This window comes from Tamandua tetradactyla, chromosome 7 (assembly GCF_023851605.1).
Source record: "Tamandua tetradactyla isolate mTamTet1 chromosome 7, mTamTet1.pri, whole genome shotgun sequence".
NCBI lineage: Eukaryota > Metazoa > Chordata > Mammalia > Pilosa > Myrmecophagidae > Tamandua > Tamandua tetradactyla.
Window position 1 is genome coordinate 14,034,314 of NC_135333.1, and position 144,179 is coordinate 14,178,492.

The 144,179-nt window shown below is 38.6% G+C and overlaps 1 protein-coding gene across 1 annotated transcript; it reads right to left on the reverse strand.

Moving 5' to 3' along the window:
* Positions 1-16,670: 16,670 nt before the first annotated feature.
* Positions 16,671-105,777, reverse strand: LOC143689500 (uncharacterized). The gene is made up of 7 exons (XM_077167825.1): positions 105,656-105,777; positions 103,233-103,287; positions 38,045-38,084; positions 37,559-37,676; positions 19,829-19,900; positions 17,334-17,389; positions 16,671-16,829 (listed from the first exon to the last, which is right to left on the reverse strand). The coding sequence occupies exons 2-7, from the start codon at positions 103,283-103,285 to the stop codon at positions 16,713-16,715; spliced, it is 456 nt and encodes a 151-aa protein (XP_077023940.1). The 5' UTR covers positions 103,286-103,287; positions 105,656-105,777; the 3' UTR covers positions 16,671-16,712.
* Between the last annotated feature and the right edge of the window lie 38,402 nt (positions 105,778-144,179).

The window sequence follows — 144,179 nt, forward strand, 5'->3', positions numbered from 1 at the left end:
ATAATAAAGAAGGGGATTGGAATCATCTGAAAGTTTCCCGTCATGTCAGAAGCAAAGTCCACACAATTTTGTCAGAGACACATTGGCCTTTTCTAAAACCAGTGATTTTATAGCCATGCAACATCCAAGGAGCACGACAATTTGTTCCTCCAAGCACAAACATTTGTTTCAAAGCCCTAGGTGCAGAAGAATGCTGGAGGTTGGGAAGGAGGAAAATCAGAACACAACATGATGGTCTTCTGGGAAATGCTTAAGAGTACATGTTTATAATATTAGAGCTTTTAGTAATAATAGTAATAGCTAACATTTATGGACAAGTTATTAAGGTTTCGGCACTGTGCTAAGTACTTTATGGGCATTATCCCATTTAATATGCAAACACTCTTTCGAGGTAGGTACTATTTTTATCTCTATTTTACAAGCAAACCACTATGGCTTAAAGGAGTAAGTGATTTGCCCAAGATTATGCTGCATTAGGATTCAAACTCAATCCATCTGGCTTGCAAGCACAGATCCTTAACTCTATGTAAAACTGTACCTCCACCCCATACAAAAATTTCAATGAAGAGAAGGGATGTTTCAAAGAAGGCAAATGCAGATGATATCAGGGTTATTAAAGCCCCCATTGCTCACAAAATTGGGCATTTCCTTGGCAGGTTTTTTTTTTCCACTGGAAACTACATATGAATTTATGTGAGCCTGTCTGGCAAAATAGAATTATAAATTCTGCCTTCAAGAAGGTAAATGTCCTCACAGGGGGAATGGGAAGGGTTAAAGTTAACTCTGTCTGAAAGGTAAGGGGAATGAAGCAAGCTTCATAATCCACTGCACAGCTCTGTTGACTTCTGGCAAGCAGAACTGTAAACAGAGCTCCCCAGAGCTATGAGAGCTATGAGAGACATAGCCAGTACTGGCTCTTCAACTAGCTTATAACTAATTAGAGGAATCATACAGAGGGAGCAATAAAACTGCCTGATGAAGAGCACAAAGGAAGCCTAATACAAGTTCTGAAGGATGTAGACCAAAGGCAAAGTCGGTCGTGCTATGTCATCCAGTGATTCCAAAAGAAGGAGCATTTGAGTCGGATTATGCTAGACTTAAATATGGATTGGGGAGGAAACAACAAGTAAGGGGCAGAGGAATAAACTAGCAAGGCCATGAAGAAGGGAACTGGGACATCAGGGTAAAGTCCAATAAAACGGGTTGCAGAGGGGACCACAAGAGGTATCACTGGAGAACAATGAGGAGGAAAGTGGTGGATTAGATGAGACTGGATAAGGTTGCTACAGCTTTAGTGCGACCACAGAGTAGAGAGGGGCTGGACTAGAGTTAAAGCTGCAGAGGCCCTTTGCAAGCAGCAGGGCTTTATTTTAAATAGTTCAAGATACTGAAAATTTTACTTCTCAAGGAGTGTTCTAAGTGCTCTACAGACATTAGCTCATCTAATCCTTATAATAATGTCACTGCTATAAAATAGAAAGTATTATTATCCCCATTTTACAGATGTAACACAGAGAGTTTAACTGCCAAGGCCAAAGAGCTGGGATGTAGTAGAGCTTGAAGTCTGACACTGGCAATAAGGAGCCAGAATACATATTCCTAACTATTCCTCTTTGCTGACTTTTTTGTTTATTACACATCAAAACAGACAATTATTTAATCCCAAGAGATTAGATATCCAGGTACTATATTGTGGAAAAAAAGTTTGTCATTTAAAGCTGTCCATCAAGAGTAGAGAGTACAAAGCATCTAACCTACTAACTGCTGTGATTGGAGCCCTTCACAAAATGATCTCAGAAAAAGGTAAATACACTGATGTACAATACAGATTCAAAGGTATTCAAATTAATACCTGGAAGTGAAAAATTATTTACTATCTTTTATTTAAGTGAACTAGGATAACAATAGCATAGAACCAGAAAAACAATACATGGAATTTAACTGTTGTAAGAATGTTATATTGTTTAGGAATTAGTAAAAGTATTAATTGACTGTTTATGGAAACAAGTATAAGAAGTATATTGTCATCTGCAGTAGCCATTAAAAGAATATTACCTTGGAGCTGAAGAGATACAGACTGTGCAACAAGACTGGATACAAAAACTCAGAAATGGACAGCACAATACTACCTAATTGCAATGTAATTATGTTAAAACACTGAATGAAGCTGCATCTGAGCTATAGTTTTTTTGTTTTTTTGTTTGTTTGTTCTGTTTTTTATATATTTATTTTTATTTTTATTTTTATTTTTTTCTCTATATTATCATTTTATTTCTTTTTCTGTTGTCTTGCTATTTCTTTTTCTAAATCGATGCAAATGTACTAAGAAATGATGATCATACATCTATGTGATGATATTAAGAATTACTGATTGCAAAAAAAAAAAAGGATATTGCCAAAGGGTATAATTTAAAAGCTTATAAATGAGAAAAAAATTAATATTTAAAAAATTGCTTATTTAACAAAGAAGAAAAGGAGAAGCAAAGGAACAAAGAATAGCTGGGACAAATAAAAAACAAATAGCAATGTAGTAGACCTAAAGACAACTATACCAGTAATTTAAATTACATTGAAATGGTCTTAGGACTCCAATAAAAAGCCAAAAATATTTCAGACTGGACAAGAAACAAAATCTAATTATATTTTGTTTATAAGATACCGTTTATTATAAAGATGTACAGGTTGAAAACAAAATAATGGAAACATATATACCAGGAAAACACTAGCCAAAAGGTAGCTGCTGTAACTATGCTGATGACAAAAGACACTTTAAGCCAAGAAGTACTATAGTGACAAAGACAGATATGTCATAGTGTTAAAGGGATCATGATGTGAAAGTATAGTATTAAAACGGTATGCACTTAATAATATAGCTTCAAAATATGAAAAGTAAAAATTGACAAAAAGACAAATTCAAAATGATACTTGGAAATGCTAACTCACCTCTCTCAGAAACTCATAGAAACACAGACAAAACATCCGTAACAATATAAAAGATTTCTGCAATGCAAAAAATCAAATCAACCTAAGTGAATTTTAAAAAACATTATATCCAATAGTAGCAGAATACATATATTTTCAAGTATATAAAGAATGCCTACATATATATATTATATGTATGTGTGTATGTATACACACACACAAACACACACACACACACACACACACACGTACATACACTCTAAGGCCTTATATCCAGAATATATAAAGAACTCCTGTGAGTTAACAAAGAAAAGCAAACAACCCAATTTTTAAAATAGGCAAATAACTTAGAAGATACTTCACAAAAGAGGAAGTCCAAATGGCAAATAAGCATATGAAAAACATCAATCCTCATTAAGGAAGTGTAAAACAAAACCACAGTGATATACTACAGTCTCCTCAATGGGCTCTCCCAACATTGTCAATGAAAATTGGTTCAACCACATTGGAAAAGTATTTGTATTATCTACTAAAGTTGTACTTATGCCTACTCAGCAATTACCCTCCTAGATGTGCACCTGAGAAAAAAGTGCATATGTTCATAAAAGAATGTTCACAGGATGGTGCAATGGTGGCTCAGTGGCAGAATTCTCACCTGCCATGACATTGACCCGGGTTCGACTCCCAGAGCTTGCCCATGTCAAAAATAAATAAATAAGACTTCCGGAGAAGATGGCGGCTTAGTAAGACGCGCGGATCTTAGTTTCTCCTCCAGGACAGCTACTAGGGGAGTAGAAACGACACAGAACAGTTCCCAAAGCCACGATAGAGATAAAAAAGACAGCGTACCCCATCCTGGAACGGCTGGCTGGCTGAGAGAACCCGCTCTGGTGAGATCGCCGAGGGGTGCGGGCTTCACCGGGCGGGGCGGCAAGCGGCCGGAGTCACTCCCTTCCCCCTTCCCGGGCCAGCTGGGAGAATTGGACAGACGGTCCCCTCAAACCGCGGCGGCTGGTGCCCACACCACGGGCGGCCCCCCGGACCAACTGAGAGAATTGGATCGGAAATCCCCAGGCCGCAGAGAATGGTGACGGGTGTGGGGGGCCCTTCCAAACCCGTGACTCCCCGGGAACATGCACTCTCCCGGGCGGGCCGCTGCGGCTGGCGCCCTCCCGCTACGCTTGGTGCCCCGGGCCGACTAGGAAATTGGGATGGGCGCTTTCCTGGGCTGCGGTGGCCAGCGACCCTCCCCGCGTTCGGACCCCGGGCTGGCTGGCACTCTTCCAAGCCGCTTCAGCTAGCGAACCTCCCGGACGGCGAGAGTTTTCCAAAGTTAAAGGACCCACAGCACCTTTTACTGGTGGGACCCGCAGACAAACGTGTGCCACGAGCGCCACCTACTGGGCAGGATAAGAAAAACAGAACCCAGAGATTTCACAGAAAAATATTACAACCTTGCTGGGTCCGACACCCAGGGAAATCTGACTAAATGCCCAGACGCCAGCAGCAGAAGATAACTGTCCACGCTCAGAAGATTGAGAATATGGCCCAGTCAAAGGAACAAACCAATAGTTCAAATGAGATACAAGAGGTGAGACAACTAATGCTGAATATACGAACAGAAATGGAAAACCTTTCTTCGAAAATGAAATCGATAAATTGAGGGAGGACATGAAGAGGACATGGGCTGAACATAAAGAAGAAATAGAAAAACTGAAAAAAACAAATCACAGAACTTATGGAAGTGAAGGATAAAGTAGAAAAGATGGAAAAAACAATGGATACCTACAATGATAGATTTAAAGAGACAGAAGATAGAATTAGTGATTTGGAGGATGGAACATCTGAATTCCAAAAAGAAACAGAAACTATCGGAAACAGAATGGAAAAATTTGAACAGGGTATCAGGGAACTCAAGGACAATATGAACCGCACAAATATACGTGTTGTGGGTGTCCCAGAAGGAGAAGAGAAGGGAAAAGGAGGAGAAAAACTAATGGAAGAAATTATCACTGAAAATTTCCCAACTCTTATGAAAGACCTAAAATTACAGATCCAAGAAGTGCAGCGCACCCCAAAGAGATTAGACCCAAATAGGCGTTCTCCAAGACACTTACTAGTTAGAATGTCAGAGGTCAAGAGAAAGAGAGGATCTTGAAAGCAGCAAGAGAAAAACAATCCATCACATACAAGGGAAACCCAATAAGATTATGTGTAGATGTCTCAGCAGAAACCATGGAAGCTAGAAGACAGTGGGATGATATATTTAAATTACTAAAAGAGAAAAACTGCCAACCAAGACTCCTATATCCAGCAAAATTATCCTTCAAAAATGAGGGAGAAATTAAAACATTCTCAGACAAAAAGTCACTGAGAGACTTCCGGAGAAGATGGCGGCTTAGTAAGACGCGCGGGTCTTAGTTCCTCCTCCAGAAAAGCAACTAAAGAAACAGAAACAATACGAAACAGCTCCCGGAGTCACGACAGAGACCAAAAAGACAGCGTACCCCATTCTGGAACGGCTGAACGGGCAGGGAGAATCTGCTGCGGTGAGCTACCCGAGAGGCGCACGTTTTCCCGGACGGGGCGGCTGGCAACTGGGGTCCCCTCCACGCACGTGGCTCCCCGGTCTGACTGGGAACGTTGGATAGCGGGGCCCTCCCGTCACGCTTGGCATCTCGGGCCAGCTGGGCAATTAGGACCGGCACTCTCCCAAGCCGCGGCGGCCAGCGACCCCCACCTCCACGCGCGGTTTCCTGGGCCGACTGCCGTGCAGACAGACGAGCGCCACGAGCGCCACCTACTGGGCAGGAAAAGAAAAACAGAGCCCAGAGATTTCACAGAAAAAGCTTTCAACCAGCTGGGTCCCACACCCAGGGAAATCTGATCAAATGCCCAGACACCAGCAGAAAATAATGGATGACGCTCGGAAAATTGAAGATATGGCCCAGTCAAAGGAACAAACCAATAGTTCAAATGAGATACAGGAGCTGAGACAACTAATGCTGAATATACGAACAGAAATGGAAAAATTCTTCAAAAACCAAATCAATAAATTGAGGGAGGACATGAAGAAGACATGGGCTGAACAAAAAGAAGAAATAGAAAATCTGAAAAAACAAATCACAGAACTTATGGGAGTGAAGGACAAAGAAGAAAAAATGGAAAAAACAATGGATACCTACAATGGTAGATCTAAAGAGACAGAAGCTACAATTAGTGAACTGGAGGATGGAACATCTGAATTCCAAAAAGAAACAGAAACTATAGGGAAAAGAATGGAAAAACTTGAGCAGGGGATCAGGGAACTGAATGACAATATGAAGTGCACAAATATACGTGTTGTGGGTGTCCCAGAAGGAGAAGAGAAGGGAAAAGGAGGAGAAAAACTAATGGAAGAAATTATCACTGAAAATTTCCCAACTCTTATGAAAGACCTAAATTTACAGATCCAAGAAGTGCAGCGCACCCCAAAGAGAATAGACCCAAATAGGCGTTCTCCAAGACACTTACTAGTTAGAATGTCAGAGGTCAAAGAGAAAGAGAGGATCTTGAAAGCAGCAAGAGAAAAACAATCTGTCACATACAAGGGAAACCCAATAAGACTATGTGTAGATTTCTCAGCAGAAACCATGGAAGCTAGAAGACAGTGGGATGATATATTTAAATTACTAAAAGAGAAAAACTGCCAACCAAGACTCCTATATCCAGCAAAATTGTCCTTCAAAAATGAAGGAGAAATTAAAACATTTATAGACAAAAAGTCACTGAGAGAATTTGTGACCAAGAGACCAGCTCTGCAAGAAATACTAAAGAGAGCACTAGAGTCAGATATGAAAAGACAGAAGAGAGAGGTATGGAGTAAAGTGTAGAAAGAAGGAAAATCAGATATGATATATATAATACAAAAGCCAAAATGGTAGAGGAAAATATTATCCAAACAGTAATAATACTAAAAGTTAATGGACTGAATTTCCCAATCAAAAGACATAGAATGGCAGAATGGATTACGACCCAGCAATACCACTGCTAGGTATGTACTCAAAGGACTTAAGGGCAAAGACACAGACGGACATTTGCACACCAGTGTTTATAGCAGCATTATCTACAATTGCAAAGAGATGGAAACAGCCAAAATGTTCATCAACAGACGAGTGGCTAAACAAACTGTGGTGTATACCTACGATGGAATATTATGCAGCTTTAAGACAGACTAAACTTATGAAGCATGTAATAACATGGATGGACCTAGAGAACATTATGCTGAGTGAGTCTAGCCAAAAACTAAAGGACAAATACTGTATGGTCCCACTGATGTGAACGGACATTCGAGAATAAACTTGAAATATGTCATTGGTAACAGAGTTCAGCAGGAGTTAGAAACAGGGTAAGACAATGGGTAATTGAAGCTGAAGGGATACAGACTGTGCAACAGGACTAGATACAAAAACTCAAAAATGGACAGCACAATAATACCTAATTGTAAAGTAATCATGTTAAAACACTGAATGAAGCTGCATCTGAGCTATAGGTTTTTGTTTTGTTTTGTTTTGTTTTGATTTTACTATTATTACTTTTATTTTTCTCTCTATATTAACATTCTATATCTTTTTCGGTTATGTTGCTAGTTCTTCTAAACCAATGCAAATGTACTAAGAAATGATGATCATGCATCTATGTGATGATGTTAAGAATTAATGATTGCATATGTAGAATGGTATGATCTGTAAATGTTGGGTTAATTTCTTTTTTTCCGTTAATTAAAAAAAAAAAAAGAGAGAGAGAAGGGATAATTGGAGCTGAAGGGATACAGACTGTACAACGGGACTGGATATAAAAACTCAGAAATGGACAGCACAATACTACCCAATTGTAATGCAATTATGTTAAAACACTGAATGAAGCTGCATGTGAGGTATAGGTTTTTTGTTTTTGTTTTTTTTGTTTTTTTTTTCTTTCTATTATTGTTTTAATTCTTATTCTGTTGTCTTTTTATTTCTTTTTCTAAATAGATGCAAATGTACTAAGAAATGATGAATATGCAACTATGTGATGTTATTAAGAATTACTGATTGTACATGTAGATTGGAATGATTTCTAATTGTTTTGTTAATTCTTTTTTTAATTAATAAAAAAAAAGTGATAAAAAAAAAAAAGTCACTGAGAGAATTTGTGACCAAGAAACCAGCTCTGCAAGAAATACTAAAGGGAGCACTAGAGTCAGAACCAAAAAGACAGAAGAGAGAGGTATGGAGAAGAGTGTAGAAAGAAGGAAAATCAGATATGATATATATAATACAAAAGGCAAAATGTTAGAGGAAAATATTATCCAAACAGTAATAACACTAAATGTCAATGGACTGAATTCCCCAATCAAAAGACATAGATTGGCAGAATGGATTAAAAAACAGGATCCTTCTATATGCTGTCTACAGGAAACACATCTTAGACCCAAAGATAAACATAGGTTGAAAGTGAAAGGTTGGGAAAAGATATTTCATGCAAATAACAACCAGAAAAGAGCAGGAGTGGCTACACTAATATCCAACAAATTAGACTTCAAATGTAAAGCAGTTAAAAGAGACAAAGAAGGACACTATATACTAATAAAAGGAACAATTAAACAAGAAGACATAACAATCATAAATATTTACACACCGAACCAGAATGCTCCAAAATACGTGAGGAATACACTGCAAACATTGAAAAGGGAAATAGACTCATATACCATAATAGTTGGAGACTTCAATTCACCACTCTCATCAATGGACAGAACATCTAGACAGAGGATCAATAAAGAAATAGAGAATCTGAATATTACTATAAATGAGCTAGACTTAACAGACATTTATAGGACATTACATCCCACAACAGCAGGATACACCTTTTTCTCAAGTGCTCATGGATCATTCTCAAAGATAGACCATATGCTGGGCCACAAAGCAAGTCTTAACAAATTTAAAAAGATTGAAATCATACACAACACTTTCTCGGATCATAAAGGAATGAAGTTGGAAATCAATAATAGGCGGAGTGCCAGAAAATTCACAAATACATGGAGGCTCAACAACACACTCCTAAACAACGAGTGGGTCAAAGAAGAAATTGCTAGAGAAATTAGCAAATACCTCGAGGCGAATGAAAATGAAAACGCAACATATCAAAACTTATGGGACACAGCAAAGGCAGTGCTAAGAGGGAAATTTATTGCCCTAAATGCCTATATCAGAAAAGAAGAAAAGGCAAAAATTCAGGAATTAACTATCCATTTGGAAGAACTGGAGAAAGAACAGCAAACTAACCCCAAAGCAAGCAAAAGGAAAGAAATAACAAAGATTAGAGCAGAAATAAATGAAATTGAAAACATGAAAACAATAGAGAAAATCAATAAGGCCAGAAGTTGGTTCTATGAGAAAATCAATAAGATTGATGGGCCCTTAGCAAGATTGACAAAAAGAAGAAGAGAGAGGATGCAAATAAATAAGATCACAAATGGAAGAAGAGACATAACTACTGACCTCACAGAAATAAAGGAGGTAATAACAGGATACTATGAACAACTTTACGCTAATAAATACAACAATTTAGAGGAAATGGACGGGTTCCTGGAAAGACATGAACAACCAACTTTGACTCAAGAAGAAATAGATGACCTCAACAAACCAATCACAAGTAAAGAAATTGAATCAGTCATTCAAAAGCTTCCTAAAAAGAAAAGTCCAGGACCAGACGGCTTCACATCTGAATTCTATCAAACATTCCAGAAAGAATTAGCACCAACTCTCCTCAAACTCTTCAAAAAAATCGAAGCAGAGGGAAAACTACCTAATTCATTCTATGAAGCCAACATCACCCTCATACCAAAACCAGGCAAAGATATTACAAAAAAAGAAAACTACAGGCCAATCTCTCTAATGAATATAGATGCAAAAATCCTCGATAAAATTCTAGCAAATCATATCCAACAGCACATTAAAAGAATTATACATCATGACCAAGTAGGATTCATCCCAGGTATGCAAGGATGGTTCAACATAAGAAAATCAATTAATGTAATACACCATATCAACAAATCAAAGCAGAAAAATCACATGATCATCTCAATTGATGCAGAGAAGGCATTTGACAAGATTCAACATCCTTTCCTGTTGAAAACACTTCAAAGGATAGGAATACAAGGGAACTTCCTTAAAATGATAGAGGGAATATATGAAAAACCCACAGCTAATATCATCCTCAATGGGGAAAAATTGAAAACTTTCCCCCTAAGATCAGGAACAAGACAAGGATGTCCACTATCACCACTATTATTCAACATTGTGTTGGAGGTTCTAGCCAGAGCAATTAGACAAGAAAAAGAAATACAAGGCATCAAAATAGGAAAGGAACAAGTAAAACTATCACCGTTTGCAGACGATATGATACTATACATCGAAAACCCAGAAAAATCCACAACAAAACTACTAGAGCTAATAAATGAGTACAGCAAAGTAGCAGGTTATAAGATCAACATTCAAAAATCTGTAGCATTTCTATACACTAGCAATGAACAAGCGGAGGGGGAAATCAAGAAACGAATCCCATTTACAATTGCAACTAAAAGAATAAAATACCTAGGAATAAATTTAACTAAAGAGACAAAAAACCTATATAAAGAAAACTACAAAAAACTGCTAAAAGAAATCACAGAAGACCTAAATAGATGGAAGGGCATACCGTGTTCATGGATTGGAAGACTAAATATAGTTAAGATGTCAATCCTACCTAAATTGATCTACAGATTCAATGCAATACCAATCAAAATCCCAACAACTTATTTTTCAGAAATAGAAAAACCAATAAGCAAATTTATCTGGAAGGGCAGGGTGCCCCGAATTGCTAAAAACATCTTGAGGAAAAAAAACGAAGCTGGAGGTCTTGCACTGCCTGACTTTAAGGCATATTATGAAGCCACAGTGGTCAAAACAGCATGGTATTGGCATAAAGATAGATATATCGACCAATGGAATCGAATAGAGTGCTCAGATATAGACCCTCTCATCTATGGACATTTGATCTTTGATAAGGCAGTCAAGCCAACTCACCTGGGACAGAACAGTCTCTTCAATAAATGGTGCCTAGAGAACTGGATATCCATATGCAAAAGAATGAAAGAAGACCCATATCTTACACCCTACACAAAAGTTAACACAAAATGGATCAAAGATCTAAACATTAGGTCTAAGACCATAAGACAGTTAGAGGAAAATGTAGGGAGATATCTTATGAATCTTACAATTGGAGGCAGTTTTATGGACCTTAAACCTAAAGCAAGAGCACTGAAGAAGGAAATAAATAAATGGGAACTCCTCAAAATTAAACACTTTTGTGCATCAAAGAGCTTCATCAAGAAAGTAGAAAGACAGCCTACACAATGGGAGACAATATTTGGAAACGACATATCAGATAAAGGTCTAGTATCCAGAATTTATAATGAGATTGTTCAACTCAACAACAAAAAGACAGCCAACCCAATTACAAAATGGGAAAAAGACTTGAATAGACACCTCTCAGAGGAGGAAATACAAATGGCCAAAAGGCACATAAAGAGATGCTCAATGTCCCTGGCCATTAGAGAAATGCAAATCAAAACCACAATGAGATATCATCTCACACCCACCAGAATGGCCATTATCAACAAAACAGAAAATGACAAGTGCTGGAGAGGACGCGGTGAAAGAGGCACACTTATCCACTGTTGGTGGGAATGTCAAATGGTGCAACCACTGTGGAAGGCAGTTTGGCGGTTCCTCAAAAAGCTGCATAAGACCCAGCAATACCATTGCTGGGAATCTACTCAAAGGAATTAAGGGCAAAAACTCAAACGGACATTTGCACACCAATGTTTATAGCAGCGTTATTTACAATTGCAAAGAGATGGAAACAGGCAAAATGTCCATCAACAGAAGAGTGGCTAAACAAACTGTGGTATATACATACGATGGAATATTATGCAGCTTTAAGGCAGGATAAACTTATGAAGCATGTAATAACATGGATGGACCTAGAGAACATTATGCTGAGTGAGTCTAGCCAAAAACTAAAAGACAAATACTGTATGGTCCCAATGATGTGAATCGACACTCAAGAATAAACTTGGAATATGTCATTGGTAACAGAGTTCAGCAGGAGTTAGAAACAGGGTAAGATAATGGGTAATTGGAGCTGATGGGATACAGACTGTGCAATAGGACTAGATACAAAAACTCAAAAATGGACAGCACAATAATACCTAATTGTAAAGTAATCATGTTAAAACACTGAATGAAGCTGCATCCGAGCCATAGGTTTTTGTTTTGTTTTGTTTTGTTTTGTTCTTACTATTATTACTTTTATTTTTTTCTCTATATTAACATTCTATATCTTTTTCGGTTATATTGCTAGTTCTTCTAAACCGATGCAAATGTACTAAGAAACGATGATCATGCATCTATGTGATGATGTTAAGAATTACTGATTGCATATGTAGAATGGTATGATTTCTAAAAAAAAAATGGACAGCACAGCACAATACTACCTAATTGTAATGTAATTATGTTAAAACACTGAATGAAGCTGCATCTGAGCTATAGTTTTTTTTCTTATATATTTTTGTATTTTTTATTTTTATTTTTATTTTTTCTCTATATTATCATTTTATTTCTTTTTCTGTTATCTTGCTATCTCTTTTTCTAAATCGATGCATATGTACTAAGAAATGATGATCATACATCTATGTGATGATATTAAGAATTACTGATTGCATATGTAGAATGGAATGATTTCTAAATGTTGTGTTAGTTAATTTTTTTAATTAATAAAAAAATAAAAATAAAAATAAAAATAAATAAATAAATAAAAAATTTTTAAAAAGAATGTTCATAGAAGCCACGTTCATGAGAGCCAGAAACATAGAGATAATAATTTGTGGTACATTCATTCCATAGAATCCCATATGGAAATAAAACTATAACTAAAAGGATGAGCTACTGATATATGTATCAACAGGGATTATGCATCTCACAGAAATAATGATGAGTGAAAGAAGCCAGTGACATGGAATACATAATGTATGATTCTATTTATATGAAGACTAAGCAAGGTGAAAATTACTATATAGTGACAGAAGTAAGAAGTGTGTTTATTTCTGAGTGTGTGATATAGACTGGGAAAAGTCATAAGGGAATTCTGGAGTTCTAAAAATGCCCTGTATCTTCATCTAAGTAGTGAATACGTGTATGTATGTGTGTAAACATTCATAAAATTATGTATTTAAGTGTACCTTTCATACTTTACTGTAAATATTTAATGCATCAGCTAAAAAGATGAGAAAAAGTAGTCAATTGAGTGTCTTCAGTGTACCGAACTTCTCATTTATCTCCCTTTATCCTATTTCAAATTTACCTTCCCCACACCCCTTTGGGTGCTTATTATCCTAAAGATATATCTTTTCTTTATGAAAGCTTCATAGTGGAAGAAATTCTGATATCAGTCACTGGGGTATGGGGGGAATGCTTCCTTACAAGTGGGAAAGCTTTGACAATCCTTCCACCTCTCACCACTCCTCAGTCACGTGATTAGTGGGGTTGGGAAGAAAAATTGGGAATGCCTTGAGCTAGCTTCTTCCTCTTTCCACCACTTGGGAGTTGCTCTCACAAGAAGCACAAGTTCTGATTCTCCAGGAGCAGCTTGTACTCCTGACCGGTTCAGTCTTTTCCTGAGTGGGAAAGCCTGTTAGGTCTTGCATTCAGTATTAGGAAGCTGCATTCACCAGCTGATATTGCCTTTATCAGTAAAAATGATATTCATTTTGGTTTCCTTTTTGCCTTATTCTTTTATTTTTTAATTTCTCCACCAAAACAGAAATCGGAAAAAGATGAAAGATGTTCTTTGAAACCCAAAGCCTTTAAATCCTTATGATCCTCCTACTGTTCTATTCAAATTTTAATTCTTACTTTCAACTATGGAATGAAGGGCTCAGCCTCCTGTCTTAGTCTACCAGGGCTACTAGACAAATACTACAGACAATTTGGCTTAAATACACAGCAATTTATCGTCTCACAGTTTGAGAGTCTAGAGTTCCAAATCAAGGTATTGGCAGGCCACGCTTTCTCCAAAGTCTAAAGCATTCTGGAGGTGGCTTGCTGGAAATCCTCTAACACATGACAAACTGTCTCCTTCTGTCTCTTCCTCTCTCCTGCTGCTCCTACTACTATGTCCAAATTCCTTTTGCTCATAAGGACTCCAGTCATATTGGAATAGTTTGGTCTCATCATAATAGGATCTTTGAGATCCCAATTACCAATGAGGCCGCACCCACCAGATGGGTGTTAGAACTTGAACCTTTCTCTGTGGGGGTCACGATTCCACCTACCACACCTCCATCAAAGTCATCTTCTGAGGTTTCTAGAGATGCCTTTAGGGCATCTTTAAATCCCTGTCATGGGGCAGTTCCCTTGGAAACCAACACTGAGATGAAGAGCTGTGTGCAAGAAGTTTATTGGGCATGCACTCAGGATCAACACTTAGTTGGCAGGATGAGAGGCGGGAATGAGGGGAGCGAGTGGAAGTGAAGGAATCGGGACTCAATATTGGTTAGAGGAAGATGTTAAACTGTGATGCTGTTTCCAACAGAGGCCTCAGCCTACCCCAGAAGGAACCCTAGAGATGAGGAGAACCTTAAAAACTGTTCCACATTGAGATAAGGGGATCAGATATGTATCCTCCAACATCAACTCCTCATTGGTTGTGGGGTGGTCTTAGAAGGGCTGGGACCTTGGGCAAGGAGGCTCTATTCAGCAAAGACAATTCCTTGAGAGGGACTCAGCTGAGAGCTGTCAGCTCTAATTATCCTAGCAGTTGGAACTAAGACCTCCAGTTCTGAAGGGAAGGTCTGGGTAGTGGGCCACAGCCATCACTATTCCCTGCTATCTCAGAATAATAATCTTCAGACTACAGGCTATTCCTAGAAATTCCTGAAAATCGATCAAGTTATTCATAGGTGGTTTAGCAGCTTTAGAGTATGAACTTATGAACTGAGTTTGTTGCGTATATATTTTGTTAAAAATGTAAAAATTAATTACGATTTTCACAAAAATCTTTTGTCTTTAATAATATTCATGTTTTTAAATTATATGTCTATGTTAAAAGAGATGAATGAATCAGATAATTTTGACTAACATTTGATCCTGGGCATCTTGGCTAATATATATTCATGTTACTGGCATGTAATGTTTTATTTTGTTCATTATTATTTTGATGCATTATATCCCCAAATGACAAAAGGGGGTTACTGGCTCAAAAAAAGGTGCTTTGACACATAAATGTGGTGATGAAGCTAGAACCTAAATACAACATCTCAAAATAATGCCAAAACATGAAGAGGGAAAGAATTCCAGTGCATAGTGAGACAAATTAGGATTTTGCAGCAGCTGATAAGGAAAACCATAGGCAGGAAATACAATAATGGAAATGTGAAGACTGGATTTTATTGCGTATCTTCTCCTGGTGCTTCTAGTGTGTTGTCTATAATGGTGCTTTGCTAAATATGGTAGAAGGCCACAGAAGCATGTTGCGTCTTTTGCAAAGATAGTGCCTTAGCTAGTAAACCAAAGGCTTTGTTCTGAAACAACTGCAAATTAACGATTTTCAGTACAAAATCAATGAATTTAGTCACTAAACGTGAAGAAGGGGTGCATGGGTAGTTCAGTGGTTAGAATGCCTGCCTTTCATGTGGGAGACCTGGGTTCAATTTCCAGACCATGCACCCAAAAAACAAATAAATAAGTGAAGAAGGGACCAAAGTCATGAAGTCGTCATTCAAAGTTGCATCCCTTACAGTAAAAGTACAAAAACATGATTGTCAAAAGTCCCACAAAGTAGGAGCAAAGTTAATGAAATGATGCTCAAAGTGAACACAGAATATGATATTGGCACAAGCCCTTGCTTTGGGCAAAGTACTGGCCATCAATGTGGAAGAATAGTTACCATCATGTGCATGCGCCAGGTAATAGTTCACTTTTGGGATGAACAGTGATGCTAATGTACAAAGCATGAATCAGCTCTTGGCAAATAAACAGTTGAGAGAGACTTTTATCAGTGAGATAGAGGCGTGAACTAGATGATAATTTCACTCCTCACTCCAAGGAGACACTGTGCATGGAGACACGCTAGCATAAATCCATATCAGGAAGAAAACACCTTATCTCAATAAGGGGATTAGAAATGCTTTAATTGGTAAAAGAATTCAGTTTTCATTTCTCTCATGTCCATATAGTACACTACACTTCCTAGTCCCTGTTACATAGAGCTGGACAATGAAAATTGGGCTAAAGTGTTGAGTATCACTTCCAGACTGAGGCAATGCAGGGCCCCTGCATCAATCTCTAGATTTTTTTGTTTTGGTTTCTTCTCTCATGGTTATCAAGAAGGCCATTTTGTTTAGGTTTCAGTATATCCATCAGCCTGGGGCCTGAGTCACTAAAGGGAGCATTGGGCATGCAGTATCAACAAGAATTATTTAATACTATGTTAAGAAACTGAGATTTCAGATTTGTTTTGTTACTACACTATAATCTAGGCTATACTGACTAATATACATCTAATTGTCATCATTTAGGGAGAAGATTTATAAGCATACTGTTTTAAAAAACACTAATAATAACACTCCTCCATTCTCTTCTTGAGCCACAAATTAGAATCAGTCTCTAAAATACAAACCAAGACCCCAATTTTTATTTTTTTCTGGAACAAAATGTTGCTTTATTCTAACACTACTTCTTTAAGAAATCTACAGCGATGATGAAGACCTTTCTTTCCCAAAAGGTCATCTGCCATGAAGTCACTTTTCTTCTGCTGGTTTGAAATTCTCTGAATTTTACTTTCCTCATCTATAATGTGGAGATAGAAACAGGTAAATATTACCTAAGACAGCATGACATAGACCTTGAGTCTTCGCATCAGACAGATGTACTTAAAATATAAGTTCATAAGTTCATTAGTGGCTATTCAAGCACAATTTATTATTTAGAAAGTACCATCCACTGTACTGGATACTGACTGGGAGCAAAAAGATACGGTCCTTGCAGCTCTCTGGAAGCTCAGAGTTAGATATCTGAGCCATTTTATATTCTATCTTCTTACCCTACTCTTACCTCCTTTGAAAGATCAATCCCTGCCCATATGTGACACTGCAGCATAAATTCACTTGCAAAAGGAAACTTTACCTGATCTCAAAAGGCTGAAAAAATGTGTATTTTCTCATGCATCCTCTCATAAAAGCAATGGGAAGTCTTATTACTTTCACCCACTAAATCTTTCTGCTTCTCTCCATCTCCAGTAACAACACACAAGTCCACAAGATCGCTACCTCTTGCCTAGCTTTCTTCAATCACCTCCTGACTATTTTCTTCTTCTCCTTTTTTCCTCTTCAAATCCTGAATCCAGAGAGCTATTTTCAAAAATCAAATTAAAAATAAAAGATTACTCAATTAGCTATGACACACGCACACCCATAAAATCTTTCAGTGTCTTCCCATTGTTTTTAGGATAGAGAGCAACAGCCTTTACATGACCAAATGCCTGACATTTAAAAGTCACTACAATGTGCTCCAGCTAAACTAGCTTTATTTTTTTTTCACTGACAAGCTTCATGTAAGGTGTCATTTTATACATGTCTGCCTGGAAAGCTCTTCGACACTCTTATCTTTTCACCTGGGTTAATCCCTATCTTTCAATCATCACTTCCTGGAAGGAGCCATCCCTAATTGGGTCAGTGTTCCTACAATATCAGTTCTCCTGGCACCATGCATTGCACCTTTCCCTCCCTAACATTTATCACTGCTGTATTTTTATCTTTTATAAAAACTGTATAATTCTTTGATTAATGGCTTTCCTCCCCATCTCATACTTACCTTCTAAACTAAGCTCTAAGGGAATGGACTGGTGCCTTCGTTTACTCCTGCGCCAATAAATAATTGTTGACTAAATCAATGGAAGGAATTGGAGCATTTTAAGTGGAGTTGGGTGGGAAGGCAGGTAGGATACAATCAGATTTATTCAGGCTATGTGTATTGGAAGAGGTCCAGGATGGAGATTTTTTTTTTTCAGGAAGGGGGCCTTGAATAAGCTGCTTTGGTTTGTATGTGGACACACTGAGGACTTTGATTGTCAGGTTTAATGCTATAGAGGAGATCATTTTGAGTCCCAGCATGAAAAGGCTAAAAATTCCTTGTGAAAAAAACTATCTGTTGTTTTTAAACTCTTGATGATTTACAGGACTGCCAAGACTCTTAGAATACAATGAAAATAAGCCTCCAACACAGAGTGCAAGCATTTATTGCCTTAACTACTTTTCATAGGACTTGGTAATTGGAACATATTAATCTTACACCAACTTATTTGAACTGTCTGCTGTCAAGGGCTATTTTTTTTTTCACATGGGCAGGCACTGGGAAACAAACCCGGGTCTCGGCATGGCAGGTGAGAACTCAGCCTGCTGAGCCATGGTGGCCCACCCTGTCAAGGGCTATTTTCCCAATTCATTAATCAAGGTAAGACCAGGAATATTGGATAAATAAGCAGTTTTTGATCCTCCTGTTCCCTTGGTGTCTTGGCAATAATAATAGTAATCATAAAATCTGTTTCTGGAAAGAATAAGATAAGGTGGACTGACTTACAGTATTAGCCCACTGTGACTCCACAAATTGTTTTTACTAATAATCTTTGAGAGATTCACATTTGGTTTTTTCACTGATTCTCCAAGCTCTGCATTTTAGAAGCAAAATAACCCTGGTATTTGATGTTTTGCTCTTATAAGAAATATATAATATAATGTACTCCCACAAAAATTTGGAAATAAGGCTCTGACTTAGCTTCAAGCTGATAAAAAACTACCCCTGTTGAATGGAGGCTATTTGTTCATAATAATTCAAGAGATGAACCATCAGTGTGCAACTGACAAAGTCTAGGAACACAGAAAGTTCCCATGACAGTCAACTGGGGACTAATCTCAGAGCTGAAACATGGGAGCAAAGTTTAGTAAGCCAAAATGTAGTTGGCCATCTCCTAGTGCCCTGTCTGGAGAAAGCCTCTGCGAACACAGAACTCAACCTACAGCATGGACAGAAGGCCGGCCAGAGAGGAAACATTTGTCATTGGGTCAGGGAGGGGGCCAATGTCCATGGAAAACAAAGATGATTTTCTGACTTTGTAAGTAGTAGAACTGCTATTCTCCCAAATGAAACTTTAGAAAGGACCCCTGTGAAAAAAACAATCATAAGCAGTTGTTCTAGTTTGCTAGCTGCCAGAATGCAGCACACCAGAGATGGACTGGCTTTTAATAAAAGGGGATTTATTTCATTAGTTCTTCAGAGGAAAGGCAGCTAACTTTCATCTGAGGTTCTTTCTTATGTGGGAAGGCTCAGGGTAATCTCTGCTGGCCTTCTCTCCAGGCCTCTGGGTTCCAACAACTTTCCCTGGGGTGATTCCTTTCTGCATCTCCAAAGGCCTGAGCTGAGCTGCGAGTGCTGAGATGAGGTATGCTGAGCTGCTCTGGCTGTGCTACATTGAGCTCTCTCATTTAAGCACCAGCCAATTAAATCAAACATCATTCATGGCAGGAGGCTGACTGCAGATGTAATCAGCAACAGATGAGGTTCACACACCATTGGCTCATGTCCACAGCAATAGATCTAGGCACCTTCACCTGGCCAAGTTGACAAGTGAATCTAACTACCACAGCAGTGCTGTCGTAGTGGCTAGGTGACCCAGAATACCATCCACTGAGTCTGCCCCTCACCCATTGTCTCCTGTCTCCTTATTCTTTGGCAGATGCATTTAATTAACAGTGGACTTAGGAACAAAAGCTCTCATAGAGTATGACACTAACCATTACATTCATCAGTTATCTCCTCTTTCTCCAAGAAATCTTCTGATATTATGTATTTCCCTGTAAAATTTCCTGCAGAGAGAAATTATCCTGATAAGAAGATTCAAGTGGCTAGTCTACTCAACAACTTATATTTCTAGTTACAATGTAGTATATTGTTCTGGTTTGCACCTCGATTTTTTATGAGTTTACCATATTAAAGTCAGCATCCTAGAGCCCTTTCAACTCTTGATTCCTTGGCTGCAGAGGGGCTGAGGACCAATCAACCCAACTGAGAAACATATTCTAAGGACTTCATAAGGTTATGGTAACCCAGGAGGGATTCCTAACATCACCTCTGTCTCATCATTCCCCACCAACTACCCATTTATTAGAATCCTATGATGTAGGCCTGTCAATATTGGATCCAGAGCCCTTCATTTTTCATTTCAACTTCTATTGTTCTAAATCAGTGTTTCTCAACTTCATAGCACAATTGATATTTTGTCCAGATAATCTGTTGGGAGGAGGGCCCTACTGTGCATTGCAGGGTATTTCACAGCATTCTTGGCCTCTACTCACTAGATGTCCATAGCACCCTTCCAAGTTGTAACAACAAAAAGTGTGTTCAGGCATTGCAAGTGCTCCCGGAGGGGGTTATCCCTCATTGAAAACCACTGTTCTAAAAGAAGACTCTGGAGCCAAAGGAATTCTTACTTATGGTCTGTCCAAAGGAAGTAATAGGTCCAAAAGAGAATTGCAGATTCTTGCCACAGATCACTGCTTAGCTTTAATCCTTTGAAGTGTTTCACCACACCAAAGGTAAATACCTCCTGGGAAGAGTTGCAACATTTATGAGAGCAAATATTTGCCAGAATAAAACACATAATATTCCCTGATAAGAAGCACTCTTCTACCAATGGTGCTCAGGGTAGGTTTCCCAGAGGAAGTTATATCTGAACTGGATTTTTAAGTATAAGGAACAGTTTGCCAGGCAGACCAGATAGAAAAGGAGATTCTAATCAGAAGGCAGAGCTGATACAAAATATAGGGACCTGAATTTTAACCACTTATAGAGATGGTTTAATTACTCCTGCTGATTTCAAACAATTCATTCAGCTGATTTAAAAGAATTAACAAATTAATTCAGTTGAAACTGCCTCACCCATCTAAGCCCATGTCCTGTTTAGGCAAAATGGGAGAGAGAGAAGGCATTACCACTAAGCATTAGTGAGGCAGTGACTGTAAACACTGGCTCATCTGCACAGATGAGAGTGTCCCACTGTTACTATTGATGCTGTTTCTTGGGTCTCAGAAGGTCATATTTTCAACAGCTTTATTAATGCTGACTAAGTTTTCTTCCCTAATCTAACTGGCCTTGCTGCTTATTAAAAGCTTTAGAAGATATTTATTGTGATCCTGGTATGGTGTAAGGAAATCTCATTACCTTTCTGCAATAAAAAGCTTAAGTCAGGAACAAATGAGTTTTCCCCTGCAGTTTTACTAAAATAGAAAAAAATGGTTGGTTTCTGAACTAATACATGTTTGCTGTCAATCAAAATGGGACTTCAGTTACCAAATACAATAAGGACGCTGAGGCAATAAAACTGCAAGATACGAGCTATCTTGTCACAAATTCCATATTCAGAGCTGTGAACAACTGATGCTCTTTTTATCATATTTTAACTCCTCCAGAGCACACATCAGAAACAGCCTGGTGAGGTTGCTCAGGGTTTACCTATCCCTCCATGTCAGCAGTCCTCTGTTGCCAGGTATCCAGAAAGCAGGACCTGACTCTAGTTTCAGTATCAGGTTCAGAGAGCTGGGTTTAAATACCATCCTTGAACCAATCTGTGTGAGAGACTATGTGACAGGACCCTGCTTTGACCCCCAGGTTGGAGAAGGCAAAGGCAGGGATGATATCTGACTGCAAACAATTAATTAAATTTATCTCTTGTGCCCTTCTTCCTATTATATCACGGTGATTGAAAGAAAAAAGGCAACTTGTAGGCAACTAGGACTTTTCACACATCATGGTTTGTGAGCTTTGTGTACTCCTGATCTTTCTGGCACAGCACGCTTCTAGAAGCAGAAGTAACTGAAACACCATAGGACTATGCCCAAAATGGGTCAGGTTCCTTAACTCCATGTCCAAGCCTAGAGAGAAATTTTATAGTCTCCACATATTTCATAAAATAAATATTTAATTTAATTGAAATTAAAGAGGAACCATAAAACTCAATTCTCATTAGTATTTAGTGTTGATACAAGGGCTTTTGAAAATGTAGCAATAAGAGGTATAACTTTTTCTTATAAGGTAGGGTTGGATAGAGAGTTCTTCCCAGAGTGAGCTTAGTGGGAAAATGCTCAGTATCAACCTGGGACAGAAGTTTGGCTCTAGTCACACTCTGAGAGATGGAACTTGGTGAATGTTAAGGTATATGTCTACCCAGCACCAATGCACCAATTAATTCAGACAAAACAGTGAAAACTTTGGATTTTCATCATGATTTCTATAAATCTTCAATCTCTCTAAAATCTAAATCTCTTGATTAGCCAGAGACTTCTTTTTGTTTCAACTTGTGTGGTTAAAAACATTTCTCTAAAATTGAAGATTTATTTTATTTAAAAAATGTCAAACAGATGGTCTTATTCATGGTAGACAAAATAACTAGCTCACTGAATTTTTCCCATTAGCTAGTGGCAGGTACAGTGTTCTGTCCTTGCATCCTCAATAGATTTTCTGATGATCATGTAACCTAGTGTACCTTGTTTTATCCTTGTTAAAACCTTCCCCAGTGATAAAGACTTTTCTGACATTCAGCACCAGACAGATTGTTTCCCAGTTCCAAATTCAGGACACAACACATCCTGCTTTGAATCCCACTGTGCATTCAAATGGCCCATTCAGTGAATGTTCATCTCCCTTCTATTAAGAATTTAATTGATCCAGATGCGCAGAGTATTCTGGCTAATTTAATGTTCTGATTAACTCTTGATTAGCCGGAGACTTCTTTTTGTTTCAATTTGTGTGGTTAAAAACATTACAGGGAGGGCCACCGTGGTTAGAGTTCTTGCCTGCTGTTTGGAGACCCGGGTTCAATTCCCAGTGCATGCCCATGAAACAAAACAAAACAAAATAAACAAAAGAACACTACAAACTGTGTTAATTCATATTTTTGCTTAAGTATCAAGAAATATTAAAGATCTCTCCTGGAAATAATCTGTCTTTCTGGGAGCTGTCCAGTGCTGAAATTTTGCAAGTAGTCACCCAAGGTTTCATTCGATTTTAAATATAAGTCTAAAGTTTATTAATTTGATCTCCCCACTCCCATCCTGCTATTACACTCTGGCCACCTTTAAATTATTGCCTCTTCTGGTCTGAGATAATGTCTACATAGGGAGATCAAATGAGAAAAAATTTTGTTTTTGGTTTGCCTGTGTATGTTGCTCGTAAATCTAGCCTTAGTTTTATCAAACTGTCTGTAAGTGAGAGAGTGAAGTTTACTGAAGTTCAGATGGAAACATATTCTTCTAATTGTGTTAAATGGAAAATAATGAACTGGAGAAGACAACAAGTCTGGAAAGTAAGAGACACAGTTTCTTATCATAGTCTCTTATTAGGTTGGGATTATGGAGAAGTTATTAATTGTACATTTCCTTGTTTACAGAAAGTAAGGATTTTATGATCATATGTAAGATCTTTTCTTGCTTTACCTTTTTTATGAACCCATGAACTTTAGCAACAGTCAATCAAATGGGAAAATATTGATTACTGATTTAGACACATTTCCAGGAAGGATTTCAATCTTTGTAAAACCAATGTCTCATCTGACATAAAGAATACATTATGACTTTTATTCTTCTCATTTAGTCTTACATCAACCAGTGGCATCTTGTCAAATAACCTCTATTATTCTTTTTTTTATTTTTTGAGCAGCAGTCCTTGGTAGAGGGAGCAATCCCTCAAATCCTACTGAGCAAAGTGATAATTATTTTATAAAGTAAAATTTGGATTATTTCATTCCTCATGTATTAAATATCCCATAAATCTGACAAAAGAATAATTGCATTTAAAAGTAGCCTATTTGGCAGATTCCACTGAGTGCTGGAACTGAGAATTTGGAATCATTTATACCCCTATCTGGTGTCAGAATTTGGAAGAATCATTAGACAAATGGGAGTTCCATTTTTAAGCTACTGATGAGCCAAGATCATTAGAAATTATTCTGGAGCTTTTCTCATGTGGGGTTACTATTTTCAGTACAGCCCACAAGTTTGTAAAAATTATAAGGTCCTAGGAAACAAGAAAAGGCATTATTATACACCTTATCAGTATTCAGTGCTATAATCATTATATTCCTTGTAGAAAATATATTTTACAATTATTTTCATCTTTCATATTCTTGGAGTTGATTATACGCTGTTGATTTTTTATTAGTTAACTACAATAATAAAGATACTAAGTAAATATCTTTGCAATATCATGATTTTTCTGTTTAGTTTCTTAGGGTTTCTTTGGTATTAATACCCACATTTGGTATGTTTTGGGTATGTTATACTCACAGTGTCACACAATATCTTATTGACTCGAATTCAGCATCATACTCTTACTAAGGTTATTAACATTTTTTTTCAAAAATAACTCCTGAAAATAAAACCTTGTTCTAATCCCTAATCTCTCTCTCATACACACATGCATACACACAGGCAGGCAATCAATAATTCCTGTACTACCATTCCATTTCTGAATTTATGACCAAGTAAAGATGAGGTTTGCCACCACAAACATCTTACTGGACTATTATTTAAAATCACTCCACCAAGCTGGGGCAAGGACAGAAAGAGCATGAAATGTCTTTCAGGTGACCTTAATTTATATTCAGTCTTCTTCCTTAGAATACCACAGATCTCATTTTGTTTTGCAATTCCCTTAATATCTTTTAAAATGAAGGAGCTCAAATCTCTTTCTCCATTAATAGATATTTTCTCATTTAGATATCCGCCTGTTTCTTTCTTTACCCTCAAACATGATCTTTTTTATAAAAATGAGTCACAGAAAACTGTTAATGTCAAGTCATTCAAGATCTATTAATCAACCTTCTAGGGCTTAAGAAACAATATCTGACATTACCAGGAAGCAATTTCAGGTATTCTAGAAGGTTTCCCTAAGGAAATATCTTAGTTAGAAGGAAATAAGTAATTTTAAATGTTGCACATGTTTCCAATGGCTTAAAAGTCCTGAAATTTAGGCTCAAAAAGTTAAAAAATTAAACTTTATTATTCTGTATGTTATCTGATAAACAATTTTGCAAATGAGTTTCGTAAAACTTTTCAGACCCAGAGCAGTGTGAGGAAACACAACAAGCACTGAGTTTAGAGTCAGAAAATTTAGATACTATCACTGACCTGTGACAACAAGCTGTGCCAGTCACACACTCTATTCACTGCATATCCTTCTTCTTTCTTGATATACAAATACATGCTCAAATAGTCTCCTCACTGTAAAATGATAGCTAGAATCCAAATCATCGAATCAATACCCATCATATTCTAACTTCAAATGGCTAAAACATACCTTTTAAATGGCAAAATTCTTTGGTATGACCTGGTTGTTAGAAACATGAATGGAAGGTTGAAAACCTTCCATCATGATGATAGAGAAAAAAGCAATTTAAAAATTACATCCAGCTATATGAAAAGGGAACGATATTTCAACTGTGACCAAGTCTAGAAAAATATAACCATCTTGCATGAAAACGTCCCTGTTAATTTCTTATATTTTCTGAAATTTAAATAACAGAGATTTATTGTTTCAGTTTAAAGTATTATCCCTTGCTAAAACGTAAACTTCATGGTATATGTTATATGCTGTGCCTTTTCTAATCATTAGCTGCTTATGTGAATTAACTTATCTGATAATATTTTATAGCTAATTGAGAGCAAAGTGCATCAGCATTTGTCCAAAACCCCTCTGGTATAAGTGAGAGCTTTGAGTCCTGTGATAGTTTGTAACTGTATGTACCTCACAAAAGCATGTTCTTAAATTTAATCCATTCCTGTGGGCATAAACCCATTATAAACTTTTTGATGAGGCTACTTCAGTTAAGGTATGACCCACCCCATTCAAAATGAGACTTAATTCTCTTACTGGAATCCTTTATAAATGGAATAAACACAGAAAAAAATGAGAAAACCATGCAAGCAAGAAGCTGAAATCAACAAAACCCAGAAGAGAAAGAAGAGATCAGAAGATGCATAAACCACCATGCACCTTGCCATGTGTGTTAGTTTGCCAGCTGTCAGAATGCAATATACCAGAACTGGAACGGCTTTTATAAAGGGAAATTTAATAAGTTACAAGTTTACAGTTCTAGCCCTGTGCAAATGTCCAAACTAAGACATCCAGGGAGAGATACCTTAGTTCAAGGAGGGCCAAGCCACTGCAACACATCTATCAGCTCACTGGTCCTTTGTTTCTGGGTGCCATTGCTTTCAGCCTCTGTTCCTGTGGGGGTTCCTCACTTTGCTTCTCCAGGGCTGGCTTTCATCTCTTGACTTCCCTTGGCTCTCTCCAAGTTCTGGCTTGTTTAGCTTCTTATGGCAATGTCTGTTGGGCTCCAAGCATCTCCAAACATTCATGTCTCTGTTCTCCACATGTCTGTGTCTGTCAGCTCTGCTCTGAAGTTTCTGTTGGATCTGAGGCTTCTGTCATTTCTCTAGACTCTATCGTTTCTGGCTCTCTCTCCTAAATATTTCCTCTTTTAAAAGATTCCTATAAACTAAACAAGACCCACCTGGAATGGGTGGAGTCACATCTTCAAGTAATTAAAAGTTAATACCTACAATTGGGTGTGTCACATATCCACGGGTATAACCTAATCAAAAGATTCCAACCCACAGTATTGAATCAGGATTAGAAGAAATGCTGCCTCCACAGGATTGGATTAGGATTAAAACATGGCTTTTTGGGAGTACATAATAGATTGAAACCAGCACACCACATGACAGAGGAACAAGGATCGCTGCTGATCTTTGGGAAGAAAACATAGAGTTGATGATGCCTTGATGTGGACATTTTCATAGTCTCAAACCTGAAGCTTGTAAGCTAATGAATTCCCATTGTTTGAGCCAAACCACTTCATTGCATCTGCTTTAAGAAGCCTAGGAAATTAAAATAGATGCTAGCTCTTGCAGAGGTTTTGGGAGAGGGCTGAACTTAGCACTGGACTAGGCTGAGGGCTGTGGAGAGAGGTGACCAAGAGAGAACTAAGAGATGATATCTAGAGGCAAGGATCAGTTTACTATGTTGTTGTGAGTTGAGAAAGGACTCCTGCTGCATTATAGTTCCATTCAAGAGTGGCTCTAAAAAATAATGATGGGGTCAGAGGGCAAGGGTAGTTCTTTGGTAGAATTCTTGCCTGCCATGTAGGAGACCAGGTTTGATTCCCAGCCTATACACTCCCCCACCCACCAAAAAAAACCAACAACTAACCAAAACAAACTATCAAAACTCACATGGAAAAATAATGAAAATCTGACCCACCATACAGCATACCAAAAAAAAAAAAAAAAAGTGGGCAGAGCTTCAGAAGATGCACCTGGTGAATCTATTTTGTTGAAAGAAAGAAAGGATTTATCTAGGTTGCCAATGGTGAAATGCTTATCTGAGGTCTGTAAGGAGCAAAATTTCAATATCAGATACAAGGAGGTCTGGAAAAAAGACTTGTGAATGGGAGTGAGGAAAACTGTGAGGACCTTTGTACTGCACATAAATGCCTACCAGAGATATCCATTGCAGCAGAAGCACTAAATAACCAGATGGACCGGATGACTCATCCAGTAAATGTCAGCCAGTCTCAGTCTTTGGCTACCCCAGTGTTTGCAAAATTGGACAGCGATAGAGTAGTCACATGTTATAGATGGATGCTATGCACTGGCCCAACACCAAAGGTTCCCTCCCAATAAAGTTAATATAGCTAATGCCACAGCAGCATATCCAACCTGCAGCCACACAAATCAACACCAATATGGTACAATCACTTGAGAAGACCAACTAGCCACCTAGTGGCAAGTTGATTTCATGGGACCCCTTAAACCCTAGAAAAGGCAACAATTTGTCCACACTGCAATTGAGACATATTCCAGTTACAGGTTTGTCATTCCTGCTCTTACTGCCTGGTGTTTACTTTGTATTGCACTTATACAAAGGCTCACAATGTCCGATTACCAGAATGCCATTACCCCAAATCATCACTTCAAACCAGGGGACCAATTTTTCCGCAAAGGGCATGCAACAATAGTCATATATTCAGTGGTCCTAAATTATTTTGGACACAACAATATTTTGGACAATTTACTGCACTGCACAGACGGTGTCAGTTGATAGAGTGATGGAACAGCCTCATGAAGGAACAGCTGAGGCACTAGTCTGGAGATGATATCCTGCAACAATCAGGCACTGTCCTTTAGGTTGAAACCATGTCTTCAGCCAGTGGTCCTCATATGGTCTATGTACTCACTATGTAGAATACATGGGTCTGGCAAACAGGATAGATGCAGAAGTGGCCCTACCCATCATCATTCGAGGAACTCACTAAAGGAAGATGTGTTCCCTGTCCCCAAAACTTCAGATTCTGAAGGTCTAGAATACCTTGTTCCCAGAAGAGGAACACCTCTATCATGTGACACAAGAGTCCCTCTACACTTAAATCTACAATTGCAGTCTAGTCATTTTATGACTTTTACATGGTAGACCAGCAGGCAAAGAAATTATGATATTGGCAGGAGCAACAGACCATGATGATTATGTGGATTTATGTTGCTGCTACTTAATGGAGCAAAGAAGAATATTTTTGGAACTCAGGGTATTCAATAGCACATATTTTCATATTCCCAAGCAATTAAAACAACCAAGGCCTGACAAGGGCTCAAATCTATCAGGGATAAAGGCCTGGATTACCCCAGCAGGCAAGCTACCTAGAAGAGATGCAGTTGCTAGTCCCTGTGGAGGGAATTAGGAATGGGTGGTAGACAAGGGAAATTCTAACTATCAGTTATAACACTGGGAAAAAATGCAGCAGTAAGACCACCTGCAGCAGCTTGTCTTACCTACCTTTAGCTTATAAAATGTTCTCCAAAAAATTGTGTCCAGGTGCCTACTTAAAGAATCTGTGACAAGATGGAATAAACTTCTAGTTTATACGTGATGTATCTGACAGTGCAAGAAGTGGACAGTTATGGACAAGGTCAGTGTTCCACTCAGATACCCTTGTACCCCCCTTTGGTAGTTAGATTCAGTTGTCAACTTGGCCAGCTGAAGGCACCTAGTTTTGTTGCTGCAGACATGAGCCAATGGTATGTGAACCTCATCTATTGCTAATTACATCTGCAGTCAGCTAGGAAGTGTGCCTGCTGCAGTGATTGACATTTGACTTAATTGTCTGGTGCTTAAATGAGAGAGCGCAACATAGCACAGCCCAAGCAGCTTGGCATACCTCATCTCAACACTCGCAGCTCAGCCCAGGCCTTTGGAGATGCAGAAAGGTATCACCCCAGGGAAAGTTGTTGGAACCCAGAGGCCTGGAGAGAAGGCCAGCAGAGATCGTCTTGTGCCTTCCCACGTAATAAAGAAGCTCAGATGGAAGTTAGCTGCCTTTCCTCTGAAGAACTAATGAAATAAATCCCCTTTTTTAAAAGCCAATCCGTCTCTGGTGTGTTGCATTCTGGCAGCTAGCAAACTAGAACACCCCCTTTTACTGTTCTTGTACGCCCTTTCACTTCTCCAGCTTCAGTGTGCCTTTGCTGCCAACTACTAACACCTTCAGTGTCTGAAAGACTGCTGTCGTGCTCTGCTCACATATGCAGAGGACTCGAAATTTCCTCCTCCCACTCCATACCTTGTCATTTATAAGGTGGTTACTTAGAACTATAAGTGAACTCTGTGGCCACGGAACAGAACAGGGAAACCCTGGAACAGATGCTCCTGGCCCACACATGGAAACCTGAACTGATGGCCTCTTAACAAACTGGTCATCCATCCAAACATATTAACAGTCCACGGAAGCAAAATGCAAGTCACCATTTCCTTTGAAAATTATATGCCTACAAAAGAAAATCTTTCACCAAAGAAATTGCTATATCAATATAACTCCTATTTCTGCCAAAAAATATTCCTTTTTCAGAGATTTAGATGTCAAAGACCATGAAGTGAATGCAGAGTATGCATTGACAGTTCTTTGGCTTGACCGATCTACAAGAAGCAGAGAGGGAGATATGGGTACCTCTTCTATGTCAGATGGAAATAGCAACACTATTTTATTCCCAGAGGCAATGCTGGCAAATGATCCTGTGTTTCGAATGTCTCATTTTAAGTGCCAAGAGCCTGTACATACTCTATAATCAGTGATGTGGTTCTGTGGAAAGCCTGGTGTTTATCTTCAATTTGGTCACTGCTCTTTCCTCAAAACATTTCAGTTTTCTTATCTCTCAAATAACCCATTTTGACTATTTTCTATTTTGGTGGTAGGAAGAGGGAAGATGGCTTATCTTTATTTATTTAAAGATTTATATGCTGTGTGCTTCCAGAAGGACCTGAGGCCAGCTCAGAGTTTTAAGAGCATAGCACAAAGGCACAACAGGAGATTTAAACCTAGAGGAATCCATGGGAAAGGAAAGGAAAGAGTCGGTGCTACTTGAGGCCACAGCTGAATGAATTCCTACGCTTGGGCAATGATTACGGGTTTACTTATCTAGGAACTAGAGGCAAAAAGAGAAACATGTCTTTGTTCCTGGTCTTTGGTTTCATCGCACCATTAAGCTCACAAACTTCTCCTCAGAAAAGCAATTATCCTTGAAGCTACAGAGATTCCTCTGGAAACAATGTCCATGCCACCTAAGTCACATTGTGGAAGAGGCCCCCACAATGAGAGCTAGAAGACGATGATGTGGCTGTAGCCATTCTCCCTTTACTGCCTGGTCACTTAGGGACAGAAGAAGAGAAACCCAGTTCCCCACAAGGTGTGACCACCAGGTCACTGGAGAAGAGGACTATCTCTAGTCATCAAAAGAGACAGAGGATTGTGGCCCAGCACACCAAAATTTTAAAAAGAGGAGAGTGCCTGGAAGAGCTCTGATAGGGTAGAAACACTGAAATACAGGTGTTAACTTCTTACACATAAATCTTTTCTTTTCACATAAAAGGGACAATCAGGTACACTACTTGACACTCTGCCCTTTAGAAGAATTTTCTCTCACCACTGTTTCTAAAGCCCAACTTTGAGGGATACCATAAGATCACAGCTCTTTATTTTGACATGTGTCAATATACTAGACTTTTTCCTCTTCTTGCAGGTAGTCATATGGGATTCCCCAAATATTCATAGACACAAGTCAAGGAAGAGATGCTTGTACAAACGTGATGGATGCATGGGGTCTGGATTATTGCTCATCCTGCTTGCTTGTGTCCTTTGGTCCTGTTTATGCTTGAATTCCAGATGTACCACTTTTATTTTAGAAAAGATTGTTGCTGCGCCCACTTGACCTTAAGACTTGAAGGATCTGGAAATATCCATATCATTATGAGCAATTCCAACCCCATACTCATTTCGTGTCCATGGCCAGGGTCCTTTACTGGTCTGTTTGTCTCTCCCAGGGCCCATCAGCATACCAGGAACTGTTTTTCAAAAAGTATATAGTACTCTACTTCAGATAGTACAGCCTTGCTTTTTGAATTCAAAGGGCCTGTATTGTGAGTCTGCTACTATAGAATTCCAAGCAGCATCTTTTTCCACCCCTGATACTTGTAGGGCCCCCTTATGAGGGCTGCTTGCATCTCAGCCTGGTCCTACTGAAGAGGTCTTCTCTCCCCAAGGCTGTCAGCCTTATATGACCTAGAGTGGTATGGAATATGCTGACTCCAAACACAAAGAGGCCCACCGGACATTGAACTCTCTTCTTCTTGATAGGAGATACAAGATTCAATTTTTTGTCTTTTAGTTTGGAGGGAATTTCTCTGTATGCCTGTTACCCCTTGCCCCTAAAAACTTAACAAATGGGACCACCTCCTGAATCATCAGCGGATCTCTTCCATCCTCTGTGAAGTATACGTATCTTCCCAAGATTTCTAGCATGCTAACCTCTTCTTGCTTATCCAGACTGATCAACATAATTTTATTGTGTAATGGATTCCAGATCATCAAGATCTCTTTGGACTGTATTGACATGGGGCAGGAAAGTTAACCTAGCACTGGTACAAACAGTAAACATATATTGGTCACTCTATTTGAACTGAAAAGGTATATGATCCTCTTTTCTAACTGGGATAGAAAGGAATGCATTAGCCATATCAATAGCCAGTCATAGATGATGTCATGAGGCTAGATTTGTAGCAAAGATACCACATGTAGAATGGCAACTGGGATCGAGGCTACAATTTGGTTGAGCTTGCAGGATCCATCCAGTTTCTGCAGGGGCCAGACTTAATTAACAAAGATATGATGGGGACCACCACCCCTGGCTCCTTTATATCCTTATGGTTGGTATTAACTATGGTAGTTAGATTCAGTTGTCAACTTGGCCAGGTGAAGGTTCCTACTTCTGTTGCTGTGAACAGGAGCCAGTGGCATGTGAACATCATCTGTTGCTCATTACATCTGCAGTCAACTAAGAGGTGTGCTTGCTGTAATGAATGATGTTTGATTTAATGGGCTGGTGCTTAAATGAGAGCTCAATGCAGCACAGCCAAAGCAGCTCAGCATACCTCATCTCAGCACTCGCAGCTCAGTCCAGGACTTTGGAGATGCAGAAAGAAATCACCCTGGGGAAAGTTGTTGGAATCCACAGGCCTGGAGAGAAGGCCAGTAGAGATAGTCCTGTGCCTTCCCACGTAAGAAAGAACCTCAGTTGAAAGTTAGCTGCCTTTCCTCTGGAGAACTAACAAAATAAATCCCCTTTTATTAAAAGCCAATCCACCTCTGGTGTGTTGCATTCTGGCAGCTAGCAAATTAGAACACCAACCTCTGCCATTTCTTCCAAGTTGTAACACAAATTTTTTTTGTATGCTGTATGGAGGGGTCACATTTCATTATTTTTCCATGTGATTATCCCATTATTCTCAGTTGAATTTTTGTTTGTTTTGCTTGTTTGTTTTTTGGGGGGGAAGTGCATGGACCAGGAATCGAACCCAGGTCTCCCATATGGCAGGTGAGAATTCTACCACTGAACCACGCTTGCACCCCATGATAAAATTTTTTGTTTGCTTTCTTAGCCATGCATAGTACTTTCAATGGAGGTGTCTCCATTTGGCTTTCTTCCCTAAGAAAGCACTTGCCTTGCAGACCAATGACTCAATGTAGAGAGCATGCCAGATGCCAAGTATACCAACCCCATGTAGGTATTTAGGGACTGACACAATAATCACTAAGCATATCTGTGGATTCTGTGGATATACTGCAAGCAGGGCCTTGGCCAGCTCTCCATCTATTCACCCTGGTCCAATATACCCCCACTCTACCGGATTCAGTGTTATGATGACACTTCAAGTCTCTCGGTATCAATGTCGAATTAGACATTGTGTCTAACAGCCCTCATAATGTCTGGGTATTCCCCCCTGGATATGTGCACAAGTACTCAAGCAATGACTATAGGTCCCTTTGGGAAGGACTAAAGAATCAGTACATATAATTTCCATGGTAGTTCAAGTTCCTTCCTCCTGGGGACATGGCTATCTCATCAGTCAATGGGTTCTAAGAATGAAAGCCAACTCTGTCACAGAAACAGAGCAAGAGATGATGACACTTTATTGGGGTGACCACTCACAGCCTTCCAGTCATCTATTCTTGGTGCAGACATAGTTTACCCATCCATTTATTTTGCCCCTAGGGACACTGTGTTTTTATCACCCAGGAACTTGTCTTGGACATACGAGGCCTACCTTGGTTGGATATGTAATAACCATTGAAGTTCAGCTACTCTATTAAGCTTTAGTCTTGATATTCTGTGTTCTATGCCGCACCATCCACCCCTACTGCAAGCGGTGAAGTATTCTTTACATGCAATCAAAAGGACTCATACCTGGACTTTAAATTCCTGTTATCTTCCCTCAGCTGTTCATAATCTTTCTGGAGCACATCAGTGATTAGCACTGGTCATCTCATAATATTATACTTATAACTAGTATTTCCTCTACATACCTCAAATGCCTAATACATCATGCCCCCGCGTGTATCACTTTTCACTTGTACAACAGTGAAATGTATCAGCAGTGCAAGTTTTAACAAGTGTATCAGCATGGCATCCTAGAAATTATCTGTGCTTTACTTCCCATCCACAATGTGGATTGCCAGCCAGATGGGAAGCAATTCAGTTCAAAATTCCATCTTATTGCCTGCTAAAGGACTACATTTCATACCAAACATTGCAGAACGGTATCTCTGGAATAAGATGCTTAGATGGCATTTGGGATATAAAATGTGTATTAAGGATCAATACTTGTAGAAAAAAAGGGGAAGAAAGCAGGAATGGGCAAAATGAGAAGGTGAACTCCAGTGGAGGTCCAAGGAAGCCTCAGTCAACCCAAAGAGATCTCTGGACACAGTGATGTCCACCATAGTCCTATGCTGGATTAAAATGTCTAGGTCTTTATATTCCCAGGATATTCAGTCATCAAAGGCTGGCTGCCTTGAAAAGGAGCTAAATTCAGGTAAGGCAGGTGTCTACAGCAGAGTCTTCTTTAGAAGGAGGTAACAGCTGTAGATGGTTTACTAACCACACTCCTCAGAGCTGGGCCAAATCCTTGCTTGAAAAGAGATCTGGACACAGCAGTTCCCTGCCTCCAACTGATACTATGAGCCAAGCTGCTTTGGAATTACAGTGCTGCTGTGTGATTTATGGTGGCACACCTTCCTGGCAGGATGGTGGAAAGGCCACTGTGAGATCTCATTCAAACAATTGCTAAAACTATTGTAATCAGTAGAAGCAGCAGCATTCATTTATTCAGCACCTCTATGAACCAGACACTGTTCTAAGTACTGTGTGTGTCATTTCATGTCAAGTAAATAAGGAAAGTAAGACTTTCAGCAGTGAAATAAGTTGGCCACAGTTACGTAGCTAATGAATGGTAGAGCTGGGACATATTTATTCTTACTATTCTGTAGCATCATATAAAATAATTAACATTTAGCTACAATGCCAAAAATAAGTGAAAAAAATACATAGTGATGTAGGAATTAAGTATATTATTTTGCATTTGCTCACTGATAATGTGAAGACCTAGTTCTGCTTTATCATTTTATTATCAGTTAATTATTCTTCATACTTTAATTCTAACGTTTAAGAATGGCCCTGAATCTTTTCTTATTATCATTATTAAATTAGAAAATATTCCCTAGTTTCTATCCTTCAATGAATCCTGGAGTGGTGTCTGTCGAGTCCTGTGTATATATGAAAATAATAAGACAATCTGTTATTCTAAAAAATATATAGAAGCAGAAGAAATAAGCTATTCATTAATTTTTTTCCAAAGAAGCTCAAAATGACATCTCTTCCAGTTCATTAACATCCTATGAAGATGACTACCAAAGAGTTTTCCTATGTTTCAGAATGAAAAGAAAGTAAGAGGATGGAAGGAGGAGAAATTGAAAATGCAGGAATAGGTCTTATTAGAAGCTAAGTATCTGCCAGTGAAGGAGCTAAAATGAGGTCTTAATCAAAGCTACAGTAAGGATACAATTTATCTTTGGGGGCACAACTGGGAAAGGGCATGTGAAAAAAAACTTTAGGGATAACTTTTTTTTTTTGGAGGGGGGGAGGTACATGGTCCCGTATTCAAACTCAGGTCTCCCGCATGGAAGGCGGGCATTCTAACCACCAAACTACCCGTGCACCCTAAGGGCTAACTTATTTTTAATCTACACAGGAGAATTTGTGGATACCTGGTATTAAATTACTATTTGTACTTTCCTGCAATTTTGTCAAACTTTTCAATACAAATTTAAAAATTTAGAGAAATTGGGCAGGCCACGGTGGCTCAGTAGGTAAGAATGCTTGCCTGCCAAGCCTGAGGACCCGGGTTCGATTCCTGGTGCCTGCCCATGTAAAAAAATTTTAAAAATTAAAAATTTAGAGAAATCAAAAGAAAGAACAAGAAGGAAAAAAGAGAATTAAAAGGAAAGGAAAGGGATAGAAAGAAGGAAGAAAATATTTTTCTATACAGATATCGCTTCTTCCTGAAAGAAAGAAAATTAAAAAACCCTTTCAATTTATGAAAATATCCCCCAGCTTTTCTTCCTCTACCTTCCAAATTTAGAAACAAACATAAAAAGCAACATCCCCAACAGCACAGTAATACGCTTCAAGAAAAACTTTGAATTTATCTTCTTGTTCTTTAAGTAGCTCTTTCTTAAGAGAACTAAAATGATTGACAACAAAGAAACGGAAACTACTGGGCATCTGAGCCTTCTGCTAGCAGACCCGGAGTAAAGGAAGTATTGCAGGATGCGAAGAATGCCTCTGGCACCAACATGATTGTGTTTGAATCTAGCTGTCTCCGGCAAGCACCTTCCTTTCTCCTCTGCATACTGGGTTTATGAAAGCTTAGCTTCCAGCGTTTTCCGAGAATGAAATAAAAAGATTTACATAAAGGGCCTGGTATAAAATAACAGACTTTAGTAAACCTCTGCTCCCATTCCTTACAAATAAACTGGTTCAAGAAGGAAGTTTTCTCTGCACGAGAAGCGGAACTCCCCAGGTGGTTTTCAGATGCAGCACTTTACACAAGAGCTCAGCCCTGAAAGGGAGGCAGGACTGACTGACTCAGTAAGCCTTGTTCGCTGTGGATCACCTTAACCTGGGCTTCTCCTCCTGGTGTTGGGAGAAGCATGATGCCCTCCAGCGCCTTCTTCCCTAAAAAGCTTCTAATTTTCTTGGCTCTGTGTAGTCAGAGCTGCTGGACCTTTTTTTTTTTTTTTCTGTTTGTTTTCTCCTCTGATCTGTTAGCTCCTGACACATCTCTAATAAGGCTTCAAAGCCCTCCAGACTCCTGGGGTTTGGGAGGCTATTGCAGGCAGACAAAAGGTGGGTAGGGAGAGGCAAAATGGACATGGAGAGGGTGTTTGCACAGATGTGGAATGAAAACGAAAAAGAAAAATCTGCCGGTGTGGTTAGAAGCCGCCTCTCCTGGGGGTTACGGCAGCACAAGGTAGATTTTCCTTCATTTCTCATACGCTGCTGGTAGAAGCTTTGCCTGGACAGAACTAGAACAAGTGAGCCCCAATATCTGAAAGGAGGGTAGGAAGGCAATTTTCTATATGGTGAAATGCACAGAAATACTCCTGGAGACGAAGGTAAGCTTTGTTAATGTGCTGCCTTGATAGACCCTTTCGTTATGAATGGTCTCTACTATCCATGCAAAGGAGATATTTGATCTACTCAACTTGATCTAAAGCAGAGTTCCATGCAAATAGCTTTTAGTCATTTCTCGCTGCCTAGCAGATTGAACGCAAGCATCTCAAAACCAATAGCCAAACCCCTGTCCAACAGGACCCCAATCCTCTTTTCAGCCTTGTCTTTAGCCAAGATCCTCTTCCCAAGACTGGATTAAGTACCAATATTAATTACCGCTAAAACACCCCATCATTTACCTTCATAGAAATCACAAAATTATTTGTTTGATGTATGTTTAACCAATATGCTGATTTTTAATTTTTATGTCTTTATTTTCTATCAATAAATTTATTTTTATTTTCTACTCACTATGCTTTGAATTTACTCTCTGAGTGTCTTTTTCTTCTCCCGCGTCTGCATGAAACTTCAGGCAGCCTCCATGTCTTATCTGATCACTTTCAGTAGCAAAAGATCCTCTGGAGGTGAACTAAAATGTTATATAGAAAATGTCAGTCTTAAAGTACAGGTGTTTCCTCCTTCCCCTCCCCCACCTCAGGAGCTGAGGAAGGCTGCCCTCCTTTTCCAACCCCACCAGGGTTGCAACTTGAGAGAGAGAAGGGATAAGGGGAACAGGAAAGTTTCCAGTTGGATGGCCCAATCAAATTGGTTTGTGTGTCTTCTGAGACCTCCATCATTAGTGGCAGACTCTTAATGGAGAACAAATTCATCTCTCTTCTGGCTGGTTGGTTACACGTCCTCAGCCCAGCTCTTCTGAGAGTGTGGTCCAGGGGGCCTGCAGGTCAAAAACTCTGTTAATAAGGGGGTGCAACAGTGGCTCAGTGGCAAAATTCTCACCTGCCATGCCGGAGACCCGGGTTTGATTTCTGGAGCCTGCCTGTGCCAAAATAAATAAATAAATAAAGTCTGTTAATAATAATACCAAGACATGATGTGCCTTTTTCCATTTGCTTTCTCTCACAAGTGTACCATGGGGTTTTACAGAGGCTGCATCCCATAGTCACAATTACCTGAAAAGTCTATTAAAACACTCTTCCCTTTTCCAACCATATACCTGTGTGAGGCCAGACTTTCCTCCTATCCAATGTACGGCAACAGATTGAAAGCAGAAGCAGATATGAGAATCCAGCTGTTATCTATTAAGCCAGGCATTAAAGAGATTTGCAAATATATAAAAGTGTCATTTTTCTCACTGAATTACTTTTTTGTTTTGGAAAATTTGTTGTTACTTTTTCATTTAAAAGTGTCATGTATGTTAACATACAATGAGTTTATTAGTACTATTTTTAAATGAATTAATAAATTACTTTTTCAGATTTAATTTATAATACAGTAATATTGATAGCCATAACCCAGGTTAAAAAAAAAAAGCTCTTTGGGATCTTTGATTATTTTTAAAGTTGTAAAAGGATCCATCCTGACACCAAAAAATTTAAAAATCATAGAACTAGCCCTAAATATCCAGCACATCCAAATGTTTCTTTAACAGGATCTAACCTTAAGCTGACTCTCCCTTGCATGACCCATACCTGGCCCATGGAAAACGCTGCCTCAACAAATCGGTAATTCAGGCTGTATTCACACACTTTGTTTTTCTCTGTAGCTGCAGAGAAATCAGCTTGTCTCTGTCTTTGCCCATTTGGGGCTTCTCAGGGTGAGTCAGAAACTAGCTTAAACTGCTCAGGTCATAGCTTGGAGGAGGAGGTACCGCCCCCACCCCCACCTGCCTGTCCCCCACCCCCCTACTCCCCACCAACCTTACCTGAAGATGGCGGTAGTGACACAGTCCAATAGCTCTCTCCAAAAATTCTCTCCTCTCCTCCAACAATGCTTTTATATCCACAAAATGGGTGATTGGTTAAGAATACTGTGAATTCTCAACCCTAAAATCTTCCTTTTCTTAATCTCTATAAAATGTTGCTTATATTCCAATTAAAGTTTTGAATTCTGATTTCCTTATAGTTATCCATGGTTATATTCAAACCTTGACCAACTAGAACATAAGCTACTTGAGGGTCTGATTTATTTCATCTTTTAATCCCCAGTAGTTAAAAAAGTAATGCTCATTACATATTGATGGAATTTATAGAGGCTGACTCTGATCTCCAGAAAGAAGATGATCAGAAGGTCAGTGTCACACTTAGACTGAGTTCTTCTCCATTTATCTGGCATCTGTCCCTTTAGATTACTTCTAGATTATCAATAAAGAAATTGATATCAAGAACAATAAATTGGAGACTGCAGGGGTGAAAGCCCGACCCTCACAGGCTAAAGGAGGCTCTCAAATGAGGCTGAGGTGGTTTGGGAACATCATTAGCCTGTTCCAGGGGAGGCACATGCAAGTCCAAGATAGACTATTGACTGCAGTCGTTTATGTCATCCTTCAAAGCACCCCAGAAGGGACACCATTATTTCCCATTATGCATAAAGATGTGTGCAGAAGCGCTGAATTATGTGTGTCAATGTGGATAAAAGGGATAGTTTTAGGTTGTCTATATTAGTGGAAGGAAAGCTGGAGGATAAAACAAGAAACTGTGTAACATAGCGAACCCTGAGATGGTGTGTAGTATAAATATAAGAATGTTCTTTCATGAACTATAATAAATGTACATCACTATTACACCCTATTATTAACATATTATTAATAGGGTGGTATATGGGGGGAAAACACACCTAATGTAAACTATGGAATATAGTTAACAGTAATATTTTAGTATTCTTTAAATATAAATAAATATCTAAAGACAAAGCTAAATTAATGATTTGCAGAGGCTGAGGAAGGATAGAAGGATTTGAGAAGTGACTGCAAAGGGGTAAGGAGTTTTTCTATTTTGAGTAATGAAAATGTACTAAAATTGTGGTGATAAATGCACAACCCTGATTATAGTAAAAGCCATTGATTGTACACCTTGGATGGATTGTATGGGATGCAAATATATCTCAATAAAACTGCTTTGAAACAAAAAGATAAGTGCAGTTCATAGGATTACTGAACATTTGTGTGAAAAGGAACTTCAGCCATCTTCTATTCCAACCACTCATTTGCAAACAAGTTATTTATGTTGCTTGAGTCCAACGTAAATGGTGGAATGCTCTGTGACTCCCTTTTGATTCCACTGATTATAAATGAATAGGACAATAACACAACAATGTATCATGACAGAAACTTAAGGATGAAGTTGGACTAGGAAGAAAAACCCCAAGGGAAAATTTGTAGAGGAAGGGAGAGAATAAAGGGAAGGAGAAAAAGGAACTGTTATTGGACAAAGGCTGTGGATTATTTGACCCGATATGCTCAATAACCAATTCCTGAGACACCAGAGTTTCAAAAAGAGAAAGAATTTATTATGAGGCATGTAGTAGGAGAGCAGATGGCTTAGTGGGCCAAAATTTGTCTCCCCAAACTGCAGTAATTCAGATAGTTTTATTAGAGAAAAGGTGTGCAGGGTTTAGGATAATGAGCACAGTAACCCCAGATGACGTCATTCGAAGTGATCTAATTATTGAGCATGCGCAGATTGATTCCATGCTTAGTCACAGAATATATGACAGAATGAAGTATAGATGACTCGTAGTTAAATCTAAGTGACTGTGAATGTCAGGTGGGCCCATTTTGGTTAGATCTGGCCTTGGTGTTGAGATAATTTTGGACTTGGGGTGGGTAAATTCAAGGCGGACCCAAGACCCTTCATTAACAAACATTGGGGGTTATCTTTAGGGATTATAAATCTGTAAACTTGAAAAACTGGATAACTGGGTACAAATGAAGGTTAGTCACAAGGTTTTTACAATCACAGAGGCAGAAGATAAGGGCTATACAATCATCAGAGATCGAGGCAGCTGGATTACAATTTAGAGATTTCAGGAGTTTCCTTCTGTCTACTCCAATATACCAGAAAGCAAAAACGAATGATTATATGGATACTTATAATGGCTAAGCCTACTAAGATATCCATTTTTGGTGGTGCTAGTGTGTATTGTTTGTTTTCTTAAATAAAAATATTTTTTAAAGGAATATCTATAGAATGATTCAGTAATCAAGATCATTCCTTAAATCCTGATTTCTCAATTACAGGAGAAGAATGAAATAGCACAGAGTTATGGACCACACACACACACACAAAAAAAACCTGAAAATAGGTTCCGTTTTTTAAAAGAAAGAATACAAAACAAAAACCCTGCTATTTCCCATTTTTCTTTCAGTAGAAAATTGAATTGAGACCATCCCTTCCAATTTTACTTTATTTTTTAATCAGAAATGGATAATGAAATTTATCAAAAATTATTATCTATTTACTGAGACCATAATATAGCTTTTATTTCTGAACTATTAATACAGTGAAGTGTGTTGATTTATTTCTTAATATTGCATATTCTCAGTATTGCATTCCTGGAATGAAGTCCATGCAGTCACAGTGTATTATTCTTAGAATATACTGCTAGAGTCTACTGTTTGATATTTTGTGTAGGGTTTTTGTATCAATGCTCAAAAGTGTAATTCATCTATAGTTTTCTTTTCTACATTGTCGTTGTTTTTGGTATTATGTCTTCGTGCTGAAATTACACAAATCATGGAGAGAATGGCCTTCCTTCTAGAGACTGGAAATGTTTAAATCACACTACAATTATCTGTTCTTCTAAATTCGGGTGGAATTTAATTACGAAGTCATTTTCATTTCTTTAGAATTCTGAAAAGTTTATAACTGTGTTGGGTTCTACTTGGGTTTAGCTTTATGACTTTAAATAATATGTCTGACGCTACATAACTCAGTGCCTCAACTTCCAACATAGCAAGGGAATAATTACAACAAAATTCAGGAGGTTATCTTTATGGGGTAGGCAGTAGGATGGGAGGAGAGTGGAGGGCATAACAAATTATGGTTATTTTTCATGACCCTGAGTTGAGCGGTGGGCACCAGATGATTTCTTTATTATACTATATACCTTACATATACGTAATTTATATTCTCATGTATGTATATGCCAAATGTTATTTTAAAAATAAAAATCTAATTATAAAAATTCATCATTATTGATTTGCTCTGCCTCCTTCCCTGTTATTTCCCTATCAGCACCCCCTCCCCAATTCTCAGCATACTCGTTTTATTGTTATATACTCTTTTTTTTTTTTTTTATTAACGGAAAGAAAAAAAACAAAGAAATTAACACAACATTTAGAAATCATACCATTCTACATATGCACTCAGTAATTCTTAACATCATCACATAGATGCATGATCATTGTTTCTTAGTACATTTGCTTCGGTTTAGAGGAACTAGCAACACAACAGAAAGAGATATAAAATGTTAATATAAAGAAAAGAAATAAAAGTAGTAGTAATAGTAAAAAACAACAACAACAAACAAACCAACAAGCAAACAAAAACAAAAAAAACCCTATAGCTCAGATGCAGCTTCATTCAGTATTTTAACATGATTACTTTACAATTAGGTATTATTGTGCTGTCCATTTTTGAGTTTTTGTATCTAGTCCTGTTGCACAGTCTGTATCCCTTCAGCTTCAATTACCCATTGTCTTACCCTGTTTCTAACTCCTGCTGAACTCTGTTACCAATGACATATTTCAAGTTTATTCTCGAATGTCCGTTCACATCAGTGGGACCATACAGTATTTGTCCTTTAGTTTTTGGCTGGATTCACTCAGCATAATATTCTCTAGGTCCATCCATGTTATTACATGGTTCATAAGTTTATCTTGTCTTAAAGCTGCATAATATTCCATCGTATGTATATACCACAGTGTGTTTAGCCACTCTTCTGTTGATGGAGATTTTGGCTGTTTCCATCTCTTTGCAATTGTAAATAACGCTGCTATAAACATTGGTGTGCAAATGTCCGTTTGTGTCTTTGCCCTTAAGTCCTTTGAGTAGATACCTAGCAATGGTATTGCTGGGTCGTATGGCAGTTCTATATTCAGCTTTTTGAGGAACCGCCAAACTGCCTTCCACAGTGGTTGCACCCTTTGACATTCCCACCAACAGTGGATAAGTGTGCCTCTTTCTCCGCATCCTCTCCAGCACTTGTCATTTTCTGTTTTGTTCATAATGGCCATTCTGGTGGGTGTGAGATGATATCTCATTGTGGTTTTGATTTGCATTTCTCTAATGGCCAGGGACATTGAGCATCTCTTCATGTGCCTCTTGGCCATCCGTATTTCTTCTTCTGGTAGGTGTCTGTTTAAGTCTTTTTCCCATTTTGTAATTGGGTTGGCTGTCTTTTTGTTGTTGAGTTGAATAATCTCTTTATAAATTCTGGATACTAGACCTTTATCTGATATGTCGTTTCCAAATATTGTCTCCCATTGTGAAGGCTGTCTTTCTACTTTCTTGATGAAGTTCTCTGATGCACAAAAGTGTTTAATTTTGAGGAGCTCCCATTTATTTATTTCCTTCTTCAGTGTTCTTGCTTTAGGTTTAAGGTCCATAAAACCACCTCCAGTTGTAAGATCCATAAGATATCTCCCAACATTTTCCTCTAACTGTTTTATGGTCTTATACCTAATGTTTAGATCTTTGATCCATTTTGAGTTAACTTTTGTATAGGGTGTGAGAGATGGGTCTTCTTTCATTCTTTTGCATATGGATATCCAGTTCTCTAGGCACCATTTATTGAAGAGACTGTTCTGTCCCAGGTGAGTTGGCTTGACTGCCTTATCAAAGATCAAATGTCCATAGATGAGAGGGTCTATATCTGAGCACTCTATTCGATTCCATTGGTCGATATATCTATCTTTATGCCAATACCATGCTGTTTTGACCACTGTGGCTTCATAATATGCCTTAAAGTCAGGCAGCGCGAGACCTCCAGCTTCGTTTTTTTTCCTCAAGATGTTTTTAGCAATTCGGGGTACGCTGCCCTTCCAGATAAATTTGCTTATTGGTTTTTCTATTTCTGAAAAATAAGTTGTTGGGATTTTGATTGGTATTGCATTGAATCTGTAAATCAATTAAGGTAGGACTGACATCTTAACTATATTTAGTCTTCCAATCCATGAACACAGTATGCCCTTCCATCTATTTAGGTCTTCTGTGACTTCTTTTAACAGTTTTTTGTAGTTTTATTTATATAGGTTTTTTGTCTCTTTGGTTAAATTTATTCCTAGGTATTTTATTCTTTTAGTTGCGATTGTAAATGGGATTCGTTTCTTGATTTCCGCCTCAGCTTGTTCATTACTAGTGTATAGAAAAGCTACAGATTTTTGAATGTTGATCTTGTAGCCTGCTACTTTGCTGTACTCATTTATTAGCTCTAGTAATTTTGTTGTGGATTTTTCTGGGTTTTCTACATATAGTATCATATCGTCTGCAAACAGTGATAGTTTTACTTCTTCCTTTCCTATTTTGATGCCTTGTATTTCTTTTTCTTGTCTAATTGCTCTGGCTAGAACTTCCAACACAATGTTGAATAATAGTGGTGATAGTGGACATCCTTGTCTTGTTCCTGATCTTAGGGGGAAAGTTTTCAATTTTTCCCCATTGAGGATGATATTAGCTGTGGGTTTTTCATATATTCCCTCTATCATTTTAAGGAAGTTCCCTTGTATTCCTATCTTTTGAAGTGTTTTCAGCAGGAAAGGATGTTGAATCTTGTCAAATGCCTTCTCTGCATCAATTGAGATGATCATGTGATTTTTCTGCTTTGATTTGTTGATATGGTGTATTACATTAATTGATTTTCTTATGTTGAACCATCCTTGCATACCTGGGATGAATCCTACTTGGTCATGATGTATAATTCTTTTAATGTGTTGTTGGATACGATTTGCTAGAATTTTATTGAGGATTTTTGCATCTGTATTCATTAGAGAGATTGGTCTGTAGTTTTCTTTTTTTGTAATATCTTTGCCTGGTTTTGGTATGAGGGTGATGTTGGCTTCATAGAATGAATTAGGTAGTTTTCCCTCCACTTCGATTATGTTGAAGAGTTTGAGGAGAGTTGGTACTAATTCTTTCTGGAATGTTTGATAGAATTCACATGTGAAGCCATCTGGTCCTGGACTTTTCTTTTTAGGGAGCTTTTGTATGACTGATTCAATTTCTTTACTTGTGATTGGTTTGTTGAGGTCGTCTATTTCTTCTTGAGTCAAAGTTGGTTGTTCATGTCTTTCCAGGAACCTGTCCATTTCTTCTAAATTGTTGTATTTATTAGCGTAAAGTTGTTCATAGTATCCTGTTATTACCTCCTTTATTTCTGTGAGGTCAGTAGTTATGTCTCCTCTTTCATTTCTAATCTTATTTATTTGCATCCTCTCTCTTCTTCTTTTTGTCAATCTTGCTAAGGGCCCATCAATCTTGTTGATTTTCTCATAGAACCAACTTCTGGTCTTATTGATTTTCTCTATTGTTTTCATGTTTTCAATTTCATTTATTTCTGCTCTAATCTTTGTTATTTCTTTCCTTTTGCTTGCTTTGGGATTAGTTTGCTGTTCTTTCTCCAGTTCTTCCAAGTGGACAGTTAATTCCTGCATTTTTGCCTTTTCTTCTTTTCTGATAAAGGCATTTAGGGCAATAAATTTCCCTCTTAGCACTGCCTTTGCTGCGTCCCATAAGTTTTGATATGTTGTGTCTTCATTTTCATTTGCCTCTAGGTATTTACTAATTTCTCTTGCAATTTCTTCTTTGACCCACTTGTTGTTTAAGAGTGTGTTGTTGAGCCTCCATGTATTTATGAATTTTCTGGCCCTCCGCCTATTATTGATTTCCAACTTCATTCCTTTATGATCCGAGAAAGTGTTGTGTATGATTTCAATATTTTTAAATTTGTTAAGACTTGCTTTGTGACCCAGCATATGGTCTATCTTTGAGAATGATCCATGAGCACTTGAAAAAAAGGTGTATCCTGCTGTTGTGGGATGTAATGTCCTATAAATGTCTGTTAAGTCAAGTTCATTTATAGTAATATTCAGGTTCTCTATTTCTTTATTGATCCTCTGTGTAGATGTTCTGTCCATTGATGAGAGTGGTGAATTGAAGTCTCCAACTATTATGGTATATGAGTCTATTTCCCTTTTCAGTGTTTGCAGTGTATTCCTCACGTATTTTGGGGCATTCTGGTTCAGTGCGTAAATATTTATGATTGTTATGTCTTCTTGTTTAATTGTTCCTTTTATTAGTATATAGTGTCCTTCTTTGTCTCTTCTAACTGTTTTACATTTGAAGTCTAACTTGTTGGATATTAGTATAGCCACTCCTGCTCTTTTCTGGTTGTTATTTGCATGAAATATCTTTTCCCAACCTTTCACTTTCAACCTATATTTATCTTTGGGTCTAAGATGTGTTTCCTGTAGACAGCATATAGAAGGATCCTGTTTTTCAATCCATTCTGCCATTCTATGTCTTTTGATTGGGGAATTCAGTCCATTAACATTTACTGTTATTACTGTTTGGATAATATTTTCCCCTACCATTTTGCCTTTTGTATTATATATATCATATCTGACTTTCCTTCTTTCTACACTCTTCTCCATACCTCTCTCTTCTGTCTTTTCGTTTCTGACTCTAGTGCTCCCTTTAGTATTTCTTGCAGAGCTGGTCTCTTGGTCACAAATTCTCTCAGTGACTTTTTGTCTGAGAATGTTTTAATTTCTCCCTCATTTTTGAAGGACAATTTTGCTGGATATAGGGGTCTTGGTTGGCAGTTTTTCTCTTTTAGTAATTTAAATATATCATCCCACTGTCTTCTAGCTTCCATGGTTTCTGCTGAGAAATCTACACATAGTCTTATTGGGTTTCCCTTGTATGTGACGGATTGTTTTTCTCTCGCTGCCTTCAAGATCCTCTCTTTCTCTTTGACCTCTGACATTCTAACTAGTAAGTGTCTTGGGGAACGCCTATTTGTATCTAATCTCTTTGGGGTGCGCTGCACTTCTTGGATCTGTAATTTTAGGTCTTTCATAAGAGTTGGGAAATTTTCAGTGATAATTTCTTCCATTAGTTTTTCTCCTCCTTTTCCCTTCTCTTCTCCTTCTGGGATACCCACTACACGTATATTTGTACGGTTCACATTGTCCTTGAGTTCCCTGATACCTTGTTCAAATTTTTCCATTCTTTTCCGGATAGTTTCTGTTTCTTTTTGGAATTCAGATGTTTCATCCTCCAAATCACTAATTCTATCTTCTGTTTCTTTAAATCTGTCATTGTAGGTATCCATTGTTTTTTCCATCTTTTCTACTTTATCTTTCACTTCCATAAGTTCTGTGATTTGTTTTTTCAGTTTTTCTATTTCTTCTTTATGTTCAGCCCATGTCTTCTTCATGTCCTCCCTCAATTTATCGATTTCGTTTTTGAAGAGGTTTTCCATTTCTGTTCGTATATTCAGCATTAGTTGTTTCAGCTCCTGTATCTCATTTGAACTATTGGTTTCTTCGTTTGACTGGGCCATATGTTCAATTTTCTGAGCGTGATCCGTTATCTTCTGCTGGCGTCTGGGCATTTAGTCAGATTTCCCCGGGTGTTCGACCCCACAGGTTGAAAGATTTTTCTGTGCAATCTCTGGGTTCTGTTCTTCCTATCCTGCCCAGTAGGTGGCGCTCGTGGCACACGCCTGTCTGTGGGTTCCACCAGCGAAAGTTGCTGTGGGTCCCTCAACTCTGGAAAACTCTCGCTGTAGGGGAGGTTCTGCAACCGAAGCGTCTTGGAAGAATGCCAGCCGGCCCGGGGTTCCAAACGCGGGGAGGGTCGCCGGCCGTCGCAGCACAGGAGAGCGTCCGGCCAAATTAGCCAGTCGGCCCGGGGCACCAAGCGTGGCGGGAGGGCGCCAGCTGTCGCAGCCCGGGAGAGTGCACTGTTCCCAGCCGACGGGGGAGTCACGTGTTTGGAAGGGATCCCCCGGTCACTGTTCTCCGCAGTCTGGGGATTTCCGACCCAACTATCTCAGTTGTTCCGGGGGGCCTCGTGTGGTGGGGGCACCAGCCGCCGCAGCCTAAGGGGACCGCCTGTCCAATTCTACCAGCTGGCCCAGGAAGGTGGAAGGGAGGGACTCCGGTCGCTTGCCGTCCCACCCAGGAAAGCCCGTGCCCCTTGGTGATCTCACCGGAGCTGGTTCTCCCAGATAGTCAGCCGTTCCAGGATGGGGTACGCTGTCCCTTTGATCTCCCTCGTGGCTCCGGGAGCTGCTCTGTATTATCTCCACTCCCCCAGTAGCTGTTCTGGAGGAGGACAGGTGAGGGCGGCAAGGCTGTCGAGGCTGGTGGCGGAGGAGCACGGTGAAGGCGGGGGAAGAGGGCACCGTGGTGGTTGGAGAGCAGCCGGAGCAGGAGGGGGAGGAGAGGGGGGAGAAGGAGGGCGGGCGGCTCGGCTGCTGCGGGGCGCGGGCGCCGCGCGGCGGGCCGGCGGAGAAAGAGGGGGGAGAAGGAGGGCGGGCGGCCTGGCTGCTGCGGGGCGCGGGCGCCGCGCGGCGGGCCGGCGGAGAAAGAGGGGGGAGAAGGAGGGCGGGCGGCCTGGCTGCTGCGGGGCGCGGGCGCCGCGCGGCGGGCCGGCGGAGAAAGAGGGGGGAGAAGGAGGGCGGGCGGCCTGGCTACTGCGGGGCGCGGGCGCCGCGCGGCGGGCCGGCGGAGAAAGAGGGGGGAGAAGGAGGGCGGGCGGCTCGGCTGCTGCAGGGCGTGGGCGCCGCGCGGCGGGCCGGCGGAGAAAGAGAGGGGAGAAGGAGGGCGGGCGGCTCCTGTTATATACTCTTGACTCTTACCCTATCTGTTTTAAGTAAACTACTATTTAGATACTACATGGCTTCTAGCTAAAGAATATCAAAACCAAAATTACATACACAAGATGACTGCAACAATACTAAAAAAAAAAAAAAAAAAAAAAACTTAAAATGCATGCAAACTAAAATGAAAATATTTTATGTTAGTATTGTGGGATTATGTACGACAATTTTTCCCTGGAATTGTTCTTTGGTACATGATTATTTGAATTAAATGTCAGAAAGAAATGATAAATATAATGGTATATCCTTCTAATATATACAGTGATGAAAATATCCTACATTTTTAAAAATTTGTGTGCATTATGTTATTCAAAAGTGTTTTAAATTTTCAGAAGGAAGTAGGAAACAGTCTCTTTAGGTGAAGTTTTAGCAGATTATCAAAGCCTAAAATTGTTGCCAAACTTGTACGTTAAAAAAGTAATTTGATGCTAATTAGCTATTTAAGCATGCAGAAGATAAATGAAGTGAGAGAGGGGTAGAAGAGAAAGTCAAATCTGTCTAAATAGTAACACTCAGAAATAACAGAATATCTCTCAATAGTCGAATTAAAGCATTCCTCTGTCTCACCACAGAACAAAAATGGAGAAAATACTCTAGAGTCTTTGTCCCAATAGCATGGAAAACCCTTCTGTGTAAAAGCACATCCACTAAACAAATTGCTTTTTAAAAATTCCTTCACGTATTACCAATCAACTTCAAATTCGCATATGAATGTTCCTACTTGGAGAGGATCCGATTCCAGTCTGAAGTAAAAACACCTGACTTGACCTTTTAGTTGGCCTGAGCAGTCCTGTCCTGGGTAAATGCAGAATTTCCTTGGGGATTTTTGAAACATTTAAAACAGCCCTGCTCCCCTGAGTCCAAGGTTGAATGAGAATTGAAGGTAGACATGGCAATCAAGCTTCGTACAGTGGTCATAAATATCACAGATCTTGAGACCCTTGGGGAAGCCAAGTGCACACAACTGGCAAAAGTTTTACTTGTCTCTCCTCTCCAAATACCAGTGGCTCCCTCTGAGTTGCCAAATTAACTTGTAAAATCCTCCATCCTGATGGACTTCTTGGGGTCACATTCTGGAAAGAATAGCTCTGTTCAGGATAGAAGCCCTGCCGTCTCTGAGGCAACCTTGGCAGCAGAAATGCTGCGTCAACTCTGATATCCGTCGTGGCCCTGAGCTCCCCTTGGACCCAGCTCTTGCACTCTGCCACCTAAGTGCCTTTCTCGGTGCCCTCCACAGACGCTAAAACTGCGTATATATGTGCCATTCATTCAACACACCTAACTGAGCACCAGTTAATACAAGGCACAGTGCTGGTTCCAGACAAAAGATTTTAAGATGAATAATAATCGTTACAGCTATCAAAACTTTTGTGTGCTGCCTCGGCATCCATCTTACTTTAGCTAAGCCATTTGCCTCAATGCTGATGTTTGGTCTAGCTAATATGCGGTTTTCCAGCCCTGAGTCATAAACTCCCCCAGAACCCAAACCTTCATCTGCAGCCACCACACACACCATTCACACACATCATCCACAGCTGAATCCACAGCTGGTCCTAAATGATAAACTAACCATTCCCGCCACTGTTGGGTCCCCAGCTCCTTTCTCTTATTGCACATGTTTGCTTTAAACCAACCAATCCTTGACTCCTGCAGGAAATCTACTTACCTCCAACCCTGGACCACAATAGAGGCACAGGCTCCTGGGTCCCTCTCACCCTGCCTGTGTGCTCTCCACTGCTAGTTGGGCCACCCAAGCTGCTCACACTTCCTGAGGATCCCTCATGGCACCCCCTGCCCCCTGGAACCTGTGAGTAACAAACTCTCTTTTCTCATGCATTACAGCCTGGGTTTCTCATTGTGTAGCGCCTGACCTCCAACCTGACCCAAATTTAAAATCCAGCTTCACCAATTTGGAACAAGATTAAAAAAATAAATAAGCCCAGCATAACCTAGATAGTGAGGAGGGGATGAAAGAAAATGTTTGAGAATATAGAAGCAGGAAGAGACGGCTGCAAGGGAAAACAGGGCATGTTCCTAGTAAGAAGCTCTATTTTAGAATGGGCAGAATTCAAAGAAATAAAGTCTCTGTGTATGTTGCTTGAGGAGAGGGGACAGATAAGATTAAAAAGGCATAGAGATGAGAATGTTCAGGGTGTGGTTGGGAAATAAAGAATAGCCCAATTTAGCTAAACTGTAGGGAGCTCAATGGGGGTGGGGGGGAAGGGGCAGGTGTAGCATAAATTTTGCAGTAGTAAATTATTTCAGCATCTCCCAAGGTATAATTTAGGCAGCTGGTCCCATGAAGTTTCAAAGCCAGCTTTCCCTTTTATTTGAAAAGTGCTACTCTTCTAGGGTCTAATTTTGATTCATTTCTCCAAAAGAAATGACAACAATAGAAATGACTGGTCAGTTTGCATAGGCCTTGCCCGGCTTTCTCAATGGACTCTAACTTGATTTGGTACATTTTTCTGTGGTCATTCCCCAGCTCTGATGGATTAAATTGACCATTAACAAGAAATAGTGCAGTTCATAGGGCTGTTCTACAGTATGATTATATTATTAACTGCTATTGCAATCAAAATCAAAGAGAACTCAGTCATAAGGGAAAACTATGGTACAAGTTGACCTGTGAAAACATTCAATAAACAAAAGGATAGAATGTGATTTAATGGGATAACAAGTTATGCACTGAAGAAGTATTGGTCCCCCAGCAACAGTGAAGCTAGTGAAAACAGCTTTACAAAGGGAAAATAACGGGCTTTGGGATCTGCACTTAGAAATGGAAACTGGAAGGTGATATGAAAATAAAACACAAGAAAAGTGGCTGTTTGAAAAATGCATAGGGGCTGTGCTGGTCTGAAAAGATTATATGCCCTAAAAGAGCCATGTTTTAATCCTGATGTATTTTGTGGAGGCAGCTGTTCCTTTTAATCCCTATTCAGTACTGTAGGATGGAAACTTGATTAGATTATCTCCATGAAGATGTTAATGCCCAATTGTGGGTATTAACCTTTGATTAGAGGGAGATGTGACCCCACCCATTCCAGGTGAGGGTCTTGATTAGTTTACTGGGATCCTTTAAAAGAGGAAGAATTTTGGAGAGAGCAACAGAACCACGAGAACCACAACAGCTCACACAGAAATCTCTGGAGATGAAGAAGGAAAATGTCTCTGGGGGAGCTTCATGAAACAAGAAGCCTGGGAAGAAAGCTAACAGACATCACCATGTTTGCCATGTGCTTTTCCAGTTGAGAGAGAAACCCTGAACTTTGTCAGCCTTTCTTGAGTGAAGGTAATCGCTTGTTGAGGCATTTTTGTAGACTTGCTTTAATTGGGACATTTTCATGGCCTTAGAACTGTAAACTTGCAACTTAATAAATTCCCCCTTCTTAAAGCCATTCCATTTCTGGTATATCACATACCAGCAGCTTGCAATCTAGAATAGGAACTAAGAGGACAGTATATCATGAGCAAATCTGCAAGCATCTAATTGGGAGGAAAACATGGCTCGTGATTATTGTCCTATAGAAACGGAAGTGTGGGATTTTTACATCATCAAAGCAAGTTTATGAATAAACTATATGCCTTACATTAATTTCATTTCTTTCTCTGAAAAGACATAGAAACAGACCCAGATCTTTCATTTATTCATCTATTTGGTATTTATAAAGTATTAATAATAGTACAGCTTATTTTTTATTTCCTCTAAAGAAAGATAAGAGGAATGATGACAGCTTTTTAAAAATGTTTTCCTATAAGGATTGTTGTGTCTCATTAATTCATTTATTACCCCAGGGGATCTATTGAGACAGCATTTTCTAGGCATTCAAAGCATAAAACTAAGTTAAAAATGTCCCTTCCCTACAGTATAGCAGGTCACACTCACGTAAACAAAAGAATGCAATACGAGGCCCTAGGTGGCATGACAAATGTGTATACAATAGGCTTGAGAGCATAACCAATATTTAACCTGGGTTGGAGAAAAAATGGAGTGACGAAGCTTCCAGATGGGGTGTAGCCTAGGCCAAATCTTAAAATGGTGTGTACCTAAGGCAAACTTTGCCTGAGACTCGAATTCGTTTTTGCCACTTATTGGCTATTGAGTATGGTAGATTGAATTACGTACTCCAGCAGAGACATGTTCTTTTCTTAATCTGTATTCCTATGGGCATGGACTCATTTGTGCAAAGAACCTTCCAAGATTCTATTTTGATGTAACCCAGCTGAATCCAGGTGGGTCTTAATCCATATTCTAGAGACCTTAGAAAGAGACGTCAGGGAAAGTCACAGAGAGGAGGCAGAAACCAGAAGTCAGTGGAAACCAGAAGAGCATACACAAAGCAGAAATAGCCATGTGATGAAAAACACAGCTACAAGCCAAGGAACCCCAAGGATTGTGGCAAGTCAGCTGCAGAACCCCACAGATGCCTGAGAGGGAGCATAGTCATATGGACGTCTTGGCTTTGGACTTCTAGCCTCAAAACTGCGAGACAATAAATGCTTATTGTTTAAGCCAACCCAATGTGTAATATTTGTCATGGCAGCAGGGTAAAACCAAGACTTTTAACTTTAGGGATGAAAATAACCTTAAAATTCTCATTTCATACTGAGAGTTACAGTAGACTTCTCCTCTTCAGCATCCGCTGACAGGAAAGAATCCATTCCGTCAACAAATATTGAAAGTCCACCAGTGTCAGGCATTGATCCAGACGCTGAGGATTCTGTAGTGAACAAAAGAATGTCCATGCCCTCAGAGAGTTTACAGTCTAACAGGCAAGATAATGAAAAAATAGATGAACACAAACACACCAAGTGGTGGTAAGTCCTGGGAGGAAAAAGTAATAAAATGGTAGAGAATGCCAGGGAGTAGTAAGCTAAGCAGAAACATAGAAGAAGGAGGGAGGGAGCCACAGAGATGTTTTAACTTCCTAAGGCTACCTTAACAATGTACCACAGACTGGGTGGCTTAAAACCACAGAAATCTCTTGTCTCACAGTTCTAGAGGCTAGGTATTCAAAATCACAATGTTGATAGGACCATATTCGCTCTAAAACCTATAGGGGAGAATCCTTCCTTGCCTCTTCCTAGCTTCTGCTGTTTGCTAGGCATCCTTGTCATTTCTTGGCTTCCATCTGTAGGACTTCAATCTCTGGCTTCCTGCTCTCCTGTGTCTATGGGTGTCTCCTCTCCTATCTTATAAGGACACCAGTCATATTGGATTAAGGCACACCCTACTAGAGTATCATCTCATTTTAACTTAACTGTTTTCATCTGCAAAGCCCTATTCCCAAATGAGGTCACATTCATGGGACTAGAGGTTAGGACTTTTGGGAGGACATTGTCCTAAATTCCTTACGTGGATTAAGTCTTTCAATCCTCAAAAACGTGATATGATATGTGTGCAGTGAAAATCCTCATCTCACAGCTAAGGAAACTAAGGCATAGAGGAGATAAATAATATGCCAAAGTAACCTTTCTAGTAAGTGGCAAAGGTTAGGCCTTTTGTAAGTGGCAAGCTGGCCCAAGCCCATGCACCTGCCACACCACACAGAATCTCCAAGGGCAGGACAGTTCAGGTAGAGGGAAACTGATTTGAAGCAAAGACCCTGCAGGGCAGAGAGCTCTGAGAAAAAAACACAGAGCAAGGTAGAGCTGAGGTTGGAGAGGTAGCAGAGCCAGATCCTGTAGGGTCCTGAAGGCCATCATTGGATTTTGGATTATTCTGAATGAGAGTACCACCAGTGGAAGGTTTTGAAAAGAAAAGGAACTGATCTATCCAAGGCTTTCAAAAGCTGTTGGGTGGAGAACCATACTTAAGGAGAGTGCATGAGTTTCCTATGCTATTATAACAAATTACCACAAATTTAGTGAAAATGCAAATTTATTATGTTGCTGTTCTATAGGTTAAAATTCCAACACTATCTCACTGAGCTAAAATCAGCTTTGGCAGAGCTACATACTATTCTGAAATATCTAAGGAAGGTTCTATTTTCTTGCCTTTTTTAACTTCTAGAGGTTGCCCATGTTCCTTGCTTGTGGCCAGCTTCCACCATCTACAAAGCTAGCAGTGGTGGGTCTAGTTCTCCTTACATCTCATCACTCTAACCTCCTCTTCTGCCTCCCTGTTTTAGTTTGTAAAAGCTGCCAGAATGCACTATACCAGTAACAGAATGGCTTTTAAAAAGGGGAAATTATTAAGTTGTAAGTTTACAGTTCTAAAGCCATAAAAAATGTCCAAACCAAAGTATTCATGGAAAGATGCCTTGACTCAAGAAAGGCTGATGGGTCCAGAACTCTTCTATCATTGAAAAGTCACATGGCAATGTCTGCTCGCTTTCTTTCCCAGCTTCTTCAGTGACTTCCCTGGGGGGCATTTTCTTTCATCTCCAAAGGTCTCTGGCTGTGTGGGTTTTCCTGGCTCCAAAGCTGTTTTCAAAATGGTTCCCTCTTAAAGGACTCCAGTAACCAACCCAACCTTTGGGTGGAGACACAATCTATGGAAACCAACTAATCAAAAGTTACCACCCACAACAGGGTGGGTCACATCTCCATGGGAACAATAAAAAAGATTCCACCCAGCAAATATTCAATGAGGTTTAAAGGACATGGCTTTTCTGGGGTTCATAACAGATTCAAACCAGCACCCTCCCCCTCCATTTCTAAGGGCCCATGTGATTACAAGGGCCTTCCTAAATAATCTAGCATAATCTCCCCATTTCTAGGTCCTTAATTTAAACACACCTACAAAGTCCCTTCTGACATGTAAGATAACATACTCAGTAGCTTTAGAGATTACACTGTGGACTCTTCGGGGTCCACAAGTGGGGGTCATTACTCTGCCTTCTACTGTGGGCAAGTGTAGAAGCTGAGAGAATAGTCAAGAAGCTATTGCAATAGTGCCAGTGACAATTGCCTGAATAATTGTCGTAGACATTCTTTTTTTTTTTTTTAATATGGTCAGGCACTGGGAATTGAACCAAATCTCTGATATGGCAGGTGAGAACTCTGCCACTGAGCTACTGTTGCCCAGACATTCATTTTTGTTGAATGCATGCTATGCATTTACATATATTATTTCATTTAAACCTTGTAACAGCAGTGACAGGTAAGTATTACCTTCATCCCTGCTTTACAGACGAAAAATCAGAATTACAGCTTGCCCCAAATCACATAGCTAGCTCGAATGCAACAAAACTGGAGAAGCACATGGACCTGCTCGACTCCATATCCCCCTGCCTTTTCTATGCATCACACTAATACAATAATAGATGTGAGGATGAAAGGTAGTAAAAACAATCATGGTTCACTTGTTAGGGTATGGCAGGTATGCATAGGGGGAGATGTGAGAGCCTAGAAGTCGTCACAGATGAGCTGATTATTTAAGCAGGAATTTGAAGGACAGGGTAAGGGGACCTGCAAGGAAATCAGCCTGACTTCCCAGCACACTACACTTCCAGACAATTCTGTCAAGTTGAAAGCCATTATCTGGGAGAGTCATTGTTATCTGTGTTAATGCTCTAATGCTAAGAGACCACAGAATTAAAGCTTTCTGGACAGCAAGCTGGATGCACAGGGTAGATGGAGAGTGAATATATATAGATTTTCCTTTGACCTAATTCTAACAAGGCATCTATTGGATATTTCAATAGAAAACTCATTAAGAATTTTCTTCCGCAAAAGACATTTTTCCATTTCTTTCTTGCTGCCTAACCCGCCCCATTGCTTTAATACACTGTTGTTAAATATGTTCAGGCTTTAGACTGTAGTGCTACCCAAATCAGCTCAAATAATGCCTCAATCACTCATTTTCAGAGCCATCCCAATTAAGACACTTATCTCCTCTCCACAGAAATGCACCATTAGTGTGCTTGTTTCTTTTCCCATCAAGAAAGCAACACAGGTAATTTTGTGGGCAATTTGGTCAGAACTCCTGTTGTGACATCTTCCCACGTGTGTGTGGAAAAGCACTGTTATTGTGAAAGAGAACGCAGTATTTTGTTTTGTTGCTTGATATTGCTTGTCTGTGGGCATAGATAAAGCAAAGCTTATAAGCCCCACCTGATGCTGCTCTTCATTTACTTATTTCCACCCCAAAGGGACTTGGAGTGGAGGGTCGGATGTAGGTAGCTTTCTGAATCTCAGGGGCAAGGATTCTGTGGTTTAAAAAATCACCATGGACGATTTTAAAAGCCCTCAGCTCCTGCTATACAGTAATTATCTTTCTTGAAAATTAGAGTCCAACCTAACCAAATGCATGGGGAGGGGCTCTTTGAGGATTTCTTTGGAGCACCTAATTCAGCATCCTCTCCAGTGCCCTCAAGAAGGACTGAATGGTGAGATTTCCTGATAACAGCCAGAGAGCCAGATATTGTGTCCTCTGAACTGTCAGAGTGGCCAGGCAGAAGTCCACAACTCTACTGCCCTGGGCTGTTTTTCCCTCGGTTCATAGAAGACATCTCTAAAGCTCAAGGTGGATGGGAAGCCTCAAGTTCACTATCTTCCCACAGTACTGAGACTGAGTTCAGCCTTCCAAGTTGGGCTCAGACCAACTATAAATAATCCCTTCTGAAAGGTCTCTGCTTCCAGTTCTGAGAAAACTGAGAACTGCAATCTAATGCAGAAATCTATGAAAAAGAGAAGCTCAATTTTATGTCTTAACATATGCTCACACACATTGGACTACAATGGGTAGGTTTGTGTATTCTCACACCTTGTTTTCTGGACAGAAGGAGTAAAAAGAAAAAGTTATTGCTATGGAAGCCTGTACTTTAAGGGCAGAACTACGTCCGTTTAGGTCGGGCAGGCTGCATCTATTACCATATTTTAGTTAAAGAAGTTGCCTTTCTAGAGGAAGAACCAGTGGAAAGGTGTTTAAACTTTTCATTTAAATACATTTCCAGTTTCCATGGAGACAAAGGTAAAGCTTTGCACAGATTTTTCTTGTAGAAGCCAGAGTGACATCATTGTGTCTGTGGAGGCACTCGTGCCTCTCTGGTCCTGCCTCCTTTTCAATCTACTGCCCTTCATCTTGCTCCTCCCAGGGAAGAGGTGCTATGCTGGGAGCTCACAAATGCAGATGCCCTAAGAGTGACTGTTGGGTCAGGGCCAACTTGGTAAATTTTTGGATCCAGTGCAAAATGAAAATGTGGGGCCCCTTGTTCAAAAAACAAGTCTTATTAAAGATGCTAAAATATAGAGCTTTTCCCTCTCTTCTACAGTCTCTCTCTCTCAAATCACCATGGTGATTTTTATTTGCTTTTTAATGTTCTAAGCAAAGAAAAATTAAAATTTTAGATTATTAGCATAAAGTTTACTGTTTGTCTTTAAGTTGTTCATTGTTATAATGTCAGTATTAAATGTAAATAACGCAGAAACCAGAATTACACAATTCATATATTATAGCTTGTGCATGCCTGTGCATTTTGTTCTTACTAGAACAGTAGAAATGCTGCATAAAAGTAACTCAACTGTCTTTTTTTTTCACTTCTTGGTATGAAAAAGTACCACTTCTTGGTAGGAGAGTACTAGCACTCTCTACCTTCATTCAGCTTGCTTATGAGTAAGGAAGGAATGAAGGAAAAGGAACTAGGTTGCCCTCTCTTTCTCTTTCTTATATGTCATCATTTTCAGCATAAGTGGGTGACTAATAATATGGAAGTAACCACTGGAAAGGATATGATAGGTTCCTTTGTCATGTCTGCTTCTTAAAATGTAGTTTCATTCTTTCTGTGTTCAAACCAAGTTCTAGTTCTAATGAGAAGCTTCGCATCTCAGAATTCTCATCACCTCCACTTACTCAGTCATGGACATGTGACACTTAGCATGAACTCACTTTGAGTCTCCTGAACTATCATGCATCATGAGTCCACCGGAAATGTATACTCATGAGACATTAGGAATGCAATGTGTGAATGAGGTGGCAAAGAACAGTGACCATGCATATTGTGCATCTCTCCTTTGCTCACATACATGCCCCATTGTTCCATCAGACTTCACTTACAAAGAAGTTCAGGGATAAAATTATTAGGTGTTTCAGGACAGCATCAGCAGAGCATTAAATCAACCACAGGGCCCATGAAGTTGGTCCAAGACAGGTGATCTGGGGTGTCATTTTTATTCTGCTTCTGATGCTTCATATGGGCAAGCTAAGAACTAGTTGAAGCTTCAGTGTTTTCCAGTGTCAGCTGAGGGCAGAGCATTAGATCCAAGGTGACATACAACATAAAAATTTTGTGTTTGTGGGATATTGTTTCACTCAAGCTCTGGGAACTGGTTTGGATTGCCCAGAGTAGAGGATTTGAGAGAGCCACTACCTAGGAACAGCTTTGAGCAGTTTCACCAACTAGACATTAAAACACTTGATTTTCCTCCCCAGAATCCAACTCCCATTGCCGTTCTGTTTGTCTAACTTGCCTGAGATAAGACCCCCTGAAATATTTGTTTAAAATAGGATTCTGAGGCCCCTCCTCTAGAAAGTCATATTCAATAGGTGTAGGGTGGTTCTTATCATTAGGCAAGTTTGAGAAACCTGTCTTCTAGTTAAAAGACTTATGAAGTGAACAATAGAAAATCCTTTAAAAGATGAAATTCTAGCCAAAATTTGACATCTTGCCTAATAAGAAGACTGATACTTCAGTTTAACATTCATAAGGCTCCCATGATCTGTGTGATGCAGAGTACAAATAGGAGAGAGGCACAGAGTGGGCAAAGGTACTGTGGCATAAATGAGCACAGCTTATTAGCTGAACAGGAAGAAAAGTTCAAGGGTGGCAAGGTGATTGTTGGCTTCAAACTGTGAGTCACAAACTAAATATAAAATGATGCTGTCAAGTGCTTCAGGTTGACCAATATGGTGGCTTAATATGATCCAAGGTCCCACTCCCCCACAAAATCTTTGAACAACGAGCACAAACTGGCAGAGTCATCTTCCCTGGCATGGTATTGAGCCACCTCGTACTTCTATTGTGGTGCCTAAGCACATACTGGGATGCCTGTATGTTGGTGCCAAATTATTGGGCTGCATCCTGGAAGACTGAGCCAGGAAATTTGCCTCTGGTTTACCCTCCTAGAACTTGCTCTGCAGGGAAAAGAAGTTTGCAGACTGCTGAAGCAGTGTAAGAAACATTTAAGTCTAAGCATCCTGGAGCAAAGAAATAATCTACTTTAAATCATACAACAGAGCAGAAAGGCGTAGAAAATCTATTTCACAGCAAGTAAAGGATCATTCGAATTCCTGTAAACAGGGGAATTACTCAGGCTATGAACAAGCCCAAACCCAAGACAAGACACAGGCTCCTAAAAGACAGAGAGGCACACTTCACATTCACTTTGGGACGATCTTCTTGATAAAAGGGTTAAACTCTAAAGGAGGGCACCAACCAATACAGGACAAATTGCAAAGGCTGTAAAAGGTGTTGTTTACATTGGTTTGTTTGTACTCAAGAAGATCTCTGACATAGGACTATCTGGATGCAAACTTAAGGAACAGACAGCTCAAAGACTAATCCTAACCCTTCAAAATATTAAAATGTACAGTGTGCAATAAAATATTACAACACAAGCAAAACAACAGGAAAAGATAGCAACTCCAAAGGAAAAAGGTAAAAATCCTGGAACCATCAACAAATAGGACCAAACTTTGGACAGGACAGGACAAAAACTTAAAAAAATTATTTTAAATGTGTTCAAGGAGATCAAGGAAAATGCAGGAAAAAAAAACGATAGGATATCAGGAAAACAATGTACAAGCAATATGAGGCTCTCAATAAAGAGATAGAGAATTTTTTAATTGGAGTTGAAAACCCAAAATAACTGAAATGAAAAGTTTCTACAGCAGATTAGAGCTGATGAAAGACAGAATCTGTGAAATTGAAAACAAGACAAAAAAAAAAAAGATTCAGGTGGAGAAGCAGAAAGAAAAATTAATTTAAAAAAGAAAACAGAGCCTAAGAGACCTGTAGGTCACTATTAAGAATATAAATACACACATTATGAGAGTCCCAGAAGGAGAAGAAAGAGAAAGGGGCAGAAGGATTATTCAAAGAAATAATAGCAGAAAGTTCCCAAATTTAATGAAAAAAGTATATATGCAAGTTCAAGAATCCCAATGAACCCCAAACAGAATAAATGCAAAGGAAGCATGCCCAGATATATAGTCATCAAACTATCAAATGACAAGGCCAAGGATAAAGTTCTGAAAGCTGCAAGAGAAAATCAATGTGTTGTGTACAAGGGGATCCCAGTAAGATTACATTCTGATTTCTCAACAGAAATTATGGCAGAAAGTATTGGGATGAAATATTTAAAATGCTAAAAGAAAACAGTTGCCAACTAAGAATTTTATAACCAGTGAGATTGTATTTGAAAAATAAGGGAGAGATTAAGGCATTCTCAGATGAACAAAAACTGAGGGATTTCATCACCATTAAACATGCCCTACAAGCAATGCTAGAGGGAGTTCTTCTGACTGAAAGGAAAGGACACTGGACAGTGGATCAAAGTGACATAAAAAAATAATGACCTCTGGTAAAAGTAACCAAACGAATCATTATAAAAAACAGTTGTTCTAGTTTGCTAGCTGCTGGAATGCAATATACCAGAAACAGAATGGCTTTAAAAAAGGGAAATTTAATAAGTTGCTAGTTTACAGTTCTAAGGCCAAGAAAATGTCCCAATTAAAACAAGTCTATAGAAATGTCCAATCTAAGGCATCCAGGGAAAGATACCTTGGTTCAAAAAGGCCAATGAAGTTCAGGGTTTCTCTCTCAAGTGAAAGGGCACATGATGAACACAATCAGAGTTTCTCTCTCATCTGGAAAGGCACACAGAGAACCTGGTTAGGGTTCCTCTCATCTGGAAGGGCACAGGGCAAACATGGCATCATCTACTAGCTTCTTCTCTTGGCTTCCTGTTTTATGAAGGTGCCTAGAAGGCATTTTCCTTCTTCATCTCCAAAGATTGCTGGCTGGTGGACTCTGCTTCTTGTGGCTATGTTGTTCTGCTCTGCTCTCTCTGAATATCTCATTCTCCAAAATGTTTCCTCTTTTATAGGATTCCAGAAACTTATCAAGACCCACCCAAATGGGTGTAGACATGTCATCACCTAATCCAGCTTAACAGCCACTCTTGATTAAATCACATCTCCAGGGAGATGATCTGATTATAGTTTCAAACATACAGTATTGAGTAGGGATTATTCTGCCTTAATGAAATGGGATTTAGATTAAAACCTGGCTTTTTTAGGAGACATACATCTTTTCAAACCAGCACACCAGTATTATTGTATTGTATATATTGGTATGTAATTGCACTTTTTACTTCTTACTGGTTCTAAACTGCAAATACATAAAACATAATGTCTATAGTTTTGGACATGCAATGAATAAAGATATATTTTGTAAAAAGTACAATAAAAAGGAGGGGGCACCGAGAGGTATAGGAACAGTGTATGCAAATGCTACACTGTTAAGTTGGTATCAAATCAAACTTGATTGTTATAGATTTAGGATATGAATTTAAGTCACATGGTCACCAAAATGAGTATGTATCAAAAATGTATTAAGAAATAACTGAGAAGACACTCAAAATGATACAATACAAAGAATCAAATAAATATAAAAGTAGGCATGCATGTAAGAATTGAAGGACAAAAAAGATATGAGTTATAAAGACCAAATCACAAAATGGTAGAAGAAAGTTCTGACTTATCAGTAAATTAATTAAACTATCCAGTCAAACGGCAGATGTTGGCAGAATAGATAAAACCATGTCCCAACTATATGCTATTTACAAGAGATGCACCTTAAATTCAAAGACCCAATTAGGTTGAAAGTGATAGGGTGGAAAAAATGTACCATGCAAATAGTATGCAACAGAGAGCTGGATTAGCTACAATAATATTAGCTAAAATAGTGTTTAACTTGAAAAACTATCATGAGGGACAAAGAATGTCACTATATACTGAAAAAAGGCATCAAGCAAGAAGACATACAATTATAAATGTATATGCACAAAATAGTAGAGCCCCAAAATATATAAAGCAAATATTCACAGATTTGAAGGTAGAAAAAGACAGTTCTACATTAATAGTAGGAGATTTCAACATATCACTTGCAATAATGGATATAATATACAGAAAGGATATCAGTAAGGACACAGAATATTGAATGATACTCTAAACAAGAGACCTAACATATATAGAACACACCAGAAGAATACACATTCTTCTCTAATGCACATGGATCATTCTCCAGAAATTCCATATGTTAGGTCACAAAACAAGTCTCAATATATTCAAAATATCAAAATTATAAATTATCTTCTCTGACAACAATAGAGTGAAGCTAGAAATAAACAGCAAAGGGAAATGGAAAATTCAAAAATATGTGGAAATTTACAATGCACTCCTGCACAACCAATGATTTAAAGAAGAAATTATGAGGGAAATTAGGAAATATCTTAAGGCAAATTAAAATAGAAACACCACATACCAACACTTATGGGATGCAACAAAGGTAATGCAGAGAGGAAATGTATAGCTCTAAAGGCTTACATTAAGAAAGACAGAAGATCTTAAATCAGAGACTTAACCTGACAATGAAAGGATCTGAGAAAAGAAGGGAAAACTAAACCCAAGTCAGCAGAGAAAAGGGAAAAACAAAGATTGCAGAGACAAATGAAATAGAGAATAAAAAAAGTGATAGAAAGAATCAACAAAAAAATCTGTTTTTAAAAAATTCAATAAAGGGTGTATGGTTGGCTCAGTGGTAGAATGATCAATTTCCATGTGGGAGATCCAGGTTCAATTCCCAGACCATGCACCCTCCCCCTCAAAAAAAGATTCAATAAAACAGAAAAAACTTTAGCTAACTGACAAAGAAAAAGGAAGATGCAAATAACTAAAATCAGAAATGAAAAGGGGACATTACAGAAATAAAAAGGATTATTAGAGTATATTATTGTTCTGGTTTGCTAGCTGCCAGAATGCAACACACCAGAGATGGATTGGCTTTTAATAAAAGGGGATTTATTTCATTAGTTCTTCAGAGGAAAGGCAGCTAACTTTCAACTGAGGTTCTTTCTTACATGGGAAGGCACAGGATGGTCTCTGCTGGCCTTCTCTCCAGGCCTCTGGGTCCAACAACTTTCCCAGGGTGATTTCTTTCTGCATCTCCAAAGGTCTGGGCTGAGCTGCGAGTGCTGAGATGAGGTATGCTGAGCTGCTTGGGCTGTGCTACGTTGAGTTCTCTCGTTTAAGCACCAGCCAATTAAATCAAACATCATTAATTACAGCAGGCATGCCTCTTAACTGACTGCAGTTGTAACGAACAATAGATGAGGTTCACATGCCATTGGCTCATGACAACAGCAACAGAGCTAGGTACCTTTACCTAGCCAAGTTGACAATGGAACCTAACTACCACACATGATAAAGTGCATCTATTAAAAAAAAACATGCAAATAACATCATACTCAATGGTGAAGGACTGGAAGCTTTGCCTCTAATATCTGGAAAAAGACATGGATGGCAAGTATCACCAGCATTATTCGACATTCTACTGGAAGTTCTAGCCAAAGCCATCAGGCAAGAAAAAGAAATGGGAAGTATTCAAATTGGAAAGGAAGCAATAAATTTTCCCTACTTGCAAATGACATGACCTATATACAGAAGATCCAGAAAAACCCACAACAAAGCTCCTAGAGCTAATAAATGAATTCATAAATGTACTGAGGTATAAGATCTACATGCAAAAAAAAATAGCAATTCTTATAAGTCAGTAATGAACAATCTGAAGAACTCAAGGAAAAAATTCGATTTACAATGGCAAGTAAAAGAATCAAATATCTAGAAATATTTTTTAAAATAATGTAAAGAACTTATAAATGTAAAACTACAAAACATTGCTAAACAAAACCAAAGAAGACCTAAATAAATAGAAGGTGTCATGGTCAGGTTCATGTTTCAACTTGGCCAAGTTGTGGTACCTGTTTGTCTAGTTGGGCAAGTGCTGGCCTGTCTGTTGCAATGAGGACATTTCATAGAATTAGATCATGATTACGTCAGCTGCATCCACAGCTGATTCCATTTGCAATCAGACAAAGGGGAGTGTCTTCTGTAATGAATGATGCTTAATCTAATCATGGGAAGCCTTTTAAGGAGGATTCAGAAGAGTCAGGCTCTATTCCTTCTTTGGCTGGTGAGTCTCTCCTGTGGAGCTCATCCAGACCCTCCATCGGAGTCGTCAGCTTCACAGCCTGCCCTGTGGATTTTGGATTTGCATTCCTGTGGTCATGTGAGACACTTTTATAAATTTTATATTTGTGAGTGTTCCCTATTGATTCTGTTTCTCTAGAGAACCCTAACTAATACAAAAGGATATACTGAGTTCATGGATTAGAAGACTAAATTTTGTTATGATAGCAATTCTACTCAAAGTGATTTACAAGTTCAACACAATTGCAATCAAACTTGCAGAATACTTCTTTGCAAAAATGGAACAGCCAATTATCAAATTTATATGGAATGTGAAGTAGTCCCAAATAGCAAAAAGAATCCCCAAAAAGAAGAACATCTTTGAAGGACTCACACTTCCCAGTCTTAAAACTTATTACAAAGAAACAGTAATCAGATCTGGGGGCGGGCCAAGATGGTGGCTTAGCAATGTGCACGTTTTAGTTCATCCTCCAGAACAAATACTAAATAACCAGAAACAGTACAGAACAGCTCCCAGAGCCACAATAGTGACCGGACACACAGCGTACCCCAGTCTGGACCAGCTGGACTGGCTGTGAGTCTCCAGAACAGTGAGTTCCCCAAGCCGCGGCGGCCAGCGGCCAGCGCCCCTACTTCACAGGCAGCTTCCCAGAGGGAAAGGAAAGAGACTCTAACAGTAGCAGGGACTGAGTCCAACCAAACACCAATTGTGGCATTAATAAACAAATTCTGACTACTAAAAATAGGCCCCCAGCAGGCAAAACTGGTCATGGCAGAGGTTGCTTATTGGGCTAACTGAAAAAGAGGAAAGGGGATGAAACAGGTTTTTGTGGCTGTTTCTATGGATACTTAGCTGTTCTGGATTCAGTGGTGGGTCTACTCAGGCTACAACTGCCCCAGGAATAGGAAGAAACAGACTGCTTTCAGGACTATCTCCCATGTGTGCCTTCCCCAGGGGAAGGGTGAAGCCCAACTTAGGTGGAATTCCTCTCTCAAGGAATTCAGACCCCAGGGCTTGGCAGTTTGAAGCCATTAAAACCAGCCTACAACCTCTCCCCTGTCTCCACCATGCCCCCAGCAGGGAGAGCCTTCCAAAGTTAAAGGAGACAAAACATCTTTTGCTGGTGGAACCTGCAGACAGACAAGCACTACATACTGGGCAGGATAAGAAAAACAGAGCCCAGAGACTTCACAGGAAAGTCTTTCAAACTGCTGGGTCTCATTCTCAGGGAAAAATGACACAGGGGACTCCTTCCCCCTGATAGGAGACCAGTTTAGTCCAGGAAAACCTGGCTGGAGTCTGTAATACCTATGTAGACCCTCCTAAGGGTGGGGAGGGAAAAGGCACCTTACAAGTAGGACAAGAAACAAGAAAACAAGAACTGAAAAATTACCCTCTGTTAAACAAAACTTATGCTAGAGGCCCAGTCAGAGAACATATAGACAACAAACTCATCTAGCAAGAAAACCCTAGGTAGGATAAGTGAAAGCCATCTCCAGAACAAACTAATTAAGGTAATTAAATGTCCAGATGCCAGCAAAATCACACCAGGAAAATTGAAGATATGGCCCAGTCAAAGGAAAAAACCAATAGTTCAAATGAGATACAGGAGCTGAAACAACTAATTCAGAATATATGAACAGAAATGGAAAACCTCATCAAAAACCAAATCAATGAATTGAAGGAGGACATGAAGACGGCAAGGAATGAACAAAAAGAAGAAATGGAAAGTCTGAAAAAACAAATCACAGAACTTATGGGAATGAAAGATACAGTAGAAGAGATGAAAAAAAAACAATGGAAACCTACAATGGTAGATTTCAAGAGACAGAGGTTAGGATTAGTGAACTGGAGGAGGGAACATCTGAAATCCAAAAAGAAACAGAAACTATAGGGAAAAGAATGGAAAAATATGAGCAGGGACTCGGGGAATTGAATGATAATATGAAGTGTGCAATATGTTGTGGGTGTCCCGGAAGGAGAAGAGAAGTGAAAAGGAGGAGAAAAACTAATGGAAGAAATTATCACTGAAAATTTCCCAACTCTTATGAAAGACCTAAAATTACAGATCCAAGAAGTGCAGCGTACCCCAAAGAGAATAGATCCAAATAGATGTTCTCTAAGACACTTACTAGTCAGAATGTCAGAGGTCAAAGAGAAAGAGAGGATCTTGAAAGCAGCAAGAGAAAAGCAATTCATCACATACAAGGGAAACCCAATAAGACTATGTGTAGATTTATCAGCATAAACCATGGAGGCGAGAAGACAGTGGGATGATATACTTAAATTACTAAAACAGAAAAGCTGCCAACCAAGAATTCTATATCCAGCAAAAAATGAGGGACAAATTAAAACATTCTCAGACAAAAAATCACTGAGAGAATTTGTGACCAAGACCAACTCTGCAAGAAATACTAAAGGGAGCACTAGAGACAGATACGAAAAGACAGAAGAGAGAGGTGTGGAGAAGAGTGTAGAAAGAAGGAAAATTAGATATGACATATAAAATACAAAAGGTAAAATGGTAGAGGAAAGTACTACCCAAACAGTAATAACACTAAACGTTAATGGACCCAACTCCCCAATCAAGAGACATAGACTGGCAGAATGGATTAAAAAACAGGATCCTTCTATATGCTGTATACAGGAAACACATCTTAGACTCAAAGATAAACATAGGTTGAAAGTGAAAGGTTGGGAAGAGATATTTCATGCAAAAACAACCAGAAAAGAGCAGGAGTAGCTATACTAATATCCAACAAATTAGACTTCAAATGTAAAACAGTTAAAAGAGACAAAGAAGGATACTATCTACTAATAAAAGGAACAATTCAACAAGAAGACATAACAATCATAAATATTTATGCACCAAACCAGAATGCCCCAAAATATGTGAGGCAAACACTGCAAACTAAAAAGGGAAATAGACACATCTACCATAATAATTGGAGACTTCAATTCCCCATTCTCAGCAATGGACAGAACATCTAGACAGAGGATCAATAAAGAAACAGAGAATTTGAATGTTACAATAAATGAGCTAGACTTAACAGACATTTATACGACATTACACCCCACAACAGCAGGATACACCTTTTTCTCAAGTGCTCATGGATCATTCTCAAAGATAGACCATATGCTGGGTCACAAAGCAAGTCTCAACAAATTTAAAAAGACTGAAATCATACAAAACACTTTCTCAGATCATAAAGGAATGAAGTTGGAAATCAATAATAGGCAGAGCGCCAGAAAATTCATAAATACGTGGAGGCTCAACAACACACTCTTAAACAACCAGTAGGTCAAGGAAGAAATTACAAGAGAAATCAGTAAATATCTTGAGGTGAATGAAAATGAAAACACAACATATCAAAACTTATGGGATGCAGCAAAGGCAGTACTAAGAGGGAAATTTACTGCACTAAATGCCTATATCAAAAAAGAAGAAAGGGCAAAAATTCGGGAATTAACTGTCCACTTGGAAGAACTGGAGAAAGAACAGCAAACTAACCCCAAAGCAAGCAAAAGGAAAGAAATAACAAAGATTAGAGCAGAAATTAATGAAATTGAGAACATGAAAACAATAGAGAAAATCAATAAGACCAGAAGTTGGTTCTATGAGAAAATCAACAAGATTGATGGGCCCTTAGCAAGACTGACAAAAAGAAGAAGAGAGAGGATGCAAATAAATAAGATCAGAAATGGAAGAGGAGACATAACCACTGACCTCACAGAAATAAAGGAGGTAATAACAGGATACTATGAACAACTTTATGCTAATAAATACAACAATGTAGATGAAATGGACAAGTTCCTAGAAAGGCATGAACAACCAACTTTGACTCAAGAAGAAATAGATGACCTCAACAAACCAATCACAAGTAAAGAAACTGAATCAGTCATTAAAAAGTTTCCCAAAACGAAAAGTTCAGGGCCAGACGGCTTCACATGTGAATTCTACCAAACATTCCAGAAAGAATTACTACCAATCCTGCTCAAACTCTTCAAAAAAATTGAAGTGGAGGGAAAGCTACCTAATTCATTCTGTGAAGCCAACATCACCCTCATACCAAAACCAGGCAAAGATATTACAAAAAAAGAAAACAACAGACCAATCTCTCTAATGAATATAGATGCAAAAATCCTCAACAAAATTCTAGCAAATCGAATCCAGCAACACATTAAATGAATCATACATCATGACCAAGTAGGATTCATCCCAGGTATGCAAGGATGGTTCAACATAAGAAAATCAATTAATGTAATACACCATATCAACAAATCAAAGCAGAAAAATCACATGATCATATCAATTGATGCAGAGAAGGCATTTGACAAGATTCAACATCCTTTCCTGTTGAAAACACTTCAAAAGATAGGAATACAAGGGAACTTCCTTAAAATGATAAAGGGAATATATGAAAAACCCACAGCTAATATCATCCTCAATGGGGAAAAATTGAAAACTTTCCCCCTAAGATCAGGAACAAGACAAGGATGTCCACTATCACCACTGTTATTCAACATCATGTTGGAAGTTCTAGCCAGAGCAATTAGACAAGAAAAAGAAATACAAGGCGTAAAAATTGGAAAGGAAGAAGTAAAACCATCACTGTTAGCAGATGATATGATACTATACGTCGAAAACCCTGAAAATTCCACAGCAAAACTACTAGAGCTAATAAATGAGTACAGCAAAGTGGCAGGTTACAAGATCAACATTCAAAAATCTGTAGTGTTTCTATACACTAGTAATGAACAAGCTGAGGGAGAAATCAAGAAATGAATTCCATTTACAATTGCAACTAAAAGAATAAAATACTTAGGAATAAATTTAACTAAAGAGACAAAAGACCTATACAAAGAAAACTACAAGACACTGTTAAAAGAAATCACAGAAGACCTAAATAGATGGAAGGGCATACCATGTTCATGGATTGGAAGACTAAATATAGTTAAGATGTCAATTCTACCTAAATTGATTTACAGATTCAACACAATACCAATCAAAATCCCAACAACATACTTTTCAGAGATAGAAAAACCAATAAGCAAATTTATCTGGAAGGGCAGGGTGCCCCAAATTGCTAAAAGTATCTTGAGGAAAAAAAATGAAGCTGGAGGTCTCACGCTGCCTGACTTTAAGGCATATTATGAAGCCACAGTGGTCAAAACAGCATGGTACTGGCATAAAGATAGATATATTGACCAATGGAATCGAATAGAGTGCTCAGATATAGAGCCTCTCATCTACGGACATTTGATCTTTGATAAGGCAGTCAAGCCAACTCATTTGGGACAGAACAGTGAATAATCTTGGAATATGTCATTGGTAACAGAGACCATCAGGAGATAGAAATAAGGTAAGATAGTGGGTAATTAGACCTGAAGGGATACAGACTGTGCAACAGGACTGGATACAAAAACTCAGAAATGGACAGCACAATACTACCTAACTGTAATGTAATTATGTTAAAACACTGAATGAAGCTGCATGTGAGAATGATAGAGGGAGGAGGGCTGGGGACATAAATGAAATCAGAAAGAAAGATAGATGTTAAAGATCGAGATGGTATAATCTAGGAATGCCTAGAGTGTATAATAATAGTGAAATGTACAATGTACAAATTTTTAAAATGTTTTGGCATGAGGAAGAACAAAGGAATGTCATTATTGCAGGGTGCTGAAAATAGATGATAATTAATACTTTAAAATGTCACCTTATGTGTGAGACTAAAGCAAAAAATGTTTATTTGTTACACAATTTATATTTTGACCAGAGCATTTCCTAATATAACTCATGTAGACAGTTTGATTGAATGTCATAAGTACTTGGAATCTCAGATAGCACATGAGATTTTGTTGGTTTGTCCAGAGTGATCCCCCAATGAATCCCAGAATGATTTGATCAGTGACTGGAAAAGTATTTGCAAGCCCCCTTCGGGGAATGGTGAGAGTGGGGAGAAATTCAACTTCCCCAAGTTGAATTCTTGATATTCTCACAAGCAGTGTGGACAACCAAAGCTATAGGCTGAGCCCCCAGTCTTGGGGTTTGTTCACATGAAACTTAACCCCACAAAAGATAGGTCAAGTCTACTTAAAATTTAGGCTTAAGAGTCACCCCCAAGAGAGCCTCTTTTGTTGCTCAGATGTGGCCCCTCTCTCCAGCCAACACGACAAGCAGTCTCACCACCCTCCCCCTCTCTGCATGGGACGTGACTCCCAGGGGTGTGGACCTTCCTGGCAATGTGGGACAGAGATCCTGGAATGAGCTGAGACTCAGCATCAAGGGACTGAGAAAAACCCTAGAATGAGCTGAGAATTAACATCAAGGGATTGAGAGAAACTTCTCGACCAAAAGGGGGAAGAGTAAAATGAGACAAAGTGTCAATGGCTGAGAGATTCCAAACAGAGTCGAGAGGTTATCCTGGAGGTTATTCTTACGCACTAAGTAGATATCACCTTGTTCAAGATGTAGTGGAGAGGCTGGAGAGAATTGCCTGAAAATGTAGTGCTTTTTCCAGTAGCCATGGTTCTTGATGATGATTGAACAATGATATAGCTTTCACAATGAGACTCTGTGAATGTGAAAACCTTATGTCTGATGCTCCCTTTAGCTACTATATCAACAGAAGAGTAGAACATATGGAATAAAAATAAATAATAGGGGGAACAAATGTTAAAATAAATTCAGTTTGAAATAGTGGTAAATGAAAGCAAGGGGTAAAGGGTATGATATGTATAGTCTTTTTTTTCTCTATTATTTTATTTCTTTTTCTGTTGTCTTTTTATTTTTTTTCTAAATCGATGAAAATGTACTAAGAAATGATGAATATGCAACTATGTGATGATATTAAGAATTACTGATTGTATATGTAGAATGGAATGATATCTAAATGTTTTGTTTGTTAATTTTTTTAATTAATAAAAAAGTTTTTAAAAAGTTAAAAAAAAAAAAGAAACAGTAATCAAAAGAGCATGGTACTACCACAGGGATAGACATATAGACCAATGGAACTGAATTGAGGGCTCAAAAATAAACCTTCACATCTTTGGCAAAATGATTTTTAACAAAGCTGCCAAGTCTATTTTATTGGGAAAGAACAGGTTCTTCAACAAATGGTGCTGGGAAAACTGAATAACCATGTGCAAAATAATGAAGGATACCCATACAGTATACCATATACAAAAATCAACTTTAAAATGGATGAAGGGCAGACCACAGTGGCTCAGCAGTCAAGAATGCTTGCCTGGGATTGGGTTAGTGGAATCCTTTCAAAGAAGAAGCACTTTGGAAAAACCTAGAGAATGACGAGAGAGAAAGCCATGAGATTCTGAGAGAGCAGAGAATGACATAGCTAGGAGAATCAGAGAGTCCACCAGCCAGCGACCTTTGGAGATGAAGAAGGAAAACGCCTCCCAGGGAGCTTCATCAAACAGGAGGCCAGGAGACAAAGCTCACAGTTAACGCTGTGTTTGCCATGTGCCTTTCCAGATGAGAGAGAAACCTTGCCTCTGTTCACCGCGGGCCTTCCTACTTGACAGAGAAATCCTGAACTATATCAGCCTTCTTGAACCAAGGTATCTTTCCCTGGATGCCTTAGATTGGACATGTGTACTGACTGGTTTTAACTGGAACATTTTCTTGGCCTTAAAACTGTGAACTAGCAACTTATTCAATTCCCCTTTGAAAAGCCATTCTGTTTCTGGTATATTGCATTCCAGCAGCTAGCAAACTAGAACAGAAGCGCTTGACAGAGAAGGCCTAGAATGTTTGAAGAGACTGTTGGTAGAAATGTGGACTCCGAAGAAACCGGTGATGAGGCCTTAGACAGAAAGGAGGCATGTGTGTTAGTGCAAACTGCAAAGAAGGCACTCCTTGTTTTAAAACAGCAGATAATCTGGTAAAATTGACCAGTGGCTTTGGCTGGAAGGCAGATTTTCAAAGGCATGAACTTGGAAATTTAGCAGAAGAGGTCTGCAAATTCAATGTGGAAAGTGCAGTCTGGTTTCTCCTCGCAGCTTACAGGGAATGTGACAGGAAAGAGATCAGATGAGAACTGAACTCTTGGGTACAAAGAAACTAGAAACTGAGGCTCTGGAATATTCTGGGCTTCCAGGAGGGGAGAACCCAGAGAATAGTGCCCCACATGAGGTCTTAACCAAACATGGAACCAGTCAGCCATCATTTCAGAGAAAGCCAAGACCGGACACAGAGTTATCCAGGAAGGATTTGTGGAAATTCCTTATGTCTGATGGGCATGATCCAAGGCTACTGCATCGAAAGCCAACGACAGTGCTGTGGGACCTGTATAGACAGAGCCCCTGCCAGTTTGGACTGGGGGGCTAAGAGAAGGGACACACTGAAGGAAAAATAACTTCAGAGGCAAAGCCATGGAGGCTGAGGATCCGTAGGCAAGAAGCGTTGGGCCATCTCTCCCTCAATCAACACAAGCAAACTCACTGCCCTCCCCCTCTCTACGTGGGACATAACTCCCAGGGGTATGAACCTTTCTGGCAATGTGGGACAGAAATCCTAGAATGAGCTGGGACTTGGCACCAAGGGATTGAAAAACTTCTCAACAGAGAGGGGGAAGAGAGAAATGAGACAAAGTATCAATGGCTGAAAGATTCCAAACAGAGTCGAAAGGTTATCCTGGAGGTTATTCTTACCCATTGAACAGCTATCACTTTGAACAGAGAGGCTGGAGGGAACTGCCTAAAAATGTAGAGCTGTGTTCCAGTAGCCATGTTGCTTGAACATGACTGTATAATGATACAGCTTTCACAACGTGACTGTGTGATCATGAAAACCTTGTGTCTGACGCTTCTTTCATCTACCTTATGGACAGATGAGTAAAACATATGGATTAAAAATAAATAAATAATAGGAGGAACAAATGTCAAAATAAATTGAGTAGATTGAAAAAAAAAAGAATGCTTGCCTGTGATGCCAGAGGACCCGGGTTCGATTCCTGGTACCTGCCCATGTTTAAAAAAAAAAAAATGGATGAAAAGGACTTTCAGGAAGATGGCTGAATATAGTATCTTGAGATTAGCCCTGCTCCATGGAAAAGTTAGAGAAAGGACAGGAGGGTGACCGAGGTGGCAATTTGGGAGTGCAGCTGACCTGGGAGAGCCTTCTGTACCACATAGGGCAGCCCTGGTTGCAGAGACCAAGGAACTGAGAGGCAGAAAGCTGGAGACTGGCATGGAGACACGGGGCCTGCAGAAGTGCACAGATAGGAGCCAGGGATTAGTAAGTAAGCCAGGCTGTGTTCCTTGGGTGCGCTACCCTCACCAGCGCAGCCCCGTGACCAGCGACTCACCCCACACCCCACTCACCTGAACCCCGTCACCTGCTCTGATTCCCCATGCTCCAGGTGCCCATACCCCACCAAACCCCAGGGCACATATCTCCCCCACAACCACACCCCAAGTGCAGCCCAACCCACCTCTCCTGCACCCCTCCAGAGCACTACCTCCCCCTCCCTGTTCCCTGCAGGCTGTTGCCTGTGCATAAAGGCTACTGGCACTAACCTCCATACCTAGGCTACCCCTGCCTCCTGCCCAAAGTGTCGCACAGCCTCACCCCACCATCCCCCTGAGCTCTGTGCATCAGTTTATGACACTCAGGCCCCCAATCACATCATTCAGCTCTGGGAACCACACTTCACAGCAGTTTTAGAACTGTGCATATGCACAGCCCTCAGCCACACTTCTCAACTCTGAGAAAGTGCTGACCTATGCAGCCAGGTCACATCTGCCCCCAATCCATGAAGGCATAATGCTGACCTGCTATCACAGCTCTACGCATGTGCACAAAGGGCCCTGTGCCTTAGACCAATCCACACGAGGGTTACTCTCCCCAGATGGTGCATCCATACAATTGCATCATCCCTGGCCACAGGGTACCCACGTTCACAAGCATCAGTGTAACATCCCCAGCCTGTGCCTGTACCTGCCCTGAAAACATCACCACACTAAGTGCCCCACTCCATACACTGCTCCATGAAGTACAACCATCCTACAAACACAAGGCCTTAGACTATTGAAAGAAATCAACTCCCAAAGTAAATAAATCTATATGCCATGAAGACAGCAAAAAATCACTAAGCATATCACAATGCAGGCAGATATAGCTCTGCTTAATGATCAAATTAAAACACCAGAGGATGCACAAACATTGGAACAACTAACCAAAGATGTTCATACAACTCTACTTTATAAAATAAATGGGATAGCAAATGACATAAAAGAAATCAAGACAGTAAAGTAGCATAAAGAGGAATTTGAATGAATATATAGAAAAATAGTGAATAACACAGAGATTAGATTCTGCTGACCAAATAAAAATCATACTAGAGGCACACACCACCAGATTTGAAGAGAGAGAAGAAAGAATAAGTGATATGGAGGACAGGCTAATTGACTTCGAAGACTCAAAACCCCAAATGGCAAAAAAAAAGATGGAAAAATTGAATTGGATCTCAGGGAAATGATAGACAAAACAAAGCACACAAATATGAGAACCATTGGTGTTCCAGAGGGAGAAGAGAGGAGTAAAGAGACAGAAGAGTAGTTGAGGATATAATGGGGGAAAACTTCCCAACCCTCATAAAGGGCATAAATATACAAATTAAAGAAGCTCAATGAACTACAAACAGAATAAATCCAAATAGACCTTCCCCAAGGTACCTGCTAATCAGTCTGCCAAATGTTGAAGAGAAGCAGAAAATTCTGAAAGTGGCAAGAGAAAGACAATCTACCATATACAAGAGAAGCCAAACAAGACTGAGTTCAGACTACTCACCTAGCACCCTGGAGGTGAGAAGGCAGTGGTGTGATATATTCAAGATCCTGAAAGAGAAAGACTTCCAGCCAGGAATTCTGTACCCAGGCAAATCGTCCTTCAAAACTGAGGGAGAGATTACAGTTTCACAGACAAAGAAGTCCTGAAAGAATTTGTCAACAAGAGACCAGTCCTTCAAGAAATACTAAAAGTACTTCTGCCAGCTGAAAAAGAAAAAAGACAGGGGGAGGTCTGGAGGAGGGCACAGAACTGAAGAGTACCACTAAGGGTAATTTAAAGAATACAAAGAGAATGAGGGAAAAGAATATGTAGATCTGACAAATAAAATTTAAAAAATAAGATGGTGGATTCAAGGATTGCCTTTACAGTAATAACTTTGTTAATGTTATTGGACTAAACTTCCAATTAAAATATAAAAATTGGCAGAATGGATTAAGAAATATAATCCAGCTATATGCTGCTTACAAGAAACTCCTCTTAGACACAAGGATACAAATAGATTGAAAGTGTAAGCATGGAAAAAGATTTTCCATGCAAGTTGTAACCAAAAGAAAGAAGGAGTAGCTGCACTAATATCAGACAAAATAGACTTGAAATATAAAGAATCATGGGAGATGAAGAAGGACACTATATACTAATTAAGGCATCAATTCACCAAAAAGACATAACAATCATAAATGTTTATGCTCCCAATCAAGGAGCTTCAAAGTACATGAAACAGACATTGGCAAAACTGAACGGAGCATAGATGTTTCAACAATAATAGTAGGAGACTTCAATACACCACGCTCCTCAATAGATAGAACAACCAGACAGAAGATCAACAAGGAAATAGAGAAGTTAAATAACTTGATAAATGAATTAGACCTAATAGACATATATAGGTCACTGTACCCCAGAACACAAGGATATACATTCTTCTCTAGTGCTCATGGAACATTCTCCAGGATAGATCATAGGCTGGGGCATAAAACAAGTCTTTATAAATTTAAAAACACTGAAATTATTCAAAGCACTTTCTCTGATCACAATGCGGTGAAGCTGGATCTCAATAACCACTAAAGAACAAGAACATTCACAAATATATGGAGATTAAATAACACACTCTTAAACAACCAGTGGGTCAAAGAAGAAATTGCTAGAGGAATCAGTAGCTATATGGAGATAAATGAAAATGAGAATACAACTTATCAGAACGTATGGAATGCAGAAAAGGCAGTGCTGAGAGGTAAATTCATGGCCCTAAATGCCTATATTAAAAAACAAGAAAGAGCAAAAATCGAGGACTTAACAGCACACCTGGAGGACCTTGAGAAAGAACAGCAAACTAACCCCAAAGTAAATAGAAGAGAAACAATAAAGATTAAAGCAGAGATAAATGAATGGGGGAACAAAAGAACAATAGAAATAATCAATAAACCAAAAGTTGGTTCTTTGAGAAAATCAATAAAATTGATGGACCACAAGCAAGACTGACAAAGAAAAAGAGAGAGGATGTAAATAAACAAAATCAGAAATGAGAAAGGGTACATTACCACAGACCCTAAACAAATAAAAGAAATCATAAGAGAATACTACGAACAACTATATGTCAACAAACCAGACAACTTATATGAAATGGACGAATTCCTGGAGAGACACAAACAAGCTGCATTGACTCAGGAAGAAATAGAAGATCTCAACAAATCAATCACAAATAAAGAGATTCAATCAGTCATCAAAAATCTTCCTACAAGGAAAAGCCCAGGGCCAGATGGCTTCACAGGGGCATTTTATCAAACATTCTAAAAATAACTAACACCAATCCTGCTCAAACTTTTCAAGAAAATGGAAGAAAAAGGAACTCTACCTAACTCATTTTATGAAGTTAATATCATTTTAATACCAAAACCAGGTAAAGATAGTGTAAAAAAGGAAAACTACAGGCCAATCTCCCTAATGAATGTAGATGCAAAAATTCTCAATAAAATATTAGCAAATCAAATCCAACAACATTAAAAGACTTATACACCATGACCAAGTGGGGTTTATACCAGGAATGCAAGGATGGCTCTACACAAGAAAATCAATTAATGCAATACAGCACATCAACAAATCGAAAGGGAAAAATCACCTGATCATCTCCATTGATGCTGAAAAAGCATTTGACAAAATTCCACATCCTTTTCTGATAAAACAATTCAAAAAATAGGAATCAAAGCTAACTATGTCAATATGATAAAAGGAATATATGAAAAACTGATAGCCAGCATCATCAATGGAGAGAGGCTGAAAGCTTTCCCTCTAACATCAGGTACAAGACAAAGATGCCCGCTGTTACCACTATTATTCAAAATTGTGCTAGAAGTTCTAGCTAGAGCTATCAGGTAGGACAAAGAAATTAGAGGCATCCATATTGGAAAGGAAGAGGTAAAACTCTCATTATTTGCAGATATGATTCTGTACTAGGAAGATCCTGAGAAATCCATAGCAAAGTTACTTGAACTAATAAACAAATTCAGCAAGGTGGCGAGATATAAAATGAGTGTACAAAAATCAGTAACATTTCTATACACAAGCAATGACCTAGCTGAGGAGTCAGTTAAGGAAAAAATTCCATTCAAAACAGCAACTAAAAGAATCAAGTACGTAGGAATGAACTTAACGAGGGACATAAAGGACTTGTACACAAAAAACTGCATAACATTGCTAAAAGAAATCAAAGGAGATCTAAATAGGTGGAAAGACATTCCCTGCTTATGGATAGGAAGGCTAAATATAACTAAGATGTCAGTTCTCCCCAAATTGATCTACAGAGTCTACACAGTATCAATTAAAATTCCAACAACCTACTTTGAAGATTTGGGAAAGCTAATTACCAAATTCACCTGGAAGGGAAAGAGACTCTGAATAGCTAAAAGCATCCTAAGAAAGAAAAACGAAGTGGGAGGATTAACATTCCCTGACTTTAAAACTTATTATAAAGCCACAGTGGTCAAAACAGCATGGCACTGGTACAAAGATAGAAGCATTGACCAATGGAATAGAATTGAGACTGAAGAAATAGACCACCAAATCTATGGTCAACTGACTTTTGACAGGGCCCCCAAATCCTCTCAACTGGGACAAAATAGTCTTCTCAATAATTGCACACTGAAGAACTGGATACCAATAGCCAAAAGAATGAAAGAGGACCCCTATCTTACACCCTACACAAAAATTAAGTCAAAGTGGATCAAATATCTAAATATAAGAGCTAGCACATAAGTAGGGAAATATCTTCAAGACCTAGTAATAGGAGGCAGCTTCCTAAATTTTATACACAAAGCATAAGCAAAAAAAGAAAAAAATAGATAAATGGGAACTCCTCAAAATCAAATGCTTCTGCACCTCAGAAGACTTTATCAAAAAGGTGAAGAGACAGCCAACTCAATGGGAGAAAATATTTGGAAATCACATATTGGACAAAGTTTTGATTTCCTGTATATACGAAGAAATCATACAACTCAACAACAAAAGAACAAACAACGCAATTATAAAATGGGCTAAAGATATGAATAAGCATTTTTCTGAGCAGCTCAAAAGCACCTGAAGAGATGCTCATTTTCATTGGCTATAGAGAAAATGCAGATCAAGACTACAATGAGATACCACTTCACACGTATAAGAATGGCTGCTATTAAACAAACGAGGAAACTATAAATGTTGGAGAGGATATGGAGAAACTGGGACACTTATGCACTGCTGGTCGGAATGTATAATGGTGCAGCCACTAGAGAAAACTTTTTGGTGGTTCCTTAGAAAACTAAATACTGAGTTGCCTTATGACCCAGCAACAGCACTACTTGGTATATACCCAGAAGAGCTGAAAGGAACGACACAAACAGACATTTGCAACCGACGTTCATAGCAGCATTATTCACAATCGCCAAAAGATGGAAACAAGCCAAATACCCATCAACAGATGAGTGGATCAACAAAATATGATATATACATATGATGGAATATTATGCAGCAGGAAGACAAAATGATGTCCTGAAGCACATGACAAGATGGATGACTCTTGAGGACATAATGCTGAGTGAAATTAGCCAGACACAAAAGGACAGATACTGTATGATTTCATTTTTATGACCAGCATAACGTTATAATCAGAGGCTTATAATACAGAATATAGGGGACTTAGAGATATATAGAAGCTACGGATGGGTGAATCATTAGCTAATGAGGTTGAACTCCAATGCAAGGGAAGAGATAGGAGTGGAGGTGGTTCTCTAGTGGGTCTGTAAGTAATATTACCATACTGAAGATGAACAAGATTGAAAGGGGTTGTATAGGCCTACGTGTCCCACTGATAAACACTAGAAATAAGAATTAGTTCTTGCGAAAATTACTTCAAGGTTATGATTATTTTACAAAGAGTGTTTAACTCCAGGGTACAGTGGGGAAACTGCTATTGCATGCTATGAGCTATGTTCAAAAAGGAAACCATCAGCACTACCACAGCAACAGCAGAGGTAAGTAAGGGGGGAGGGACAAGAGTTAAGAGGAGGTTTAGATTTCCTTTTTAGGCAGGGTGTGTTTATTGGTTTTCTTTCTCTTGGGAACAATGAAATTATCTAAATTGAGAATGTTGATGGACTGTGGACTTTGGGCCCTATACATGATATCCAATGTATGCAGGTGGCTGAAGGATGCACTGACAGAGAAGTAGATTGGCGAATGATGGTGTATACTTATGAATGAAGGTTGTGCTGCCACAAAAAGGAACAAAGTCGTGAGGCATGCAACGATGTAAATGAACATGTGGGACATTTGGAGAGACAAAATAAGCCAGAAATGAAAGAACAAGAATGGTATGGTCACCTTTAGAAAATGCTTATAAGAAAGCAGGGGCCTAGGTTTTATGCTTTTAGAACAGACGTATTAAATCCAGAGTGGTGATTATTATTTCTGGGTTTTGAGAGGCTATTTTATATATATAACTTGATATTTAGAGGTAAGAATGAACTGAATAGTTTGGAGTTAAAATAATTCAGAACATAGGGGTAGGGAAGACAGTGTCTATATTTTAGAACCACACATACTCTTTGAGATCAATGGAAGAATGGTTTATTTGATCTGGAACTGAAATTTTCTGTAGCGCATAACCTAATTCAACCTGCCTGTATAGCTCATTTGAACAACTGAAACACAGGGAGCCCAGAATAAGGAAGAGGTCCTTTAATCCTGTATAGATTATTGTAATGCCTGGATACATCCTTGAGTATATTAACCAGATAATCAAAAAGTATTGGCAAGTCCCCTGAGGGATAGGAGAAAGAATGTGGAACTATTAAACCTTACCCTCAGAGAATCCCCTGTTGCTGTGTCAAATCTTAGGGACACCCAAATCAACAGATCATGCCCTCGATCATGAGGCTTATTCTTCTGAAGCTTATATAGGTAGCGGAGCAGCTTAGATTACCTACAGGCATACCTAAAATTTATGTCTGGAGGACCTCTATTGTTGCTCAGATGTGGCCTCAGTCTCTCTAAGCCCGACTCTGAAAGTGAAATCACTGCCCTCTCCCCTACATGGGACATGACATCCAGGGGCGAAAGTCTCCCTGGTGATATGGGAGATGACTCCCAGGAATGAATCCAGACCTGGTACCATGGGATCAACAATTTCATCTTGACCAAAAGGGGGAAAAGAAGTGTAACTAATACCGTATCAATGACAGAAAGAGTTTAAATAGAGTCGAGAGGCTACTCTGGAGGTTGCTCTTATGCAAGCTTCAGTTAGACCTTACTACCTATCATAACCTGCCAACCCCCAACCAGGACCATTCCAGCCAATCCTAAAGAATACCTGGGGCAATATATAAGAATCCACAAGGGTTCCATGCACTAGGGTAACTTTCAAGAAACCTACAACGTCCACATGGGTCCCTGGTCCAAATAAATCCTGAAACCTAGCCCAGCCTCTCCAGAACATCAGATAGTTCCATCTCCCTACCCCATATTAGTGACAGACTCTTCCAATATCAAAAATTTAGAATTTTCATAGTCCACACACCACTAAAGAGAGGGATGGAAAGATCAAAGATGATGGTGGAGTTATACAAAGAAGACAGGATTTAACAAATGAATATGAATGCTGAATCATTAAATTGAAATCTCTTTTAGTCTCCAGTATTTTAGAGCAGTTAGAAGTAAAAACCCAAAATTGTGAAATTGTAACCCATGTCAAACTCTGAAATATGTTTCCACAACTAATTGTGGTGCTGTGCTTTAAATTTTACAGCTTTTTTGTATATATGTTATTTTTCACAAAAAAAGAAGAAAAAAAGTCGATTATGATGATAAAAAATATTTAAGCCCTTCTAGCCGCAGATATTCTGGAGCAGCTAGAAGGAAAAATATGAGAGGATCATATTGTAGCCCCTGACAAACTCTGTGATCTGTCCTGTAACTACTTGTTGAAGAGTGCTTTGAAAACTATTGCTTTTTTATTTCTTTGCTTTGTATATATGTTATACTATACAATAAAAAAAAGGTAAAAATTTTTAAAAATGGATGAAAAACCTAAATTTATGAACCCAAACCATAAGATTCCTCAAAGAAAACAGAATCTGCTGTTAGGAAATGGCTTCTTAGACTTTACTTCAAAAGCCTGAGCAACAAAGGGAAAAACAGATAAATGAAATTTCATCAAAATGAAAAACTTTTGTGCATCAAAGAACATCATGAAAGTAAAAAGACAATCTACAAAATGGGAGAAATATTTGGAAATTACATATCTGATAAGGTTTTAATATCTAGAATATATAAAGAACTCCTACAATTCAACAACCAAAAGACAAACAATCCAATTTAAAAAATAGTCAAAGACTTGAATAAACATTCTCCAAGGAAGATATACAAATGGCCAATGAACACATGAAAAGATGTGCAACATCACTGGCCACTAGGGAAATGCAAATCAAAGCCACAATAAGATACCTTTTCACACCCACTAGAATGCCAACTATAATAAAATAACAAGTGTTTCAGAGGAAGCAGAGAAATAGGAATGTTCATTCATTGTTGGTGAAAATGCAAAATGTGCAGCCACTGTAGAAATCAGTTTGGTAGTTCCTCAAAAAAGTTAGTCATAGAATTACTATGTCCAAGCAATCCTACTTCTAGGTATAACCCAAAAGAACTGAAAACAGGATTCAAACACATATTTGCACACCAATGTTCATAGCAGCATTATTCATAATAGCTAAAAGGTGAAGGGAACCCAAATGTCTTTGAGTGGATAAATAGATAAGCAAAATGTGGTATATACATACAATGTTAATATTATTTAGCTGTATAAAGGAATGAGGTCCTGATACATGTGATAACATGGATGAATCTTAAAGACATCATGATAAGGGAACTCACTTATATGAAATGATTAGCATAAACAAATTTGCAGAGTCAGAAACTATAATTCAGGTTACCATAGGCTGGGATGAGGGTAGGGAATGGAGAATTAATGCTTAATTAGTACAAGAATTTTCATTTAGTAATGGAAAAGCTTTGGCAATGGTGGTAGAGGTTGTGCAACATCATGAATGTAATTATCATCACTGAATTATATATTTTAATGTGATTTAATAAGGGTAATTTAGGTGGTTTATATGTTACTAGAATAAAAAATTTAAAAAGAAAACTACATAGGTCAGTATATTGCAGTTAACCCTAATGTAAACCGTGGGCTGTAGTCCATAGTACAATTATAAAAATATCCTTTCACCTATTTTAACAAATACCATAATAATGTCGAGTATTTTATTTTATTTTGTTTTTTATTTTTCACATTTGTCATGATTTATTACTCTAATCAAAATGAACATAGGTATTTCCTCCCTCGGATACTTTTTCTTTTTAACTTTTTTTTTTTTTAAGAGAGAGGGAGGAAGGGAAGGAAAGACAGAGAAGGAAGGAAGGATGGAAGGAAGAAAGGGAAACATCTTTAAACATTTTCTTGTTTTTATTATATTTTGTTTGTTTGTTTGTTTTTTACATGGGCTGGGGCCGGGAATCGAACCGAGGTCCTCCGGCACGGCAGGCAAGCACTCTTGCCCGCTGAGCCACCGCGGCCCGCCCTAACTTTTTTATTGTATAATAATAACATACATACAAAGCAAAGAGAGAAAAAAAAACAATAATTTTCAACACACGCTTCAAGAAATAGTTACACAGGACAGATCCCAGAGTTTGTCAAGGGCTACCATATCATCATCTCAGATTTTTCCTTCTAGCTACTCCAGAATACAGGAAGCCAGAAGGAATAAATCATTTTTATAATCACAATCAACTTTTTTTGTGAAAACTAACATATATACAAAAAAGCAATAAATTTCAAATCACAACAATTAGTTATAGAACAGATTCCAGAGTTTGGTATGGGTTACAATTCCACAATTTTAGGTACTTACTTCTAGCTGCTCTAAGATACTGGAGACAAAAAGGAATATCAAGGGTGGGCCATCATGGCTCAGCAGACAGAATGCTTGCCTGCCATGCCAGAGGACCCGGGTTCGATTCCCGGTGCCTGCCCATGTTAAAAAAAAAAAAAAATCAATGTAATGATTCAGCAATCATATTCATTTGTTAAACCCTGCGTTCTCTGTATAACTCCCATCACCTTTGGTCTTTCTATCCCACTCCGTAGGGGTGTTTGGGCTATAGCAATTCTAAATTTTTCATGTTGGAAGGGGCTGTCAGTAATATGGGGTAGGGAGATAGAACTAGCTGATGTTCTGGAAAGGCTTAGCCCTTTAGGTTTCAAGACTTATTTGGTCCAGGGACCCATCTGGAGGTTGTAGGTTTCTGGAAAGTTACCCTAGTGCATGAAACCTTTGTAGAATCTTATATATTGCCCTAGGTGTTCTTTAGGATTGGCTGGAATGGTTTTGGTTGGGGTCATAAAGTATATTAATAACAGGAAAAACTATGTGTGTATAAGGGGGATATATGAGAGCCATGTGTTTTCAGCATGACTTTTTGTAAACGTACAACTTCTCTAATATAAAATAAATTAAATAAAAAACGATGATGTCCACCAAATAGCATTTTGCCCAAAACCCATGTGCCTAGTCAACACATGAGGGAATCATCAGAAAAATCCCAATCAAGGGACATTCTACAAAATACCCACTAGTACTCCTTGAAACTGTAAGGTTCATAAAAAAAAACAAGGAAAGTCTGAAAATTTGCCATAGCCAAAAGGAATGAAGGAGCTATGACAAGTAAATATAATGTTAACCCTAGATAACTGGAAACCTGCAACAGAAAAAGATATAACTAAGAAAATTTGAATAAAGTATGTGCTTCAGTTAATTACAATATATCAATATTGTTTCATTAACTATCATAAATGTACCATACAAATGTAAGATATTACTAATAGGGAAAACTGGATGTAGGGTAAATGTGTACTCTCTGTACTATCTTTGAGATTTTTCTGTAAATATACAAGCGCTCTAGAAAATAAATTCTCTTTTAAAAAAAAGAAGTTGTAAGGAGCCAACTTAAGAATTTCCAAATGAAAGAAATCCAATTCATTCATGAAGCCATTCCAAGCAGGGTCATGAAGTATATCTGTGGAATAATGACTCAAAGGCCCCCAAGAGTTCACTTGAAGAGCCCTGGATAATAGGGCATGAGCTTTAGAATTGCTGAATGGGGTTCACAAGCTGAGGGGGTTGGAGTGACATGGGAGTGGGAGGGCAAAGTCTGAAGCCATCTGGCTTCAGAGTAGTGCAGAACCTTGAGGTGAAGGGAAGATCCAGTGAGGAAAGGCAGAGTTATTTAAAGAAGATTTGGATGAAGTTTTGCAAAATTATGTAAGATGTTAGCCATGCTATTATCTATCTTTTCCATCTGATCACAAAACCTGCAATAAAAGTCTTTATTATTGGTGAAAAAAAAAAAACCATGCTGCCTCCAAACTGGCCTCTGGCATTAGCAGCATCAGTGCCTTGAAGGTTTATGACTTTCTATCAAAACAAAATTCAAGTGAAGTTTCTTCAGGTAAATTGATTTACACAATCTAATTAACCAATATTTTTTCTTCTCTCCTTGATTTGTCTTCATAGGTAAAGGCTACTCCTGTCCTAATGCTAGTAGTCAATTCATGTAAAATTTAAGCTCTTTAGTGGAGCAAAGTCAGTAAAGTGGATTATTTGTTCCCTTTTCTAAGGATGGAAGCTGATTGAATGCATTTTCATTTAACACCAACTGTAGAGATCTTGTATAGATACAACTTAAGATTTTTCTTTGCTAATGTCCCTTCTTAGTTGCTAATGCCACCAGAATACTGAAACCTATTTCCAAGAAATCAATACTGAAAAATGAAAAGAACAGTGATAGAGTAGAATGAATTTCACTTGTCCAGTTTCTGATCAAAGGACAGATAGACTTGAAACGCAATCAGTTTAACAGGATCTTTGGCCACCCAGCTTCCCCAGGTAATGATTCTCTCTGAAGTCACGTCAGAGAAACTATTGTAAGAATACTTCTTACCAATTTGACAACAGTGATCATGTTTGTTTCTTAAATGAAAAACAGCTATGCTGTCTGTGCCTGAATGTGTTTTTTAGTTAAAGAATTAATGAGTGTGTCATAAAAAATTGTTTGTACATGGTGGAGGGAGGGGAGGAACAAACTGAATATCACGCAAACTTCTCTTGTGCTTTCTGATGATAAAACCTATGGGGTAGGGCCACGGTGGCTCAGCAGGCAAGGATGCTTGCCTGCCATGCCAGAGGGCCCGGGTTCGATTCCCGGTGCCTGCCCATGTAAAAATAAATAAATAAATAAATAAATAAATAAATAAATAAATCAAAAGTAAAAAAAAAAAAACCCATGGGGTAGACTAAAGATAAAATTCATCCATGAAAGCAATGTCATCAACATGACCATGTAAGACATTCCTTAGGGAAATCTTCCCACAGAATCAACTAATAAAAGGACAAATCCCACTTGCTTAGAAATCTGGAAGACACAGAGGAAGGAATCCACAAATGCTGAATCAAAGAAAAAGAAAACTAATCTCCCAGAACAGGTAGATTTCCCTCTCAGACCCACCACGATGGACACCTGCCCCTCACTCAGTCCACACAGCTTGGGAGTCATGCAGAGGCAGGACAGCTCAGGATCTCCTACCATGGTACAAGCTATAAAGTCACCCACAGCAGTGAATTAAAACCCATGCACATTGAGGTACAGGAACCTAAGATCCAAGAAACCCATGGTAGAACAGAAGCCACAGAGGACTACAACATTAAAAGGTTGCCAGGCAGGCGAGAGAGAGAGAGAGAGAGAGAGACCATGGCAGAATTGATAAAAACTGTACATACTCAACCCAGAATCTATTCACCAGGCCATCTAAAGACAAAACTTTTCTGTATTGACCTCATCTGGGTACCAGGGATGGGATGTCCTAACAAAGAAGAAACTGGAGACAGAAAAAGCCTAACAGAAAAAGAAGAGGGAATGAGCTTCTGTAAGATAGGACAGGTTTCAGAACTGAAAAGTGTAAGGAAAGGGGGGAAAGGGGAGCCTGAGTGAGGGGGAAATTTTAAACAAATCATAGAAGTGAAGGAGGAAATTCCACACAAAAACAAACAGAACAGATCAAGATTTCTGGAGAAGGAACAGAGGAAAGGGAGCTTTCTCCTGGAGGTAAACAATTGCACAAAAAGTGCAATCTTAAAATCGTAATGCATATCCAGGGCAAAAAACAGATGAAGAACTAAGAAAATATGAAAAGTTAAACATGGGCTACTCTAAAGGTCTAGAATAAGTTGGACCAAGCATAAAAGAAGAGTCTTAACACAAAGCCAATCAACAACAAAATCCTAGGCAAGATGGAGAAATTGACTTTCAAAGTTAACACCTCAAAATAATAAAATGTCCAAGCATCAGAAAAAAAAAGGTCCAAGCCATACTAAGAAATAGGAAAAATGGCTCAGTTAAGGGAACAAATTAAGACTTTAGAGGAGACACAGACTTTGGGACAACTAATCAAAGAAGTTTATGCAAATCTCCTAAAACAATTCGAGGAGCTGAAAGAAAATACGGATACAGAGCTAAAGGATATTAAAAAGACAATGTGTGAGCATAAAGAAGAATTTGAAAGTTTAAAAAAGAAACATAAGAGAAATTATAGGGATGAAAGTCACAATAATGCAGTTTAAAAATACGCTAGAGGAATACAACAGCAAATTTGAACAAGCAGAACAAAGAAATCAGTGAACTGGAAGACCAGACCATCAAAATCACATATCCAGAAGAATAGATAGAGAAAAGAATAAAAATATCAAGCAGTATCTCAGGGACTTGAGTGATAGCATGAGGTACATGAATGTACAAGTTATGGGTGTCCCAGAAGGAAAATAGAAAAGGAAATAGGAAGAAAGAATATTTGAGGATATAATGGCCAAAAATTCCCAAATTCTTATGAAAGACATTAATATACATGTCCAAGAGAACAACATATTCCAAACAGAATAAAACCTAATAGACCTACTATGAGACACATATTTAACTCAGAATGTCAAATGCTAAGTTTAAAGAGAGAATTTTGAAAGCAACAAGAGAAACTCCCCCAATCAAAAGGCACAGATTGGAAGATTGGATTAAAAAACATGATATAACTATATGTAGCTTACAGGAGACTCACCCTAGATGCAAAAACACAAATAGGTTGAAAGTGTAAGGATGGGAAAAAATATTCCATGCAAACAGTAACCAAAAAAGAGCTGAGCTAGTATACTAATATCAGACAAAATAGACTCTTAGCCAAAAGCTGATATAAGAGACAAAGAAGGACACATATATTAATAAAAGGTTTAATACAATAAGAAAAAATAGCAGTCATAAATATTTATGCACCTAACCACAGTGCCCCAAATTACATGAGGCAAACACTGGCAAAACACTATTCTCCATGATAGATTATATGTTGGGTTACAAAACTAGTCTCAATAAATTCATTAACTGAAATTACATGAAGTATCTTCTCTGATCATAATGGAATGAAGTTGGAAATAATAACAGGTAGAGAAACTGAAGAATCCACTAATATGTGGAAATTAAATAATACCTGTTAAACTGTCAGTGGATGAAAGGAGAAATTACAAGGGAAATCAGTAAATCTCTTGAGATGCATGAATACAAAGAACACAACATTTCAAAACTTTGGATGGAGCAAAGGCAGTGCTGAAAGAGAAATTTATAGCCTTAAATGCTTACATTAAAACAGAAGAAAGAGCTAAAATCAAATACCTAACTGTGCACTTGGAGGAGCTAAAAAAAAAAAAAAAAAAAAAAAAGAACAGCAAACTAAACCCAAAGGAAATAACAAAGATTAGAGCAGAAATAAATGAAATGAAAAATAAAAACATAATACAGAATATTAACAAAACCAAATGTTGATTGTTTGGAATGATCAATGAAGTCGGCAAAACTTTAGCTAGACTGACAAAGAAAAAGAGGGAGAAGATGAAAATAAATAAAATCAGAAATAAGAGGGGAAATATTACTACTGACTCCACAGAGAAAAAAAGGATCATAAGATAATACTATAAAAAACTGAATGCCAACAAATTAGAAACACATGACAACCTACCCTGACTCCAGAAAAAATAGAAGATTGAATCACTCATCAAAAATCTCCCAACAAAGAAAAGTCCAGGACCAGATGGATTCACAGGATAATTCTACCAAACATTCAAAGAAGAATTAATGAATTAATTAACACCAATTCTCAAATTCTTCCAAAAAAATTGAAGAGGTGGGAACACTTTCTAGCTCATTCTAGGAGGCTAACATCACCCTCATACCAAAGGCAGATAAAGATACTACAAGAAAAGAAAATTACAAACCAAGTTATAATTGTAACTCAACAGAATATTTGCAAATAAAATTCAACAGCAAATTAAAATGATTATACACCACAATCAAATGAGTTTTATGCCAGCTATGCAAGTATGGCATAAGAAAGTCAATTAATGTAATATACAACATTAATCAAACGAAAGAAAAAACACATGATCATCTCAATTGATGCAGAAAAGGCATTTGACAAAATCCAATATCCTTTCATGATAAAAGCATTCAAAAAAATAGGAAAGAAGAAGCTTTCTCAATATAATAAAGAACATATATGAAAACCCCACAGTTAACATCATACTCAAAGGTAAAAGACTCCAAACTTTCCCTCTAATAACTTGAAAAAGAAAAGAATGGCCACTGTCACACTGCTATTCAACATTGTGATGTAAGTTCTAGCCAGAGCAATGAGGGAAGAAAAGGAAATAAAAGACATCCAAATTGGAAAAGGAAAAGCAAAACTTTCCCTACTTATAGAAAGTCCTGAAAAATTAACAGCAAAGCTACTAGAGTTAACAAATACAGCAAAGCAGTGGACTTCAGGTTCAACACACAAAAACAGTAGTGCTTCTATACATTATTAATGTGCAATCTAAGGAGGAAATCAGGAAAAAATGCATTTTTAATAGCAACTAAAAGATTCAAATATCTAGGAGTAAATTTAACTAAGGATGTAAAGGCTATATATGTCGAAAACTACAAAACTTTGCTAAAAGAAATCAAAGAAGATCTAAATAAATTGATGGATATTCCATGCCCATAGATTAGAAGACTAAATATTTTTAAGATGTGAATTCTATGCAACATGATTTACAAATATAATGCAATACCAATCAAAATTCCAACAGCCTTCTTTGCAGAAAAAGAAAAGCCATCATCAAATTTTTGGAAGGCTAAGGGAACCCAAATAGCCAAACCCATCTTGAAAATGAATGAGGTTAGAGGACTCACATTTCCTGATTTTAAAATGTACAGTGGTCAAAACAGCCTGATACTGTTGCAAAGATAGACTTATGAACCAAGGGAATCAGATTGAGATCTCAGAATTAAACCCTGTCACATCTATAGCCAATTAATTATTGACAATGCTGTCAAGTCCTCTCTATTAGGAAAGAATAGTTTCTTCAACAAATGGTGCTCAAAGAACTGGATAAATTTTTGAACATATACAAGAATTAACTCAAATGGACTCTCAAAATTAAAAACTTTAGTACATAAAAGGACTTTGTCATGATAGTAAAAAGAGCCTACGCAATAAGAGAAGATATTTGGAAACCAAATTTATGATAAGGGTTTAATGTCCTGAATATATAAAGAAATCCTACAACTCAACAATCAAAAGACAGACAAACCAATTTTAAAATGGGCAAAAGACTTGTTTTGGTTTGCTAGATGCAATATACCAGAAATGGGTTGGCTTTTATAATAGGTATTTTATAGCTTATAAATTTACATTTCTAAGGCCATGAAAATGTCCAAATGAAAGCATCAACATGATGATTGATACATGCACTCTGAAGACAGGCTATTGGTATTGAGGACACCTCTATCACATGGGAAGGCAGATGGAGGGCATCTGCTGGTCCTCCTCTCCCAGGTTTCACTGCTTCCAGCTTCTGGTTCCAGTGGCTTCTTCTCTGAGCTTCTGTGGTTCCTCTCTTAGCTTTCCTTTAAGAGCTTCCCTTAAATTCATCTCTCTGTCTTCTCTGAGCTCTTATCCTTTCATAAAGGACTCCAGTAAAAGGATTAAGGCCCACCTTGAATGGGCTGGGTCACATCACAATTGAAATAACCTAACCAAAAGGTCCCACCCACAGTAGGGCTGCACACACAGGAATGGATTTAAAGAACATGGCCTTTCTAGGGTACATAACTGCTCCAAACTAACACTGATTTGAATAGACATGTGTCCAAAGAGGATATACAGGTGGCTAAAACTCACATGAATAAATGTCCAACATCATTAATTATTAGGGAAATACAAATCAAAACCATAATGAGACACCATTTCACACCCACTAGAATGGCTACTATTAAAAAAAAAAGAGGAGAAAATTACAAGTGTTGGAGAGTATAGCCACTGTGGAAGACAGTTTTGTAGCTAAGTAAAGAATTATCACATGACCTGGCAATCCCACTAGTAGATATTTATGCAAAAAAAATTGAAAGCAGGGACTCGAGCACATATTTACACCCCAATATTCACAGCGCCATTATTCACAATTGCCAAAAGATAGAAGTAACACAAGTTTCCATCAACCAATGAATGGATAAACAAAATGTGGTATTTACACACAATGGAATATTAGCCAACCTTAAAGAGGAATGAAGTTCTAGTTCATGCAAAAACATGAATAAACCTTGATGACGTTATGTTGAATGAAATAAGCCAGACACAATTGTAGGATCTCACTGATATGAAATAATTAGAATAAGCAAACTTATAGAGACAGACCCTAGAAGGTAGGTTATCCGCTGATAACTTGGGCTGGGGGTAGGGAATAGGGAGTCAATACTTAATTTGTACAGAATTTCTGTTTGGATTGATTGTAAAGTTTTGAAAATGAGTGTGTGGTAATGGTAGCACATGTTGTGAGTGTGATTAATGACACTGAATTATATATGTGAATGCGGTTAAAAGGGAAAATTTTACATCGTATATATGTTATTAGAATAAAAATTAGAACATAAAACAAGTCTGTATAGCACAGGGATGCTATTGTAAATGATGGACAGTAGTTAATAGTACAATGATAAAAATGCTCTTTCATGAATTGTAGCACACTAATGCAGAGTTAATGGTGGGGGAGGGCAGTATATGAGAATGCTCTATTTGTACATGATTTGTCTGCCAATCTATAACTTCTCTAATTAAAATTTTTTTTAAAAAATTCACCCATGAAATCCTAAGCACAGTTTTATATTTGTCTGTCATGAGACATCAACCCACTCCAACAAGGGTGTCAGGGTCACCTGTAGCAGCATGCCTCACACAGCATTGGATGGAACAACATTATACTCACATAGGAAAGGAACACAGCAACATCAGCTTCATGAGTGGGTGTTGGTTCCCCACAGCCAACAGTTCTCCATCCGTGGCCCATGCAAGAAAATGTTTTACATACAGCTTCCTTCTCTTGTGTTTCCATGCTGTAGCAGTAGAGGAACCTCACTCCCTCATACAGCTGAGATGCGAGCTGGTGTCACAGTCCCCTCATCTACTAGGGGATTGTGTCTTACCTGGCCTGGCTGACACATTTGGTCCTGAGCACAGGATATATTTGGGGGTCTCAGGGAAAGGCACAACTGTTTGCATGGAATCCTAAGTCCTTTGTACCTCTCACCTTTTCTCTGGAGAAGAGAAAAATCAGTATTTAGAGCTGTCAAGTTATAGTGATAGTTTTTCTCATTTATGTTCTCAGATTTTACCTTTTTTACCTAACTTGGAGCTGGAATTTATGGGAACAGAAACTCACAGTAAAAAGAGAAACTTATTTTTATAGCTTGGTTTTATATTACCCAAAGAATGAAGGTTATCTACATGAATTTCTAAAGTTTGGCTTTAGTATTAAATATTAAATAAATACTATGAATTTACAAATACTGATTTTGGCAAAAAATTCTACAGTCTGGTACTTGGCTTGTATTCATATCTGCTGATTTTACTATGAGTTTGTGCCTTTGGAGAATAATGTTACATTACTGCATTTACTCAATTTTGGGCCTTGTCATAGAGGCTTAAATCCTTACTAATTAAATTTCAAAGTACTCTTCCAAACAGCTATAGAATTATTTCACACAGAATACTTGAATCTCCCTAAAAATCCTAACCCAACTTCCTATCCCTGCCACTGTTTTCTTGACAATTAGAGAGGGCTCATCTTTCTTTTTTTTTTTCCTTTTTTTAATTAATTTTTTTAAAAAATATAACAACAAACACAAACACTCTTAACATATAATCATTCCATTCTACATATATAATCAGTAATTCACAATATCATCTAATAGTTGTATATTCATCATCATGATCATTTCTTAGAATGTTTGCATGAGGAATCATCTTTTAAGAAATAAATACGGGGAACTGACTATGTGGCAAGTGCTATTTTAAATACTGCAGGATAATCAAAGATGAACAAAACAGTTAAAGGGCATTGCATTCTAGTGAAGGGAGATAAAATTAACAACTAAACACTTTGTTAATTACAGATAGTCATAAATTCTATGAAAAATAAGATAGGGTGATGCCAGCAGTGGTTCTCAAGCAGATTCACATGATATGCATAAAGATTCATAGTATCTGCAGGCCACTGGAGTAAACAGACAAGACCATGCAGAGCTGAAGGTAACCAGTGGACTCTGCACCCCTTGTCTTTCTCTAGGATTGAGGGTCATTGTCACAGCACTCTATAAATCCATTAGCAATACACCAATGTGCCCAAGTACACTGGCTAGGAAGCTGATCTGCAGATAGTGACCAAGGTGGAGAGGGGAGCTCTGTTGGATATGGTCATCGGGGAAGTGACAATTGTACTGAGACCTAAATGATGAGGAGTCCTTCAGGTGAGGATGCAAGAGGCAAGGAAATAGCACGTGCAAAAACCCTGAGGCAGAAAAGAGCTTGACATGTTTGAGAGACAGACTAATGATGCTACTGAGCAGTGGTCAAGAGGGAGAATGGAAGGTGGAGAGGAAAAGGTAATCAGAGGCAGTTCACTCAGGAACCTGTAAGCCATTGTAAGGACCTGGGATTTATGGGAATTGCAGTGGGGAGGGAGCCACTGCAGGTTTTAAAACAAGAGAGTGGCATGATCTGGTTTTCATCAGATTTACACCACTTTTCTACTGTGTGGACACTAGATAGCAGAGGGCAAGGGTAGAAACTGGGAGACCAGTTAGAGAAAAGATTACCTAGTTTATAATCCTCCCTCCTCTACTAAACTTCCCAAGTTATCCCATGACTATGCAAATATTTTCCAACCTATCAAATGAGGATAACAATAATTAACTCATCTATCTGCAAGAGGTATTATTAGAATCAGATAAAATCATGCAAGTGAAAGGACTTTAAAAATACAAAGCATTTCATGCATCCAACGATTAGGAAACCATCCACTTCCAATCTCCAACCAGCTGCCCAGCATCACCACATCTGACACTGCCGCTTACCCTTTAATCCCCTGATCCATTAAGGATTACTCCTTTGGGACAGCCATGACGCACTGCAATAGTAAACATAGTTTATATTCTAAAGTGTTGCGATAGAAATATATAGTTGTGAAACATAGTCCCAATTTGAATTGCTTGAATTACATGTCTTTATCAAGAACATTTCCAGCAAGGTTAGCATTTGATGGCCTCTTTACCACTTAGAAACTGGATGACACCCTAATACCATTCTTAGCCACAAAACCTGGGAAAACGACAAACACATGCACCATGCATTCACATACACATACATACTCTTTCTATATAGAAATTTCTTAGAGATCAAAAAAAGTAGGCATTTCAGTGAATAATTCAGATGATTGGTCTCTTAACAACCAAAACACAACTGTGTGAAGAAACAATCTATCAGAAAGAAGTGCTTGTCCTTGGTTCTGTCACTAAAGCCAGGCTGGCTCATCTTCAAGTTCATTCCTCCAATCAGCACTCAGTCGTATGCCTCTTTTCTGCCCAGTGTGTTCTTATTTAACTTTCATTCAACCTTGTGCCTTATTTGTCATTTTCCAGATGTAAAAACAAAGACTTAGAGAAGACAAATGACTTATCAAAATACACTACTAGTTAGTGGGCGCACCAAGATCCAACCTCAGGTCCCCAGAGCCCAAATCCAATCTGCAATCATCTCTATGGTCTATATTATAACTTCAGCTGCTTCTCAGGTTGACGGTGGGAGGAAGGAGGCAGGGGCAAGGAAATCAAAACTGAATTTCAAAGCAAAGAAAAAATCTAGGCCACAGAAAAACTAAGATAAGAGAATTAGTCTTTGAAAAACATTGTTCTACATTTCTTCTCCAACGTTCAGAGGTAACTGTAAGAAATTGAAAATGAATGAAATACACTCAGGTATAATGAAAATGTAATTTACTTCATATTTCCTGATTTCTCATTTTAAAATCAGTGGGCACTGAGAGTAGCTTGGTGAAACAATACAGTACAAATCAGTTTGAAATCTCAGATGGATATTAGCATAAAACTTTCAGGACAGAGGAGACATGGCCAACCCAGCACCTCTTACTGGCAAACCTCACACTACTCACCTTCTTCAGACATCCAGAGTGAGAAGCCCACAGGCACAGAACCAAATGAGAAGTCAAGTTTAACTTCTATAACCCTGCCTGCCCTCCCCAGTTACGTCTGCCTCCCTCTCCAGCCCAGGGCTCTCAATAGCAAACTTAATCCCAGGAAATTCACATGGAGTGACTTATTACATCTTAAAACATTAGACCTCAACAAACCTCTTTTCCCAACGGTCCTTTGTTTTTTAGGACTTAGAAGCTTAAGGGAAATGTCCTTCTTGACTAAAGAAAGGGAGATTACTAAGCATGGCCAAACCCTAAGAAATGAGGACATTCATGCTAAGCAACTGCTCTTGCAAGTAACCAGGAAGTGATCCTGCTTGAGAGGTCCCTTCAAGGAGGCAATTCCATGATTATACAACCCACACACAGAACAGCAATTCTCTCTCTCTCTCTCTCTCTGTCTCTCACACACACAAAACCATAAATGACAAATAAATACCATAAATGTCTTCAATAAGCAATCTCCATTTATTTTCTTCAATCCTAGACTACACAGATAGATGCTTGTAAACACACATGCCCTCTTAGATGCATTAAGCACTCTGGGCCTGCCAGGAGAGTTATTTAAACCAAAGACTAGGTCAAAGCTGCCTTCTAAAGTTTGCCACCCTAAGTTCTTGTTTCTGACCCACCTTTTATCACTAATAAAGAGGCAAAGAAAATAGTAAAAGTAACTCTAAAGACCTCAGAGATTTGATTATTTGGCTATTTTGCAGCAATGTGTTGGCCTAGAGACTAAATATCTCTATTTCTTGCTCAGGTCTTTTTAAAAGATAGAGGATGTATCTCTCAATGAGAAAACCCACCATTAATTATGTCACCTGAGAAAATTATGGAAGGGCAATTAGTTCCGAGTATTTGTTTCACTTGTGTAGCATTTCTGGGTAATGGTGATGCCCCAAATTCCATGTTACCCCCTCTCATTTCATTCCAGCACAGAATAGAGTAACATCCAACATCCACAGTAAAGCTCTTATGTTTAATATATTTTCAGGTTGCTTTCAGCCACTTTCTTTGGCACATAAGAGCCCAATTTAACTGTACATGCTTTCTTCCTCCTCTCAACTCAAAGAATTACTTTTCAAGATCAAGTTTTAAGCTGAACAATATACCCACTGCTACCTGTTATTCAGCCCATTTACTCACCTACCCCTCCCACCCACCTGCCAAGCTGTCCCTTTCATTTACTTAATCATTTCAAAAAGCATCTAATGAATCCCTCCCCTATTGCAGACACCAGGCCATCCCTGGGCCATACAGATGAATCATAACTGCCTACCAAGGGCCCAGAGCCTCACTGGGGAGACAGATGTGAAACTACTGTGAGAATAATACAACATGATGTGAAAGAAAGAGGCATCAAGGGATGCTATGGGAACACAGATTAAAGAGAAATTAAAGCCTTCTGGGTGACTCAGGAAAGGACTCACAGAGAAAGTGGTAAGAGAGGATGGAATTTATCTGGGAAGAAGAAAGCAAAGACATTTACCAGGTGGAAACACAGAGAAGGAAAAGGGAACAAACATTTACTGATAACTACTAGATGTCAAGCTCTGGGCATTCCTACACACCTAGTTTCAGCATTAGACTGAACATCAGCTCTTCCACTCCAAGTTTTTATACTTGGAGTATTTTCTGTACACTGAGAATAATTTTTATCTGTCCTTTCAGGAAACCCCTCCTTTAAGCAGGAAAGGACAGTCCGCATGTAAGGCCACTAGGGTAGGGTGTTTGTTTTCATTCTCCCCTACTCCACTCCAAAATAAAACGAATTTATTCTGAGAGCACCCTTATTGTGGTGACTTGAAATTATATGTACTCCAGAAAAATTAATCCATTCCTGTGGATGGGAATCCATCGTAAGTACAACCTTTTGATGAGGCTAGTGACCCGCCTCATTCAGGATGGGTGTTTTAGTTTGTAAAAGCTGCCATAATGCAATATACCAGAAATGAAATAGCTTTCAAAAATGAAATTAATTAAGTTGCAATTTTACAGTTCTAAGGCCATGAAAATGTCTAAACTAAGGCATCCAGGGAGAGATATCTTAACTCCAAAGAAAGGGGCTTTCTCTCTTAGCTGAGAAGGTGCATCTGCAAGCTTTCTCTCCTGGCTTCTTGTTTTATGAAGCTCCCCTGGGGGCATTTTCCTTCTTCATCTTCAAAGGTCTCTGGCTGTGTGGGCTCTCTCGACTCTGTTGGCTCTGTAGCTTTTTCCAAAATGGTTACCTCTTAAAGGGTTCCAGTCAGCAACCCCACCTCGAATGGGTGGAGACACATCTCCATGGAAACCATCTAGTCAAAAAGTACCACCCACAACTGGGTGGGTCATATCTCCACGAAAACAATCAAAAAGGTCCCACCCAGCAATACTGAATGAGGATGAAAGGACTTTGCTTTTCTTGGGTACATGATACCTTCAAACCAGCACAATGGGTCTTAATCCTCCTACTGGAGTCCTGTATAAAAATAATGAATATAGGGAGAAGAAAGCCACAGGACACAAGAAGCTAAAATGAAATCCAAAACAAAAAGAAGAGAGGAAACCAACAGCCATGTGCCATGCAATGTGACAAGGGAGCTAAAGATTGCCGGCAGCCAGTCTTCAGGAAGAAAGTATCACCTTGATGATAAAATTTTTATATTTTTCTGGCCTCAAACTGTAAGCTAAAAAATTCCCATTGCTTAAGTCAACTCATTTCATGGTATCTGCTTTCAGCAGCCTAGGAAACAAAAATACTTATTCTTTAAAGTAAGTCCTGCTGAAAGAAAAGCACCCAAATATAAAAAATTGTGGAAAACAATAGAAATACCACCTCAGAAATTTATGTGTGATGATTTAGAACTATGTACTCCAGAAAAACATATTGTTAGCTTAATCCATTTCTGTGGGTTTGAACCCTTGTAAATGGGACCTTTTGATGAGGTTACTTCAGTCAAGGTGCGGCCCAGCTGAATCAGGACGGATCTTACTCCTATTACTGGTATCCTTTATAAGCAATGAATGAAATTCAGACACACAGAGAGAAAGCTGCAGGAAACAGCCAGAAGTTGGGTATGAATACAGCCTGGAAGAGAAAGGAGAAGCCAGAGAAGTCTGCCAAGTGCATTGTCTTGTGACAGAAAAGCCAAGGACCAAAGATTGCTGGCAGTCTGCCCCAGAATACCACAGTCTTCTGGGAGAAAGCATCACCTTGATGATGCCTTGATTCAGGACTTCTCCTAACTTCAAAACTATGAGACAATAAATTCCCGTTGTTTAAGCCAAGTCATTGCATAGTATTTGCTTGAGCAGCCAGGAAACTAAAACAGTGTGTGAGCTGTTACTCTTACATAATTAATCACACCAGCACAAGCAGAAATGAGCAAAACTTAAATGTAATACATGTGGTAGTTCTTTTCTCATAATCACTAGAACAAATTCAATAGTGAACTAATATCACTTAGGAGACAAAGCATAGAATACTCTACCTATGGCCAGAGAAACAAGGTCTAGGACAGCATGTCTCAACAATAACTACACATTAGAACCACTCGGGGAGCTCTTTATAAAAGAGCAATGTCCCAGAGCAATGGAAACCTGTGTGCGGAGGTGGGCGCTGTGCATCTTCCCAGGGGATTGGCACTCAGCTGGTGGAGAACCATTGACCTTAGAGAACACTGATCAGGAGTGAGAAGACCAGAAATGCATGGCTCATGGATTGACAGGGAGTAAATCACGCCTCTCTTCTGAGCCCTGGTTTTCTGATCTGTAAAATGGGAATAACTGATTGCCTTGCAAGTTTGCTGCTTAAATCATGTGACATAGTTTGGGTAGAAATTGTGGCAGGGAAATCCTAGGATTTCCTAGGCCTGCTGCCTTTCCCTGGGACCTACAAATGCACCCTATGCTCAGGACCAGATATGTCATCCTGGTGAGATAAAACACAAACCCTTAGCAGATAAGGGGTCTGCCAGAACATCCCTCCCCCTATTTACCCCGAGCATATGTCAACATTTACTGGAGACAGTCTGAGTCTGGTGGACATATTTTATAACATCCAGCTTACACCCCAGTGGTATATATCTCCCTGGCAGGGGGGGAGTGGGGTTCCTCCACTACAGCATGCAAACACACACACAAAGAGAGGGGGATGCATGTAGAATATCTACCTGCATCTGCCATGGATAGAGACCCACTAGCTATGAGGAACTGGCACCCACTAGTAAAGCTGACTTTGCTCTGTCTCTTCTCTACATGAGTAAAACATTGCTCTAGCTAGGGCTGTGTGAATTGAGCTTCTGTCGGCAACCGCAGTGCTTGCAAACCAAGGAGTGGATTGGTTTTCTTAAAACTGAGATCCTAATGGAAGGATATTGTTATGTTCCTGCCACCCTCTACATGGTGAGATTTCACTTGAGGAGGTGACATAAGTGTCTCTCTTTTTTGACCAACAGAAATGCTTTATAAGCCTCAATAATTCTTTATATATATTTAAAAGATAGCACTGTCAATTAGTAGCAACTATCTAATTTATATATTGGGTTATGAGGATGTGGATGTGAATTTTCAGGTTTCTCTTTGTAGTGGTAGTTTATTTCAAACATCTTGGAAGGAAATTGTGCATTAACAAAAGTAACCAACAGAGAGGTATATGTATATGTAGAGAAGTTATTATCATGGATTGAAATACACACCTCAGGAAAAAAGCATGTTTTTAATCTTACTCCCATTCCTATGAGTGCAAACCCATTGTAAATAGCATCTTTTAAAGATGATATTTTTAAGTAAGATGTGCTCACCTAAATCAGGATGGCTCTTAATCGTATTATAGGAGGTCTCTATGAGAAAGCCAGGGAGAGGAGCTGAAAGCAGGAAGTCATAGTGAGGAGAGGACATGGCCAAGGATCCCAAGGATTGCCAGCCTGCCAGAATGCTTCTGACCCCAAGATGAAGCAAGCCTTCTAGACTCTAAAACTGAAAAACAATAAATTGCTGTTGTTAAGCCAACCCATTGTGCGGTATTTGTTTTAGCTGCCTGGAAACTAAGACAGTTTTAATTATCTGCTAATTTCGAGATGCAGATAGTCCAACCAGGCAGTTGGAAAGGCAGACTAGAGATTGAGAGATTAGGGCTAACCATATAGATTGGGTAATAACCCATGTGGAATTTAGATAAGACTGCTATTTGTAATCCATATGTCTGCTACCTAAATGTCTTCTAAGTCTTCTAGCCTTTCCTTTAATATTTAAATAAAATGGGTCAAATTTTCAACTCACATACTAAGGGAAATACACTGCCCTCACCAATATTTCTCTAGATTCCCAAAGAATGGGGGAGGGGGAGGAGAGTATGCAGTTTATGTTCTTATTATACTTTTTCCTTCAGTTGAATTTTCTATGGCCCTCCTAACTTCCTCGTTTTGACTTCCTAAAACAGCATTAGCACAAGATTGCTGTATGTCTCACACTCTTACTAAGCATGATGGTAATGGCAGAAAATGAAGCCAAGGCTAGTAACAACTTAACCTCATATTGGACATACTCACACCACCACAGAGAATTTCTCCCCTCAGCCCTTGTCTGGTTCAATGTTGCTTGCTCTCTCTCCTCATCCTTACTTCCACACTCTATTCATGCTCTCCAATTCTCTGAAGTTTCTGCTTTTTTTCCTCACCCTTCTTCTTGGATTGTCCAATGAAACTCTAATTTTTTCTGCCTTTGCTATCAGGTAAATTCATTTCTATCTTGTTCTTAACCACACCCAAACAGGCTGTGTCAAAAGGGCTTCACTTCTCTGCCCATAGAAGGTCCTTCAAGCATCATCAAGGCATATTCTTAAACAACTGAAACATACATCCATGAGATATATTATGCTACTTCTGTATATGGCAAAAGCAGCTGCAGTTATCTTTTTAAAGGCTTTTTTCCCCTCAAACTAGAAAAAGAGAAAAAGAAAACAAGAATATTGGAATTATTAGCAATTATATTAGCCATCATTTTAAAAATACATTTCATATGCTGAGCCAGGTACCATGATAAGTGTTTTATATGCATCCCATTGTCTGATCCTCGAAACAACAAACCCATTTTACAGAAGAGGAAACTAAAGGAAAGAAAGACTAGGTATTCTGCCTAAGATGGCACAGTTAGTGAATAGAGATGCAATCCTGCCATTTTGTTCTCCCATACCTATGCCTTTAGCATTGCACTTAGTGTTGTGCCAGTAATGCTTAACAATCAGTTTTGCAGAGGGAAACTCCTTGTTTGTAGAATTTGCTGACTTCCATGATGAAAAAAAGTCCCACCAAAGCTGTTTCCAAGCCACCAATATGACATCATTGAATGGAGAATCAGAGGGAAAAAATGCACAATAACACACCATATGTAGTATTTCCACCAAACAGACACAATAGATGTATACTTTCAAGGGCATAGATAATAGTAAAATAATTAGAAGTGATAAGTTTTAGATAAATATTATCTTTGTTTTTATATAATTTATTTAATTGTAAATTTGCATAATTTTAGCTTTGATAATGGCTGAATAACTCCTGAAAATTCAGCAATTTTCAGTATAATCTAGCTCTAGCACACAGACCACACTTGACAGCTTCTTGGGGGAATCTTAACTATAATAGGGTTGGAAATAACATCAAGCTCAGAAGAAAATGGGAAATGTCATCTATCAGGGAGGCAAAATAAATCCAAGAAACTGAGGCTAGAGACTGGGAGAGAAAAAAATTGTTGTTAAACAATATGACACTTGGATACATTTTTCACAAGTTTTACAATTTGGTTCAATAGGCAAAATGATGAGGGGTAATCATGGGTTCACTTGTTCACTGATAACTATAAAGTTGTAAACAAAATATGAGCCTGATGACATATTATAAAGTAAAAACAAAAACAAAACAATGAAATAATAGTCCATATAATTGCTCTGAGTTTAGAAAAGTTAAGACTTGGTTTGAGCAAATAGAAAGACCTTTTAATTCACCCATCCATTTTTAAGTATGTTCTTATTACAACATTGATATAAAGACTTCAGTTTGTAAAGACAGCAATTCCACAAAACTTTTCATATCAGTTACTTCCTTGTGTGGGGAGCCAGAGAATAAGACCTCAGATGAGACTCGGCTGTCATATCTGGGAAACAGACCAAGAAGAGTTAGTGCTGTCCTGTATAATCAGAATAGGCTCAGGTACAGGAGTCCTGGGTTCCAGCCTCTGTTTTTCCCTTTACTGGATTTTTATTTTTGTTTTTGCATGGGCAGGCACTGGGAATCGAACCCAGGTCTCTGGCATGGCAGGCAAGAATTCTGCCTGCTGAGCCACCATGGCCCGCCCCCACTTATTGGATTTTTAACTTTGAGGAAAGTAAATTGACTTTTTCATACCTGCCTTATCTGGCTACTTAGCAATATGACAATGATTACAATGATAATAAAGGAATTCAATACACCTTGAGAACTACGGACTGAGCACATAACTGTTACTGTGGTATTGGGACCACAACAGTGAGCAAGTCAGATAAGATCCCTGCCTGCAAGGAACTTTCAGTCTACTGGTCAAGCAAAGGGTGTTTAGAGAAGTGAAAATCTATATACAGTGTATGTAATTCTGCTATTATTTCCTGTTCAAGAACATTCATTGGCAAAGGTGCAAATTGAAAAAGAATCCACGAACATTCCTACACAGCCTCCTGAAATCCATTTAGCATCACACCATCAGGCTGGAAGAGCTGTGTTTATGTAATTAAAAGAAAAGGACATAGTTGCACTGAGTAATGATTTTCATAATAAAAAAGACCCATCATTAGCACCAAATCCAAAGCCAAGATAACTTCTACTTCTTGAAGTTTTCTTGTTTGTTCTTCATTTTAAGAAACTAAATAGAGTTTCATTATAAATAGCATATAGAAGATAATCATATGGTGGAAAAAGCCAAGATAAATGCCTAAAAGCCTTTTCCACATTTCCTTACATGACTAACGTTGGCAATAAGGTTAGTTTTAAGACAGAAACAGAATATTTAACCTTGAATGTCTGGGTTTCATTATCATAACAATAAGTTCTGGCTTCTGTACATTCTGTCCAAAAATCTAAAAATCTATTATTACTTGGCTTAATGGTCTGTGTAACCTAATTTAAAATGGGAAAGTGAACTTCAGGATTTTTCTCTTCAGTTTACTATGAAGAGGGCATTAGTATATCATTGTCTTCTTGGCTATCAGTTAGCTTTTATAGTTTCTCAAAGGGAAAAGAATCTGCCACATTATGGTTTTTGGTCCAAACGCAGCTAGTTAAACCTTCTCAGGGGAAGACAAGGGAGCATGGCAGACTATAGACTCAAAAGTCTGAGGCTTTAAAAAGCACAGAAATTTAAGTTATAACCTAAGTTCCACATCTACATGACTCGATACGACCTTGAGCATGCAGCCTAACATATCTGACCTTTATTTGCCTCATCTGTAAAATGGGACTAGTAATTGCCCCCTGCTGGGGCAGACTTCTCTTTAAACACAGTGATGTGAGTCCCCACAGACCCCATGAACCTACCCATGTCTGTATGCCACATATGTATCAAGTAATCCTCCCACCCTTGCCATAACCAACTCATCCAAAAAAAGACAGCTGGGTCAGAATTAGGCAACTCCATTCTCTTTCCTGGAAACTGGATGTACAGACAGAGACACACAAATCTGGGAGTCTCTGCAGCTAAAAATAATAAACAGAGTTTACCATGGGCGACATTGTTCTCAGCTCTCTCTATGTATTAATTTATTTGCATCCTCAGAACCAATCTATGTACTATGTACATAGTATTATCATTACTTCCAATTAACAAACGAAGAAACTAAGTCAGAGTTTGAGTTGAAGTTACATTAGTGGTAACGCTCTGAGGAGAAGCTGCAGAGACCTGAGGCAGCTTCTGGGGCTGCCCAGGTTCCAACCCTTTCTGAACCTTTGTGGTCCAAATCTTTGGATTCCCAGCCTCAGCAACTCTCTCACTTTCTGACCCCAAAGCACATGCCTTCTCTAAAGGTACAAATGGATTCTGCCAGGTACTAGGGCTGGGTAGATGTGCCCCGTCTCCTGCGTTTCCTGAGGTCCTCAAGAACAGAGGTATTTCAAATATGTTTCCTGCTTTCCTCCAGCCCACTCGAAACACACACACACACACACACACACACACACACACCCCACACACACCCACAACCACCACCAGGACAATCGATGCCTTACAGTTAGTACTCGAGAAAAATTAGTTGAAGAAGGCAGACATTCAAAGGTTTCAAATAACAAGAACACACCACAGCCTCAGAGAACATTTCAGAGGTGAGTGGGTTCTTCAGTCCCTCCCTCAGGCTAGAAGGCAAGCACAGTTCTTTGAGTCACCTGGTTTCAGGACGCTTCTTCCAAATATAAAGATATGCCAGCTTATGAATGTCTTCTGTTGACACTAATTAATTCATCTAATTTAATTTAAAAAGAAAATGGAAGGAAGACAGGACCTGTGTTCCCCTGGTGGAATCTACAGGAATTACCACATTTACTCTGCGAATTTCCCCCGGAGCCAGTTTGGTACCGGAAATGATTTCTTAACCTCGCAAGCCTTCCGGTGGCCTGTCCAGGAATTCGGCGGCCTGTCCGGGCGGTCGGGAACCTGTCCCGGGGGTCGGCGGCCCCGCGCGCCCCCTTGTGGCCACTCGGCCCACGGTGGTCCCTGACGAGCCTCCTCTCCCGCGCCTGCAGAATGCCACTGCAGCACCTCAAATTGTAGAGCTCGGTGAGCCTCAGGTCCCCGGGAACGGCCTACCTAGACTGAAAGGTGAAACATCTTACGGAAGAACTGTGGGAGGAAAGAAGACATTCTAAGTAAAGGCCACATTAAAACCCGTGAACTCAAGCCTCCACCTATTAGTGTCAATGGGCTGTGATTATGGTGCCTCTGAGAGAAATCATTCCTCCAACCTGATTTAAAACAAGCCGACAACCAACTTCAGCTTCAGTTTGCACCTTTAGTTGCGTTGCTATTAAAGGTGCATACCCGTTGGTGGAGGTAATTGCAAAGTAAGAGAGAAACCAAGACGTGGTGTGAGCTTTCTCCCAGTGAGCCCTTGTAGTCAATTCTGGGCTTTCACAAGAGCAAAAATATCCAGCGGACAGTCAGGACTAGTCTGATATCGCTCCACAAATCTCCACAAACCCGCGGAACATGAAATATCTGCTGCTGTCGATACTGTTTTCTAAAAGCTTATTTTTATTTTAAGTACATTTATGTGCTCAAAGTTCTTGAACTGCATGAAATTATTTCAGTTTTCTCCCCCATGCTTTACATCTGGTTGCTGCAGACTTCTGCAGAGATTAGCCTGTCTCATCTTTTCAGGTACTTTGAGATTTCAGGAAGCAAGCTGCCCTCTTCAAGTCACACGGCTTTTAGTCTGTGGCTAACCCATGAGTTCCAAATATATCAGTTTTCTAATCCATATTTCTTTTGTGCTTTAACCAAAACAAACAAACAAAATCCCAAAGTCCAATAGCTGCAATTCCACTTCCATGGAAGAGTTTTTTTTATAACCCATTATCATCACCTGTCCAAACCCAGGATTATCTATTTGCAACATTTCTAAGTAAATGTTCTAAAATAGAAACATATCTTTATTACATATCTACCATTTGGATAAGCCCTCTGCTAGGGAGAACGGAGGCAAACCCAAGTGCAATGATAGTGAATTGTACGAGTCAGCTGCAAGGATACACTAAAATGTGGCTAAAGGGGCTGCAGAATTTAGAGGAGAAAGGAAAATTAATGCAGTAGACTCGTCAGGGACACCTGGATGGAAGGTTGGACTTGAACTGAGACTAGAAGAATAGATAGGCTATAGATCTGTAAAAGAGCATGGGGGAAGAACATTCTAGAGGAGACAGTAACCTCAAAATGGAAATGAGTACAGTGAGCTCCTGAGGCTATGAAAATGTCTCCAGCAGAGCTAAAAGAGAATATTGCCCAATTGTGGGAGACAAGGTTTGGTAAAAGAGCGAGACTGTGGACCACCATGAGAGGATCTTGAAAATGTGCTTTGTGATTTAAAATTGATATACAGAATTTTTCAAAGAATCCTCACCTGTCTACCCAAGCAGACTCGCTGCTTTTTTTTTTTTTTTTTTTTGCATGGACAGCACCAGGAATCAAACTTGGGTCTCCAGCATGGCAGGCAAGAACTCTCCCACTGCACCACCATTGCCCTGCTCTTTACATTTTAAAATATATTTTTATTTAAATACTGGGCACCTAACTGAAACTTTTAGCAAATATTTATTGAGTGTTGGCATGTGCCAAATGATTCTGCCTGGATAGGATTCATAGATGAAAGTCTTGGTGACACCCACAGCTAGCTCTTGTGTGTATGAAGGAAATAGCAACCACAGACTATAAGCAGTGATTATAGGCAGTGGAATTATGGGTGGTTTTCATTTTCTTATTTACATATAAATGCTAATTTATTTTCTGCAAGATTAGATTGTTATTAAAATAATAGTAATGTCTATATTAAATATCTGTTGTGAAAAATGATATAATAGAAATAAGGTATTGGGAAAATAGGGTTTTGGGGAAATAAGGATGAGATCTCCATTATGTTAACAAATAAAAGCTTAAAGACCTAAACCAAACTATTTTGGAGATAAGGTTATTTTCAAATCTATTTATATAGAGATCTTATACAGGAAAGTCCTGAAATGACCCAAAAGATAATGCCTACTTCGTGTTCTACATACACAGACCCTTCCTATTTGAAATAATGTTCCAGGGATTAGTCATCTCAAATATCCAACTCTTTATCTCATGCTGAGACTCAGGAACTCAATCCTCATTCCCTTTCTTCCCTTAGTAGCTCGGAGTGCCTGTCAATGGCCATCTGAACCATGGCTCCTTTCATTGATCTGCATTCCTGCAGCAGTTTAGGAGGAGAGCTCTTTAAATCACATCTGCCACATTGTCCCTTGGGCAACACCTGGAGTCTCAAGAGTAGAAGCAACCATCAAACAGCGTCTATCGATCTCTCATGTTTGTTACCCACTCCCTTCACCCCTTCCTCTCATTTGCTGTTCTGGAGACAGGAGAAGAAAGTGTTCAGGAGTGGGAGCTTTAGAGCTGGTCTGCTTTGGCTTGCTTTGTGGCTCCTCCATCTGGTGGCTCTACGACCTTGGGCTACATTTAAACCTCTCTAAGTTCCTAAGCCTCGTTTTTCTCTTCTGTATATATCTTCCTAACAAGCCTCTGCACTTCCAGTGAAACCCTCAATCTCATTTTAAATTTAATCAAAATTATGCATGCACAACTTTAATAAGTCAAATAATTCCACAAGTCATCTTACAAAAATAGAATTCCCCAGCCATTCCTTTATCATTCCATTTCCTCCTCCCCAGATGTAGCCACCTTCAATGTTATTGTATCACCTCCATATCTCTAAATAATATTGCTTTTATTGCTAGGTCACGATTTGTCAATTTCATGCATTATCAGTTGACTTCCTGCTCTGGAGAATGAGGATGTGGCTTTTGCTACCTAACTTCTTCCACCTGTGCACATTTCTTGCCCTCCTATCCTCACAATCCGGTAATTTTTATTTGATTGATAGTCAGGGTTTACATTATTATGACTCTTTTTAAACCAGTGATTTTTCAACCTGGCTCAGTAACTCCCCTCAAAAAGAATTTGAATTGTGCAGCAGCATTTGGTTTGCCAGAATGGAGTCGGGGAGTGAATGCTGGGGTAAGAGTGATTTAATAGGCAAAGGCCAGGGATGATAAAAGTCCTGCAATATGCAGTACATTGTTGAACAACAAAAGATTATCTCACCAGAAATGCCAATAATCCCTACTGAGAATGAGTGGGAATTATTTACACTATTTACTGTGAGCCATGTAGTAAACTGTAATGTTCCTAGAATTAATAATTGTCTTGATGTTTTTGTTTTAATCCTCTGGAGGCTTTTATGATGGTTTCTTTGGTCCTTGGTGTTCTGACATTTCACCATCATGGGTCTTGTCCTGTTTTCATCCATTTTGGGGGGCATCTAGGGAACCCTTTCAATCTGAATGTACTTCAGATCTAGGAAATTTTCTGAAATTATTTCTTGGATGATTTTCTCCCTTCTATTTTACCTGATTTCTTCCAAGAATCCATGTTTTAAGTATTGGAACGCCTTGTTCTCTAATTTTCTTTTTTCCCCCTGTTCTTCATATTTTCATTTACTCTACTTCCAAAACGATTTCATCAACATTTTTTTATAACCCTTCATACTGATTTGATGACTCTTGTGTTTGTTTTGTTTTGTTTCATCACAGCCATCAGTTCTTTTATGTCCCAAGATCTTTTGGTTTTCAAAATGCTTCTTTTTGATAGAATTGTATCACTGGGTCATGGGTGCAATATTTTCCTTTATCTTTCTAGGGAAATTAATAATAGAGAATTTGTTTGTTTGTTTTTACATTTTCTTTTCCTTATTAGAAATCTCTTTCTTCTATCCTGCTTTACTCTGTTTGTTTGTTTTGTTTTATTGGGGAAGGAGGAAACTGGGTTCTGTCTTTTATATTTTATAATATGAAATATTTAGCCCAACTATCTGACAGCCTTGGCTGTCTGTGAATATTTCAGTGGGTACTAAAAAACTGGCTAGAAACACTTTGTACATACACAGGTCTTCCTGACTCTGGGCTTCCTTGCAATATAATGTATCTGGGACTTTTCCTTTGGAAACCTCATGTTAGTATCTTCTTTTCTCAAACAAGTGAAATTTCTCAAGAGAGCACTTTTCCAATATCCTGCTTGTAGAGTACAGGTTTGACTGTCAAATTTTAGAGAACTCAGTGGAGCCCCAACTTACTATGTATAAACTTTCACTTAATCCCCGTTTTCATTCAGATATCCCTTCCCTCAACTGTGTCTGTTGTTCCCAGTCCAGAGACTCTTAGTTTTTACCCTCTCCAGAGAATGAATCTCTAGGCCTTTGTAGAGGTCACTAAGGAGCACTGACTGGCTACATTGAATAAGGGTGTCAATTTGAAGGCTCATTCGCTTCTAAAATAGATCTTCAACCAATATTTATGTTTTTGCCTCCACCTTGAGCCCACCTCCAGAGTTACCTGCTTCTAGTGATTCTTGAGTCTCTGCCAGGGCAGGGACAATGAGGGGAGGGGTGTCTGCAACATAAATCAGATTTCTCTGCTTCCCCCATTATCAGCTTAGAAGTCAACTTTTTTCATGTCTAGTAAGTCAAATATCACTCATCCATGTCTGTTTTTTCACTTCCAAATTTGTGCCATTGTCATCTTTTCTTCCATTTTCAATGTACTTATGAATTTACCTTTTTATTTAAAAATTTTAGAGTCATTTTAGTGGGTTGCTTTGGAGGAAACAGAGGTTAATGGGTAAATTCAATCTACCATTATTTTAGAAGCCCTATAATTAATTTTTTACACAACAGTCAAAGTGACCTTTTTTTTTTTTGCATAGGCAGGTACTGGGAATGGATCCCAGGTTTCCAACACAGCAGGCAACAATTCTGCCCTGAGCCACCATCACACTGCCCCAAAGTGATCTTTTAAAAATGCAAATCGGATCATGTTACAACCTTGAACCCAGTCTTTCCATGGTTTTTCATCACTATTATAATAAAATCCAGCCTCATTTCTCTGAATTACAGTTTATGAAACTCTATATTACCTGGATCCTGACAAATCTTTGAAACCATCTTCTATCACCTTTTGCTTAGTCACTAAGCTCTAGTCTTGTTGGCCTCTTTGTTACCGATACTGTGCTAGTCCCACCTCAGGACTTTTGCACTTTGAGTTCATTCTCTTGGGACAACTTTCCCTCCAGATCTTATGGCGGCTCCTTTTTGTCACTCATATATCAATTGAAATGTCACTTCTTTAGAAAGACTATCACATCAGCCTGTTTCAATTTTCTGCATGACATTGATCATCATCTATCTTTCTTGTTCACTTGTTTGATTGCTTTGTTTATTATTTGTCTCACTCAACAAGAACATAAGGTCAGTGAGCACTGGAGCCTTGTTTTCTTATTCAGCCATTTATGTTGGTACCTAGAGCAACGCCTGATATTCAATAGGAATTTGATAACATTTGTTGAAAGAACAAATGAATAAATAAATTCTTTCATATACAGACTAGACGAGAAAGACCCTATTCAGATATTCAAAAATTGAAAATGAGTGAAGACTGTCTTCTTAGGGTCCTTTACCTTACACACTGATATAATGTTTCTACCAAGTATCCTCAACTGCTTGCACACTTTGCTCTAAATCTCTGCTTGTCATCATGCCCAAGGCCATTCTTCTCTCAGATTCACAGCCTCTGCCTTGGCACTGCCATCATCATAAGCTCTTGAGAACCTGCCCCAGAACCTGGTTTAGTTAGAGGCTGCCAGATTCAGCTCAGTAATTTCCTGCTAGAGTTAGGCTGGCCCATGAAGCTGAAGAACAGCTTATGGAGGTCAGGTTTGATTCTTGACTTTCAGAAAGGGCCTTGTTTTGTCTACTTCAGTTATAGAAGGTAAACTTCTAAGCATGGGAGGTTTAGAATAATTGGAAATGATGCCTCCATGCTACTGTGGACCATAGGGTGACCTTGAAAAGCCCACCCTCCTCAAAATTACTACTGTAATCATCTTTTCTCATGATCAATGGGAAAAGGTACTTCCAGAAAATTCTCTGATTGGTAGGGCAACTCTCTCCCATGATGCTTTCTAACTCATGTGTCACATATCAGCTCCTTTCTTTCAGGCTCTATTTCCAACTCCTTAGGCTGTGTGTGCATTGATCAAAGCAGTAGCATCTAGTTATAGTGATATTGTAGAAGAAATAAAACATCATCTCCAGCTGTCAGATAATAACTGTTGTGTTTAGCAGGATGCAGTCAACCATTAATGCAAAGGTAGGTTATATACCTACAGTTTAATTTGTTAACCCAAAATAGGTAGGGGGTGGAGAGGACAAAAAATTCTTGAGTAGAGAAAGAATTTCATGTATGTGATTAGTGTGTCTAAGAGACATGAACCTCAATAATTGGTAACTTCAACAAGCCTCTGAAGCACTGTGTCTGAGCCATCAAGGTAGCCTTTTGTGTGGAAGCTAGGTTTCTAGCAATGTGTTTCCTGACATGGAAAAATTCTTTCCTGATGACCCAGGTATTCCCACTTGGCTGTGCTTTACAAAGGACAGTGGTCCTTTAAACCTCCTCTTCTGTGTCTATTGCCTTTAATTATACTTTATTTCATACCTTCAGTACAGCATTTACTGCAGTGTTTTAAAATTAGTTGTCTATTTCTTTGCCTCCCCTTCTAGACTATGAGTCCCTCGAGGACACAGGCAGTGTCTTATTCATCTTTATATCCCCAATAAATGTTTAAGAATTCATTAACAATCAATTGCTACAATGAATCCAGGCAATAACTAAAATAAAACTGTGAAAACCTTTTGTCAATCTAAAATTGAAGTAGTACATAGAGCCAACAATTTTACTCATCGTTAATAATAATAAGTAGCTATGGACATTTTCAAGAATATGAAAAGAAAGCCTACAGAACGGGAGAAAATATTTGGAAACCATAATTTTATAAGGGTTTAAGATACAGAATATATAAAGAAATCTTACACACAACTCAACAACAAAAAGACAAATAACACAATGAAAAAAGAAATGGGCCAAGGACTTGAATAGACATTGCTCTAGAAAAGATATACAGTTGGCCTTAAGTATATGAAAAGATGCTCAACATCATCAGCCACTGGGCAATTGTAAATCAAAACCACACCTTTTAATAATAATGACTATTATTAAAATACAGAAAATAACAAGTGCTGGTGAGGATGCAGAGAAATAGGAGCCCTCGTACATTGTTGGTGGGGATGTAAAATGATGCAGCCACTATGGAAAACACTTCGACAGTTCCTCAGAAAGTTAAACATAAAATCGTTATATGTCCCAGACACCCCACTTCTAGTTATATACCCCAAAGATTTGAAAGCAGCTACTTGAACAGATATTTAAACCACCAATGTTCATAGCAGTATTATTCATGCCAAAGGTAGAAGCAACCCAAGTGTTCCTCAACAAATGAATAAACAAAATGTGGTATGTACCCACAATAGATATTATTCAGCTATGAAAAGGAATGAAGCTCTGATATATGCTACAGCAATTAAATTAATAGATGGTGGAAGGGCTAAGTGTGTTAGGCTTGCTAGAAGTCATCAGGAGGGTATCAGTGGGAGGGATGTACCCTGAAGATACTATGTTGAATAATATAAGACAGACACAAAAAGATATTGTATGATCTCACTTATATTAAATACCTAGAATATGAAAATTCATAGAGACAGAAAACTGGGTACAGATTACCAGGGGCAGAAAAGGAAAGGATGGAAAGTTATGCTTAATGGGTAGAGTTTCTGTTTAAACCGATGGAAAAGTTTTTATAACAGATAGTTGTGATGGTAGCACAACGTTGTGTATGTAATCAATATCACTGAATTGTATATGTGAAAGTGGCTAAAATTGGAAATTTTGTGTCGCATATATGTTACCACAATAAGCATTTAAAAGATAAGTAGCTATTGAATGACTTTAGCAGTCATGTGCTAGATACAGAATGGAATACTGAAATAGCATTTGGCAGAAAAGTCACATTTTATTTTAAAATTGCTTTAGAACATTCAGGATCTACTAGTGATCATGAGAATGGGAAAGACCCTGCAAAGTCATAACGACAGTGAAGTTTTGCTACACTCTACAGCTTTCCCAATGGCAACCCCATACACATTGGAACCACAGAAAACAGCCACATTTTTTAAGGGCCTACACTCATTTCATTATCTACACTCATTTCCCCCCCCTCTCCTCCCTAAACACAAACTAATTAGAAGAGATAATTCTCACCGTGGCAACCATCAGATATAGTACAACGATTGCAGTGCGCCTCATGCTTACAGTGTTGCTCAGATCCCACTAGAGATAAAATAAATTAATATGCAACCTCTCCTATATAACTGAAATTTCAGAACATACTTCGTTCAGCTGCCAAAAATAATAGTGTATTTTCATTTTTTAATTTTAAGAAGTGTCTTCTTTCAGACTCTTCACATTTCACAAGAAAATTGCTGATAGTTATTTAAAAAGAATACCCTATTTCCCAGCATTTATTTCCTGCAGCATCTGCTTTTTCAGGCCTTAAGACTCAATGCCATTCATTGGTAAGATGCATGTCCAATCAAGCTCCAAATTTATAAGCAAGTTAGAAAAGCATAATTAGGGACATAAGTCAGACCTCTCTTGAGCTTGGAGTTTACAAATATATAGAACTTTATCTTATCTTGTTAAGACAGTTGAGAAGTTTCAAAGAAATTCTTTAACCTAATATCCAGTCTGCCATTGTGAATCCTGTTTATAAAGACAATCTCTTTCGGGTTGACAAGAAACAAGACAACTAGTCTTGAACATAAGTCATGGCATAGACTTTCTACTCAGTCACCTTCAGTCAGCTAAGGCCAAGCAAGGTGCATTACAACTTAGAAAGAACAGAAGTAAAACCTTTCATTGCATAAGAATTTCCCTGGGAAAAATTAGTGGGCATTGTGCCCATGGCAGCCCACATGTGGGAAGTCAGACTTCTCAGCCATGCTGGCTGTTGCTAGCTTTAATTATCTACACACGTAAAGCATGTAGGAAAGTCACAAATTCTTTTTTTTTTAACTCTGCCATTTCTTTCTCATCATACTCTCCAGAAACTTTCACCTGAGCTATGACTAAGCAAGATTTGCTGCTCTTTTCCTCTTCCTTAACCTTTATTCACTCTCTGATGCTAACAAATTTAAAAATAGCCAGAGGTGGGCTGGGAGAAAAAAACTGAAAGGTTCAAATGAGGGTAGCTGGTTACTTGCCCCCCTTAAAAGTTATTCTCTCAATGAGTGTAAATGTCAAATGACTTTAAACTCATTAGCTGTTTGCAGCTAACCTGGCATCTTCCCCCAGATAACTGACATTTTAAGCAGTGATACCCACAATATATGTACAGTTAATTCCAGGATTCCTATTGCTGCTCTTCCTCAGAGAATGTCACTAAAATGGGAAGATTTAGAGAGAAAGACAGATGGAAAATCAAAAATTTATCTTCAATCAAACCAATCTTCTAAAGTCAGCCTCTGTTGTCCCAGTGTGGATTTCAACTTTGACTGAAATTTTCTTACTAAGTTAGAATGGAGGAAAAGGAATCAGCAGGGGAACCAGAGAAAACAGTCTGCCTCCGATATTTATGTGAAATTAGAGCACCAATCTCTTTCACAGTCTGCCTCCGATATTTATGTGAAATTAGAGCACCTTATGGAGAGGTGTCCAAATGCCAGAAAGTTCCCAGGAGGAGCTGGTTTGCAGAAAGATAAACTTACCTTGGTCAAGAGCAAGGCAGAGTTCTCTTTCCAGAATTTGCAATTTAAAAGTTAATTCGGTACGTAATACACAAAGGACAATCACTCAATAAATGCTATTGACTGGCAAATAACTTGAAAAGCAGTCTGAATACTCCTGGAATTGATGGTTCCATAACTCCTTTCGGCCTGTCCCCAGACTGACATTTGAAACAGCAACCCTGCCCCTCAGGATCTCTCTTTTAAAGACCTTAGTAGGATCTTATTGGATTCTATAGATCTTTGAGTCTTGGGGTCCATCTGCCTAAGAACACTAATACGCATGTAGGAGTCGTGTCCTCTAAGATTTAAGACAGTCCTTCAAATTGAGTTGACAATCATTATACACAGAAAACTAAGCTCTCTTTCATCTATTTCCAACTGAAGTTCTGGATGTCCAGGTAAATAGCAGTTTCCAAAACTGATGCCCACCTTCTCTTCCCATAAGTGCTGCTACCTCCAGTCTTATCTTTTCACTTGTAACTTTTAGATGTATTAAGCAGTGTTGATGTGTTAACCATAAAAATAACATTACAGCCTCTTCCCCTCTTCTTCCTGTTAAAGTTAATTCTGTCTTTGTGACCATTTTTTTTTTGGTTGTATATAATTGGGGCAGTGAGTGAAAAGGAGAATTGAAAGGATTCAAAGTGGGATGAATCAATTTAAATTGGAACTGACAGAAAATTATTGGACAAATGAGTATAGACCAGACGTAGAAGATGAGTTGGGAAGGATAAAACAACAGGAGCCATTGGAAAGAGGGTTTTTTTTGGTTTGTTTGTTTTCTGGTTTTGGCACTTGTGGGTAATGGGGAGAGTTCAGATAAGGGAAGAGAGAACTATTATTAGAACAGCTGTCATGTTCAAGAGTTGCTGAAAAAGAGGCAAGAGGAAAAAAGATTTTAATAAGCTTTGCTCTGTCTTAAGAATGTTTGGGGGAATCATTCACAATATTGAAATTGATTTTCAAATATTTTTGTTGTATGTCAGGTTGACAGTCCACTGACTGCTACGCTGTGCCAAACCTGGGCTAACAGGAAGCTCAGCTTTATGAGTTAACAGAGGTGACTGCAGTCTGGCCCAAGACTAATCTATCAGTTGAGAATGTATTTAAATGAATCATGCTTTTTTATGTGTCTCAACATTGGCTAGTAAGAAACTCCTCCTTAAAATTTAGTTCCATAGAATCTGAGTTTGGATAGGACTTTAGAGTAAATCTAATCCAATCCTAATAAACTTCATATTTTTTAAATGAAGGTGATACCTTCTGTGATTTCTGAAGGTTTTATTGATTGATTTTAGAATTTGGAAATACATATTATATATATTTTTCTATATAGTAGATTCTATTCAAATCCCAAAATTTCCAAATTATCCACCCATTCTTTTTTTATAACAGCTTTATTGACATATAATTTACCTATCATACAATTTACCCATTTACAGTATACAGTTCAGTGGCTTTTAGTACCGTCACAGAGTCGTGCAACCATCATCACAATCAGTTTTTAAAATTTCCTCACTCCAAAAAGAAACCGTGTACCTTTTATCTATCATCCCCCAATCCCTCCTTCTTTCTCTCTCTAGCAACTATAAATAGACTCTTTTACTCTATAGATTTGCCTATTTTGGACATTTCATATGAACGAATCATATAATAATTAGTTGTTTATGCTTGGCTTCTTTCACTTAGCATATTTTCTAGGTTAATCCATGTTGTAGCATATATTAGTACTTCATCCCTTTTTATTCATTCATATATGTATGAATGTAACATATTTTATTAATACATTCATCAATTGATGGACATTTGGGCTGTGATGGTTAATTTTAAGCATCGAGCTTGTCAAGATTATGGTGTCTTACTGTTTAGTTAAAAATCCCTAGAAGTTGATGTAGAAGTATTTTGTAAATGTGATTAACATCTACACTCCATTGATTTTAAGTAAAGAAGATTATCCTCAATAATGTGGCTCAGTATCATCTAATCCACTGGAAGCCATTGGAGCAAAGAACTGAGCATTCCGGGAAAAGGAAGAAATTTTACTGTGCCTCAAGAATGTACCATTGACTGTTCTCTGAGTTTCCATCCTGCTGGCTTCCCCTATGGATTTTGGTTCTAGAGCATCACTCTTGTCAAAACCTGCCAGCCTTGCCCTACATTTCTCAGACTTGCCAACCCCTACAACTGTGTGAGCCAATTCCTTAAAATATATCCCTTAATGTATACCTGATATATAGTGTAATTATATATACATATATATGCACATACATTTATCCCCTGTGGGTTCTGTTTCTCTGTAGAACCCTAACTAATATATATTTTGGCTATTAAAATAGTTCTGCTATGAACATTCATGTACAACTTTTTAAGTGCACAAATGTTTCCATTTCTTTTGGGTATATACTTAAGACTGGAATTACCAGGCCACATGGTAACTGTTTAACATTTTAAGGAACTGCCAGAATGTTCTCCAAAGTGGCTTCACCATTCTACATTCTGGGAATTAGGATATATAAGGACTCCAGTTTTTCTGCATCCTCCAGTACTTGGTATTATCTGGTTTTTAGATTATCACCATCCTCATAGGTATGAATTAGTATCTCATTGTGGTTTTGTTTTGTATTTCCCTGATAACTAGTGATGCTAAACCTAACCATGTGATGGTCAGGTTCTGGTGTCAACTCTGCCAAGTGCTTATGCTGGTTTGTGACTGGTTGATAAACTGGAAGGATGGTATATTAAATCATCAGTCAGCTGATTGCATCTGTGGCTGATTACATCTGTGGCCAACTAACTAGTTTCTCCCACAATGAAGTAATCCAATCAGTTGAAGCCTTTTAAGGAAGGAGAGACTCTTTCACAGCTTCTTCAGCCAGCAAGCCTCTCCTGGAAGTTCATCCAGAACCTTCATCAGAGTTGCCAGCTTCACAGCCTTCACTACGAATTTTGAACTCTTCCACTTCCATAGTTGCATAAGACACCTTTATAAATCTCATATTTACAGATCGCTCCTGTTGGTTCTGTTTCTCTTGAGAAGCCTGACTAACACAATGTGTTTATTGGTCACTTGTTTATCTTTTCTGAAGAAATGTCTGTTCAAACTCATTATCCATTTTCTAATTGGATTATTTGTCTTTTTATTATTGAGTTGTAAGCATTCTTTATATATTCTGGATATTCAATGCTTATTAGATACATGGTTTGAAATATTTTCTCCCATTTTATGGTTGTCCGTTTTGGTTTGAAATAGTTTCTCCCATTTTTTGGTTGTCCATTTTACTTCTTTGTTGGTGTCCTTTGAAGCACAATAATTTTCGATTTTAATAAAATCCAAATTATCTATTTTGTGTGTGTGGCTTTTGGTTTCTTTCATCTAAGAGTTTTATAATTTTGAGTTTTAGCAAGTTGAATTAATTGTTGTGTATGGCATGAAGTAGATAAAGCCCCAAATCTATTATTTTTCACATGAATATCGAATTGTCCAAGCACCAATTGACTGTAAATGTGAGGTTTATTTCTATGCCCTCTGTTCTATTTCATGGGTCAATTTGTCTGTCCTTGTGGTTTTCTACATACAAGATCATGACATCTGCAAATAGAGAGTTTTATTTCTTCCTTTCCAATCTGGATGCTCTTTATTTCCTTTTCTTGTCCTGACTAGATCCTCCAGTACAATGTTGAATAGACATGGCAAAAGTAACATCCTTGTCTTGTTCCTGATCTTTACAGGAAATACATCCAGACTTTAACCATTAAACATGATGTCATCTATTAGTTTTTCATCAACCTCCTTTGTTAGGAAGAGGAAATTCCCTTCTTATGCTAGTTTGTTGAGTTTTTTAGTTTTGAAAGGCTGTTGGATTTTTTCAAATGCTTCTTCTGCATCTATTGAGATGACCGTGTTTTGTTTTGTTTCATTCTGTTGATGTGATGTATTACATTAATTGATTTTCAAATATTAAACTGGCCTTGAATTCCTGGGATAAATCCCACCTGGTCATGGCCAAAATTTTTCTCATAAATTGCTGGATTCAGTTTGCTAATATTTTTAATGGTTTCTGTTTCCATATTCGTAAAAGATAATGTTCTGTAGTTCTCTTTCTTTGTGATGTCTTTGTCTGACTTTGGTATCTGGGTGATACTGGTCTCAAGAACGAGCGAGAAGGCATTCGCCCACCTTCTACTTTTTGGAAGAGTTTGTAAAGAATTAGCATTACTACTTCTTTAAATTTTTGTAATGGTTCATTAATTTTTATTCATATTTATATAAATACAAGGCATTGCCCTAGGCACTGGAATACAGTGGTAAATGAGTTCTTGCCTTTCAGGGATTAACAGTCTGCCAATTTTGAAAGACTGTGTTGTTTAACTAAGTTAAACTTGAATATTCAGTTTATTTGGGACATTCCTAACATTAACTTAAGGTTCAACAGGCAGCAACAGCAAAAAGCATGAGGTATGTATTCTGATGTCCCTGGGCTCCATTTAGCATAAAATGGTCTTTCTTGGGTTCTCTCTCAATATTTCTCTCAATCTTTCTCTTGCTTACTTCCTCTCTCATATTGTCATGTTTGCCTTCTCATTTTCTGTCTTCTTCTCTCTCTCCTCTCTCCTTTTCCTCCCTAATTCTAAACTCTGCCCCTCCAATCCCTACCCTGCTTCCTTATTGAAGGAATTAACTATTGTGTTAATTAGCAAGTCTCATCTTCCTTAGCAATGCCTCAGTTTTTGAAGTGATGAGAATTGCAGGTCCTGTGGCTTATGGGAGGTATGGGGAGGGGGAGGGAAGGCATTGTTAAGAGTTTTCTTTATCACTCTAGTCCCAGCATCTTGACAGTTTCTAGTACAAGTATGACTTGTTCTGGCCTTGCCTCTGAAGTTTTCCCCCAGGGTTTATAGGAATTTGTTAGTATTCAAAGCAAGACAGCTGGATCTCTGCCACAGATTTTGGGCTTGGTGAAGGTTACCTGAAATCACTGAGGCAGTGAGAAACCTTTCAAATTGCATCTCTCTACAAACAGACGTGATTTTTCCCACTTCCAAGATGCTTAGTTCACCCTGAGGCAACCACATGATTTTCTCTGACAGACTGATTTAATGCTGTAAGTCAGGACTCTTCTAGGCAGTGTTGTCATCAGTGTCTAACAGTCTGATAACTGAATGTTTGGAAACTGACTGAGGAAGAAGGTAAAAGAGTTAGCCACTCACATCTCTTGTGATCACAATCATGGGATTAGTACAAGCTATATCTGTAAATGCATTCATTCACTGTCTGCCACAAACATTTTTGACCAATTATTCTGTGCCAAATAACTGTGAAGATAAGTAAGAAGACACTTTGTTCCCCAAAAGTGCAAATTTAGGATCTCTTAGTGCTACGGAAAGTGTAGGATGGCATAATTACTTCCAGATTAAATTTCTCATGCCACCAGAAGACCTAGACAAGAATACCCTATGATGGTCTGAAATTATGAGATGCATATAAACCTTCAATACAATGTAGCCAAAATTATGTAAACAGGAACATTTCCAGGAAATAGCTACATAGCCCAGAATTTCACAATAACTTGAAATAATATCTATAGGCACCTCTACATGCCAAGCATTGTGCCAACTGTTAGAATACAATGTTGAGTAAGACACCCTCCCTGTGCTTAGCCTACACACAGTGCAATAACTCAAATAAGATACAGCAACTCTGCCAAAAGTTATGGATTTCTAAAAAACCAAAGAAGACTATAAACCAAAGTAATTACTCTTACCAATAAACTAAATTCCATAGAAGACCAATTTACAAATTAACAATGTTCCATGCAGACTCAAGCTTTCTGGAAATCTCTAAACCAGGAGTTAAATTATCCTTCAATTGATCTGTTTCTTTTTTAACCAAAAGCATGACTAGAAAGATACCTTCCCCAAAATTCATGTAGCACAGTCGTTCAATTCTTTTAAGAATAACGAAGAAAATAATGTAAAAGGAAACCCCCTGTATGCCAAAATACATACTTGTGTTAGTCCATAGATTTTTTTCTAACTTAGATCATTAATCCTGTGCTGGTTTGAAAGGATGTACAGACCCTAAAAAAAGTCATGTTTTAATCAAAATTCCATTTCATAATGGCAGAATAATTCCTATTCAATACTGTATGTTTGGATCTGTAATTAGATAATCTCTCTGGAGATGTGATTTAATCAAGAGTGGTTGTTAAACTGGATTAGGTGACGACATGTCTCTACCCATTTGAGTGGGTCTTGATAAGTTTCTGGAGTCCTATAAAAGTGGAAACTTTCGGAGAATAAAAAGAGATTCAGAGAGAGCAGAGCAGAACGCCATAGCCATGAAAAGAAGAGTCCACCAGCCAGCAACCTTTGGAGATGAAGAAGGAAAATGCCTCCGGGGGAGATTCATGAAACAGAAAGCCAGGAGAAAAAGCTAGCAGATGACGCTGTGTTCGCCATGTGCCCTTCCAGATGAGAGAGAACTGTGACTGTGTTCACCATGTGCCTTTCCAGATGAGAGAGAAACCCTGAACTTCATTGGCTTTCTTGAACCAAGATATCTTTTCCTGGATGCCTTAGATTGGACATTTCTATAGACTTGTTTTAATTGGGACATTTTCTCAGCCTTAGAACTGTAAACTAGTAATATTAAATTCTCCTTTTTAAGAGCCATTCTGTTTCTGGTAGATTGCATTCTGGCAGCTAGCAAACTAGAACAAGTCCCAACATTTGCCTTGTGTCCAAAGATTTCACAGCAATGTGGTTAAATGCTGGGTGAGAGCAAAGGAAACAGCTAAGTGATGAAGTTCCAACTTTGGTAGTGTCTGCTGGATCTGCCCCAAGAATCTCATGGTCTAGAGGAGAGTGAAGGCAGCCATAAATAAAATTTTAGATAGAAAGTAAGTCCTGATTACCCACTCTGGTAGTTAGATTCAGTTGTCAACTTGGCCAGGTGAAAGCACCTAGTTCTGTTGCTGTGGATATGAGCCAATGGTACACGAAACTCATCTGTTGCTGATTACATATGCAGTTAGCTAGGAGGCATGCCTGCTGCAGTGAATGATGTTTGACTTAATTGGCTGGTGCTTAAATGACAGTGCAATGTAGCACAGCCCAAGCAGCTCAGCATACCTCAACACTTGCAGCTCAGCCCAGGCCTTTGGAGATGCAAAAAGGAATCACCCCGGGGAAAGTTGTTGGAACCCAGAGGCTTGGAGAGAAGACCAGTAGAGATCATCTTGTGCCTTCCCACATAAGAAAGAACCTCAGATGAAAGATAGCTGTCTTTCCTCTGAAGAACTAATGAAATAAATCCCCTTTTATTAAAAGCCAATCCATTTCTGATGTGTTGCATTCTGGCAGCTAGCAAACTAGAACACCCACTGTTAAGGCAGGGAACTCACAAAGGAAGATATAAGATGTGATCAAAACTATAAGATTGATTTTATATGGTTTCAAACATACTCTTATTAGTTAAGAATCTAGTGTAATATGTGAGAAGGCTATATGAAAAAAATAGGACATACAAGACCAAATACTGAAGGAAACATACACAAGTTTTAGGAGTGCTAGGAGGAATGTGCCTCACTTGAGCTTGAGCCAACTGCAAGATTGGCAAGAAAGGGACTCAGAAACCACAACCTCTAAGAAGGTATGGGTGAAACTAGAGGAGAAAAAAGTTTACAGTGAAGAAAGCCTCATTGCTCACCACTGCTCTTTAATTAATCACACACATACTCCCATCTCCCTTCCCCAACCATATTGGCTTTCTTCCATTTCCTGGAATGAGACAAGCTCCTACTTCAGGATCTCCACACTTACTGCTCCCTCTAATGGAATATTCCTTCCCTTTCTCTCCCCTGGCTAATAGCTACTCATCCATCAGTTTAAATGTCACCCTTTCAAAACTCCATTCTCTAAACCTTTGTTCTAAACAGAATGCATCAATTGGTCTCTCTCATAGCATTTTATACATTCCCTTCATTGTATTTATCACTGTGGTTAGATATCTATAATGATAAATATTTTTTCATCTGTCCCCAATACTAGACTACCTAAATGAAGGCAGGAACCACATCTGTTTACCTCTGTATACCCTATGCCTAACACATAATAGAGTCCTATAAGATAGATAGTAATTAAATAATAAAGTATAAGAGAGATAAGATGATTTTCATAGATCAGAACTAAAACCAATGGAAAGAAGATTGTACCAAGGCTACAAATAATAAATTTCTACTTTCTTACAATAATTTTAATTTATACCATATTAATCAATCATATAAACAAATTGCAACAGATTACCTAAACTATATGTCTTAATCATTATGCTATCTAAATAAGGAACTTCACATGTCAATAAGTAATGGGTCTTGGGTCACTAGAAATGTTTGAGAGAAACCATGCTGACCACTTTGATTCTGAAAAAACAAGATTTGTTGACATTTCCTGTATATCAAGTATTTGTAAGCTGGTGAGGATACAGAAATAAATAAAGCTTCTAATGTCAAGGAGCTCATTGTTAAGGAGCATTCTTATAAAAGGCATGTAAACTAGAAGATCCATAATAATCTAGATAAGAATATATTTGTCAGACTACTGAACTCCAGTGGGACTGATCTCCAAAAAACATCCATTGTGATGGTCTCTAGAAATCCTTGAAAACAACATCTTCTCTACTTCCCTAGTCCCTGTAACAGCACGTATGACATGGTCATGTGTCAATAGTTGATCTCTGAATTGAATTAAAGACTTGCAGCTAGAACTTGGACTCCCGCCTAACAGAAAGCCTCAGATGCATCAGTGCTGTGGAAGAGACCTGAGGTCAGAGAGGTTGGGGAGAGTGAGGTTGAAGAGAGGTCCACAGAAAGAAAGAAAGCAGAATACTGGAGACAAATCTCACATTTTTCACAATTTTCACTTTAGAGTCAACTTTTTCCTTCCCCCTTTGTCCTGTCCATATTAAAATAATGTCACTACCCAGAAAAGCAAAGAAACCCAGAGTAGCACCGAGTCCATACTCACATTCATCAGGAAAGTGGGGCACCTGGGCCAGTACTGCCCAACACCTACTTCATCAACAGAATATCTTAGTGTAGATTTTTAAAATATATGTATTACTAGGACCTACCCAAAACCTAATGAATTAGGAATATTTAGGAATTATAAAGAGTCTGTATTTTTGTGATTTTTCTCCAGTCATGTCTGATAATTAGTTTGGTTTGAGAACCATTACTTTTTAATCTTCTGGCAAAACAAAAGACTATTTTCACAAGAAAAGGCTATAATAACTTTTCCATTTAACTCACTTTTTTCTTTGCCTTCTGTCATGGTCAGATTCATGTGTCAAATTGGACAGGTGGTAATGCCCAGTTGTCTGGTCGGGCAAGCGTTGGCCTGTCTGTTGCTATGAGAACATCTCATGGACTTAAATCATGATCATGCTGGCTGCATCCACAGCTGATTGTGTCTGTAATCAGCTAAGGGGAGTGTCCTCTGTGATGAGTGATGCTTAATCTAGTAACTGGAAGGCTTTTGTTCTAGTTTGCTAGCTGCCAGAATGAAATATACCAGAAACGGAATGGCTTTTAAAAGGGGTAATTTAATGAGTTGCTAGTTTACAGTTCTAGGGCCGAGAAAATGTTCCAATTACAACAAGTCTATAGAAATGTCCAATCAAAGGCATCCAGGGAAAGATAACCTTGGTTCAAGAAGACCAATGAAGTTCAGGGTTTCTTTCTCATCTGGAAAGACACATGGTGAACATGGTCAGGGTTCCTCTCTCATCTGGAAGGTTACATGACGAACACGGCATCATCTGCTAGCTTTCTCTCCTGGCTTCCGGTTTCATGAAGCTCCCCGGGAAGTCTTCCTTCTTCATCTCCAAATGTCGCTGGCTGGTGGACTCTGCTTCATGGTGCTGCAGCATTCTCTGCTCTCTCTGAATCTCTAATTCTCCAAAATATTTCCTATTTTATAGAACTCCAATAAACCAATCAAGACCCACTCAAATGGGTGGAGACATGTCATCCCTTAATCCAGTTTAACAACCACTCTTGACTAAGTCACATCATCCAGGGAGATGATCTCATTACAGTTTCAAACATACAGCATTGAATAGAGATTATTCTACCTTTATGAAATGGGATTTATATTAAAACATGGCTTTTCTTAGGGGGCATACTTCCTTTCAGATCAGCACAGCTTTTAAGAAGAATTCAGAAGAGACAGTTACTCTTCCTGCTTCAGCTGGTAAGCCTCTCCTGTGGAGTTTCTCCAGCCCCTTCATCAGAGTCGCCAGCTTCACAGCTGGTCCTACAGACCTTGGACCCTCACATTTCCATGGTTACATGAGACACTTTTATAAATTTTATATCTATGGATATCTCCTGCTAATTCTGTTTCTCTAGAGAACCCTAGCTAATACATCCTCAAATAAATTCCACAGACAAATATAAATAATGTCATTACTTGGATTGAATTTAACCAGTAAGCTTGCAAATAAGCTGGAGGTAAAATCTAAAAGAATTAACATTCATTCACTCAATCACTTATTATACTATCTACTTATCAATCGTTACAGAGTACTAACTACATGCCAGGCTTGGCGCTCGATGCTGGGGCTGGACTGGTGCACAGGATGTGGTCTCTACCTTTAGTCCTGCACCTGTATGCTTCTGTGTATAAAGCCTCACAGTCTGAGAGGATGCACTGGGATTCTTTAGCTTCCGGTTCCTATCTTTGATTGAAATTGGTTTCAAGATGCTCAAGGGGAGAAATATACTCATTGACAGAGTAGAGTGAGGAGCTTCTTCTGAAAATTGTGGCCCAGTTGGAAAGTCAACCCCAAATCATGCTAAAGTTGATGGTGCTCTATAAGGAACATATTATATCCTGCTTTTATGAGGATGAATGGTATTGACAAGAAAGGACATTAACCCCATCCTCCCTTTAATCATTTGTCATGGATACACACAAGCCTACTGAGACAATAAAGATACCTATGCAAGGTGAATATATCAATTTATCTAAATAAAAGCCTAGGCTCAAATAGCTTTTCCAGGAGTATTTTCAATGTTCACTGGAATCTGTGGATCCATTTCCAACTCAGATCTAAGGATAAGCAATAGGCTTGACTTGTTGGCTTGAGAGTAATAACCATGAAGCAACATTTAGCTGAGTTCCATTCCCCTGTTTGGTTTCTGCTGCAATTGTCCAGACAGCAACTACCTTTGCTCCTTTCCCAATGATTGGCAAGTTAAGTGTAATTGTGCCAACAGCAAAGAACATTAAGATACTCTTGATCCTTAAAGACTCCAAACAGGTATGAAGAGAGGATAAAACACAAGTTTGCTTATCTGGGATATTAATCTTTAAATAATCTTCCTTATTAATAAGTTGGATGGGTATGATTGCTTTAGGGCTTGAGATTTTTTCTTTCCAGTCCAGTTGATGCACACAATGAGGAGATTCTGTGGGATTAAACAAATATAATTTGCTCATCCTTATTTTGGCCTCATGTTTATTCCTCAGCTCTTCCCTTGTCTTATGAAGTAGATCCTATTTTTCTAAGACTATATCCCCAAGCTCTGTTTTGGGATTTGCTAAGCCTTCTCCTTCCCCTTTCTCCACCACTCCTAGCAACATTATTTTTCCTACTTCTGTAATGTGTGCATCCCTTCAGTTCTATTACCAGGTGTGCTGGTGTGAAACTATTATGTACCTACAGAAAAACCATGTTTTAATCCTGATCCAATCTTATGGGGTTATATCTATTGCTTAGGGTGGGAAACATTGATTGGATTGTCTCGATGGAGATGTGACACACCCAGGAGTTGTTGTGACCTTTTGGTTAGATGGAGATGTGACTCCACCCCATTCAAGATGGGTATGAATTAGTTTACTACAGTCCTTTAAAATGGGAAGCATTTTGGAGAAACCTGAGATGCAGATGCTTGGAGAACAGTTGCTTCAGAGCTGATAGAGACATGGATGTTTGGCGATGCTTACAGAGCGACAGAGCCAACACGAGACCCAGACTTTTGGAGATACAGGACACCCAGCAGACATTACCATGTGTCTTCCCATGAGATGCTAAGTAAGCTAGAACCTGGAGAGAGCCAAGAGAAGCTCAGGGATGAAACCCAGCCCTGAAGAAGCCAAGTAAGGAACCTCCACAGGAAACAGAGGCTGAACGCAATGGAGTCCAGGAGCAAGGAACCAGAAGATGCCAGCCACGTGCTCTCCCAGTTGATAGAGGTGTTATAGGAAGTATCAGCCTTCCTTGCATGAAGGTAGCCTTAATTTGAACATTTCCATGGCCTTAGAACTGTAAACTTGTAACTTAAAAAAATTTCCTTTTTAAAAGTTGTTCCATTTCTAGTATATTACATTCTGGCAGTCTTAACAAACTAAAATACCAGGCTAAAAAAAAAAGGTCTCTTTAGCCTTTGGTCATTGACTCTAGATGATCTGAAATAAACACCAGAAATGCTTTTATCTGTCCTTCCTTTTGCTCATTTTCTGATCTTCAATGGCCCAAAGGAAAATGTACTGCCAGTAGACCTTGGGAGAATGTGAGCATAACTGTAGTTCATTGATGACCAGATCCCACTGTGTTCTCATTGAGAGATATGGTCTCCTGTCCCTGGTCCAAACTTGATTCAGATATTTTCATGCTGTATTTCATCTGGTTGAATAAATGTCAGTTCTCCACTCCTGAAAATGGGAGAGAATTGGGTCCTTGAGATAGGCTGAAATACTTAGCTCTCAGCTTATCCCACGTAGCTCTGACCATAATGAACCATCACACATAAATCACTTTAAACTCCACACACTCTCTGCAGACCTCTAATCTCAATATTAAATTATAGGAATAAAGAGTTGTCTTCTTAAGTTATGAAATGAAAGATTATTAACAAGTGGAAGATCATAATTATCAGTTAAATTTATTATTTTTAATCTAAGCACTCCTTTCATTACATAATTTAGGCTCAGGAGAATAAGGGGGTCAAAGAAGTAAATAGGAGGAAGATGACAGAGACTAGGGAAGGACTCTACAATTGCTGAATTGAAGAAAAAGAAAAAAATCCAAAAAAAAAAAAGGTAAGATCTGTGACAGGGACCTGCCAGTCCAGAACCCTCTCCCTCATTTGACCTCACACAGCATAAAAGCTGTAGAGGGGCAGCATGATCTGGGACCACCTGCTACAGATGTGGAATATAGAGCCCTTCACAGCAGCAAGTTAGAACCCCACGCATATCCAGGCACAGGGACACAAGTTCACAGAGACCTAGGGCAGAACACAAGCAGTTGACAAGTAAGTATATAAAAAAAGAACCCCCAGGAAAAAAGAAAAGGCTGTGGCAATGCTGTTGGCAAGAAGTGCGCATACTCAATCAGCAGTCTCTGATTTGCTAGGTCACCTAATTAAATAACAGACCTTTTTGAAAATCAAGATATTCTAACAGGGAAGTAACCAGAGGCAGAAAAACCTCATAGCAAAAAAAAAGAGGCATGGCAGTACTGAACTTCTGCAAGGCACTAAGTGAGGGAGAAAAGGTAAACAAATCCTAGGAGTTGAGGAGAAAATTCCGCACAAAAATAAACAGAACACATCAGGATTCCCAGAGAAGGAACAGAGGAAAAGAAGCATTCTCCTGGAGATACAGCAATTGCACATACAGGACAATCTTAGAAGTTCCACCTCATGTCAGGGTAAGAATCAGGGGCAGAAGACCTGAGAAAATCTGAAGAGTTAAACACAAGCTAGTGTAAGGTCAAGTGTAAACTAGACCAAGTATCAAAGGAAAACCTTAATACAAAGTCAATCTAAAATAAACCATAAGCAAGAGGAAGAAACTGACCTTCAAAGTTAGGACATCAAAATAATCAGATGCCTAGACATCAGCAAAAAAATTAAAAGCCATACTAAGAAATGGAAAGACACAGCTAAGTCAAGGAAACATTTTAAAACTCAAGAATAGACACAGATCTTGGAACAACTAATCAAACAAGTTCAAACAAATCTCCTCAATCAATTCAAGAAGTTGAAGGAAAATGTGAATAGAATAAGTTAATGCTAGATATAGAGCTGAAGGATATTAAGAAGACAGTGTGTGAGCAAAAGAAGAATTAGAAAACTTAAAGAGAAACATAACAAAATAATAAGGATAAAAGGCATGACAATGGAGACTAAAAATACACTGGAGGAAAGGTAGACCAAGATGGCAGCACAGGGAGGTATGGAATTTATTTAGTCCTCTAGGGCAGCTAGTAAACAGCCAAGAACTGTCTGGAACAACTATTTTGGGGACTTCCATGACTGGACACATATCATACACCCCTCTAGATCAGGTGGAAGGACCAAGATCACAGCACAGAACTGTAAGTAAGACTCTCAAATTGTGGAGGCTGGTGCCCCTCCCCCACTGGCACAGCAGGCTGTTTTGGAGACACTTCCCCATCAGAAAAAGAAACAGTCTCTACTAAGAGCAAGGCAAGGAGAGCTCAAACAAGCTCCAATTGTGGACTTAACAAATTCAGACAGCTGAATACAAGCTTGGAGCACAAACAAATGAAGAGTGAGCACAAAAGGAACCCTGAAGTCTCTCCCAGCAGAGAGGAGGTGGATCTGATGGGAAAAAAAGAAAAAGGCTTTTGGAGTTGGCTGAGCACAGAATACTGGAAAAGGGCTGTGGCCCAAGGAAAGGGGCACATAGTGCCAGGTACCAAATCTGGCTCTTGAATGGCAAATTCTGAAAGCTTGAATGGTAAACCCAGGTTCTGAAAGCATTTTTTTTTTTTTTTACTTTTTTTAGCAGCCATTGAAGAAAGCCCCATGCATTTTCAGTTGTCAGCACTGATCCAGGCAAAAGAAGAGTTAAAGTATGTCTGAGATATAAAGTAACTAATAAGCTGAAAGAGTTAATTCCCTAAAGGGCATATCTCCCTGAAGAAAAGGGGGTGGGGCAGGGCCATCACAGTGACAGCTTTCATTCAGAGAATTCAGACACCGAGAGCTGAAAAACAGAAACGGCTTTAGTGGCCTTCCACCTCAACCTCTGTCTCAACCACACCTCTGGCAGGGGCAGAGTCTGCTGAGAATTAAAGGCACTATATCACTTTATACCAGTGGAGAGTTGCAGGCTGATAGGCACCACCTGCTGAGCAGGATAGGGAAAGCACAGACTCAAGAAGCTTCACAGGAATGACTGACAACCTGCTGGGTCTCACCCCCAGGGAAACTTGATATTGAATACACCCTTCTCCTAAGACCTGGGCCTATCTCGTCTGGGAAATTCTGATTGGGGTTGATCATATCAGGGGAGATCCTCCTCAGAAAAACTTTCCATATAAGCAGGGCAAGAACCAGAAAAACAAGAGCTGAAAAATTCTGATCAGTTAAACAGAAGCTATGCTGGAGGTCTAGAATAAGTAGAACTGAATGCCAAAGAACAGATAGAGAACAAAGCCAATGAAAAAGAAAACCCTAGGGAAAAGAGAAAATGATCTCCAAAATAAACTAATTAAGGAAATCAGATGCCTAGACACCAGCAAAAAGTCATGAGCCATTGTAGGAAACACGAAGATATGATCCAGTAAAAGGAACAAATTAACACTTCAAACAAGATACATGAGTTAAAATGACTAAATTAAAGATGTCCAAACAAATCTTCTAAATCAAATCAACCAGTTGAAGAAAGATATGGCAAAAGAGATGAAGGACATAAAGAAGGCATTGGGTGACCATAAAGATCTCAAAGTCTTGAAAAAAACAGATAACAGAACTTATGGGAATGAAAGGCACAGTAGAAGAGATTAAAAACACAATGGAGAACTTCTTCCTGTGGGACCCACGGAGGAGGCGCTCAAAACTCGTGGAGTACTTGGGCCACGTGCATGCAGGCACCAGGAATCGGACCCAGGTCTCCAGCATGGCAGGGGGTTCCAAGATGGCGGCTTAGTAAGGTACGTGCGTCTTAGTTCCTCTGACTCCAAATCAACTAATAGATGAACAGAAACAGTGCAGAACAGCTCCCGGGGCTACGGCAGGGAATGGACACACAGCGTAACCCAGTCTGGACTGGCTAGTCTGACTGTGAGACTCGGCTGCGGTGAGACCCCCGAGCGGCGCGCGATTTCCCGAGCAGCAGCAGCTGCGGTGGTCGGAGCTACTCCCTCCCTCCTTCCCGGGCTGGCTGAGAATATCGGAGAGGCAAGTTTCCCAAGTCGAGGTGGCCGGTGCCCCTCTTTTGCGGGCGGCTTCGAGTCTCGGCTTCGAGTCTGCGGCTACGAGTCTCGGATCAGAGGGCTATCCAAAGTCTGGACTGGCTAGTCTGACTGCGAGACTCGGCTGCGGTGAGATCCCCGAGCGGCGCGCGATTTCCCGAGCAGCGGCAGCTGTGGCAGTCGGAGCTACTCCTTCCCTCCTTCCTGGGCGGGCTGAGAGTCTCGGACAGGCAAGTTTCCCAAGCCGAGGCGGCCGGCGCCCCTCTTTTGCGGGCGGCTTTGAGTCTCGGCTTCGAGTCCGCAGCTACGAGTCTCGGATCAGGGGGCTATACAAGCCACAGTGGCCCCCCCCAGGAGGCTTCCTGGTCCGGTGGGGAATTCCCCAGGCCCGCTGCGGCCGGCGACCAGCCACAGGGTCCCCTCAAGCCACGGCAGCTGACGCCCCCACCACGCGCGGCCCCTGAACCAATGGAGAGAATTGGATTGGAAATCCCCAGGCCGCGGAGATTGGTGACCGGGGGGGACCCATTCCAAACACTTGAGACAAACGTGTGCCACGTGCGCCACCTACTGGGCAAGATAAGAAAAACAGATCCCAGAGATTTCACAGAAAAATCTTACAACCTTGCTGGGTCCGACACACAGAGAAATCTGAATAAATGCCCAGACGCCAGCAGCAGAAGATAACTGTCCACGCTCAAAAGATTGAGAATATGGCCCAGTCAAAGGAACAAACCAATAGCTCAAATGAGATACAAGAGCTGAGAAAACTAATGCTGAATATATGAACAGAAATGGAAAACCTCTTCAAAAATGAATCGATAAATTGAGGGAGGACATGAAGACGACATGGGCTGAACATAAAGAAGAAATAGAAAAACTGAAAAAACAAATCACAGAACTTATGGAAGTGAAGGATAAAGTAGCAAAGATGGAAAAAATAATGGATACCTACAATGATAGATTTAAAGAGACAGAAGATAGAATTAGTGATTTGGAGGATGGAACATCTGAATTCCAAAAAGAAACAGAAACTATCTGGAAAAGAATGGAAAAATTTGAACAGGGTATCAGGGAACTCAAGGACAATATGAACCGCACAAATATACGTGTTGTGGGTGTCCCAGAAGGAGAAGAGAAGGGAAAAGGAGGAGAAAAACTAATGGAAGAAATTATCACTGAAAATTTCCCAACTCTTATGAAAGACCTAAAATTACAGATCCAAGAAGTGCAGTGCACCCCAAAGAGATTAGACCCAAATAGGCGTTCTCCAAGACACTTACTAGTTAGAATGTCAGAGGTCAAAGAGAAAGAGAGGATCTTGAAAGCAGCAAGAGAAAAACAATCCATCACATACAAGGGAAACCCAATAAGACTATGTGTAGATTTCTCAGCAGAAACCATGGAAGCTAGAAGACAGTGGGATGATATATTTAAATTACTAAAAGAGAAAAATTGCCAACCAAGACTCCTATATCCAGCAAAATTATCCTTCAAAAATGAGGGAGAAATTAAAACATTCTCAGACAAAAAGTCACTGAGAGAATTTGTGACCAAGAGACCAGCTCTGCAAGAAATACTAAAGGGAGCACTAGAGTCAGATACAAAAAGACAGAAGAGAGAGGTATGGAGAAGAGTGTAGAAAGAAGGAAAATCAGATATGATATATATAATACAAAAGGCAAAATGTTAAAGGAAAATATTATCCAAACAGTAATAACACTAAATGTCAATGGACTGAATTCCCCAATCAAAAGACATAGATTGGCAGAATGGATTAAAAAACAGGATCCTTCTATATGCTGTCTACAGGAAACACATCTTAGACCCAAAGATAAACATAGGTTGAAAGTGAAAGGTTGGGAAAAGATATTTCATGCAAATAACAACCAGAAAAGAGCAGGAGTGGCTATACTAATATCCAACAAAATAGACTTCAAATGTAAAACAGTTAAAAGAGACAAAGAAGGACACTATATACTAATAAAAGGAACAATTAAACAAGAAGACATAACAATCATAAATATTTACGCACCGAACCAGAATGCCCCAAAATACGTGAGGAATACACTGCAAACACTGAAAAGGGAAATAGACTCATATACCATAATAGTTGGAGACTTCAATTCACCACTCTCATCAATGGACAGAACATCTAGACAGAGGATCAATAAAGAAATAGAGAATCTGAATATTACTATAAATGAGCTAGACTTAACAGACATTTATAGGACATTGCATCCCACAACAGCAGGATACACCTTTTTCTCAAGTGCTCATGGATTATTCTCAAAGATAGATCATGTGCTGGGTCACAAAGCAAGTCTTAACAAATTTAAAAGGATTGAAATCATACACAACACTTTCTCGGATCATAAAGGAATGAAGTTGGAAATCAATAATAGGTGGAGTGCCAGAAAATTCACAAATACGTGGAGGCTCAACAACACACTCCTAAACAACGAGTGGGTCAAAGAAGAAATTGCTAGAGAAATTAGCAAATACCTCGAGGCGAATGAAAATGAAAACACAACATATCAAAACTTACGGGATGCAGCAAAAGCAGTGCTAAGAGGGAAATTTATTGCTCTAAATACCTATATCAGAAAAGAAGAAAGGGCAAAAATTCAGGAATTAACTATCCATTTGGAAGAACTGGAGAAAGAACAGCAAGCTAACCCCAAAGCAAGCAAAAGGAAAGAAATAACAAAGATTAGAGCACAAATAAATGAAATTGAAAACATGAAAACAATAGAGAAAATCAATAAGGCCAGAAGTTGGTTCTATGAGAAAATCAATAAGATTGATGGGCCCTTAGCAAGATTGACAAAAAGAAGAAGAGAGAGGATGCAAATAAATAAGATCAGAAATGGAAGAGGAGACGTAACTACTGACCTCACAGAAATAAAGGAGGTAATAACAGGATACTATGAACAACTTTATGCTAATAAATACAACAATTTAGAGGAAATGGACGGGTTCCTGGAAAGACATGAACAACCAACTTTGACTCAAGAAGACATAGATGACCTCAACAAACCAATCACAAGTAAAGAAATTGAATCAGTCATTCAAAAGCTTCCTAAAAAGAAAAGTCCAGGACCTGACGGCTTCACATGTGAATTCTATCAAACATTCCAGAAAGAATTAGTACCAACTCTCCTCAAACTCTTCAAAAAAATCGAAGTGGAGGGAAAACTACCTAATTCATTCTATGAAGCCAACATTACCCTCATACCAAAACCAGGCAAAGATATTATAAGAAAAGAAAACTACAGGCCGATCTCTCTAATGAATACAGATGCAAAAATCCTCAATAAAATTCTAGCAAATCGACTCCAACAACACATTAAAAGAATTATTCATCATGACCAAGTAGGATTCATCCCAGATATGCAAGGATGGTTCAACATGAGAAAATCAATTAATGTAATACACCATATCAACAAATCAAAGCAGAAAAATCACATGATCATCTCAATTGATGCAGAGAAGGCATTCGACAAGATTCAACATCCTTTCCTGTTGAAAACACTTCAAAGGATAGGAATACAAGGGAACTTCCTTAAAATGATAGAGGGAATATATAAAAAACCCACAGCTAATATCATCCTCAATGGGGAAAAATTGAAAACTTTCCCCCTAAGATCAGGAACAAGACAAGGATGTCCACTATCACCACTATTATTCAACATTGTGTTGGAGGTTCTAGCCAGAGCAATTAGACAAGAAAAAGAAATACAAGGCATCAAAATTGGAAAGGAAGAAGTAAAACTATCACTGTTTGCAGACGATATGATACTATACGTCGAAAACCCGGAAAAATCCACAACAAAACTACTAGAGCTAATAAATGAGTACAGCAAAGTAGCAGGTTACAAGATCAACATTCAAAAATCTGTAGCATTTCTATACACTAGCAATGAACAAGCTGAGGGGGAAATCAAGAAACGAATCCCATTTACAATTGCAACTAAAAGAATAAAATACCTAGGAATAAATTTAACTAAAGAGACAAAAAACCTGTATAAAGAAAACTACAGAAAACTGCTAAAAGAAATCACAGAAGACCTAAATAGATGGAAGGGCATACCATGTTCATGGATTGGAAGACTAAATATAGTTAAGATGTCAATCCTACCTAAATTGATTTACAGATTCAATGCAATACCAATCAAAATCCCAACAACTTATTTTTCAGAAATAGAAAAACCAATAAGCAAATTTATCTGGAAGGGCAGAGTGCCCCGAATTGCTAAAAGTATCTTGAGGTAAAAAACGAAGCTGGAGGTCTCATGCTGCTTGACTCTAAGGCATATTATGAAGCCACAGTGGTCAAAACAGCATGGTATTGGCATAAAGATAGATATATCGACCAATGGAATCGAATAGAGTGCTCAGATATAGACCCTCTCATCTATGGACATTTGATCTTTGATAAGGCAGTCAAGCCAACTCACCTGGGACAGAACAGTCTCTTCAATAAATGGTGCCTACAGAACTGGATATCCATATGCAAAAGAATGAAAGAGGACCCATATCTCATACCCTATACAAAAGTTAACTCAAAATGGATCAAAGATCTAAACATTAGGTCTAAGACCATAAAACAGTTAGAGGAAAATGTAGGGAGATATGAATCTTACAATTGGAGGTGGTTTTATGGACCTTACACCTAAAGCAAGAGCACTGAAGAAGGAAATAAATAAATGGGAACTCCTCAAAATTAAACACTTTTGTGCATCAAAGAACTTCATCAAGAAAGTAGAAAGACAGCCTACACAATGGGAATCAATATTTGGAAACGACACATCAGATAAAGGTCTAGTATCCAGAATTTATAATGAGATTGTTCAACTCAACAACAAAAAGACAACCAACCCAATTACAAAATGGGAAAAAGACTTGAATAGACACCTCTCAGAGGAGGAAATACAAATGGCCAAAAGGCACATGAAGAGATGCTCAATGTCCCTGGCCATTAGAGAAATGCAAATCAAAACCACAATGAGATATCATCTCACACCCACCAGAATGGCCATTATCAACAAAACAGAAAATGACAAGTGCTGGAGAGGACGCGGTGAAAGAGGCACACTTATCCACTGTTGGTGGGAATGTCAAATGGTGCAACCACTGTGGAAGGCAGTTTGGCGGTTCCTCAAAAAGCTGAATATAGAATTGCCATACGACCCAGCAATACCATTGCTGGGAATCTACTCAAAGGAATTAAGGGCAAAAACTCAAACGGACATTTGCACACCAATGTTTATAGCAGTGTTATTTACAATTGCAAAGAGATGGAAACAGCCAAAATGTCCATCAACAGACGAGTGACTAAACAAACTGTGGTATATACATACGATGGAATATTATGCAGCTTTAAGGCAGGATAAACTTATGAAGCATGTAATAACATGGATGGACCTAGAGAACATTATGCTGAGTGAGTCTAGCCAAAAACTAAAAGACAAGTACTGTATGGTCCCAGTGATGTGAATCGACACTCGAGAATAAACTTGGAATATGTCATTGGTAACAGAGTTCAGCAGGAGTTAGAAACAGGGTAAGATAATGGGTAATTGGAGCTGATGGGATACAGACTGTGCAATAGGACTAGATACAAAAACTCAAAAATGGACAGCACAATAATACCTAATTGTAAAGTAATCATGTTAAAACACTGAATGAAGCTGCATCCGAGCTATAGGTTTTTGTTTTGTTTTGTTTTGTTTTGTTTTGTTCTTACTATTATTACTTTTATTTTTTTTTCTCTATATTAACATTCTATATCTTTTTCGGTTATATTGCTAGTTCTTCTAAACCGATGCAAATGTACTAAGTAATGATGATCATGCACCTATGTGATGATGTTAAGAATTACTGATTGCATATGTAGAATGGTATGATTTCTAAAAAAAAAAAAAATGGTCAGCACAATACTACCTAATTGTAATGTAATTATGTTAAAACACTGAATGAAGCTGCATCTGAGCTATAGTTTTTTTCTTATATATTTTTGTACTTTTTCTTTTTATTTTTATTTTCTCTCTATATTATCATTTTATTTCTTTTTCTGTTGTCTTGCTATTTCTTTCTCTAAATCGATGCATATGTACTAAGAAATGATGACCATATACCTATGTGATGATATTAAGAATTACTGATTGCATATGTAGAATGGAATGATTTCTAAATGTTGTGTTAGTTAATTTTTTTAATTAATTAAAAAAAACACAATGGAGACATACAACAGCAGATTTGAAGAGACAGAAGAAAGAATTAGTGAACAAGAGGACAGGACATCTGGAAATCCTAACACAAAATAACAGAGAAGGAAAACAATGGAAAAATATGAGCAGGGTCTCAAGGAATTTAATGACAACATGAAGCACATAAATATACATGTTATGGGTGTCCCAGAAGGAGAAGAGATGGGAAAGGGGGCATAAAGTATAGTTGGAAGAAATAATCACTGAAAATTTCCCAACTCTTATGAAAGATATAAAATTACAGATCCAAGAAGTGCAGCGCACCTAAAACTGAATTGATCTGACTAGACCTACTCCAAGACACTTACTGATCAGATTGTCAAATGCTAAAGACAAAGATAGAATTCTGAAAGCATCAAGAGAAATGCTATCCATCACATACAAGGGAAGCTTGAAAAGACTAGGTGTGGATTTCTCAGGAGAAACAATGGAAGTCAGAAGGCAGTGGTATGATATACTTAAGATACTGAAAGAAAAAACTTCCAACCAAGAATTCTGTATCCAGCAAATCTGTCCTTCAAAAATGAGGGGAGTTTAAAATATTTTCAGATAAAACAGACAGTGAGAGACCTTGTGAAAAAGAGAACTGTTTTACAAGAAATGCTAAAAGGAGCATTACAGGCAGATAGGAAAAGACAGGAGAGAGAGATTTGGAGAAGAGCATAGAAATGAAGATTATCAGTAAGGGTAAAAATAGACAGAACAATAAGATGTGACATGCAAAATCCAAAAGACGAAATGGTATAAGAAAGGACTGCATTTACAGTAATAACATTAAATGTTAAAGGATTAGGGCACACAGGTTGTTCAGTGGTAGAATGCTCGCTTTCCGAGCAGGAGACCCAGGTTCAATTTCCCGATCATGCACCGCACCCCCCCCAAAAAAATGTTAATGGATTAAACTCCCCAAACAAAAGATATGGACTGCCAGAATTGATTTAAAAACTGGAACCATCTATATGCTGTCTACAAGAGACTTACGTTGGATTAATCCAAGGACAAAAATAGGTTGAACATGGCAAAGTGTTGAAAATAGGATTGCATATGGGAAAAACCACAATCAATAGCAAACTAGGGTCTATAATAGTAACAATGTAATATGCTTCCATTAATTGTAACAAAGACAATATACCAAAGCTAATTGTCATCAATAAGAAGGGGATACCAAGGTAGTAGTGTGGGATTTTTGTTGTTGTAGTTTCTTCTTTTTATTTCATTCTCCTTCTTTTTTTCTTCTTCCTCTTTCTTTTTAAAAAAAAACCGAAATGTTCTCATATAAATTGTGGTGGCGAATGCATAACTATGTGACTATACCAGGAGCCATTGATGGTTTACTTAGGTTGGACTATATTGTGTGTGAATAAAACTGTTTAAAAATAAAGAAAAGGTGGGCCATGGTGGCTCAGCAGGCAGAGTTCTCACCTGCCATGCTGGAGATCTGGGTTTGATTCCTGGTGCCTACCCATGCAAAAAATAATAATAATAAAATAAATCAAAGTAAACAGAAAGATACAAGTGCTGGAGAAAATGTGGAGAGAGACAGAGAGAAAGAGAGAGATGTACCTATTCACTGTTGTTAGGGAAATAGAATGGTGCAGCCCCTCTGGAGGGCGGTGTGTTGGTTCCACAGGAAGCTACAATTAAGATTGCCATATGATCCTGCATATATTAGGTATATACTTGTAAGAACTGAAAACAGGGACATGAATGAACATTTGCACAATGGTGTTTTGGGCAGCAGTTTATAATGGATGGTGTGACCTAAGGGTACATAGACTGATGAAGGGAAGGGTGAACTGTATGTATACATACAATGAAATACTGAGCAGCTGCAAGAAGGAATGAAGTTATGAGGCATGCAACTAGGTGAATGATCCTTATGGACATTTTGTTGAGGGAAATAAGCCAGAAGCAAAAAGACAACTAGTGTAAGGCCTCATTAATATGTACTAACTATAATGTGCAGACTCTGAGAATTGAATTCGAAAGCATTGATTATAAGGCAACAGAATGTGGGCAGAGATTGGGCAATCAATGATTAAGGAGTGCAGAATGTTCAATAAGCCTCATTGTAAAGGTTCCTGGATTGTAAGCTCTTAAAGCAGTCACGTCTGTTCCTGAGTTTTAACTGTTATTTCTAAATTCTGAGATGCTGAGCTCTTTGGGTATAACCTAGTAGTTCCTTGGGACTTTGGGTATGTGCATGGCACCTGAGACTCAGAATTAAAATTCTGCAGCTTTGAGAGTCAGCGTCATTCCGTACAGCTACTGTTAAGAAAGGGGAAACAGCGATCAAATTTCAACTAGAAAAATGAGTGAAATGGACTTGGTTAGGAATAAAGTCCATCATAATACAGGACAATGGATGATATTGACTGTAGTTTAAACCTTCAACTTCTGTGTGAGACCAAAGGAAGAGGTATTTATTTGGAACAAAATTTGTATTTTCTGTAGCACATTATCTAATTTAACTTGTCTGGTCAGTTTATTCAAACATGGAATCTTGAATGGAGAATGAGTCTTATCATGTACAGGTTTTAATGTAATACCCTGATACATCCAAGAGTAATTTGGGCAGAAAATTAAAAAGTATTTGCAAAGTCCCCTTGAGGGACTGGGAAAAAATGTGGATCTATTAAACTTCCCCACCTGGGCAATTCCTGATATTCTTGCAATCAGTAGGGACTCCCAATTTAATAAGCTAAGCCCTCTATATTGGGGCTTGCCCTTATGAAACTTATTCCTGCAAAAAAGAAGTTAAGCCTACTGTATTATGTCTAAGCGTTACCCCCAGAGAACTTTTTTTGTTCCTCATATTTGGCCTCTCTCTCTAAGCCAAATTCTGCAAATAAACTCACTACCCTCCCCTACACAGGACATAACTCCCAGGGAGATCAATCTCCCTGGAAATGTGGGACATGATTCCCAGGTATGAGCCTGGCCCTGGCACTGTGGGATTGAGAAAGATTTCTTGACCAAAAGGGGGAAAAGAAATGAAACAAAATTAAGTTTCAGTGGTTGAAAGATTTCAACTAGAATTCAGAAGTCATTCTGGAGTTTATGCTTATGCATCATATAGATATTACTTATTAATTTCTAGTGTACTTGAATAGCTAGAAAGAAATATCTGAAACTGTTTAACTGTAATCCAGTAGCATTGATTCTTGATGATGATTGTATAACTAAATAGCTTTTATGATGTGACCATGTGATTGTGAAAACCTTGTGACTGACACTCCCTTTATCCAGTGTATGGGCATTTAAGTAAGAAAATAAAGACAAAAAAATAAATAAATAATAGAGGGGATAAGGGATATGAGATGTTTTGAGTGTTCTTTTTTTATTTTTTGGGTAATGAAAATTTCTAAAATTGATTGTGGTGATGAATGCACAACTATGATGATACTGTGAGCCACCAATTGTAAACTTTGGATAATGTGTTAGTTTGTAAGCTTCCGGGTTGCAATATACCAGAATTGGAATGGCTTTTATAAAGGGAATTTAATAAGTTAAAAGTTTACAGTTCTGAGTCTATAAAAATGTCCAAACTAAGGCATTGAGGAAAAAATACCTTAATTCAAGGAGAGAAATGGGTCAGGAACACCTCTGTCAGCTGGGCAGTCACGTGGCTGGCATCTGCTGGTCCCTTGCTCCTGGGCTCCATTGCTTTCAGCCTCTGTTCCACGGGGGTTCCTCATTTTGCTTCTCCAGGTCTGGCTTTCATCTCTTGGCTTCCCTTGGTTCTCTCCAGGTTCTGGCTTGCTTAATAGCTCATGGCAACATCTGTTGGGCTCCAAGCATCTCCAAACATCTGTGTCTCTGTTCTCCAAGTGTCGACATCTGTGTCAGCTCTGCTCTGTCATTTCTGTTGACTTTCTCCAAAACGTTTCCTATTTTAAAGGATTCCAATAAACTGATCAAGACCCACATAGAATGGGTGGAGTCACATCTCCATATAATCAAAAGGTCACACCCACAATTGGGCGGGTCACATCTCCACAGAAATAATCTAATCAAAAGTTTCTGCCCTACATTATTGAATTAGGATTAAAAGAAATGGCTGCCTCCACAAGACTGAATCAGGATTAAAACATGGCTTTTCTGGGGTACATGATATTTTCAAACTGGCACAGATGTAAAGGACAATCAAAACCAGATAGAAGAAAAGATAGAGAAAAAGAAAAAAACTGAGCAATAGCTAAGGGACTTCAGTGACAGCATGAAACATACCAACACATACATCACGGGAGTCTCAAAAGGAGAAGATAAGAGAAAAAAGGAGCAGAAAGAACATTTGAGGAAATAAAAGCTGAAAATTACCCAACTCTTATGAAAGACTTAAATATACATGTCAAAAAAAAGTACAATGTACTCTGAGCAGAACAAACCCTAATAGATCTGCTCCTATTAGACAAATACTAATCAGAATGTCAAATGCCAAAGATAAAGAGACAATTCTAAAAGCAGTAAGAAAATAGAGATTCATCATATACAAAGGATTCTCAATAAGACTGTCAATTTCTTAGAATCAAGGAGGTGAGATAGAAGGACATTATATATTAATTAAAGGGTCAATATTTAAGAAATAACAATCTTAAACATTTATGCACCCAACCATGGTGCCCCAAAATACATAAAAAAAAAAAACAGCAAAACTGAAGGGAGAAATACATACCTCTACAATAATTGTTGGAGACTTCAATATGCCACTTTCATCAACTGCTAGAACATTGAGACAGAAGATCAATATGAAAACAGAGATTTTGAATAATAAATAAACTAGATCTAACAGACATATACAGAACATTGTACCCCAAAACAGTAGGCTATACATGGATCATCCTCCAGGATTGACCACATGTTGGGTCACAAAACAAATCTCAATAATTTTGGGGGGGGCAGAGTGCATGGTCCGGGAATCAAACCCGGGTCTTCACCTTGAAAGGTGAGCATTCTACCACTGAACCACCCATGCACCCTCAATAAATTTTTAAAAACTGAAAATATACAAAGCGCTTGCTCTGATCATAAAGAAATAAGGGTGGAAATCAATAACAAGCAGAGAACCGGAAAATTCACAAACATACGGAGGTGAAACAACACACTCTAAAACATTCAGTGGGTCAAAGAAAAAATTGCCAGATAAATCAGTAAATATCTGGAGATGAATGAAAATGAGAATGCAATGTATAAAAACTTATGGGATGCAACAAAGGTGCTGAGAGAGAAATTTATAGCCCTAAGGGCCTACATTAAAAAGGAAGAAAGCACTGAAATCAAAGATCTAACTGCAGACTTGGAGGAACTAGAAAAAGAACAGCAAGCTAAATCCAAAGCAAGCAGAAGGAAAATAACAAAGATTAAAACAGAAATAAATGAAAAAGAGAATTTAAAAAAACAACAGAGAACATTAACAGACCAAAACTGGGTTATTTGAAAAGATCAACAAAATTGGCAAAATTTTTTTGTTGACTGACAAAGAAGAAAAGAGAGGGGACACAAATAAATAAAATCAAAAATGAAAGAGGGGATGTTACTGTTAACCCCACAGAAATAAAAAGGTTCATGAGAGGCTATTATGAACAACTGTATGCCAATAAATTACATAACCTAGATGAAGTGGACAAATTCTTAGAAACACACAGACAACATACACTGACTCTTGAAAAAATAGAAGATCTCAACAGACTACTTACAAACAAAGAGATTGAATCAGTCATCAAAAATCTCCTATCAGAGCTAGCCACGGTGGCTCAGAGTTCTTGCCTGCCATGCCAGAGACCGGGTTCGATTCCCAGTGCCTGCCCATGCGGAAAAAAAAAAATCTCCCAACAAAGAAAAGCCCAGCACAAGATGGGTGCACAGGTGAATTCTTCCAAGTACTCCAAGAAGAATTAATACTAATCCTGCTCAAACTCTTCCAGAAAATTAAAGTGGAAGGAACACTCCCTAATTCATTTTATAAAGTCAACATCATCCTAGTACAATACCAGATAAAGATACTGTAAGAAAAGAAAATTACAGACCAATTTCTCTTATAAAA

Bases quoted from the DNA above. Each gene is read 5' to 3' on its own strand.
- LOC143689500 (XM_077167825.1), bottom strand. From the start codon at position 103,285: ATGACAGCCGAGTCTCATCTGAGGTCTTATTCTCTGGCTCCCCACACA. The intron at 19,901-37,558 runs GTGAGTAGAAAA...TTCTCTCTGCAG, and splicing joins GAGAGTAAATTCAAAGCATA to GAAATTTTACAGGGAAATAC. The intron at 16,830-17,333 runs GTGATTGAAGAA...TCCACATTATAG, and splicing joins AAGAAGAAAATAGTCAGGAG to ATGAGGAAAGTAAAATTCAG.